This window comes from Ixodes scapularis, unplaced genomic scaffold (assembly GCF_016920785.2).
Source record: "Ixodes scapularis isolate PalLabHiFi unplaced genomic scaffold, ASM1692078v2 PGA_scaffold12__126_contigs__length_90152505, whole genome shotgun sequence".
Classification (NCBI taxonomy): Eukaryota; Metazoa; Arthropoda; class Arachnida; order Ixodida; family Ixodidae; genus Ixodes; species Ixodes scapularis.
This window is the reverse complement of record NW_024609838.1, coordinates 76,447,283-76,591,461: the sequence shown is the minus strand read 5'-3', so window position 1 is coordinate 76,591,461 and position 144,179 is coordinate 76,447,283. Positions and strand designations below refer to the sequence as shown.

The 144,179-nt window shown below is 47.8% G+C and overlaps 3 protein-coding genes and 1 long non-coding RNA gene across 4 annotated transcripts in view; 1 reads left to right on the top strand and 3 right to left on the bottom strand.

Annotated features, from left to right (window-relative positions):
* LOC120845889 overlaps window positions 1–3,746 on the bottom strand; it is a 27,372-nt gene extending 23,626 nt beyond the window's left edge. Inside the window, exon 1 of the mRNA XM_040217449.1 lies at window positions 3,618–3,746. Within this exon, the coding sequence (XP_040073383.1) occupies window positions 3,618–3,746 (129 nt within the window). The remainder of the gene's footprint in view (window positions 1–3,617) is intronic.
* A 20,909-nt stretch (window positions 3,747–24,655) lies between these two features.
* On the bottom strand, window positions 24,656–86,367 carry LOC120845891. Its single transcript, XM_040217450.1, has 5 exons — window positions 86,275–86,367; window positions 59,517–59,668; window positions 59,363–59,427; window positions 33,754–33,852; window positions 24,656–24,795 (listed from the first exon to the last, which is right to left on the bottom strand). The coding sequence occupies exons 1-5, from the start codon at window positions 86,365–86,367 to the stop codon at window positions 24,656–24,658; spliced, it is 549 nt and encodes a 182-aa protein (XP_040073384.1).
* On the top strand, window positions 52,394–52,971 carry LOC121835289. The gene is made up of 3 exons (XR_006077531.1): window positions 52,394–52,458; window positions 52,683–52,744; window positions 52,803–52,971. It is a non-coding gene; the product is annotated as an uncharacterized LOC121835289 (long non-coding RNA).
* A 28,205-nt stretch (window positions 86,368–114,572) lies between the features above and the next one.
* Window positions 114,573–128,258, bottom strand: LOC120845887. Its single transcript, XM_040217445.1, has 5 exons — window positions 128,250–128,258; window positions 128,015–128,158; window positions 114,944–115,095; window positions 114,793–114,857; window positions 114,573–114,673 (listed from the first exon to the last, which is right to left on the bottom strand). The coding sequence occupies exons 1-5, from the start codon at window positions 128,256–128,258 to the stop codon at window positions 114,573–114,575; spliced, it is 471 nt and encodes a 156-aa protein (XP_040073379.1).
* Window positions 128,259–144,179: the final 15,921 nt, after the last annotated feature.

Below are 144,179 nucleotides of genomic sequence, written 5' to 3'. Positions count from 1 at the left end.
TTTTTGCATCCAGGAACTAAACCGAAAGCTGTGAACCCAGCCCTGAGCCGAACCAATAGAAAAATGTGGTTCGACTCCCTGCAATCAGCTCAACCTTAACATTAAAAAGTATAAATATGCTAGTACACGTAGCGGAGCGCGTTGAAAAACTACAGAATACACAGAAGGAATAAAACACGTAAAGGACGAACACAGACACACACAGTTCTTTCAATCAGCAACGAACATTTATGAGATGCGCATGACGCTACGACCTTGAACTCCAAAGAATTGAAAGAAAACGAAAATGCTCGAAATTTAAAATAAAACGAAAATACTCACAAATTTTAAAGATACCAAATAAAAATAATAGGAAAAGTTACAGAAATTAATCCCAACAAAATTAACTCCAACATGCATGTTAACTGTAAAGAGAAGCCAAATATTCGACTCCATTGAGTTGCGGAGGCCAGTACATCGGCCAGACTGGAAGATGCCTGAATGTTCGCCTTAGGGAGCATCATTTAGATGTCACCAAGGTATCATCGTACTCATTCCACCCAATAGTTGCGTATGCCCGTACCTGCCACGATTGCACCCCAAACTTTGAAAACATCACTGTGTTTGATTCACACAGAAAGAAGTGTGGGCGTGAAATAATTCGCCTTTTGCGTTGCGCTGTGGCGCCATCTCACGGGCACGGCGAGAAACAATATGGTTGGCCTCCAAGTTCAGAAGGCTCTCGACTGAACGCCACGACCGACAACACTGCATGTTGTTAGGTGCATTTCATCTTCCGTAGTGCCTATTTTTTTTTTTTTTTTTTAGTTGTGGGGCAGAATGCAGCCCCCAGGGCAAGATTTTACTCCAGGGAGCTTTTTTGCCGTGGCAAACGGCTGGAGGGAAGTGCCGCGTTCGACTAAGCTGCCCACCGACTCGCAGCTGGCAAGTTATATGCAAAAAAGCGGAGCGCGCTTCCAACGCCAAACTACTAAAGGGAAAAAGTTCCGAGATGAGGGATACGTACGCAATTTGAGATACAATGAACTGGGGCGAAGCTGACTAGACAAGGTTGCGGGCGACCTGTTATCTAGAATGCGTCACAATCTCGAAGATTCGGCGACGAAGGTTCGAGCGTCGCGCGCTCGGGTGAGAATGAACACGCACTTTCTAGAACGAGACAGCAGGAGAATGATAGAGGCTACGTCTGGGGCAAGAATAAACAGGAACCTTCTAGAAGTCCGTGACCGAGCGTTGCTTTCTCGGCCCTGCGCGCAGCAATATCATGCCAAGCTCCGTACTAGCAAGTCATAATGAACCCCTTCTCGCACGCGAGCACGCTTAACGAATATGCACACAGTTCTACTGACGCGGCGCCGGCACTGGCCTGCATAGAAGTACCTGCTAAGCTGGAACACGCTGGGCTACGTATTATTTAGATTTGTACCTTGCAAAAAATGCAATCCGCAGAGCCGGGATGACCATGACGGCATCCATGGACTCCCTTCTTCTCACTGACGCTTCACAGCCCTTATCCAAGCTTCTCGGCGCTGCCTGTCACGTTTTACCAACGGGAAACGAAAACAACAATGCTTGGTGCCAGAAGTGGAACGGGAAAAACAATTCTATGCGCCACACGACCTTGGCATTAGGCTGGAGAGAGAAACTTCGCTCGGCGTTCGCTCGTCCGCAACCTTTGGTCTGCAGCCGACGCCAACCACGATGGTTCCGAAAACTGCCGTTAGGGATAGGCGTACGCGCAGTCGGGTCTTGCAAAAGGCGGATAGAAGTGGTTAAGATCTGATACAACGCGAACAATGTCTCTGAGTCTTCTTTGGTGTTATCGTCAAAAACGCTGGAGTTTCTAGTGCCAGAATTATAGTAAAAAAGCTTGTTTCGATCAATTGTTAATTTTGCCTTCTTTTCCATTCTTTTCTTCTTTTTCCACTTTGCAGGTGTTAATTTCCTTCCTTCCTTTTCTTCTTCCCTTTTCCCCCTTTTCAAGGGTTAATTTACATAATTTTCCTATCATTTTAATGTGGTATATTTTAAAATTTGCGAGTAACTTTGGTTTTATTTTATATTTTGAGTATTTTCGTTTTCTTTCAATTTCTTATAGTTCAAGGTCGTAGGGTCATGCGGATCTCATGAATATTCGTTGCTCTTTGAAAGAGCTGTGTGTGTCTGTGTTCGTCATTTATGTGTTTGATTCATTCGGTGTATTTTCTATTTATGCTATATTTCATTTGATGAAAAATAAATTATGGAGGGCCTGCAATGCGCATAGATAATACACAGCTCAGCAAGTTTCTCCTTACAAACACCTGGGTGTTCTTTTTCACACAAATATGCACTGGAAAAGTCAAATTAATAATATTTGTTCAAAGCTTCCGAACAGATACTACACTTTAATAAAAGCGCAGGAATTTTTTCATTTATCTATTTTGTACTTTTTTGGTTAACATATAAAATTAATTACCCCTTTTATTAGGTCTGTTAAAATCTACAGACATGGGAAAGCTGCAGTTAGTCATCATTGAAACTTAATATGTAAAAATACTTGCAGTCAACGACTCACTGAATATAATGGTGCATTAACTTGGAATACGATATTAAAGATGAAATCCTAGCATTTGTTTATTTTGCAATTTTGACATAGGTGCCCCATTATAAAGCTTATTTTCTGATCGAGCCCGACACTTGTCACTATGGCTATGAGACCAAACAATTTTTGTGCGTTTTATGGAATTAGTTTAGTCAAGTCAGTGTGATTATGAATGCGAATAACCTTATACTTGTTTTGTCGTTTCCATCGCTTTTTTTTTTGTTTGCTCGGCTCGCCACGTAGCTGCCAGAGTGCCAGACTTCAGCCAAAAATGCCACGTATGAACCGAAGAACCAGCAGTGAAGCCAAAATCCTGGCGCTTGTTTGTAAATTTACCCCCAAATTTGCCACATGAAAACCAAACAACCGGAAGGTAGCTTTTTTTATTCATTGTTTAACTATTTCGTTATGTGGGTTTAAACGGCGCCTCATTCGTGAAACTTGGTACGTCAATATCAACAAATCTTCACAAGATGCAAATGCGAGAGAATTCAGCGACTTTAAAAATCAATATGCTCGCGTTAATTTGATCACGTTACACGCAAGAATGACTAGGTTGCCCGCATGCTAAATGTCGCGAGCGTTGTTTGCTTCTAGGGGACCAAGTGCAATCGGCCGCGTGAACAGCGCTCTGCCGCTGATCAAGGGCGGCCTCAGCGTATGGGCGGGGCTTTTCAGGTCGTGGCGTGTGGCGATATGAGTCGTGACTATTGTTGTTCGCGGTGAGGAAGTAGGAAAGTGGAGGAGAGTCAATCGAGTACAGTCAATAAATCACTATGTGTTGAAGAATCGGTGTATTGTGTCACCCTCCGAGACGGGTAGTAACAAAGGAAATCCCACAAACTCATCGTCGGGCTGCTAAGCCTGCGGTGAATTTAGCGCCAAACTGCGACGTGAAGAGTTCACCTTCGAAGTGGACGTACGAACGTCATACCTTTGTATATATGGACCTTTATCTACGGCGGTCCAATATAACAATAAACTATGTTCATCACGTCGCTAGAAAATGGTTACATCTATGGCATTTCCTTACCTTGTTGGCATCAGGACAATCTCCTTCGATCTTTTTTTCGCAACTTTTAGACAGAATAGCATGGCTGTCACATAAGAGCAGTATCCCAAAGAGGAAGAGCGCAATCATTGTCTCTCGAGGTTTCAACATGCGTAGTCGTGCAGACACGGTATATATCTGGCCACAATGTTACGTATTTATAACAATGCGCAAAGTTAAGTGCCTAAGGTAAGACCATATGTTTTTTTTTTTCTTTTTTTGCTGAAAAGAAAAACTTGTCATCCAGCTGGCTAAATCGCAATAAACAAATTTCAAGTATAAAAATATTATTCCCACAAACGCTATTTGGCGTGCACTAATGTTTTTTTTTTTTTTGTTTTGTTTTCTTTTCGAATTCCGTATAACATGTTTTGGCTTTACGTATAGCTTGAAGATAAATTTAACACCTAAGCTCTCTCAATATTAAAGTTCAATAACCACTATGAAAAGGAAATGCGTACGATAGAACTTTTTTTTTCTGAGTACATGCCGGCGGATCGGATAACCTCCAGGCGGAAGTTTATTGTCCTTGTAGAAATATTGCGGTTTTTTTTTTTGTTATTTTTTTTAGAAATCCCGGCACGGCAATTTCGGCATAAGCTATACCACATCCTATGTGATAATCAGAAGAAAAAAAATAGTTCTTTGTTAATTCTCGGTACACTCACATCGATAGTAGCGACACGCCATAGTAGCGACACGCCACAGCCAAGTCGTGGGACATCGGGTTAGCCTCCACGGGCCCCAAAATGCGTGAACGCTATGCCGATGTCCAACGACTTCACCGTGACATGTCGAAGCTATCGCTGTTAGTGTAGTGTCATAAAAAAAGTGTTCGGAACAAAATAGACAACTCACAATTTAGTTCCGTGCAGTTCAGTAAATTTTAGAGCTATAGCTGTTATGAGCTGTTATGGGTTCTTCCCACCACTGGAAACCATGTCCGTTGTTAATGCTGTAATATTTGATGTTGCATTTATAATTAATGGCTTGGATGTTGCAGCTGGCGATGCAGGGCGTCCGTCGTCGATGTTGCCAAATTCGTGAAAAATGATCGCCCGCTGCCGGCTGGAATTGAAAACGGGTCCGGTGCGTGCGAAGCGGGCCCGCAACCAAAAAGAAAAGACACAACAATATTAGGAAGGTTTAGAATAAATGGTTCCTACAATTAGGGGCCTCTAAGCCATAGGGAGACACGAGCACAGCGATACACGCGCTGCCGGCTTATAGACGATCGCAAGCCAGGCTAATGGCCGCCGCCATCTTTCTACTCCTGCGGACAAGCCCGTGCAATACACCTATTGCTAATATAGTCCCTTTCCGAAAGTCAGTCTACCTACCTTGTGCAGAGCCAGACCCGACGCTCTAATGGCGGAACTACACTGTTTCTCCACACCAGAAAAATCGAACGTCTTTGAAAGCATAGAGCAGAAAAAGGAAAAGATGTTGGTCGCTTCACGTCACCTTCGATGCACGGAATCGATGGTGCTTGATTTAGCCGCGCATGATCTCCTATCGCCGCCATTAGAGCGGCAATGCTGGAGCTTTTTATAGACCTTTCCAGTGTTTACAAATCCACAGCTCAGCGTGCGATCTCCACAGCTCAGCACGGGCGTGTGCGTCGCTTCGGAAAGCGAGCAATCCACGCGCGATACGCACGAACACTGAGAATGAAACCGGCCAGCAGCCCTTTTCTGGAAGGGTCTATACTGCCACAAAAGGACTGACTTTTGAAAAGGGTCTATTACCCAAGCATCAAGGAGATTGCAGGGATTGGCGTTTAACGCGCCGCACGTGCTGGCCTCAGCAGTAGTAACGTTTCTAAAGCGAATTGCTTCTTGCACGCGCGTTCTTCGACGCTTTATTCTGGGTATTCGAATTTTTTATGCGCGGAGGGCGTGCGCGTTGTGGCCCGTGGAATACGAATCACTGCATTTTCGCACGCGCTCGCATGCATAGGGCGTCAGTCGGGAAGCCATGCTCGCAATTATTTATAGAATAGGGTTTGGAATACGCAGCGTGGCATCCTTGCGTTTCTCCCTTGCAGTGGCAACAACCGAAATTAATTAAGTGAAAAATATGAACACAGAATATATTTGCGCTTATCAAACAATTTTTGTTGCTTGCGTCCCCAATAACGTGTACAGTAAAGCCAAATCTTCCCGTTTTTCAAAGATCAATAAGTGTTTGAAATCAAGATTAAATGTATATCATTTTATTTTTTTCCATTTCACGAAAGCGTGTCGGTACCATTCTGCACATCACACCCACTGTAAAAGGCTCAAAAAATCAAACGTGCTGTATTCTGGAACGTTGTTCGAGTCAAGTTTTTCGCTTTTGAGTCTTTGAGCGAGTTGCGAGTCAGCGCTTGTCTGCGCCTTACGTGTTCCTTTTCTGTCTTCGTTCATGTGCGATATCGAGTCAAGACATGCCACTATAGATTCGAGCGACGCTTCTGTGTCAACAATTGCCGCGTCTCTTCAGGCTTATGAATAGCAAGAGTGAGACTACGACCTCAACGCAAAGGCGATATCATCAGTCATACTTTGTGATTGAAGCGAAGTAAGGCAATGCAAAGGCCTGCTCCACCATTTATTGCCTATGAACGTACCCAATTGTGTAGCAACCATGACGGATTTCTTCTAAAGCGAGCGATGCAGGGCGCCCCCATGTTTGCCTTGGGTTACTTATGGGCAGCACTAAACCAAGAAGTAGTTACGGTTCGGCGCATGCGCAGTAGTGAGCCACAATTTCTTGGTGGCCCCAGAGCGTAGGAGTCCCCTATTGTAAAACTTTGAATAAGCCACTCTAAACTTGGTTTTTTGTTGTACATTGTGCAAACCGCACGCTCTCTCTAAAAACACATATGCACAGTTTGTTCCGAACACTTTTGTTCTCGTACCCCACTGCTACACAGTGTGTGACTACGAAGCCGATGCGAAACGACTTCACAGTGACGTGTCACAGGTATCGCGGTTTGACTGTACTGCAAATGATCACAACAGAGTTCATTTTTTTTTACTGCGACAGCAGTTCGTGGGACACTAACTGCTGTCGCAGTTAGTGTCCATGTAGATATCAAAGCGCCTGTGTCCGCTACATATCAAAGCGCGCCATTTTCGGCGCTCCGAAAAAAACATTCTACATTCACGTATCGCCGCTGACGACAGGCCGCTCGACACGAATCTGACACGTCACGCTGCACATCACGTCACCTTTTACCGGGCGTCAGCTGACACAATGACCTGACATTTTCATGTAAAGTTACGTTGCACAGTGACGCCACGAGACTTAATTACGTCAGGTGACACCGCGAGTCACGTGATGTCATAAAGTCACGTGACACGGTGGCGTCACGTGACAACACGACGGCACGTAGGAATGTACACGTGAGACTGCTGACAATGAAAGCAATAAAACAAAGGGTTTTGGCTTGTCACGCCAGAAAGGTTCTCGAGCGATAAAACGGATGAAGCTAAGTGTTAAGGCAGCGAAACCACGGGCGTGGTGTCCGCGCCTCTGCCCCGCCGTCCCTAAGCGGCCCCAATGCATGGGACCTGTCCCTCTATATTACTATAAGTCTATGTACTATCGGGGAAAAATGAAATGCGAACAGAGGAGCGCGTGGCTCGCGGTACAGGCTGCGCCGCCTGGAAGTGAGCCTAGGAGCGAGGGTGCGTGGCCTACTCTGAGGTGTTCACGCCCCTCAATCTGCACTCCCCAAGCTTCAGCAGTGCGCCTCTTAGTGCGCTGAAAGCTATCACCGCTATCTTTGCTGGCTCAGCGCGTGCGGTGCAAGGAAGCTCGCCGCACTCGCCGGCAAAGATAGCGGTGACAGCTTTCAGTGCACTGAGAGGCGCAATGCCGAAGCTGGGGGAGCGCCAATCGAGGAGCGTGAACACATCGAAGTAGGCCACGCACCCTCGCCCCTAGGTTTACTTCCAGGCGGCGCAGCCTGTACCGCGAGCCACGCGCTCCTCTGTTCGCATTTCATTTTTCCCCGATAGTACGCTTTCCTTCAATATACCATTCAGATTTATGCATGCGACCCAGCTTGCATTCTTGCGCCGAGAGCCGGTGCGGCCAGTGCGGCCACTGCGGCGTCTGCGCTCAGCCGAAAAATCCGCCTTCCCCGTTCACGTCGATGACGCGGTAGTTTCATTGGTTGTCGAACGTCGGCGCAGCCTCACCCTCCTTCGAGTTGATGTCTACGTACAGCGGATTCAAATGCGAGGAGAGGTGGCGGAAGGGTTGATCCTGCCTCTCCCCTTTCCCGCTTCTGGGAGGGAATGAGGGCCACAGAGGAAAACACGCGCCATCATGTAGAGGGCGACGCTGTCTGTCGGAGCGGCGTAGGAATTTGGGTGAGCCGTAGTTAGCGTTTATGTTGCTTGGGACTTGTAATTTTATCCGATGCTTGTGATGACAGTTCAACCGACGCCGAATATTACTTTTTTTTCGGAACGGGGTAAGAGTGACCAGCACAAGTGGTCGACGAAAAATGATAGGGGCATGTAAAAAAAATTTAAAAATTCCTTCCTCAGGCTTCTCAAAAGTAAACGTAAGGCCAAAACTGCACGTACAAAAAATATCTACAATTTCACTAAATACATCTTGATCCGCAGTATTTTTGTACATTAAAAAAATAATCTACATATCAGAACCCGTTGGAAACTGCCGTGGACTTCATAGCTACTGCAATAGCGAGGTCAATTATCGCAAGAAAAATATCGCTTCGGATGGGCTGGACAAAGGACCCAATACACACCCGCAATCTTTGTCGAAACACCTCGTTTTGCCATCGGGCGAATGTGATTCTAAATAAAATCGCAGTAACTCAAGAAAACTGTTCAAAGACACCACACTTGAGTTACGGAAAGAAACTTCTTTTGGGACTCAATACAGGCCCTGACTGAAATGAGTGGGCAAGCCAGCAACCGAACCATGCGGCCACGGCTAAACTTGTAAGTCCTTTTGATACAGCTTCTTGCTGCTGGTATTGATCCAGTCACCTACGAAGATGTCACCGGCGCGAGCGATATCTGCTGCTGCAAGTCGCGGGCGCAATTGCCAGTGATAGCCCTCGACGGCGCTGACACTGCATCACGGAAAGCAACTTTCGACTGTGGCCAGCAACATTTCCCGGTCCTGGACGGAATGCATCGGGCAACATTGATAACTGGACCAACGGGTATAAACCCTCAAGCGTTCTTCGTCAGCGTGTAAGGCAACAGCCGAACCATGCGCCCATTGCTAAACTTGTTCGTCTCTTTGATACAGGTTAGTAAGACGCCAACTGGTTGTGAATTGAAAAGCGATATTATGTGTTTGGTTGCGCTGCCCTGCCAGGCGTGTTATGTGATTCAATTGCGAGTTGTTTTGACTCATTTTGCTTTATTGTTCTCCTAAGCGGTGATGTTGAAATGAACCCCGGACCTGAGATAGCTGAGCAAGTGACAGCGTTTCTTGAAAATCCCAAGACCAGCTCCAAGGCCCTAAAGGCATTTCAAGACAAGTTAGACTCTCACATATCCGATACAAACGGAAGATTGGCTTCAATCAAAGGGAAAATAGAGTCATTCGTACAGAGCGCACAAAGCATAGAAAACGGTGAGCGTTCAGTTCCTGAGCTTCAAGAGAAAATTGAATCTCTAAAGGAAACAATTGATTGCCTGGAAAACCACAGTCTACGTTATAAATTGATTATTTACGGCGTCCGTGAAAATAAAAAAAAGAAACAGGCAATTCACTCAGGGAAGCTGTTTTAACGGAAATCCCCAGAAACAAAACTCACAGCATACAAGATGCTAATAAGGCCTTTATTAGAATACGCATGTGAAGTCTGGGACCCGCATGTTAAATATCTTATATCAAATATGGAGCAAGTTCAACGGCGTGCGTTACGTTTCGTTTGTTCTAGCTATAGACGGCTGGACTCTGTGTCACCTCTTTATAAAAGGGCAAATCTACCCCTGCTTCAGGTGCGGAGGAAGCAGAAGCGGCTTAACCTTTTTTATAACATAATGAATAACTTGGTTCTAGTAAATAAACAACAGTATATTAAGGAGAGCATGTCGCGTATAACCCGCAGCAAGCATGCTCGGTATGTGGAAGAGCGGAAGTTTTCTAAGGACTGTTTTAGGTATTCGTTCTTCTTACAAACAGCGCGAGAATGGAACAAGCTACCCGCGCATGTTGTTACCGCTGAAACTCGAGAAGAGTTTAGTTCCCTTATTTCAGAGATTTCTGACAGCAGTACCTAGAGTTGTCATTTCATCATTGTGTTAAATTCATGTTATTAATCTGTGCATTTTGAGCGTGTGTATTTTTTTGTGTTGTAAAAAATCCACTCCTATCTTGGTTCTGTGTAGGACCGATAGTATTTCAAATAAATAAATAAATAAAAATCTTTGAAAAAAAGCTGGGAATCAAGGTGAGCCATCACAAAGGTATTTACCGGTTTCGGGATAAAAGTCTGAGCAAGACTCGGCTTGCCATTATACGACTTTTTGATTTCAATGAAGAAATGGAGCTGCTAAGGACCACACAAAAACTAAAGGGCACTAGATTATTATTATAAAAAAATGTATCGCTTAAAATTCGTGAAATACAAAAGTTATTATGGTCGATTGTCAAGGATCATAGGAAACCTGAAGATAAAGTGAAAGTTAAGTGTGATAAGTTTGTAATGAACCGGAAGACGTACGTGTGGGACCAGGAAAAAAATCAAAGCTCTAAACAACCTAGTCGTGAAGGGGATGAAAGGGTTAGGTCAAAAGAGACGGTTATACCTACTTCCGATGGAAGAGAAAAGAGCGGGACCAAAAGGAAAATAACTAATGTGGTACCCGCGTGACAAGCACGGCCGCTCTATCAACTACGTTTATTCTCTTTTAAGGCTCAAAGTATTGTAAATAAAGTGAGTGATATTGAATCACACCTAATTGATCTTGACCCACACGTTACGTTACTGACTGAAACATGGTTGCATGCAGAAGTGCTGGGCAGGGAAATTATTCTACCCTCATACAAAATACTCAGGTGTGATCGAAGGGGTCGCGGAGGTGGGGTGGCCATAGTAATATAAACTTTTATGGTAACGCGATTGTAATTGATGTGATGTAGTGGTATATCGGCCACCAAATACAAATCCTGTTTTTAAAGATTTCTATGATTAGTTGCAAAGTTTCTGGGGTAGCCAAATAAAGCTTATCTTAGCAGGGGACTTCAATCTTCCGCATATTGACTGTCTGTATATGAGTGCCACGGGTAGTAATGTAAATCATTCCGAACTCCTCACAAACACCGCTCCCACATTTGGCTTTCCAAAAATTGGGGATACCCTTACCAGAGTCAGTGCATCATCAAACCATATTCTTGATTTACGTTGTGTTAACTCTGCAATTATTTGTACCAGACTTGATGTCATGAACGGCCTATCCGACCACAAACTTGTATTTGCCACATTTTCTTTTTTCGGAGAGCGCTAATAAAAATAGAACATCCATTGTTGTGCACTATATTAATAGAACAGATGACGTGACTGTTTTAGATAACTTAGAAATGCATTTCGATGATTTATTTGTAAATGAGGATGTAAATGCTTTGTTTGGCAAATTAAATAAAAAGTGTTTTGATTGCTTAACGAGGCTCGTTCCAAGTACGATAAAAAAGTTAAATAATCTATTAATTGCAATAGACCACTTGCTATAATACCCAAGCATCAAGGAGAATGCAGGAATTGGCGTTCCACGCGCCACACGCGCACGCCTTCCCCGCTTAAAAGATTCGAAGTAAATAACCAAAATAAAGCGTTGACGAACGCGCGTGCAAAATACCGTTTGTTTTAGGAATTTGTTTTTGAAAAGTTACAACCGCTGACGTCAGCACGTGCAGCGCCAGGAACACCAATTCCTTTATTCTCCTTGATGCTTGGGTAATATAGCAACAGGTAAATTGAAATAATTCACATCAAGCGAATGTTAGAATGGATGCAAAGATCACCTCGGCGCACGTAAATGTAAATTAATGCACTAAGCAGTGAGCTTAGGTGTAGAATTTAAAAAAAAAAAAGCTAAAGACTACTATTGTTTTTCTGTAGCTCTCGAAAATTCCGAGTGCTGCACCATCTAAATTCTGAAGGTTTCTGTCTGAGAGAAAGTCCAATCTGATGTCGTTACTATTGACGGCTCACAGGTCACGGATGCTAAAGCTATTGCCGATGAATCCAATAAATGCTTTTAGTCAGTTTCTTTTTTTTTTTAAGACACCAATCATATTCTTCAGCCTGAATGTTTCGCTTCATCAATGACGAATCTGAATGTATCAATAGAAGGCCTATTTAATTTACTACTTAAACTTGGTGTTAAAACGGCAAGTGGTCTAGATGATATTCCCAACGCTTTTCTGCGTCGTTCTGCTGAATGGGTCTTGCACTACTTGTCGTCTATAATGTGTTGTTATCACAATGTAAGCTTCCCTTCAATTGGCCAATTGCTCGCGTCATTCCCATTTTTAAGGCTAATGACCCATTGAGCGCGTCGAACTATCGTCCAATATCGCTGACGTCGACAAATTGCAAATTGTTAAAGCACGTGGTCTGTCACCATCTCGCACAGTTTTAGAGAACAAAAGCCAGTTGCTTCACACGTTTAACACGGCTTTCGGCACAGAGCATCAACTGTAACGCAGCTGATTACTACGTGTCACGACTTTGCGCTTGCAATCAATAACAGAGATCAGGTTGACTCAGTCTTCTTAGACTTTGCCAAGGCCTTTGACAAAGTGGCACTCAATAAGCTCTTGCAAAAGTTTCCGCGATTGGAATTAACAGTAAACTTATTGATTTCATTAGATCTTACCTAGACACCCGCGTTCAGTATGCACAGATTGATAACCGCTGCTTGGACATTCCACCAGTCACTATGGGGATAGCCCAAGGATCAGTTTTGGGACCTATTTTATTCTTACTATATGTCAACGTCATTGTAAGCGCTCTTGACCCTCAAATTAAAGTTAAACTTTTGGCTGATGACAGCATTTTACGTTAAAAAATCACAAGTCAATCAAACTGGACTTAACGACAATCTAGAAGATGTTTTAAGTTGGTGTGTCAACTGGGGAATGGTTGTAAATGTTGATAAGTGTTCTGTATTACAAGTATATAACAAAAAAAAACAGTCTTGAAGTATTTTTACGTCGCTGGAAGGGAAGTAATTAAAGAATTATTTGCAGTGAGAAACTAAGGTGTTACAGTTACAGAACGCTGGAGCTGGAACGAGAACATCGATAATATTTGCTCCAGTGCGGTTAGAGCCCTATGGGCCCTCCGACGTAAGCTCTCAGGAGCCCCGAGGCAGGTGAAGCTTGCAGCCTGCAGAACTGTGGTCAGACCTTGTCTAGAGTATGCATTTTGTTTATGGGACCCCAAGACTACAAAAAACACATCTAAACTTGAAAAAGTACAGAGGACTGCAGCCCAAATTATCTGCGACCGGTATAAAAGAACGGACAGCGTCACTGAAATTATCAGTTTTCTTGTACTTGAAACGCTTCAAACCCGGCGCTAAAAAAAGAAGTTGAAACTTGTGTACTTATTATATAACCATTTGAATAACCTAAAGTAGTGCCCTTACGTAACCCGGGCATCGCGCGCAAAAACTTGTTCTAACAACGGCAAAATGATTCGGTAGTTTCGGGATCATAATGATATTTAAATTTTCGTTCTTTCCCAGGACAATAACGGCGTGACACCATCGGCCAAAAACATAGTAGAAAGTGGTAGTGTCGAAGAATTTATTTCAAATTTGAAGGTTGCGTTCATGTGATTGTTTTGTAACGTTTCTGTCGTTGATGTTTTCTTTCGAGTTTACATCGTTGTTAGGTCTTGCAGCTGGTACTGATGTTTTCTCGGTGTTGAGTATTATGTTTATATGTGTGATGGTCGCTCCTGACTGGAGAGCAACATGAATCTGCAGTATTTATAAATAAAAAGGGAAGTATCATATGGATGTGAATAAAAAAGGTATATTTTGCATCCACGCTAAGTTTACTCTGATTGGAAGATTCATTTGTCACTAAGGTTTTAACAACAGTTTCCGAATTCTGAACCAAAATGTGGACCGGAAAGGTGATTTTGGATATATCCCGACATGTGCCGTTGCCACGTACACCTTTCAGGGACTATTGTTCGGAAAGGACAGGCTTACTTCCGCGTTTTTGCAAAAAAATAACTCTAGGTGCCGTCGGTCGGGTTTTTTTTTTTTTTTTTATTTTTCTTTGCCACTTACATGAGTTAAAGACAGACGCTCCCAAAGACGTAAAGCTTGTTTCTTAACCTTCCCCCTGTCTGCCTGCGGCAGTCGGAAGTTATTTTGCCCATCTGTGCAAGCTTTCCTTCGTCGTTTTTTTTTTTTGTTTTTTTTTTGTGTTTTTTTGCTAATTACGTCAGAGCTGTGAGTACGCGCCTACCTATGTTCTGCGTTGCTACTTCTTTGTTCTTGTCTCTCTGTTCGCGATCTTTCATTATGCTTCCGACACCGTGGCTAATATGTTTTAGACATACAACACGAACTCATCAGGAAGCTCATCAGCTAATCAAAAAAATTTTAAATGAGTTACATGTGATTTGTCAATCACTTTTTTCACAGAAACTGATGAACATTTTCCATATAGACGACTATCTCAAGAAACTAATCACTATAGGAGCGCCGTAACGGATGATATACACTTCTGCTGTCGTATAGCTCATAGAAAAGTGCAATACGATAACGTATAGTACTTTTGTACAGTTACTAAACCAAAAGTGTCCTCCGGGATGTGCCTGAGTTCACACTCGTGTATTAGGTATGAAATTAAAGTGAGTATAACTAAGTCATTAGACTGCATTGGCGACCCTAGCGTGATGATGCAAGTCTTGAGTCGACATTGAGCGTTGAGTGTTAATATATATATATATTTTTTTTTACGACAAAACGAGGTTTTTATTCCTACTACTGAAAAAAAAAAGATCTCTGCGGTACACTGCTGTTTTTTTTGGGGGGGGGGACATTCGGAGATAATCAATTTTATTTTTGAGCGATGCGATTATTGCCTAATTTCTTTATAAATACAGTAGATTGCTCACTATTTTACGGATTCCGTAATAATTAAAAGTGAAATTTTAAGCGGTGCAGACTATGTACTTGTACTGACTATGTAATAATTTGTTATTTGAGATCGCTTAGTATAACAAGACGTGATTGGTTTTGTGAATAACATAGTACGCTGATTTGTATTTATGTGTAAGGAACAATATTTTTGTTAGTTAATAAATTCGACAATTTTCGAAGCATTCTGAGTATCAAAAAAAAGTTCCACGTGTGGGCTAAGACATTTCTTTGTATTCGTAATTGTGTTTGTTTATTATACACCGGGCACGGGTCTTTTTGTTTTGGCATTCAAATTCTTATTGACCCTTTGTAGTGCGGGAGCATTTTAAAGTAATATTTTAATTTCAAACGTTATGCATGGCAGTAAAACACCCTAAAATGAGCTTTGAACTTTTTCATTTCAATTGGTGAACTTTTTTTAATATCTATCTATCTATCTATCTAATATATATATAGGCGAAACTGTCGATTAAACTTCCTCTGTTTGTTGTTTTTCACCGTGAGTTCTCCACTTCGTTATATATATATATATATATATATATATACTGACGAAGGCCGGACTCCGGCCGAAACGTCGAAGATTAAATCGTCCGTTGTTGCTGTTTTTCACTACGGGTTTTTTTCTTCTCAGCTTTATATATATATATATATATATATATATATATGAAGGTACAATTGCGAAAGCACTTTACACACCGGATGAAAGCTTGTTGCGAAAGCACCTAATTCTAGTGCCAATATAGTACCACGCGTGTCTCCGAGCAAGCGGGCCCGTGCCCGAACGGTTATCGTTCTTGGCTCCCGCACAAAGGGTCGAGGCTCGATGCCTAGAAGCAGACGCACCATTTTATTATTCCTGTAAATTTTGAGTTCTTATAATTTTGAAAACCCTGTTGGTTATTCGAGGTCCGAATGTTCTACGCGCCAAAGCTTTTACGCCGATTGTTCCGGAAGCAAACTCGAGCACATAAGGGGCTCCGCGTGGGGTTCCGGGAGTCAGTCTCACCCCAGCGCTCGATCCTTCTTTTACGCCACGGTCGGCACCTGTGACGATAGATTTTTTTTTTTTTTTTTCTATTTCGTTTTGGGCACAACTGCGCCCCATTTAAACATTTAGTTTCCTTGGGTGCTTCGTCGCCTCGTCAATTGTCATGCGTATAATGTCATGAATGACAATTAATGAGGCGAAGAATAACTCGAAAAAACTAAAGGTTTAATGGGGGCGAACTTGGGCGTAAAACTAAAAGGGAAACAGAAGATAACAGCAGAGGGTCGTGGGCGTCGAAGTCGGCGTAAGAGCATTGTCGAACGCTGAGGCGTGACTGACTTCGCCTCGGCCCGCGGAGCCCCTTATGTACACGCGTGGGATCCTGGAACAATTGACGTAGAAGGTTCGGCGCGTAGAAATTCAGACCTCGAACAAGCAACAGGACTCTCGAATTCACCAGAACACAAAATTGCAAGAATAAATAAAAGACATGTCACTCCCAGGAATTGAACGCTGGCTCTTCGCGCGGGAGGCAAGCACGATAACCGTCAGGCCACAACCGCGCTGAGTAATTGGCCAGCTGCGCGGGCGGCATTACCGCCCCGCCCCCCTTTAAAAAGTGCATGGCCCCGATGCAAAATAATGAAAAAAAAAGCAAATAAAGAGAACGGGAAGCTAGAGAGTCCTTTGGAACACGTAAGGTCCACAGTCCTATCGAGCGTTGTACGGCTTCAAGCGCAGGACGTGGACGACTTCCGGTCGTGGAGGGCGGCGTGATGAAGTCCGTGTTCCGTCGGGCATCATCTCGTAGTTCAGATCTCCAAGTCGACGAAGCACTTTGTAGTGTCCAAAGCAGCGCTTTGGGAGTTTCTCGCTTAGACCGTGTGGCCGGATCGGGGTCCAAACCGACACACGGTCTCCGGGCTTGAAGCGAAAGTCGATCCGGCGAGAGTTGTACCTATTAGCGTCGACACGTTGTTGATCTTGAATTCGGAGTCGGGCGAGCTGGCGAACTTCTTCGGCTCGTTGAGCAACCACCTGGGCGTTGGAATTCCATCGTCAGCTGGTTCGTGGGGTAGCATCGCGTCAAGCATGGTCGTTACTTCTATGCCATGCACCAGCTTAAACGGAGTTACCCCTCTCGTCTCTTGCACCGGCGTGAAGTAAGCAAACGTGACATAGGGTAACCCCTCGTCCCAAGTCTTGTGCTGTACGCCGACATACATGGAGATCACGTCGGCGATAGTTTTGTTATAGCCGCTCTGTTAGTCCATTTGTTTTCGGATGGTGCGCAGTGGTTCGACGGTGGCAGGTGCCACTGAGACGAAGGATTTCTTGCTTTAGCCGGGCCATAAACGATGATCTACGGTCTGTAACGAGGACTTCGGGGCCGCCGTGCTGGGGGACAATGGACTTCATGAAAAAATTTGGTGACCTCAGCAGCCTTACCTGATGGAAGGGCTTTCGTCTCGGCGTACCGTGTCAGATTTTTTGTGGCGACGATTATCCAGCGGTTTCCCGACGATGACGGCGAGAAATGGCTAAGTTAATCCATTCCGACCTGCTGGAACGGCGTCGACGGGGGAAACGTCAGATGCAGAAGTCCTCACGGCTTCGAAGGCGGTTTCTTGCGTTGCTGACACTCGTGGCATGATCGAATGTAGAGGTGAATGGTCTTCGGTAGCCTCGGCCAGTAGTACTTTTCTTGAATCCTGGCGAGCATCCTGCTGTAGCCAAGTTGTCCAGCCGTTGGCTCGTCACGGCATTTTAGGAGTATTTCTTCTCGAAAGTTGAATGGGATAACCTACAGCCACGTTGTGTTGTTGTTAACGAAGTTATCTTTTTACAGCATCCCTTGCCGAATGGAAAAGGTAGGCAGGACTCAAAACAAAGTACGGGGAACAGTAATTGCTTGTCGCTGTAGGTGCTCGATGAGCGCTCGCAGTTCCGGGTCGTGTCGTTGGATTGCATTAATTGTCCTCGTTTGTTCGCGCTTTTTAACCTTTTATTCGTTGGATTGCTGCTGTGTCGCTGACATCTAGAGCGCCGAGGAAAAACTCACCGTCGTCGTCTTCGATTCAGGCAGGACGGGCCTCAACTGGAGCCCTTGACAGACAGTCGCCGTCATTGTGCCTCCGGCTAAACTTGAACAACATAGTCATGCCGAACTCCTGCAGTCGTAGGCTCCACCGAATGATGCGTCCTGAGGGGTCCTTCCGATTTGCGAGCAAGCAGAGCGAGTGTTGGTCCGTGACCACAGGAAAAGGACTTTCATACCAATATGGGCGGAACGTTGTTATTGCCCAGACGACAGCAAGGAACTCCATTTCAGTCGTTGAGTAGGTCTTCTCTGCCTTAGGCAGCATCCGACTGGTGTATGCGACGACTCGCTCTGCCCCGTCTTGTATTTGGAGCAGTACCGCGCCAAGTCTGGTGTTACTAGCGTCCGTGTGGATCTCTGTTTCAGCGAACTGGTCGAAATAGCCAAGAATTGGGGCCGTTTAGACTCTACGTTTGAGCTCATCGAAGGAGCGCCCTGGTGTTCTTCATTCCATTCAAACTTTACGGCGTGCTTCGTAAGGTGCGTCAGCGGTGCGGACAGCCTAGAGAAGTCCCGAACAAACCGTCTGTAGTAGGCACGGAGTCCGAAGAATCTTCTCACAGCCTTCTTGACGGACGGCGGGGTAAATGCAGCTATGGCGCGGGTCTTCTCGTGGTCAGGGAGAACGCCTTTGTTGTTAAGGACGTGGCCAAGAAAACTTAGTTCACCCAAGGCGAACCGACACTTTGTTTGCTTGAGTAACAGACCGGCGGTTTTCATGGCTTGAAGCACGGCTTTCAGTCGCCTCAGGTGCTCGTCGAAATTATGTGAAAATACCACAACATCGTCCAGGTAGATGAGGCCGCTCTGCCATTTCAGACCTGCCAGCACGGTGTATATGACACGCTGGAAATCAGCTGGTACTGTACACACTTTAAACGGCATCACTTTAAACTCGTACAGTCCGTCGGGAGTGACAAAGGCAGTTTTTTCGCGGTCGCGTTGGTGGACATCAATTAGCCAGTAACCACTCTTCAGGTCCATCGACCAAACATATCGGGAGTGGCGCAGTCGGCCTAACGTATCCTCAATGCGGGGGAGCGGTTAGACGTCCGTCTTCGTCACAGCGTCCATTCGACGATAGTCCACGCAGAACCGCAGGGTTCCGTCCTTCTTCTTTACAAGGGCGACTCGTGACGCCAACGAACTTCTTGAGGGTTGAATGTTGTCATCGGCGAGCATTTCTTGGACTTGACACTGACTCAACTTCCTTTCCTTTAAGGAGACTCGATACGGTGACTGGTGGAGAGGGAGTGCGTCGTCGTCGGTAATAATGCGATGTTTCGCCATTGGTGCTTGGCGAACTTTCGACGACGTGGCAAAAAAGTCCCTGTATTCGGTGAGAATATGAAGTAGTTGTCCGGCACTTAGAAGCTGGGAGCTCGGGGTCGACGTCGAGCTGCGGCGGCGACGTGCTCTTCTGCTGGGATTACGAGGTGTCCTCAGCGATTGCGGTGACCACGGCTGGCACCTTAAGCTCCTCAACGTCGCCCACGGTGGTACCCCTCGTGAGGTGCTACGACTCCTCTCGAAAATTTGTCACGAGAATAGTTGTGCATACTTCTTAGAGATCCCTTACGCCTCGTGCGACTCCAAGGCCTTTTCAAGGAGCAGTTGGATGTCGCCTTTCAAAAGAGCTTCACCGTGCATGGTTACGTCGGTCATGACTGTTACAAAAAAACTCAAACGTGGCGGCAGGTTCATATTGTCGGTAATAACTCGGATCGTCGGTGACGTCGTGTTGGTCTCCACCGGCGGCAGAGCAGGCTTTCGCAGCGTCAATTGGTTTGTCCCGAGGTCGATGACGGTGCCATACTCACAAAGTTCATTCCGAGGATAACGTTCTCGTACAGTCTTGCAGAACGACAAACTTCACAGGGAATGTCTCACCATGGATCTCAACGCGAGCAGTGCATGTCCCAACTGGTGTAATCAGGTGTCCAACGGCGGTTCGTATTTGAGGTTCATCCCTCGGCGTTCTGGCTTTTTGAAGGCGGCGGGAGAGCCTCCCCCTCACGACTGAGCAGTCTGCTCCGGTATCGACGAGAGCTGATGCGTCGTGGCCATCAATAAGAACGTTCAGGTTGTTGGGCACCGTTGCCGGAGAGTTGTTGGAATGCGTGGCGTCAGGTGAGTGGAAGCGCTCCGGCGTTCGTGCAGGCTCTTTGCTACGGTCGTCTTGCGCAACATCACCTCCAGGCGTTGCAACACTTAGTTTTCCCGGCATCGCACCGGAGACAGGCTCTCTCGGCGGGGTCGTGGTGCTGGACACGCTGAACGTCCTAGCGATGGAGAGGGTTATACTTCTCGGCGGAGAGACCGCGCTGAGGAGGGCGAGCGTCGGAGGTATTCCTCAATGTCGCAAGGGCGTTTGGGGGGAAGCCAAGCAGCCCCAATTGTCGGTAGGGGCATCGACGGTAAGTGTGGTCGGCTTCACCGCAGTGGAAGGAAATGGGTCGTCGATGCGTTGTTCTCCACACGTCGGTTTTCCTTGGCGCCGGTTGGTCTCGGCGCTCGTGCTGACGCCGAGACCAAGCTTGGTGCTTGATAGCCCATTTTGCAAAAGGGGCTTTGAAAAGTCAAGACGCCTTGGAATTAACCGCAGATACGAACCGCTGGAGGACACCCCATCACGCCGGTAGGAATGTGCGCTGCTCGCGTCAAAATTCACGGAGTGACGTGTCCTGTAAAATTCATCGTTCTACAAGTCTTTTTCAGGGATGTCAGTCTCGGCATGGATTTTCTGAGTGAATACAGCACCGTCATCGATCTTAATGAAAACAGATTGACGCTGCGGACACGTGTTCCGCCTTCAGAGAAACTCCAAACTGCATCAGCCGCCGTCGGAGTCACTGCCGACTACGTGAATCTGCCGCCGCGATCAAGTGTTGTCGTTCCCGACATGACCGATGTAGCTATCGCGGCGAAGTTGTTCTGGAAGGTACCCTTAAATTGCTCCTAGCCAAAAGAATAGGCGTCGCAAGAAGAGTAGCTGAACTACAGGATGGGCCCCACTCACAAACGTCTATAATTTGTATTTCTTTGGACTGGGCCACTTTTGACACTACACGCCATTGCAGCAAAAATAGCGTGACACGTGATTATAAGCTCGACGTACCATGGCGTCCAACTACAAGGTCACATGGCTTGCTTTCTGCACTGAATTCGCAAGGATGGCTTGAAGCTTCTGCCGTGGTTAACTTTAAGCTGATATAGTTTGGAATAATGCTTCCGGTTTTTAGTGTTGTCCGGCACAGTTAACAATTTGGTGATATAGTGCTGCAGTGAGAAGTCGGCGCATTCATAAGGTCGGCGCATTCATGACGGTGTCACCTTATGAATGCATGCTCTCCGTTCTGCACAGAAGTGAAATGCGATTTACTTCCAATTGCAGCTCCTTCTGTAACTTTATTTTATGAAGCACCTTATGGCTTCAAGCTCTGACGGATCTTGTTCTGCGGTCTGCGCAGGCCCATTGCAGGGAGTCACTCCGAGAGCCTGACCAGAGTTTTCTGCCCGTGGTCGTCCTAATTTTTTCTGTTGTAAATATGCATCTTTTCTGTGTTTCCCTTAATGCTACCCGGGCGTTTTCTTTTCATTTTTGCCGATTTGCCTCAAAATTGGTTATGCACATGAACAGACGCTGTAAAACTGTATCCGACATATTTTTGTCAAGATAACTTTTTTTTGTCAAAGTTACAGATTTTTTCTATCAAGGTTGGTCTTCCTTATTTTTATTTACAAATTTATTTGAGTCTCCACGGGCAAAACTAAAACGTTATGCCAGTGGGGAGGACAAGTTCACGTCTCAAACATGTTCTCAACTAATTGCAAGAAATTTGCTTCTGAAAAATGGATGCCGTGAAACCTCCTTCCAGCACTTGCTCTGCAGCACGAAAAAAATAAATATACATAGGACATGCAATGTTTTTAGACTGCTTGCTCATTCTGCATGTCTGCCTGCCATAGGTGTCGTGCTACCGGAGAGCAGGCAAACTCGATTGTTGGTTTTGCCATTTTTTTTAGCAGTTGTCTTATAAGTTCTTGTAAATTTAGAGATTTTCCTAAAAAGAAAGCCTGGAACAATATTTAGTTTGATTGGGTAGCTGGAAATAATGATTGAGTGCCCTTTAGTCAGTAAAATAGATACTGTGTGCCACTGTTCGTGCCAAGTCGAGATCGGCGCTTTCTTGGCATTTTGCTTAAAGTAGTACAGATTTTTATTGGTTAGTCTCATGGTGCGCCAACTAAAATGTTTCTGTACCGACACCGGCAGTGCTTTTCTTCACATCTGTGCTTGTCTAGACGTACTCAAGCCCGTACATCTTGTCTTTCACTATTACATCAGTATATAAAAGCGTTAATGGCGAGTGAGAATTCAAGTTACCGAATCTGTCATGTGAGTTAAGAACCAAAAAAAAGCTCTATAGACAAAATTTTGTTAAAGAGGGCCGTATGGATATTAGAATAACACATGTCATGCTGAAAAAATTGAAAACTTTTTTAGGTATGCAATGATGAGAGCGCTGCGCCATTTTTGATATGTCAAAAACAATGAGTGACATACTGTATTCCTTATGGATATTTAAACTTTCACATTCAAAGCCTAAAAGTTTTATTTAAGAACGCTCGTCAATACAAATGTATTTAGAGATGAGAGCCACCCATTCATGCAATACAGTGCGGCAAGCATTTATTTTTATGTGCATTATTGTTTACAAGGTCTAGTCTGCACTGATTTATTGCGTTCATGCTGAAACTGGGAGGGGTTCTCTGAGTATGAAAAAAAGATAAGCATTTCTTGAAATCAACATGTGTGAGAACGGACAAAAGGATTGATATTAATGCGGTATATCTTAGATTCTCTTTTCTTTGTCTTATCTCTAATTATCACTTTATTTCATGTGATGCATTTAGATTTTTAGGGCGCAGCTCTTAGCTGCCCGTTTCGCGGCGTCGCCATTGGCATAACGGCCCTGCACAACTTGGCAGAAAATTGAATTAATGTAGAGGTCATTTGACAGATCTAGCGAAGAAACTGTATTTTCTTCTGGCTGCCGTGACACAGTTATGTGACGTCATTTTCGCAGCTACATTTAGCGGCAAAAATGAATTGGTGTTGAGATCACGTAACATCAATGTACCTGCTAAATTTAGTGAGAAAAAGTTCCTGTTATATTTAGGAAAATTTGCCGGTAAATGGGAGGGAGCAGAATAGGAGGAGGGGAGGGGGAGGAGTGGCATACCGTTCCATCCTCCTCCTCAAGAGCTGCGCTCTAGTTTCGCATTACAGAGAATTGTAAACGTCTTTCATTTTTCATCTCATGTTTATTCAATTTTTATGTCGCAGGTGCGTTTGCGGCACAAATCTGGGTTGTGCGGATCCTCTACGCACAAGTTAGGAACTCCTGAGTGGCAAGAGTGGGAGTTTGGTCTGATAGCTCACGGGACACCTTTTTTAATATTGAATTTATAATTATCATCTTTTGAGCAAAGTTCAGCTTTGCTGCATGCAATTCTTCTAGCAATAAATACTTGCTACAAAATATACCACGTTAATGCATTTCGGCACTCCATTAGTGCTCCTCCAGGACTTCGGACAAGAGCTCATTTTTGTGCAAACATCATGCTTGTTTAAATCAAGCGCTGATGTAGAGACTCGCTGACATCCAGCATTCCAACGAAACGTTGAATGTCTACGAGTCTCTCCCGAAGGATGCAAGCGGGGAACCATAAAGTCGTATCGTATTGGGGGACATGCTCTAGGGTGTTCTTTGTATGCTTTACCGATTTGTTGAAAAAAAGAAAAAAAGCCAAGTGAATTATTGCTTTTTTTGCGATAGCTTCGCATCAGGCCTGGGGAGCCGCCAGCGGGGCGAGGTAAGTGTCCTAAAACTTTGCAAGCTCTTTTCAGTTGAGTCGCAGCTGCGTTACGCGTAGAAATCTACGTTATGCGTAGAGTCCTGGTGTGCTCGTTAAGTCTTACGCAGCCTGACTCACTTAGATTAGAACTGCTAGATTGCTACGCAAACAAGGTATATTATTGCTCCGCCATTTGCAGGGACGAAGGGCGCTCCACTTCTAAAGAAATATAGGGGACATAACGTTCCTCCCTTTATGGACGAATATATGTACCGTTATTATAAACATTGAAGCATCTGGTAGGTGACGTAGAAAATAAATTACTACGATCTTTTTACCTAGGGGGTGTTGAGGAACCGCTCCTGACGCCTTGACGAGCGCTATGTCGAGAGTTCCCAAGACCACACTCTGGAAAGCATCTGACTGCTGTGAACACTACGCGCGCCAAGCTGGCTTGTTTGTTCAGACCGGAGCCAGCAACAGATTAAACGCTTGCGGTACCCCCGGGATGCAGAAATTCCGCACTGTGGAGAGCCGACCTTTCAAGTTCGGCAACCAGTCGTGACGAAGCTGACGGCACATGTCGGAGCGCTTCGGCCTTGCGTCTCTGTGGTACCTTTCTGTTATGCCTTCTATGCTACTGGAGAGCTTTCTTTCTTAAAAGCTCGCAATGTGTATGATTGCAGGAACACATATAAGAATTTTTAAGAGGCGAACACAACACGAGTATGGATAAAACCAAAAGTAAACTGTTGACAACCATAGTTTATTTTAAGCGCGCCAGTCCGAGTTAAGGTGAAGTCCCCGCTCCAAGCATGCAAAGGGAGCTGCAAAAAAACGAACCCGATTTGACGGTCGATAAGGTATTTAGGACCTAGATGTTAATATTCGAAGCATGCCAAGAAAAATAATCTTTTTGTTAGTTGTAATCAGTGCGGTTAACACATTGGCGTATGCTGGTGTAGTTGTATGCATAATGTCCACAGTGTCTTGTAAATGCTTTTGTGCATTTCTTGTCAGGGTCAGAAAAGGCATATTTTGTTACCAGCAGGCTGCAGGCTGTAAAATAAAATGAATTGAAGGTTTAGCGATAAATTGGTTTGACCAAATTGTGCAATACTTTTAAAATAACATGAGCGCTCATGCGTTTGCGCCGTCGTGGCGAGCAGCTATTACTTTTAACCGCTGGCCCAGGACTTTTCATTATCAATTATGACAGCTGATATACCTTCGCTGCTTAGACGGTTCGCTTAGATGGTTCGTTAGGAGGTGGTCTATCATTAAAATTAAATAATTTTTCAGACGACTGTCCCTCATGTAATTTACAAAAGGAAGCATTTCATGGAACGATAAGGTGTATATAATAACGTGAACTGTTTCGCTTAAGTTTTGAGGACAAAACCAAGTTACTTTTTCAAGTGGATTTAAGATATTTTCCTCCCGAGATACACATTTTTATTTATTGTGTCACCTTTTGGGACCAAACATGAAGAGTGTTCTGCTATAGGTCGCAGCTGAGCTGTTTTCTGCTTAAACGTAACAGCTCAAAAGTTGATTCACTCACTCAGTCCACATGCACACAGTCAAAAAGAAACCTCTCATGCATAGTGACGTAAGATGTTCTTTGTTAACGGTGTTCGTATGGTTTAGGTGTGTGAGTCAACTCTTGCGCTGTTACCTTTAAGACATATAATGAGCCAACTGACCCAAGCCTCCATGCAAAAAAGCTGTTCTCAATCTCTGCTAGCTCATGTATGGTGATTATTAGTTAGTTTAGTGTTTTGGTTTGATATCTTTCACATGGGTACACAAAACTGTTTTTGAAAGTTCCCACAAAAATAGTAAGATGAAGTGTGAGATTTTTTATTGTGTTTAGAGAGTTCGAAATGTTACGTTTAAAAGTAGAAGATACATGATTTCGGCATCACGAGGCAGCTCAAATAAACAATAAACGAAATATTTAAATGTACGAAAAAAAATTAGCGTACGCCGTTAAGCTCATTAACAAATTGCGCTGACAGTTTAAACATGTATCGCTAAAATTGCATATTTTTATGACGATTATTTGCGTGGCAAAACTTCGTTTCAAGTATTTTCACAGCCATGTTAAATTCTGTTAAACGTTACTCTGTCGTGCTTGATATATCTAGACCCGCCATGATTTCCATGCCCAGCGTGTTATCGTTGTGCATGCTCTGGACCAACTCAGCGCTCTTTCTCTCATCTTTCTTTTTTTCACATACGCAGTGCAAATAGGATGACTCAATAAACCAAAAAGGATTTGTTCTTCCGGAAGTGGCCAATTCGTATCCTTTCTGGCTAACGCACGAAACAGTTCCAGTTGTATTTCAGAATGTATCCTCGAAGAAAATTACCACTTGTATGTTCATTTATCCTAACTGCAAAAATCCTGTTTTAAACTGTTTTGCCTGCCCTGCAGACAAGAGCGTCAGAATTTCTCCGAAATCACCTATTAAAAGAGCTGTATAAAAGTTTCCTCTAAACGGGCTTACTTCGTCATAAACCGCATTATGTAACAGTTAATCGTGATATTTAAAACCCGACACAGTAGTGAAGGAAAAAAAAAGGAAACATTCAAGTCGAAGAAGGAGGCACACTGGAAGGCGTCTCAACGCAGCTGAATTGTTTATTTTCTCTCGGTTCTTATATACCCCGTATAGACGCTAACAACCCCTCTGCCAGATATACCCTTCAATTACAATGCACCTATTGGGCTGTTTGATACATATGAATCAGTCACCGAATGACCTCTTAGACATGTCCATAAGGTTACTCTGAATACAGTCATCACCAACTTCCCTATTAGAAACACTCCTTATTCAAAATTCTGCGATTTGCGTTTTAAACTTGACAGCCTCATTAATCTTCGTTCAGATTCAAAAAAAAAAAGAAATTGGCTTAGCACATCCAAACCATTCACCCTCAAAATGTTTTCTCTGGTCAACTATGACCGGCTCGCCTGCACATTCACTGCCTTTTGAACTTTATATCAGAATTCGTTTTCAAATGCTTCAGAATCTTGTGCTTTCCCCCGCAATTCGGCATAGAGTATTTTATCAAGGCCACAACAACGAAGCGACTCCAACCTTAAAAATGTCCCCGGTCGCTTTGCACAAAACGGAGCATGACGTGTATAGCTTTATTTCTAAGTGAATGCCTTATTTTTAAATATGCACACTCGAAGTTTCCTGAAGATTGCTTAGAATATTCAATATTAATGTGTTATACACTTTGTGAAAATAGAAAACCTTTCCTTGAGAATTGAACTGGTGCATCATTTTTAATGTAATATCAAATCTTCAATATTATAATTGGCATAAGAGCCCGTTTCAAAGAACCAAAGGTGTTTTACGGACATGTTTGTGAGGTTAAAAGTGAAAGCAAAAGAGCAGTTTTATGTGAATCTGCAGTAGTCAAAGCGATTTCTGCGACACTTTAGAGGATCTTAATGTGTCCTTAGCTACCTATATTGCACCTTGACTGGAGGCTGTAGAGCAATCGCCAATGTTTTTTCGGAGGGCGACACACCTGTTGAATTTTGTATCCACCAAAGCCCTCTAATGAATGCGGCGTGAGACTCAGGTGGATTGATTTGACTTCCCCTCAACTGTGGCCACCCAGCGGGCGCTGCACACCACACGCACAATTATTGCCTCTAATATTGTTATCGCGCTAACATCTCGTCAGAAGAGACTGGCATAAAGAATAGCTCGCGCTCATTCCCGTCGCATTGATACCAGCCACAGCCGGCAATCACAATGATCATTATGATGATGAAGATCATCATCATTGTGCATGCTTGGATAACTTGGGGGCTAACGCATGCACTAATCCGCTTTTCCATGCAGGACGGTAGAATTGCAGTCGTCCGCTCGAATTCTGCTCGTTGCTTCTCACTGTGACACATACTACATTTTCCGGATATGGTAGTTCGAAATTCATGGTTCATTCTTTAAAAAAATATCAAGGTGTAGTATAAATGTGCGCCTGAATGTTTACATATAAAATGTCCGTCAAATCACCGTGATAGAAATGGAGGCGAGTGAATTCCGAGTCTCAAAAAGTTTCTCACCCCAAAATACAGATTCTTTCCTTTTTCGTGAAGCTGAGAATGTAATACGTTCTACGCATATTATTCCCTAGCAGATGGCGTTATTGGGTAAAGAGACATTCTTTGGTCTCGACATTCGATTGACTGTTGAATAGTTTCTTTCGTAATATCAATTTATTTCTTTACTATTTTCATCAATATTGTTTTGTCATTTGTTCCCATCCTCTCGAGCTTTCTTAGAGAACGGCTTCCTGTCGAGAAGCCTTTGTTCTCTTCGGACCTTTCGCAAAAGGGAAATTTTCTGCGACAAGCTCTACCGCTGTTTATTTATAATCAGGGCTTGGTTAGTCGAAACCGCGTCATAGCAAAAGCCAGTGCTCGAGTTGCGTGGCACTTGAACCGCTTATATCGCGCGCCCCAACCTATGAAGTATAAACAAACATACGTGCTGTATTCGCGACGTGCGCGATCAAAAGCGTCGGTGAGGTCGGCTTCTACGATTGGCCGAATACTGACTCTGACGTCAGCAAAGAAATTCTTGTCGACTGAAATAAGAGTAACTTAAGAACTTCAATTTTGACGGTGTTGGCAGTGTTTCTTTCAGAGCGCAACGATTTCAAGCTTGCACCGTGCTATTTGTAAACAGCATTGAACTTGCTGTTCGCAAGGTAGTGACCTCACGAGAGGGAACCATAGGAGGGAGCTACCAAAATATCTCGCCGCTAATACCGCTTGAACACATTTGACCTAGGAGATGCCGATGACTAAGGTTCTTATGTCTATTAGTTGATAAACTCCACGGAAGAGCGTTGTTCTAAATCGGTTCTTTTCTGCTTCCTGCACGCGAGCAGCTACGGGCGGGTGTAAAGAAAGCCCCTTGATAAAGGCGTTTTTTATAAGTATCACCAATCATCGTTGCGGAAACGCGCGAGACACGTGCCACGAGCGGGATTTCCCTCGCCAGTCGCTTCCAAGGGTCAGTCATTTTAGTGCTGCGCCGCCATTTGCTTCCAAGGGCCGCTCGAGAGACGGACCTCGGGCACTCGAGCATTTGACGCTACTTGCAAGACAAACGTAAACACATCGAGGGGCTTTAGGGGGATGGCGTTCCTAGCGCTACCAGTGTCAAAGCCTCCACGGGCAACGAAGTACCGTTTTCGAACGACGCTTCTTTTGGCTTCACTTCTGCGCCAACTTTATGTTCATCAAAAACCCACGATAGAATATCTTTCCAGCGTAGGTAAACTGCATCCAACGCTTCACTGCTTCCACCGTTTCTTTTCATTGGGAGGGCTGATAAGCTAACGAGTGGCACTGTGCGCACGCGACACGAAAGGAGCTAGGCGTTTTAGGAAGCTTTCCAACCGACTTCGATATAGTTACGTTTTCAGTTGACGGCTCTGTATCAAAATAGATTTTTCATGAATGGTTTTCGCCGTCCCGCGACGCTCTCCACAACCCGCTACGATACCCGGAGACCTACAGCCAACCCCATAGGCGTGCAGGCGCAGTAGCGGATTCTTTGTTGTGATGGGCTCAGCGGAGGGGGAAACGTGGTCTACGAAACCGCCTTGCGGAGCTCCATTGGCGCTAAGCTGCATGTTCCTTCTTCTGGGTAGCCGAGCGTTGAGTTGGAGTTAAGAAAACTCCTGCGCGCTCAAACTCTCGGAAACCATTGTGCAGCTCTCCTCTATACATCTATAAGTTTGTTAGGCGGCGCTTTGAAGCACTTGGCGTGGCCCTGTGGTATCACGCTCAATTCGCGATCCCCAGACTCGGAAGGAATCCTGCGGAAACCGCGGCGGGTTTTCGGAAATTTCTTGTTCAATATTTTAGCGATATTGACGACGACCGCCGTACGCCAACATTAGGTCGAGGGGGGGGGGGGGGGGGGGGGGGGGGGGGGGGGGCGGGGCTAGATGGGAAAAATTAATCGCAGCTGTTGCTGTAATAACAAGGTAGCCAGAACGACAGAATATAATGTACTATATATATATTTTTTTTCAGGCCGCACACCACCACTATTTCTGCACGTTGTTGTTGAGTTATTACAGCAATACGCCTCACAAATGGGCTCATTTTCGTCTTCTGCGCATGAGAAAGGAAGTAGCGGTGACGTCAGAACGCCGAGCCCTGATTGGCTGATCGCGACCCCCTATCAGAGCGTCGTCTTCTCCTTTGCAACGTCGTCTGCTCACAACGTCGTCTGCGTCTGTCTTACCTTTCCTGCCACTTTCGGAAGTGCAGGTCTTCACGAGCGAGCTAGACTTCGCCTTTCAGAAAGGGCAGACGAAATAACTCGAGCGGTACGTTGTTTTTGTCTAACAACTAGCAGACGCGCATCAAGGAGGGAAGTCAAAGGACTCACTGGCGAGGTGTTCCGAGGCTCCGAGGTTTGTTTGCTAAGAACCGAGAGTGAGGATAGTTAGTGTCCGCAAGTTCCATCCCAAATACTTTTTCCCTCCTTTCATGTGCGGCGAGACCCCTCATTCTTTGACGACGTCGGCGGGTTGGCGCGGTTAACGTCGTCTGCTTTACGTCTGCTAGTCAAAGCGATGGCTGCTTTACCTTTCTTGCGTCTGTCAGAGATTCACCGCTTTTTCAGCGGCGAGAGTCACCGTTGCCTCGGGAAACAAGGAGATAACAAGATGAAGAAATTGACCTCTTAATCTAAAATTGAGGTCAGCGATCAAAGTATAATACGGGAAGGGTTCACAAGGGTCGCGCGGGCATATTCCATTCAGCACGCCAGCCGGTCGTGGGCACACGGTCGCCAAGTCGCTTAGTGCCTGCTAGGCCTAACTTCCGAACCCGCTTGGTCGCGTTCGGTGGAATCGTGGCCGTTTGAGCTTTTCCCGGGTGTTTGTGGACCCAGCGTTCTTGTTCGTCGTGGTCTGTTTCAAGTATTTTTTTACTTTTTTCTTGCTGCTTGAAGTCAGGACGTGTGAGAAGCGCACGTAGAAAAATAAACGCCCGTGGGTCGTCGCGACCGCGACGCTGTCGGCCATGCTGATTTGATCGTAAGAAATGCGTAAGACACCTTCGCAGCTATTGTAGGATTTCGTCGTAACCTGCGCAAAACTTACGAAGATTTCGTTTCGTGAATACGAATTTGTTCTTAAGTTTTGTTTTACGCACATTTTTGGCGTAAGATCGTTTCGTGAATCTGGCCTCTGCACTTCCGAAAGTCGCAGGAAAGGTAAGACAGACGCAGACGACGTTGCGAGCAGACGACGTTGCAAAGGAGCAGACGACGCTCAGATAGGGGGTCGCGATCAGCCAATCAGGGCTCGGCGTTCTGACGTCACCGCTACCCCCTGCGCAAGAAGCAGACGAACTTGCCCTCCGCATTGTAGTTTCTCGTCCGATTTAATGTCATTAAAACATTTAGTACTATTGTTATCAAACCATTTGCATAAGTAAAATGAAGTCTTTATTTTTAATGGTGTTGAGAAGAAAATATCGAAGTCAAACATGTGCCTGTGGAAGTTTGTTGGTGAAAACAGTTCTTTTAACTCAGGGTTTTGTGGGACTTGTGCTATCTCGGAAACTATAGGCTTAAACAGTCATTTATATGGGATGGTTCAAGTCCCCAGGCTCGATCTAAAATAAACCGTAAAAATCGACGCCTGCGCGTAGCTATGTAAACTTTTCGTCAAAGGTGCATTTCACAGGTCGTTTTTTTCTTGTAAAATTACAAAGCGCAGCTCTCTTCCTGTAAAAAATAAGGCCAAGAAACTTGCCAGGGTCTACGGCGGGCAGCGACGCAGACGACAGGATTCCAGTACCAGGGTGTTTGGCGTTCGTATTGATAGATGGCGTCAGGCAGCGTCTGAAGGTGCAGCCGCCTAGCGAAGGAGAGCAGACGACTCGCAGACGAAGTCCGTTGGCAGCAAAAGCGCCGTCGTTATGCAGACGCGTTTTTTTACATTAAGTTTTTCTTTTATTGTCCGCATTTATTTTTTAACCGAAGGTACATTTCAAAAGGATTATTTTTATTTTAAAAAAGTACGGTGCATAGAGTTATTATACTGTACGCTAGAGGTTCAACTGGCGCCAGTGTGCTGTTGCAAATTGATGCAGACAGCAAGCAGTCCGAAATTGACTTCCGGTAAAGCATTTCTACGGAAAAAAGCGAGTGCATTTCCTCCCTGCACTCGATTATAAGAGCAAGAATCACGGATAATTCGTACCTACTAGGCACATTGGAACATTTCCCAGACACGCAGATGAAAGAATTGATCAGTTATGGCGTTTTTATTTTAAAATCGTGGCATGAAAAACGGTGCTAAAACCGCTTCGTACATGTGTTTATGTGCAGTGTCGGACATTGTTAGCGCGAACGTGGCGCCGGCGCTTTCCAGCGTGGGGGTATACGTGCCAAACAAACCAAGGAATTGTGGAAAACCAAGGGAGGCGGCAAGAACTACGCAGTAGTTAACACTGGATAAGTAACTCCTTGTGCTTGCAGACGATCAAAATTAATTGAAAGTCACGTAATATAGTCCAATTCGCAATGAATAATTACTGCTTTATTCTTTCTGCTCATGAATACATGCGAAGATGCTGCTTCTGTGTTCAAATTGATCATCACCCGCACGCTCCAAATCTTTGCAAATAGGGGGAAGCCAGAGAACAGGCGCGCGATAAAAACTGCCCAACATAGGAAATAATAATAAAATGCATTTTCCGTAGCCGACGTACTTTATTTTTTACGTTTCGAACGTTTTTTTTTAACCACTCGTAAATATTCACGACGGGGACATTTTCATATAGTGAAAGGACAGGCATATTAGCAATATATAAGCACCAACGGAATGCTGGCGAACTTTGAACGCACTCTACATTTTTTTCGATTGTTATTTTGCTTCGAATCGTCGCTCGTTTCTACATACCTGCCATGAAACAGAGGTTTGGGCCCGAAATATAGCGAAGTTTAACATCGTTCAGTGGTAAATAAAAAATGCTGTAACTAAAGCAATTGCACTTTCACAATATTAATAAAGGTACATACTATACGCTACAACCGAAATAACAAAAGTTATTATTGTTATTTTCCGGCCACTAGACAAAATTCACGCGCGTTTTCCCATAGGAATACACAGGAAGACTGGAAAAGTAGACTGCATGCTGTCTGCTTCAATTTGCAACCGGAAGTCCCGTAGACACTAGCGCCAGCTGAGCCTCTAGCGTTTATTATAATAACTCTATGGTACGGTGGTCGCGATCCGTCACGATAAGGAGGTAGCGCCATCTATCAGTACGAACGCCCAACATATCCGCTACTGGATTTTTGTCGTCTGTGTCGCTGACCGCCGTAGACCCTGGCAAGTTTCTTGGACATATTTTTTACAGAAGGAAAGCACCGCTTTGTAATTTTACGAGAAAAAACCGACCTGTGACATACACCTTTGACGAAAAGTTTAGATTTCTCCGTGCAGGCGTCGATTTTTACGGTCCGTTCTAGATCAAGCCTGGTGACTTGAACCACCCTATACTTCGACGTTCTTGTCAGGTTATGAGATCTGCGGTTAAAACTAGGAAGGGAATGGGGAATTTAGGTCCCAGCTTCGGACTACTTGGTGAATTGAGAGGTAATCGAGAGTGTAGGCCCCGCAGACGCCGAAAATTTTATTTCTCATATTGTGCGCGGAGGCACTGTTGGAAATTACACAGTTCTGTCGGTTACTTCGTTGTGCTGGGCGGAGCGCTATCAGTTTATATCTGGAAACTTGGCCATATAATCAAATACACACATATGTCCTGACAGAATATTCCAGGCGTGGGACGCTCTATCGAGGGTACAAAGTGGGATGAATAAGAAGGCGTCAACAGTCGTACTTATCGAAAATCGAGGATGTGACACATATGACACATTCAACAAGTGCCAAATATATGACGTACATCACATTCAATAAGCGATCACGTTAGTTTCTCGTACTTACCATTATTAGGAAAATGTGTATTCGGATCTTGTGTTACCATGCATGATTCCATGTCGGAATACAGAATTTGCTCCTTTTTCTCCGGCGGGAAATATTCTTCTGTTTAGCAAAAAAAAATGAAATATTGCCATGAATAAAAAACACACCAAGGTACATTTTATGAGCTAAAACAAAGCACTCAACTATAAATGAAACATTATGCATTTTACGCATATTAACGTTCATTCACACGGCATGAATTTATCCACAAAGAAATTCCAGAACGACAAACTCCATTAATGAAAATCGTCAAAAAGTAGTGATGCGGTTAAACAGAATGTGAATGAGTAATCAAAGGGCGGGGTGAAGACGTAACGACACTACTGGGAAGGAGATACAATCGATGCGCCCAAAGTGGCTAAATATTGTACTACATTGTTGGGGTAAAAACAAAATGAATTATACGGCACTCTACAGGGTGAAACAAGGGGACGCCAGGCTCTTTAAATCGACCGGAAAATTCGGTGTTTTAACCTATCGCGCTACGACTTTGTGCAGCGTTGCCCACAGATGTGCATTTTTTTGTAAAATTTGCAAAGAGCAAACTTACCTGAGGAAAAAGTAAAGAAAGAAAAAGGCTTAGCTCCTATGTAAACGCAGCGAAGCCACCGGTCTGCAAACAACACGGTGCCGTTTCGCACGGGAGACAAGAGATGGCGCAAGTGGTCGCGACGCCAACTGCCGCCAACGAACGAGCAGACGACGCCGAGAGCCGGCGTAATTAGCAGACAACGAACAGCAGTTCCTTGTTGTTACCGCGCCTGTTTTTGTTTCTGCGACTGTTGCCGCCTGCTGAACGCGCGCCGCTTTTGAGTCGAAAGATTGTCTGCTGAAGATGCTGGCTCTTGGCGCAGTATGCTCGTTCGTTGGCGGCGCTCGTTGCGCCATCTCTTGTCTCCTGTGCGAAACGGCGCCGTGTTGTTTGAAGACCGGTGGCGTCGCTGCGTTTCCATAGGAGCTAAGCCTTTTTCTTTCTTTACTTTTTTCCCAGGTAAGTTCGCTCCTTGCAAATTTTACAAAAAAATGCAACATCTGTAAGCAACGCTGCACAGAGTCGTAGCGCGATAGGTTAAGAAACCGAATTTTCCGGTCGATTTAAAGAGCCTGGCGTCTCCTTGTTTCACCCTGTAGTTCGTTTGCGTCTTGCGCAGAGGGTGCCAAACAGATCTTCGAGTTACACCGTGTTACAATTAGCAGAAAAGGGAGTAGACGCAAACGCTAGCTGCATTTGTCTCGACCCACTATCTCCTTCCAATCAAAGTGAGCAGTATTGTCGTTTGCTGCTCGTGCAGAAGCAGCAGCAACGCCAAAATCAGGCATTCGGAAACCGAACGTGGAAGTCTCCTGCTACTCGTAGGAGTAGCTGTTTTACGTTTTCTATGGATTGGGAAGATGCACCGCATCAGTGCGAGTAACAACTTAGCGGCTACAAATAAAGTCCTTTCAGTCATTTTTTGAGAAAATTAAAAAGTGTTATCTAGAAGGGTGCGCTGTTTTCTGACGACTAAACACTACCAGACTTGCCCCAAGGTAGGAGGAAAGCAGGGCCAAGATGTCGTTTGTTCTGGAAAGAGGAGCAGTTGCGGGGCTGAGCTTCGTCGCAAAAATGACCCTAGGAGTAGACTATGGGGAGGCAACGGGGCTCGTGCCCCCCCCCCCCCCCCCCCCGGGCCATGATCCTTACCGAGACGTAGCGGCATGTAAACAAAATAACGCGCACGTTGTCGTTATTGACAAAACACATGGGAAATGGAATTCCAGCGTGTTTTCGTTAGCTTCAATCTCCAGTTCTGGCGAAAAAATAACGCGCAGCACCCCCCCCCCCCCCCCCCCCCATTGGGAAAATGGAAAGTCTACGCCGCTGCAAGTGACCATTTCCTCTTACCGCGCTCCTCCACTTCTCTTCCCCACTTACGACATGTATTTCATTGCGTGTTTTAAGCAACACTCGGCAGACCCAGCCGAACGTTCCGGCAGCGCTAGGTCAGGGCTCGAATTCTTCCAGCGGAGATCATCTCGAACACACGTCTAGGTCAACCGCACAGGAAGCACTCGTCTCCAATTCGTGTCCCGTGCTCCATCTAGGCACATGACGTACACAATGCAGTCCACACACCTTGCGTTAGTCAAACATTTACCTTCATGGAAAACAAACAAACGTCAAGGTCACACAGACAGCTGCCACGGAGCCAAAGAGGAGGGGGCGCCGCGCCCCACCCCCTAGAAAACAAAATCAATAGTGCTGAATGAGATCGCATCAACAGAGAACACCATCGCTAGACACAGATTGAATACGAGCGTTGCATCAGCGCTCACCTTCCAGTCAGTTTTAAACTTTGAGCGCGACGTTTGGACGCGACATAATCTTCGCGTCCAATCTGGGCCCAGCGTTGACTTCCTCTCATGGCCCCATCTCATTCAGCACTACGGCTTTGTTATCAAGGAGGCTTTGCGCCGAGCGCGGTTGAAAGCGGACAAGGTGGCGTAACTAGGGTCAGCGGCACTCGGGCCGTAGCCCGCCGCGACACCCCCCCGCCTTCGACCCCTTTTCTTTCACTGCCCAGCTGCACACCCCTGAGTGTGCATCCGGGGCGCACTCCGCCACCCCACCACCCTACCGCCCTTGTGACACCACTGTGCGCGCGTGAAGTTGCCGCTCTGCCGTCCCCTGTTTTTCTCAGTTCTGGGTTCCCGTAGTAGCGGTGCGTCGGCTTTGATGTGTGCGTGTAGTTAAAACTATGGATGCGGTTCTCTCCACAAGTGATTTGGATACGATTTCTTCGACGAGTGATACGAATGTGGTTCTTTCCACGAGCGACATGGATGAGTGTATCCAAGCGCGTCGACGTTCTCTGACAGGCGCAGAGTACAGAAATGGGGTGAAAAAATTACAGGAAATTCATTGGTGATCAGGGTGAATTAACCTGAGACTGGGGTAGTGAATAAACATCAAAGGCTAGAAGGGACAGAAAAAAGACAGGACGACGTCTCAAACTTAGCTGACTCGTTTATTTAGTTCACCTTCTTATATAGTGCTAAGCCTAAAACTTCCCTAAAAAGCCACCATTGGGGGATTCTTAGGGAATCCGTTAGCATGACCAGTGGGAGACGCCACACACGTCGCCCTTTGGGAAGCGCTAACACTGACCCCGTACCAAGGCCAAAAAGAGGGAGCCAACAAATAGGGGAATCAAAAGAGAAACCAAAAAGGAAAAAAAAGTGAAGGGATCAGCCTTTGCGTTCCACAAAGGGAGACATGTGTGAATTTTTTAAGGGTCATGCTAACGCTTCATATAAGAATCAACCAATAAATCTTGCTGCAACTTTTTTTGTAGCTTAATTTTAACAATTTTTAACGAAGACTCAGGATTTTTTTTCCAAACGCTCTAGTGGAGCAAGTCAACAACAGCTCCAGCTCGAGCTTTCTTGGGTTTATTCCAACTTTGAAAATGTCCGCTTGGGGTTAAGTGGCAGTGTTTACTGATATTGTCAAAAATAACAAAATATGAGGCGGCGAATAACTGAAGAAACTTAGCGTTTAATGGGGCGAAGTTGCGCCACCAAAAAAGAATTAGAGAAAGGCTAGTGTCGCAGGCGTCGATGTCAGCAAAACAGCAGGATCGAGCGCTGGGGCGAGACTGACTCGACGAGGTCGCGGCGGTCTCTTATATAGAGTGAGTCACTATCTCGAAGATTGGTCAAAGAAGGCTCGACCGTCTGATAAACGGGGCGAGGATGAACACACGCCCGCAGCAAGAATAAATGAGAACACTCTAGAAGTCCGTGACCTAGCGTTGCTTTCTCGACCCCTTTGAAAGCGCATCGTACAATGCATCACAAAAAGAAAAACTCAAATCCACAACGAAAGGACAGCAGAATCGCGTGCCACAGTTCACAGTTTGACGAGAGTCCAAATTCTATCGTTCGTAATACGGCTTGAAGCTCACGACGTGGACTAGTTCGGGTCGCGGTTGGCGTCGTCTTGATGATCGAGTTCCGTCGAAAAGCACCTCGTAGTTCAAGTGCCCGAGACGGCGAAGAACATAGTAGGGTCCGAAGTAGCGCTTGAGAAGCTTCTCGCTGAGACCGCGGCGCAGTATCGGTGTCTGCACCTATACCCGGTCTCCGGCTTGAAACTGGAGGTCCCGGCGACGAAGGTTATCTTGGCGTAGACTAGCTGTTGCTCTTAAATCTTGATTCTTGCCAGTTGACGAGCTTCCTTCGTGCGTTGATAGATCAGTTGAACGTCGTCGTTGCCATCCTTGGTTGGCATGTGAGGCAGCATGGCGTCGACCATCGTGGTAACCGTCCGGCCGTGTACCAGTTGGAACGGCGCCATTCCCGTGATTTCTTGAACAGCTGTGTTGTACGCAAACGTAACGTACGGCAGCACCTTGTCACACATCTGCTTTACGTCGACATTCTGTACATGGAGATCATGTCGGCGATCGTCTTATTGAGCCGCTCCGTTAGCCCGTTGGTCTGCGGACGATATGGGGTGGTTCATCGCTGGCTGGTATGACTGAGCCGAAGAACTTCTTGAGTCAGCCTGTGCCAAGAAAGATAACCCTCATTCTGTGATCAGCACTTCGGGTGCGCCGGGGGGAAGGAGAACGGACTTGACGAAAACCTTGGCGACTTCCACCGCTGTTTCCAGTGGAAGGGCTTCAGTCTCGACGTATCGTGTAAGATATTCGGTTACGACGATAATTCACCGGTTTCCTTGCATTGATGTTAGGAACGGCCTAAGCAATTTTAGTCCGACCTGCTGGAATCACGTAGTCGGGGCAGATATCGGCTGCAGGAGTCCTGCTGGGTTCATCGGACGCTTCTTACGTCGTTGGCACTAATGGCACGACCGTGTGCACAGATAGACGGTCTGCGGGAGTCTCGGCCAGTAGTACTTCTCAGGAGTCCGGGCGAACGTCCTGGTGTAGCCGAGGTGTCCAGCCGTCGGGGCGTCGGACATGCTTGAAAGATTTCTTCTCGCTGGCTGGCAGGAACAACCAGCAGCCAGGCGGAGTTGCTACTTCCTAAGTCGTTCTTGAAATGCACGCCTCGCCGCAGAACGAAGCTCGGCAAGTCTGACCCATTAGTCGCGGAACATAAATTCCTTGACCTTCGAGATGGTCGATCACGGCGCGAATTCCGGGTCGTCTCGTTGAAGTGCTTCCATGTCGGTATCTGTAATAGCTCCGAGAAAACGGGCTTCTTCGTCGTTGTTGGTGCTGTCGGGAGGAGATTCGACTGGGGCCCTAGACAAACAGTTGGCGTCATTGTGCTTGCGGCCTGACTTGTGCACAATGGTGAAGTCGGATTCTTGCATTCAAGGACTCCAGCGAGCGAGGCATCCTGATGGGTCCTTGAGGTTTGCGAGCCAACAGAGAGTGGGGTGGTCCGTGACAACGTGGAATAAGATCCTGTACAGGTACGGGAGGAAGTTGGTTGACGCCCAAACGACAGCAGTACATTGCTTGTTGGCCGTTGAGTAATTTTGCTCTGCCTTGAGCAGTGCCCGGCTTGCGCAAGCGATCACCCTCTCTGCTCCGTCTTTTCTTTGGACGAGTACCACGCCGAGTCCGGTGTTGCTGGCGTCCGTGTGACCTTCCGTTTCCGCTGATAGATTGAAGCGTCCGAGGATAGGGGGCGACTGGAGTCTTTCTTTCAGTTCGTTGAACGCTTGTTCTTGCTCCTCTACCCACTGGAAGTTCACGTTGTCCTTCGTCAGATTCGTGACCGGTGCAGCAATCCTAGCAAAATCGCGAACGAAACGTCTATAGTAAACGGAAAGCCCATGAAATCTTCGTACGGCTTTCTGATCTGGTGGCTTCGCAAATGCGGCGACATCGCATATCTTTGCAGGGTCAGGACTTACCCCCTAAGCACTCACTACATGGCCCAGGAATCTGAGCTCCCTGTACGCGAACTGACATTTTGACAGCTTGAGTGTCAGTCCAGCATTCGGGCTAGCCTGTAGCACGGCTCGTAGACGTCTCAGGTGCTCGTCGAAGTCGCTTGCGAAATATCACGGCGTCGTCGAGGCAGAGGAGACAGCTTTGCCATTTCAAGCCTGAAAGGACGGTGTCGATCACGCATTGGAAGGTCGCCGGTGCTCTGCACAGTCCAAACGGCATCACTTTAAATTTGTACAGTTTGTCCGGCTTGACGAAGGCAGTCTTCTCACGATCGAATTCGCCGCCCTCGATCTGTTAATGCCCACTATTCAGGTCCATCTACGAAAAGTATCCTGCGTGGCGCAGTCGGTTCAGCCTGTCTTTGATGCGTGGTAGCGGGTAGACGTCCGTGTTTGTTACGGCGTTCAGTCGACGATAGTCCACGCAGAACTAAAGAGTCCCGTCTTTCTCTTTCACCAGTACGACCAGTGAAGGTCACGGACTGTTTAAAGGCTGAATGATGTCGTCATTGAGCATTTCTTCGACTTACTTTTGGATGACTTCTCTTTCACCGAGACGCGGTACGGTGACCGATGAAGAGGGAGCGCGTCGTCATCAGTAACATTTCGATATTTCGCAACCGTCGTTTGGCGTACGTTCGACGACGTGGAGAAGCACTCAGTGAACTCGGCGAGAAGTTCACTGAGTTGTCTCTGTGTTCGGGTAGACACGGTTGGATCGATGTTAAACTGCGCAGGCGGCGTTGTCTTGTGTAGCCATGAAGAGAGGTCTTCTGATACTCCGGCGATTGCAGCTGAGTCGGAGAGTTTCTCGGTGTAACCCATGGCGCTGCCTTTCGTAAGATGCTGAGCCTGCTGTCGGAAGTTCGTCACGAGTGAAATAGTGCTTCAGTCTTAGAGCTCCGTGATGCCTCGTGCGACGCCGATGCCTCTTCCTAGGAGCAGTTCCATGCTACCTTCCAGCGGAGCTTTTCCGGAGATGCCTTTTTCGGACCCGACAGGCACAAGTACACTCGAGCGTGGTGGCAAGTTTACGTGGTCGGAGAGTACACGCACTGTAGCTGACGTGGCTGCCGTAGTTTTGTTATCCTCGGGTATTTCGACAGGTTTCCGCAGCCTCAACTTGTTGGGTTCCAGGTCGATGACGGGGCCGTATTCGCACAACACGTCCATTCCGAGTGTGACCCACGGCACAGTCTCGTCGAGCGACGAACTTTACCGGACACCTCTCGCCGTGAATCTCGACGCGAGCAGTGCTTCTTTTGACTGGCGTGATAAGATGTCCCCCGGTGGTTCGTATCTGCGGGCCATCTCACGGCGTCTTCACTTTCCGAGGGCGTTGGGAGAGCCTCCCACTCAGGACGGAGTAGTCTGCTCCGGTGTCGACGAGAGCTGACACGTCTTGGCCGTCCATAACAATGTTTAGGTTGTTTTTACCATTACAGGAGCAGTCGTTTCGGTCTCTGGTAGCGTTCGAGTGGGGGCCCTCCGACATTCGGGGAGGATCTTGGCGTCGGTCGTTTTCGGCATCTCTACCTCCAGTGATTGTAGCGCCTGATTTCCCCGGCGAGGAGCGAAGGGTGACAGGCTTCCACGTCGGGGTCGGTGCGTCAGAAAAGCAGGACGTCGTAGTGACGGCTACCGGGGCTCTCGGCGGTACGCAGGCTCGAAGGACTGAGGTCGTCGCCGGTACTCGTCGATCTCACGAGGGCGTTCACTATAACGGGGGCGTGGGTCGTTCGGGTGGAACCCGTGCAGCCCGGTTCGTCGGTAGAGGCATCGACGATGAATGTGGTCGGCTCCACCGCAGTGATAGTAGATTGGTCGCCAATTCGCGGTCCTCCACACGTCGGTTTTCCTTGGCGCCGGCTGGTCTCTGCGGTCGTATTGACAACCTCCGCCATTGCGTCGGGAGTACGCCAGCGTTGGTGAGTCTCGTCGTGGCGCCACTGGGTGATGTTGAGCAGCTGGCGGCGGTCGTCGGGCCACTGTGGCGTAGGTAAGCGTCGGCTCATCTGCCGCAACCACGGTGACAGGGGCATCTGGAAGGAACGCTCGCTGAATCTTGTCCCGCACAACCTCGGCAATGGAGATTAAGGCCGGGCGCTCAGCAGTCGGCAGAAGCTTCTTAAGCTCCTCCCGGACGACGTCGCGAATAAGCTCTCGAATGCCCGGGATGCCGTGGGCAGGGTAGGGAGGTAACTGCGGAACTACGCCGACACCGGGTTGCCTCTGGTAGTGGCTGGCTCGGGCTTGTAGAGTACGATCGATGTTCATCGTCTCCGTGACAAATCCTTGAACGGTCGTCGGTGGTTTGCGTACGACCCTACCAAGAATGACGCGTCCTTCACGCCGCGCATCAAAAGACGCAGCTTCTTTTCCTCGGTGGCCTGAGGGTTGGTACGGGAACTCAGGCGAAGGACGTCTTCCACAAAGCTTGTGACGCTCTCATTGGGGTCCAGGGTCCTCGATTGCAGGAAGTCTTCGGCCCTTTCTCTTTGGTGCTGAATGGCGATTGTACGCGTGAGCTAGCTCTTGCAAATGGCCCTCGAGGTAAATAGAGCTTAATGGTTTTGGAACCAACGCCTTGCGATTCCTTCAAGTAAGAAAGAGAGGTTTCACAGGCGCTGTTCGTCACTCCACCCGCTGTGGCGAGCCACGCGTTCGTACTCGTTGATCTAGTCTTCGACGTCCTCGTAGATCTCGCCGAGGGAGAGAGCAGGTGTCCGCGGAGTGACGGGATGAACCACGACGGGTGGGGTGGTCATGGTCGGTATCTTCTTCTGTTTCTCGGGCAAGAGACCCGATTTGGGGAGTGACCTCTGGTACGACGGCTTCTTCGGGCTTCAGCGTCTTCGGCGAAGGGTATCCTTCCGGGGCTGAGCACGTCGCTTTGAGGCTGAGCATGTCTTCGGAGCGGTACGCTTAACTGGCATAGAATGCACCACCCCGCACCGCCACCAAAATGTCGCGAATGACAAAGGATGAGGAGGCAAATAACTGAAGAAACCAAACGCTTAATGTGGCGAACTTGTGGTCAAACTGGAATGAAGGAAGGCTAGCTTTGCAGGCGTTGATGTCGGGGAGACAGCAGCATCGAGCGCTGGGGCGAGACTGACTCGACAAGGTCGGGACGGCCTCTTACTAAGAGTGCTTCACTATCTCGAAGATTCGCCAAAGAATGCTGGAGTGTCGCGCGAACGGGGCGAGTAGGAACACGTACTTTCTACAACAGGAAACCAGGAATAAATGAAAGAAGTTATGTCCGCAGCAAGAATAAACGAGAACACTCTCGAAGTCCGTGACCGAGCGTTGCTTTCTTGGCCGTGCGCGCGGCGATCGGTGGCAGCCAGTGGCGAAGCGCTTGAAACAAGCTCATCTCTCGCTCTAGCACTTTCTTTCATCAGCTGCTTTGGTTTGGTACTGCATCACTCCGGGGTGACCTAGCTTCGAACGTGACAACGCAGGGCGGCGTAAGCTCACGGCCATCGGCTGGCTTCTTCACGCCCACCGGACATCGCCGCACAACTGTCTTATCAGCGCATGCTCGTGGTGGCACCCAAAAGAACTTAAAAACCGGCTTCAACCAGCAGTCAGTGCAGTCGGTGGCGAAGCGGTTGAAACAATTAAGCTCCATCTCAGGCTCTTCTACTTATTTTTATCAGGTGAGGATTCATTCAAAACCATGTTTTAGCTTGTTCTTTTCTGCCACCAACTGAAGTGTTGTACCTGCAATTGTTGTACAGTATGTCTGGTAGAGCGGAGTGCTAGCGTGTCTGGGAGGTATTGCCGAGGAGCAAAAGTTTATGTCGTACTCAGTTTGTAGAAATGGCTATCACTTGGGCCAGGCTTGCGCCAGTATTACTGACACTTCCTATTCATGCATGGGACAGTGGAGATGTAAGACCTGTCGTACACGAGACAACAGGAGCAGTTCTCAGAACGGAGAAAACTCCTCGGTGAACACGTCGCTAGTCAACCCATCAGCCATAGAGGATCAGATGCAATCATTTGGGCAGAAACTTGATCTGCTGTTGGAAATGAAAACAATCGTAGACTCTCTCCTCTCACTTCCGAAAAAGGTGGAGGAGCTCTTGACGCTGAAACCTACAGTGAAGAGATTAGAAGTCAGCTGCAAGATATGAATATCAAGGTGGACGGGCTCATGGCAAACTATAACTCTGTGCTGGAGACCGCGACAGGAAACGAAACTAAGATATATGACGTCGAAAAGCAACAAGGGGACTTAAGTGCGACTGTAAAAGGCCATGCAGAAACTATTCAAGCATTGCAAGAGTAAATCAACAATCCTTAACAATACGGTCGCCTGGTGAACTCGGAAATTCACGGGCTGCCAAAAACGGCGGAAGAAAATCTGAAACGAATTCAGAGCGACTTGGCAATCAAACGTGTACATATATTTTCAAAGACGCAGATATCCAAGCAGCCCACCGTCTTCCTGCTAAGCCGGGGTCAATTCCTATAGTTCTGGTTGAGGTGAGAGGTGAGAACAACGTTTATTTAAACCAAGGACAAACGCCAGTCCCCAAAGCGGGGGCCACGCCGGTCCGACACCACACAAAAGACAGCCCCCAGACATATTTGGGCGCGAGCCACCGCGAAATCCGTGCCCCGAATGGCGCGGGGCAACAAGTTCAAAGAGAAACTCGGCACGCGCCACCCGAACCACGAACACCGCGGCGACTCGCGTCCACAGGCCATCCCCCGCACGATGAATGAGCAGCGCGACCCCGGCCCAAGGGACCGACGCGGCGTGGTCGCTCTCAAGCGTGGCGTCTACGTCCTTGGCGGCGTGAAATGATGATGTGTTTCATCTCCAGTTGTTCAGCTCACGTGAGCTAAAGGATTGCTGGCTCCACGCCCGTGGCAAACTGCGCGATTTTGCACAAACAGCAGACGCACCAACGCTCTTTTTCAACGACAATCTCACGAGGCAAGACAGAAAGCTGCTCTGGATGGTCAGAGAACGAGCAAAGCAAAAGTTATATAAGTTCACATGGGTGAAGAACGGGAAGATTTTTGTGAAGAAGAGCGAGAACTCGCCAGTGCTGTGCATTACACGAGTCGCAGGCTGGGGCGCCGTTCTTTAAGTGCAAGCCATGGATTTTTCCGGCTTCCGGAAAAAACCGCCAAAATTCTTTTTTCTTTTTTTTTTTTCTTTTTTATGTTAATGTTAGAAGTATCCGAAACTACTGAGACGCCTTCATGATTATTGTTCGAGATTTGCACACTCTCATCGATGTTTTTGTTCTTATGGAAATAAATGATTATGAGGACACGATGACTCTGTTTTCTACTGCCGGTTACAATCGTTTTGCCTATACGAGAAGGTCTGAAAGGATAGGGGGAATATGCTTGTACTTCAAAAGTAGTTGGTTCACTGCTAATATCGCGATAACGATGACGCATGCGGAACACGTATGTCTGGAGATGAGCTGCCAAGATTTTTCTGTCGTTTTGATTGCCATCTATCGCCACCCGTCCAGCAACGCGAATTTCTTTTTGGAATAACTCTTTATTGCTCTATTAGAATTCAGTCAGACATGACGTTGTGTTTGTTAGTAGTCTTGAACATGAATACAATGGATTCCTCGCGTCATGTGGTGTGTTATTATCTAAACTTCTTGGCAACCCACGGTATCGCCAGGGTTATACAAGAACTGACGCTGGAGCAATTTTTAGGCGACAATTTTGTTTCCTCTTGTATTGACCACATTAACGTTCGGATTTTCGACAGCACCATGAAAGCGGCTGTGATGTAAGGAAATTTGCAGATCATTATTACGTAGCCTGCCTGGTTAAACCTAACAGCAAGCGGAAGAGCTCGAGCACTACGAAAAAATAAATAACTATTATTGATCAAGACTACGACTGGGATGGCATTTTGACTGCGGTGGAAGCACCCATTCCATAGGATACAATAGTAGCCCTATTTTCGCAATTTTCGTTTTCATGCAATGAAACAAAAGTAATCATTAAAAGGCGCGAGAAGGCTGATGAATGGATTACGTCAGACAATTTAGGTGCTATAAGGGAAACATATTTTCTCTGGAGACGTTGTAAACGCTTTCAAGATAATTTAAGTATAAAGGACGAGTTCAAAATAGCCAGGAAAAAGGCGGCCGCTCTACTCCGTTAATCTAAACGCCGACATCTCGAGGGAGAATTCGAAAGGCATCGTTTCGATACCGCAAAAACATGGGAGTGCAATAATCGGGTTTTGAGTAGGACTAAAAAACGCTCTATTAAAGATGTGATAGACAAATCCTTTGCACCTGCTACACAGAGCACAATCGACGAATTCAACGCCTCCTTTTCTCGCATATCTGGGGCAGTCCAGGCTCGTGATGACGTTAATAACATTAACTAAGATGAATAAAATGAAGCCTCAGCTTTTCGTACTATAGTATTGGAAAGGGAGCTATGCGATTATTTATTTTCGTTGAAGGAAGTCCCCAGGCTTTGACTATATCAGGATGCGCGATCTCCGGAGGAATTTTTAAGAACTTAAACCTACAGTCATTGCAATCTTAAACGGTATCACTGGCACGGGAGATTGGCCGTCAGCAATGAAATCTGCCATTGTTAACCCAGTGTATAAAGGAGGGAAGTGGACGATGTTAAAAGCTATCGTCCAATTTCAATTTTATCATGCATTTCACAAGTTCCGGAGTATCATCTTTCAAGACTAATGACTAGTTGCGCAAAATAGTTTGTTTTATTATGTGATCACCAGTACGGCTTCGTTGCGGAACGCGGGCGCTTTTGAAAAATTTCAACGACTGCTTACACACAGGTTTTGATAATAATATGTTAACGTATGCAGTCTTCTTCGATATATAACAAGCTTTAGATAGCATAAATCACGATTTTTTTATTTTTTTTTTCTTCAAACTGTACAGACTAAGATTCGAAGGCCCATTTCTTCAGATTCTAAAAGGGTACTGTTCAGGGAGGTCATATGTTTCGACATTTAGAGATGTCAAGACCAGTAGAGCTTGCCTTACGGTAGGGTTGCCGCAAGGCTCAGTTTTGTGGCCTTTATTATTTAATTTATACGTGAATGATTTTCTCTTTATTCGCAAGTGTAGAACATCTCAATTCGCGAACGATGCGCTTCTGGTTTCACGTCATGTGAGTTATGATGTGGCTGTTGAAAATAACAGAAATACCTCATTTTCGCAATGAACTGGTTTCGGTCAAACTTAATCAGAGTGAATTCCTCGAAGACTAAGCTAGTTTGCTTTAAAAACCCACAAAAAAGGGTCGAACTGTCAACTACTGTAGCTCTTCCAACTTCTAGTTGCATGTCATGTGATTGCATTCCTATTCATAAAATGTTCATGCCTTTTTCCGTTCGGAAGATATTCACATCCGCTTTGGCATATAGTTACATACGATACGGTGTAACCCTCATTGCCGGATGTTCTTTGTTTTGGCGAGATAGAGTTCAGTTTTTATTGAAAGTATTTTGAAAAGCATTTCTTTTGACCGTGACGAAGTCTCTAGCCCCCGTATATTTAAATAATTAAGCTTACCATTTTGGGGGTGTTTGTTTAAGGAGACTGAAGTACTGCAACACTTCTGAAACTCAAATTTTGAAACTCCGTACACTCAAGGCCGACCATTGAGACAATCACTTCGAATTAAGATGCCGCGAATTCGAACTAAGTGTGGGGAACGTACGCTTATTTATTATGTGCCTCATATATTCCACAGCATGCCAGAATTCCTATTAGCTTGCACATCAAGACAGAAACTTAAACAAAATCACTACGGAATTTAGACTAGTGAACTTCGGTTGCTAGATGGTGGTTACTCTTTTCCCTCAGATTCTTTTCTTTTTCGGGACAGTGCGTGTTGTTCTGCAGTATGATTCCGTCTTTCGTTCTTTTTTCTTAATCTCCACTTAATATCGTTTTGTCTTCCTTGAATGAGGGACTTCGATGGTGAATGAGGATTTTATACTCATGTTACATCACGGCCGGACTGGAAGCACGCGCTCTCTTTGTCTTCTTACGGCCTTTGCAATTGGGGCAATCGCCACCTCCCGCCGCAATTCGCGGGGGGCGCTGTCACCTCACCCCTGGGCTACCCTTTGCCGTTTGAACAAAGCTCGTCTGACAGCGTACCTCAACGCTGTCGCAACTTGCGGCCGAGATTTTATTGGCGGCGTGCGCGACCGAAAGCGTCGCTGCGGTCGGCCTTCCACGATTGGCCCAAAAGCTGACTATGACGTCGGAAAGGGTTTGATTAAACACGTCTTTAATGAAACCGCCCTCTGGCTGATAAGGCCTCGAGGTGGGCGGGGGTAAGGGAAGAGGGAAATGGGGTGATTATGTCAAATGAAAGTCCTGACCCCGGAGGATCGGAGGAATGTAATGATGAATGAGTATATAAGCTTGAGTTCCACCTCCTCAGTCGTGGCCGGCTGGGTCCATTCCTCAAAAGAGGTAGGGCGTAAGTGGCTTGGGAGGTCTGCGATGACGGCAGTCCGCTCCCGCGAGGTCCCCCTACAATCCCACATTAAGTGTTGGCACGTTGCAGGGACTTTGCAGCACACGCAGTTCGGGTTTGGTCCGATATCTTGGGTGTCGGCTGGACGGTGTATCCTGGCTCTCCACACGGGGGTCATCATCGTCAGCGTTTGTATACGGTGGAGAGCCACCTTTTCCCAGCGCGGAAATCCGCGAGGGATCGGATGGGGATTATGTGGCAGCAGGGCGGCGAGTCTTGCCTTTCTTGCAATTCTTTCTTCTCGTTTGACTTCGAAGATGTCGAAGTCGTCTTCCTCTTGCTCGTCCCGTTGAACGGGCGAGAAGACGAGACCTTTTGAGGGCAATTTTTCTGCTTGTAGCTGCGCCCTCGCGGCCCCGTCCGCCCGCTCGTTCCCCGGGATGCTCGCGTGGCCCGGAATCCACGAGACCGTGATTGTCTGTTGTGGTTTCGCTTGGCGGACCAGCGTTCGAATTTTTGTGACTGCGGTGTTGCAAGCGTCTGAGCGTCTAAGTTCGCGTGATGCTTCTTGCGAGTCCGTGTAGATTCGAGATTCAGTAATTCCTGCCTGGCGTGTTGTCGTCGATGCATGGACTGCCATCTCTATTGCGAGTAGCTCTGCGGCGCAAGCGCTTCGCGTGCGTGCGGCTAGTTGTTGCTGGGTTTCTTTCCTGGTGGTGGAATGCCAGGCGATGGCTGTGCGGCCACTTTCGTCGCGAGCCGCATCGGTGTAAAACACCTCAACGTTCGCTTTGAGGGAGCCAATTTCTGCGAGATGCATTTTGACCTGTGTGCCGCGACGTCCCGAGTTGCCGATTCCTTGGTGCTTGGGAGTAGGTTTGATTGAGGTGACCAGTTCTGTGTCCCACAGGGGAAGTGTGATGGGCATTAGTGGGCCTTTCGCTAGATGACTTCTCCCGCTCTTTTCGAGAATGACTCGTCCATGGGCTGTGCGCGCCAGTCGGCGCTCCTGGCTGATGGCCATCTCTTGTGCGATTTCTCGGATGGTATTCATTTGCGCTGCACGTTCTAGCTGTTCCACGGTGGTGAAGCGGGGCAGGCCAGTGACAATTCGCATCGCTGCTCGGTTCATTGTAACTAAGGTCGCTTCCTGTGCACGCGTTAATCGAAGATAATTGATACCATAAACCACTTTGGATACGAGCAGGGCTCGGACTAGGCGGCGTAGTAGTTCTTCTTGTGCCCCCCAAGACTTGCTGGAGATGGCTTTGAGGAGTTCAAGACCTTTCTTCCATTGTCCTTTGACTTGCTTAATCCATGTAGTGGCGCCCCCGTTCTGGTTAAAGGGGACACCCACGATCTTCACGTTGTTAGATGGTGTGATAGGATCTCCGTCGAGATGAAGTTTGATGTTGACGCTAGATTTCCTGCGCCTGCTTGGGATGACCATGTAGGTAGTTTTATCTTTAGATATTTCCATTCCAGTGGTGCAGGCAAAGGTGGTGACAATATTCAATGCTCGCTGCATGTAGTGCTGCTGTTGTTCAGCTCCCCCGGCCGTAGTCCATAGGGTGATATCGTCCGCGTAGATGGTGTGCAGAACTTGTGGGACATTATCAAGGGCTCGAGCGAGATCCGTCATTACAATATTGAAGAGTAGCGGCGACAGGACCGCACCCTGTGGTACTCCAACGTTGTTGGGCTTCCATTTTCCTTTTGTGTTGCCGATCATTATTTGGTAGGTACGATCCTGCAGGAACGTCTTAATGAAGTTCAGAAGGCGTCCTTGGATCCCGAGATTCTTAGCAGCATCTACCACGGTGTGATGGGGAACAGAGTCAAATGCCTTCCGTAGGTCGATGGCGACAAGTGTGCGGGGTTGACTCTTGAATAGCCGTCGCTCATACATGTGGTAGTGTATCATGAGGAGGCTATCTTGTGTTGACATGTGTGGTCTGAAGCCAGTTTGTGTGGGGTGGAATGCTTTGGAGGTCTCGAGGATCCATGAAAGGCGAGTGGTGACCATACGTTCCATGACCTTGCACAGATTAGAGGTGAGGGAGATAGGCCTAAGGTTAGCGACCGTGTGTGGTGTTTTGCCGGCCTTCGGGATGTTAATCACGGTCGATCGTTTCCAATCAGCGGGAATTTCCCCTTCGGACCATATCTTGTTAAAAGTTTCTAAGAGTTCTTCCATGGCGTCTGTGGGAAGGTTCCGGAGCGCCGTAACGGTGATTTTGTCTGGGCCAGGCGCGGACCTCGCGTTCGCCGAGCGAAGAGCGTCAACAAGCTCCGCAAGAGTAAATGGTGCGTCTGCTTGCTGTTCGTGCAAGATAGGCTGTCGAGTGTAAGTTTCGGTTGGCGGAGGGTTGGGTTGCTGTGGGAAAAAATGTTCTCCCGCTTCATCTGCCAGTCGTTCTTCGCTTATTTTGAGGCGGAGGGCAAGGTTGTTTCCCGTGTTTCGTGTTTTCGTTTTCCCGGAAAAGCCTTTGTATGCGTGCCATACTTTGTAGTAGCCCGTTCTGTAGTTGAAAGAGTCACACAGGCCACGCCATGTTGTTCGGCAGAGCTCTATTGTGTACTTCTTAGCTTCGGCTGTAGCTTGATTGAGGCGGATCTTGTTGGTCAGTGACCGTCGGACTCTGTAGTGCTGGAGGGCGGCTAAACGGTTGTCCCATAGGTTGGTCAGGTGAAGATCTGGCTGAGGAGTGTCTTCTTTCACTTGGTAGTCCGTGCGTGCTTCTTTCAAGGCGCGCTGAATTCTCTCGGTGAATGGAATGTCACTGTGCCGGCTCATCGCCGTGCGGTAGTTGTCCCATTTGGTGAGGGTTACTCGCCGTCTCGGGGAAGTACGGATGCCGAGTTTGAGATAAATGGGCAGGTGATCGCTACCCATGGGATCTGACTGGACCTGCCATTGAAGTCTCAATCTCGGGGATGCCCACGTTAGGTCGGGTGACGTGTCATTTTGGCTGGTGGACTGGGCCAACCGGGTGGGAACGCAGGGGTTGTTGCATAGCTTGAGCTTGGCTGTGGCACAGGCTTTCTTGATGTTCCTTCCGCGGGCGTTCTCGTCTGGGTACCCCCACGCAGTGTGACGAGCATTGAAACCACCGGCCAGGATGGTATGTTGTCCAGGTGTTACTAGTCCCTCGACCCAATCGGCCTCGTTGGGGCCCACGGACGGCCGTGTGTATATGTTGTGGGTTATAATTACAGTGTCAACGAGCTTGACCTGTGTAGAGACGACCTCACGGTCGCCTGAACACGCCGACTCGGAATCTAATTGCGTGTGTGGATGTGTTTTCTTAATTAGTGTGGCTACGATGCCGTAGTTATTTGTTTGTCTCTGAATACTTGGATATATGAATGTTTTGTATCCACGTACTCTGATTTTATTGACATTAGCTTCCTGAAGAAGGATAATGTCGGGTGCGCGGTTTTTAAGTTTTTGCAGACGAACTTTAAGTTCTGGTAGCTTTTGTTGCAACCCTCCACAGTTCCATTGTAGGATCCACGGTGAAGTGTTTGAGCAGCGTTTGTTCTGTGTACGTGAGGATGGTGTCTTTTGAGGGGTTCCGGATATGTTTTGTGTATTAATATTTATCATTATGCGTGTCAATGAGCCTGTGTATTGCCGCTATGAGCGCGGCCAATTGTTTCTCCATTCGTGCAAAACTTGCTTGCTGAGCTTGCAAGGTTTGTAGCGTGATGTCGTGTTGTTCCAGTTGGTGAGCAGGTGTTGCTACTGGCTCGGAAGTTGCTGCGGTTACCGCTGCATACGATGTCCCACCACTTTGCAGCATCGGTGGTGCCATATGTGCTTCGGGAGGCGGGAGCTTACCCTTTCCTTGTTCTTGTCTGGCCCTTGGCCGCTTGTTGCGCCGTTCTGGGATTGCTCTTTTCGGGCAGTCATTGCTCGTGGCCAGGTGAGCTCCGCTGCAATTCACGCACTGTGGGCTCCGCGAGCATGTTTCCATAGCATCGTGCTCAGAGCCGCACGTTCCACAGCGCGCAGCGCTTCGTGGGCATACATCCATTTTGTGTCCGATCATGTGACAACGAAAACACACCAACGGACGCGGGCGATACTCGCGGACATTTAGGACCTCACACATGTAGGTCACTTGCTTCGGAAGAATCTTGCCTTCGAATGTCACTAGAACGGTGTCGCCTTTTGTCCCAATGGGCCTCGCTGATGCGATTTTTCGACCCTTGCAGGTGATGTCGGCCTGTAGTGATTCAGGCGTCACCGTGTTTCCTTGGCCCAGGAGGTAAATAACTCCCCGGCATTGGTTTCCCGCCAAAGCTTTGTACGGCTGTAGTGCGTGTGTATCCTCGCCTTTCCTTATTTCTTTCACTTGCAGAAGTTTCTCCAGCATGAGAGGGTCCCGTGTTGTAATGGCGATTGTGTTCGCTTTTTCATTGCGATGGACGGCATAGCCGTCTAGATTTTGTATTCCAGCCTTCTTGACTGCTTCTTGTATTTCTTTTCCAGTGAAAGAGTTCACCTCTTTCTTTCCAATGGAGCGCAGCACGACAGTCTGCGTCGGATGTGAGGTGGGTGTTGACCTTCCCGCGGTTTCTGTAGCTAATGGATTCCACCTTCTTTTCTTAGGTGTTGCACCCAGGAGTGGCCATTCTTCAAAGTCTATATCTTCAGCATTCCGCAGGCCGGGCTGTTCCATCCCGTGTTTTGTAGATGAGCCGCCATTACTCCCCGACGTGCTGTCTTGGGGCGTTCCTTGCGAGGGCCAGCCGCCATCTTGTGCCGGCAGGTGGGCCGGAGTGGAATGGTCGCCATCTTGTATTTGCCGGTGACCTTGAGTAGGCATCGTGTCGTTTTGTTCAAGCGCTGATCTAGGAGAGCGGGACCTTTCATTTCTGCTTCCCGATGAACATCGCAGTCGTGGGATATGTTGCCGCGTCTGTGGAGGTCGGCTGCTCTCAGGTTGCGGAGGTGGCATGAACTGCGCGATAAGCTGGTTCAGTGCCACAAGAAATGCCGGGTTCTTGTCAATTATGGTCGCAAGAACATTAAGGGTATGCTCCATAACCGATGATGATAACCTCTGTGGTTGTCCACAGGATGGTGGAAGGCTTACGTGCTGCGGGTGCGAGGTCCCTTCCAGTCTTCTGTCATTATAGGTGCAGTGGGCTCGGGGTGGCTGCTGCTGCTGGTTTATGGTGGTTATTTCGGCACTGGAGGCATCCAGTGGTGGTTGTGGTGGGTCACCACCCGGGCAGGGGTGGCCCAGGCCAGGGCCGGAACCGCAGGGTTTTCGTAGGATAGTGAAGCGAGCGCTAGGTTGAAAATTTGGGAGCAGCGAAGAAACACGTCCTATCGCCGTTCGAAAACCTGGTCTTCCTCCGTCGGAAAGGGTATACCATCGACGGAAATAAGAGGAATGAAAGAACTTTAATTTCGACGGAGTTGGCAGTGTTGCTTTGAGAGCGCAATGATTTCAGGCTTCCACCATGTTATTTACAAACACCATGGAACTTGTTGTTCGCAAGGTAATGACGTCACAAGGGGGAACCATAGGAGGGCGCCACCAAAACAACTCGCCGCTAATAGCCTTTGACACCTGCTCCCTACGTTTAGCCCACCAGCCACTATCTAATGCGCTTCTGATGAGCCCAAAACGGTGAATATCTGACGCACATCTCCGAGATATTCGGGAGTAAAAAGTAATAAGTAGAGACATCGTATGCACTTGCGCAAAAACGATACTCGTCTTTACTTCCAGGACTTCTGTTGCAACTCAAGAGCGGGAAGGCACGGACCCCTTCTACGTTGAGGAACTTTAAATAATAAATAATTCGTACACTCTCGTAAAATGTAAGCAGGCCCAATCTATCTATTGCCGTGGTCTGCATCATCATTTCATCGACCGCGCATGACGTCGGTCAGCTGCTCTAGACGAAAGTGTAGTTGTCTACACAATTTTCGCACAGTGCATATTACAGTCTAAAGTGCTTTCTCGTGGGCTTGTGAACATATCCAGCTGACTTTTCGTCTCTGTCCGTGATTGTCTTTGCATGGTTAATCAGAAGTATTCTGAGGAACCGTTGCCAAAACAACAACCTACGAAGCTCGATCAACAGCGCAACGCAGCTCGAAGGGGCTCTTCGAGCGGGGCGAAGTGAGGTTAGGTGGTTGCACCCCTGGCGGCAAGCAAGTGAACTACATACAAAGACAAAATGCAATTGACTCCCGAGAGACTGCAAAGTCCGTAAGAAGGGAAAGAGAGCGCGCGCTTCCAGTCCGGCCATGGTTACACATAGTGAATTTGCTACCCGCTTTTGCGAGCCAGGTACACAAGCCCTTGAGGCTTACACTGGCTCATCATTGTACTATCGGGGAAAAATGAAATGCGAACAGAGGAGCGCGTGGCTCGCGGTACAGGCTCTGAGCCGCCTCGAAGTGAACCTAGGGGCGAGGGTGCGTGGCCTACTTCGATGTGTTCACGCCTCTCGATTGCCGCTCTCCCAGCTTCGGCAGTGCGCCTCTCAGTGCGCTGAAAGCTGTCACCGCTATCTTTGCCTGCGCGGCGAGTGCGGCGAGCTTCTTTGCACCGCCCGCGCTGAGCCAGCAAAGATAGCGGTGATAGCCTTCAGCGCACTAAGAGGCGCACTGCTGAAGCTTGGGGAGCGTAGAGGGTGGGGCGTGAACACGTCGGAGTAGGCCACGCACCCTCGCTCCTAGGCTCACTTCCAGGCGGCGCAGCCTGTATTGCGAGCCACGCGCTCCTCCGTTCGCATTTCATTTTTCCCCGATAGTACACTCTAAGAAAAAATGGAGGAAAGAAGTAGCAACGGCGCGTCTTCCTCCCTCCTACCGACGCGCCCCCAAGCGGACACGAGAAAAGGGGAGGAACGAAACGTTTTTCTCCTCCAGGCAGACGGGAGAAAGCTTTCGCCCTCCCGACTCATCGTCTTTCGGTTTCGTTTTTCGAGCAGGTCGCCCACGTTGTTTATTAAATAGCTGTTGAGTTGATTGAGCTTCAGTGGCAGTAAAGGACGCCTGTAATTCCGTCTTCTAGTCTACACGTGCGGAACATTTCGGTTTCATTGACGTTTTTATCACTAATTTTATCAAACGAGCGAACGAAGCCGCTAGAAACAGCGAAGTTCCGGAGCAGTGCCAGCAGCGCCACGTACACTGGGGGATGGCCGTCTCCGGATTGCGGGACTTGCGCGCTTGCGCGGCACGGAACTACCGTGCTACAGTAGCGAAACCACGCGGAACTGTGTCGACTTTTTGACGTTATGGAAACCGCAGGAACTGCGTCCAAGACAGGCAGGTTTTGCTGCCGGCTGCCTGGGTGCCTTCCCCACTGAGTTCTGTTCTGTTTTCCGATGCCGAGTGCAACCGGCGTTCAACGTGGTTCTGCGTTTGTGCGTGTCAGCAACATAGCTGCAACATCATGATGGCAGTGTTGTGGGTTGTGAACAGAACACTGGAATTATCGATGTGACCGTGTGTTCGCGTATCAGTGGTGTAACAAGAAGATGAGATCGTAAAGTGTTGGGCATTGATGCCGCTGGTCAAGCCGTAATTGGAGGGGGCGGGGTGTCGCAGGTTGACGTTCCGCTTTACATTAAAAAGTTTAATACCACTTGAGGGATTACGTGCAATCGATCAACATGCGGAGAGTCATGTTGGAACGCTGGTCTGAACAGTAGAAGCTCCTATCGTACAGTGGCCAATGTGACTGTCGGAATTGTCTCGTCCCCGAGAGCGATTCCGCTCTGGGGCAAGGACTGAACAGTACGAAATCGTGACGGAAAGTACGTATATTTACAGTATGGAATTTCGGCATTAAAAAAACAATAGTAAGTAAAATCGAAAAAAAAAAAGCTACCCTTTATTTCGCTGTTTAAATATACTACGGTTCCTGGAGAATCTGCCCTCCGTGGCGCGCTGGGATGAGGGCTAGAAGTTTTCGGGCTCGCCACGGCGTAGCGGCGTAGCTCCGTACACTTAACACCTGCCGCAAGTCGCGGCTTTGACTGCGTTCAAATTGATCGAAAAGCGATTTCTCAGCCCGTGAAGCATCACTTCCAGCTGAGTGAATATCCGATCTACAGAGATTAATTCAAGACGGCAATTGCAGCTTTGCGTGAACAGCACAAATAGAAAAACCAATAGAAATACAGGCTACGACGTGCCGTGTGGGGAGACAAACTCATGGCTTCGAACGCTTCGAACCGTATTCGAGCGGCTTGATTTATTGGCTTTCAAATAATTACGGCATGATCGAGCGTTTACTTTTTAATAAGAGATTCATCCCCTGAGCCATTCAAAATACTCTCAGAGGTATGACATTGCTGGGAAAAAATCAACATGCTGGGAATATTTTTTATTGCTTAGGGAGTCACCGAAAAGTTCCGTTCGTTCAAAACGACCAGTATAAAAGACGGAAACGCAGAGCACGGGTGTAGTGTTCGGGTTAGGGTGGTGTCCTGATATATTGATATTTGTGTGTGCCGTGTTTGTGCTCAATGTATGTTCACCTGATGCCTGAAATATGCGTAATGTGTGTATAGTAGAGGATCCCCAAGCGCAGTAGTAACCTGAAAGAAGCAAATTTTTTTTTTTTTTTTTTTTTTTTAGAACATGAGTTGGGCGGCACCTAGCGCCACCTAGCCACTTGCAATTACTCTGCGTGACCCCGCCATCTGGTGGCTAGCGATTTAATCTTCTTTCACGCTACGCGATAAACAGCGGCTTCGAGTTTGTTCTTTCGAGAGCGGCTTTTGGTTTCGCGGATTGAGTTTGCCCTTCTCCGTGATGTGCGGTTGACGAAGGAATTGTGACTCGAGGAACACCAAAGGTAAGACGCAAAGTGCTCGAAGTAACTGGGTATCGGTTGTCTCCGTTTAACATCGCAGTGCTGTCGACGAGAAGACTGAGTAACTGCTTTCGAAACGCAAGTTTCTGTACCTGTGGGGGAATCTGGCTTAGGAAATAAACACAGTTTGCGGAAAGCTCGTGTTACGCTTTCATTTGCTGCTGCTCTCGTCCCGTACAAGAGACGTAGCGTCCTCGTCAAGCCTTATTGGGCTCGATTTGCTCGATTCGGGGCCGCCATGTTGAGATGCAAGCGACGGAGGAGCTCTGCTCCCCTGTTTCAGGGACGAAAGTTTCTCCCTTTCTAAAGGAACATAGGTTACAAGACCGTTCCTCCCCTAAGGGAGGACTATCCATACCCTTTTTGCTAAGAGTGTACCTTTTGAATGGGGGATCGGTGGCCGAGTGGGCTGAAGCGCACACCCAGCTCGACGCGCGTGGAGCGAAAGCTCGCGCTGCAGAACCCAGGGATCTTGGGTTCGAGCCCCACCCCTGCCCGTTTCGATCTGGATGAGCATCGTACCGGCGTGCGGTCGTGTATCACTACTCCGTGGTGCACATTAAAGACCCCAGGCTAGCGGTTGTACTGCACTGGGTAAATTGCTCATCCACAGTGTGAACCAGTGTCGGCCCTACTGGCAGACGAACCTTACGCTGTATAAATCCCTCAAAACGTCCTATTTGATTTGAGTACCTTTTGAAAATGTATGTATTAAAATAAAACTATTCTATTCTATTCTAATATAAACCAGGAGTGTACAAACTGCGGTTCGCGAGCTGCATGCTGCTCTTCGCGAGACAAAGCGTGGATCGCGGCTCTCTCAAAAGTGGGCCCCTTTCCCTCTTGTGTCCCCTAAACAAAACAAAAAAACAAAAAAACTATTGGAACTAAAAAAAAACGCAGTCTTGGCAACTTTGTACAAAACTACAGACAAACAGCTAGATTGCTTTTTGGCACATAGATGTGTCCAGTTAACCTGTTTCCTTTACTGCTCTAGAAATAATTTCGAGCAGTATACACATAATGGTCGTCAGGTCAGTGGACGGCAGCGAACCATGCGTTCATTTTTATTTAGCGGCTGCAGAAACGTTCTACTGCCTGCTGTTATTTGCTTTAGTCGGCCATATACCTGTGCCCTCTGAAAAGGGATAGTCGCTCTATATATTTTGTTGTTAAAAGTGGCCCGCCCCACCCCTTCTTTTTCCAGCTGCTATCCGAGCTTTTGTGGTTTTCTCTGCGTATCTAACCCCTTGTCACTCCGGCCACCCTTGATATATACCAAAAACACGGGATAATTATTTGGCTGCTTAATTAGAAAAAAAAAGATTAGTATCATTACTCTAGTCATTAAAATCACCGTACTTTTAAAGTGGGATGTCACTAAGTTTTCCGTACTTTAACACATACTTTGGTGTAAAAAACTTTGTTGCGTTATTGCGAACCTGAGGCACGAAACTTCCACTTGTGACAAAATGCTTGGTGTTTAATTAGAAAGTAGATGCATATGACAGCAAATAAAATTTCCACCTGTGGCTCAATAGTGAGCTAAAAATTTGTAAGTGAATAAATAATTTGTTACGTAATCGGTATTTTAAGCGCTTGCAATTTTAAAACTTCATACGATACTTAACGTTGACGGACCAAACCTGTCTTTTGCAGCATCCGGGTATCGAAGTTTCCTTCTTGAAACTTGAACACTGAGAGTTACGACAGAAGAATCTAAGGGGATTGATTTTTTTTTTTTAATGATAAGTGATGGGACCCTAACACGACCGTAAGGTGGAAATAACGCACGCAGCCTGTGAAACCATGCTACCTCGACTTGTGTCAGTGTAAGCGCTCCTTTGCAATTTCGAGAGGCATCGGCCCACTACGTTATGAAAGGAAATAACACATAAAGAAAGGATCAAAGGAAAAAAGTACAATGCTGTTATATGAAATTTTTTTTTAATTGCAATTTCTTTGGGTTTTTACCATGTGCTACGATATGTGCATACCATGTCAATCGGGAGTGTTCGTATATCATTTTCGTCGTCTCGCAACGCTCTCAGCATCCCGCTCGATAGCCGGAAATCTACAGTCAAAGCCATCGGCGCGCATGCTCAGTAGCAGCTTCTTCGTTGCGGAGGGCTTAAAAAAGGTAGCATGCCGGTTTACGAAAACTCCCTATTATTGCATTACCACGTCAGCAACGAAGCAAAACGATGTGAACTCAAACGTTGAAAGTAATAGGCAAAAAAAAAATATGAACGATGTTTGTTTTCCCACCGCGCGTGAGGTTAAAACACTTTCAGGCACTACAGGGCAGGCCTTAACTTACCCGGCCGATATCCCAATAAGATTGTGTAGTTCTCGAAGCCTCTTACATATAAGGGTAGATCCTGGCTGAAAAACAAACCACGTTAGACGTCTTACATTTGTTTTCTCTTGCGAATGACACAGTGTTTTCTAATATTAATGAGTTTAGTACTTACTATCTCCCGGTACTGTACGCATATACTAAATTATATTTTGTGTATATCTTTTTACGATAAGTTTTATTGTAGAACACTTGAACAGCGCAGTCCAATGTAGAAACATTAAAAGCTGATTGAAGCATGTACGTCCTAGGTAGCTTCATAATGACCTGAAAAAAAATATATTTTAATAGCCTATTCAAAACTTTGTTTCAATGCGTGCTCCTGAAAAGGCAAAAGGATGTCATAACTTGTTTTTAACGATGTATAACGAGACAGGCAAAAATGTAATAAAATCACCACAGCATTATTGCGCGTTTTTCATATGTTTATGTTTCTGTAGAGCTGGGCTTTTCGGCTTTGGCTTTTATTTTGGGGGCCATTTGGAGTAGTTAATCAATAAAAAATTCACCTTCTAAGGAATCAGCGTTTATTGGGACAATATAAGTTTGCCATTCTTAAACAACAAAGGAGCATACCGAAGGCGAAGTCCCACAAAAAATATTATATGCCATCAAAAAGCGGCATTACTAAACAAAACTATGTTTTTGTTGCCTGCTGATGATACGTGGGCTATGTGTAAAAAAAGTCCAGTACATTGGAAGGGTAGGAAAGCAAATCAAAATTAAAACAACATAATGAAAAACAGCGTAGGAAGGAGACGACAAATGTAGATAGATACATAGAACGCACAAGCGCTGATTCGCAACTGATATTCATGAGAGAAAATTGAAAGCGACGTTCTTCCATAAGAAAGGAAACAAATAACGAAGAACAATACCTTCACAACATGAATATCTAAAAAGATGACAAGAGACTAAACAAACCTAAAAAAAAAAAAAAGAAACTATGCAGGCACACGTGCAGGGCAGATCAGAGGGTCAGGTGACACTTAATCGTTAGATGCACTTGCTAGAAAGAGCACTTTTACTCATGCAGAGTTATTAATTTTTTTGCTACGTCAGCACTCCCTTGTTTTTGCTAAGTGAAACGTCTTCTTTCCCTGGTGGGCAGATCTGGAAATGTTCTTAAAATTGTCGCTTGTTCAAACTTCGGTGTGCATCGGCAGTCCTGACGATGCAGTAGAAGGTTCCCTGCTAAGACGGTATGATGGGAACAGTAGTGTTCTCGGAGGCCGTTGTTAACGCACCAGCAAGCCTGTTCTATATAATCTTTACCACACGCAAGGGGTAATTTATACACACCACCTACTGTGCAGAGAACGAATTTTTTCTGATGTCGCTTCGTGCACCCGGGTTCCGATCGCTTTTCTAATTTATAGCGCACTTGAGAGCAAATCCTGGCCATCATCTGGAGGGGCTGAAAACGCCATCAGAATTTTATAGCGATTCGCCACATTTTTCAGATTGCAGGACATTTTGCGATCGTATGAAACCACCACCGGGCGACCTCTCCAAACTTAGGCCATGTTTCTTGCTCCCCTTTTAACATTGCCTTTCAAGGATCCTATTACCTCAGTTAAAACCTGCTGGGGAAATCCTTAGTCTTTAGGATTTCCAATTGAGCTTGAGAGCTGCGTTTACTTGGTGGAAACATGACCACCAGTGCCGACCCTAGGATATAAAAAGCTATACCCCTTTTTGTAAATTTTGACTGTGACGTCGCATTGTGTAGGATACCTTTTTGATCCGGAGACAAAGATCAGCTCATATCATTATTATGAAGAGACAACGGGAAATCTAAAAACTGTAAACAGCATCCTTAGGTTTCTAAAAAGCGAATTTGAGACAACAATCGCATTTGTCAAAGACATCCAAAATATAGTCTACAAAATTGTCTTCTGTGTTTTCAGAGCACATAATTAGAAAATCATCGACCTAGCGGAAAAACCTTTCTTTACGGGAAGGGTTCTAAGAGAGTCTTCGATGGCCTGATCTACCCTTGACACAAAATATCACTGAGAGCGGGAGTTACGCACGGCCTAATGCAGACCCCTGACTGTTGTATTTACAGGCCACCAAAATAAAATTCAAACAAAAACTTCCAAAGCTCCACAAAGGATTCTATGGACACACCACTATCATTTCGTAAATATAGTTCTCCGTCATTCTTAATACAGAATTGAACTGAGGTGAGCCAAGTATGATGACTAGGCAAATGGAATCGGTCCAGGACGTCTACACTGAAAACACTTTGATTGCAGTAAGTCTCCGTCTTCAAAGATATTTCAGAATTTTGAACCATAGAAGGATCGGCAAAGCGTAGGCGGGATAGCTAGATGCCTTTGAAAAAAAGTCGTAACCTGGCACTGCCACGTGCCATATTCAGTGGCAATAGAGCGAAATTGAAACGCGTTCTTATGAGTGTTGGCGCTAAAGTGTCCCTCTTTCCTCTCCTTTGTGCAGAGTACGAAGGAGAGGAAATCAGCGTGACACGCATGTGAGAGACAAATAGAACTAAAAAAATTCTAGAGCCCTTCCACTTCACGTAAAAATGGAGGATTAGCGAAGATGTTATCTTCACATCTAGGACGATGCCTAGAGGACGAAGTCTAAGAACCCCTCAAGTGCGACTTCTAAGACGACCTCGAGGACGATGCCTAGAGGACAACGTCTAGGACCCCCTCAAGGACGACTTCTAGGACTACCTCGAGGACGGCGCCAAGAGTTCGGTGTTTAGGACAACCTCAAGGAGGACCTTTAGAACGAACTCAAGGACGACTTCCAGGACGACGTCGAGGACGAAGCCTAGAGGACGACGCCTATGTCGACGTCTAGGACGAGGCCAAGGACGACTTCTACACCGACCTCGAGGACGACATCTAGGATGACCTCAAGGACAACTTCTGGGACGACCTCAGGGCGATGCATAAAATGTCGACGCCTAAGACGACTTCCCGAAAAACCTCAATGATGACTTCTAGGACGACCTCTAGAACTAACTTGAAGACGACTTCTTGGGGTGACATTGAGGACGGCTTAGAGGACGTCCTCGAGGACGGCTTAGAGGATCACCTCGAGGACGATGTCTAGGACGACCTCAAGGACATCTGGGACGTCCTCGAGGACGACGCACACTCGCAACTGGTATTTATGGGAGGAGGAGGAAACAGACACCACAACAAAACACGTCCGTCTTTACGCGGACCTGAAAATTCAAAAGCGCTAATATTCAATAATTTGTATCCCCTTACATACCACGATAATCAAAGGAGCCGACCTGTACCTTTCCAGTTAGCATATAAAGCGGTACCCAGGTAGGTCCCACGGGGGCAAATAGGCTGGGAGGCCCCCGTAGTTTCCACGCCAGTGTGGCGTTTTAACGCACATGCATAAATTATGATTAAAGCCGTGGTAACACTAATTCATACATATAATATTTCAATAAACATACCGTGAATGAGATTAATTGACCATATGACCATTAATGAGATCAAGAGCGAGGAATTCTTACGGCGCAAAACACCGCAAGGCAGCTAATGATTCAGAAGAACGACGCCTTCAGAGTAACAAGGAAGTAGCGCATTACTAACACTTTCAGAAACGAGTGATGTGCTTAGTTACTTTTTGAGCGAACAACGATACTTTGTTACTTCGTCTGCTAGGCGTGCATGCCGCACGCGCCTGACGTTGTTCGTTGGCAGTTGCTGCTTGTCGTTGGAGGCGGGATCACGTCTTCATTGCCATCGGCGGGCACACATGGAACTCAGTAATGTTTCATTTTGTTCCCATAGAAACAAAGGAAACAGCTGAGTAAATGTTTTCGGCTGTTGATACGTAGAGAACCCTTCAACAAATATAGTTTGGAGACGTCAATCCGTTGAAGCTCTATTATGCCTGTGTGAAAGAGGTCGCTCAAACAATGAAAGAAAAACTTAAATTATATCCTCTTCTGCATGGCAGCATTTGAAGTTTGAACACCTTTTACGAGTGATACGTGGGGCTCTTAATATATAGGAACAGAAAAAATATGTTTTCATAGACTTGCTGTTTCTTAAAATTGTGGGCTCAGTTTTGTATATAAACTATTTTGAAATCAGAAAGCCGAAGAGTTCTTCACAGAAAGAGCCTCTGCAAAGCTGCTGTGTTTACCTCTTAGAAGCGCGATTGTTTGGAAACACGCATGAAACAGTATAACCAGCTGAATGCAGCTAACAGAGTTCCAGGTCGGGCCGATATGGGCGCCGCGTCGCTAGCTTCTCTCTCGTACGTCCATCCAAAGAGAAGATTTGTAGGTCCACCCAACCGACTCCAACCAGACTGTTATGCTTATATTCGCCGCTATGATCTTGAGCGCTGGCGACGTGTATATGATCTTTGTTACCGAAAGTGAAGCACTCTGGGCTTTTCCGACCAGTCAGTAAGAGCGAGGGGAAACAACTGTTTTTGTCTTTTTTTTTTTTGTTTGAGCCCGCTCGTCACTCCAAGCTTTCAAACCGTTCCGCGCGTGCTGAAATCGGAAGTGCGGATTTTACGGCAGTACTAGCAGTGTGGTACAACGCTGCTGCGCGCGTATAATAATTAGAGAAATACGTCTTTTATTTGACAGAGATATTGCTGAGTGTGTTGCGTGCCTCATGACGGCGTATTACGGAGTCTACAGCGCGGCGAAGTGGTGTAACAATTCTCCAAAAGAACTCGGAGTGTTCATTCTTCCAGTTTCCAACAGACGACACGTGAACCTCTATATCAAACTTTTTTTTTGTCAACGTTCGAAACTCAATCTTTCCATTAGAGCATTGAGATGAATTGCGTATGCAAATCGCCAGGACTTTGGAAGCCTGCCCGGCTTGCCGATGAGCCAGCTGCGCCAGCGTCGTTTGTGGAGCGAGCACTTCGGCTCTACCGCCTTTGCAAGCTGTAGGAAGATTCGTTTGCGGAAGAACGCGTGCCCCACCGTTCTTGTTACGATTCCGTTGCTGCAAGGACTGGTTCCTCCACGTGAGTTCCTGTCAGAGCAATCTTAAGTTAATTTGACAGCTTGAATCGAGTGCCAAAACGCACCTACAGTCAGAGATGTAGTCACACCAAAACAGTAGTTGTTTTCTTTCTTTCTTAATTTCATTGCCTATTAGCGAGTTTGTTTATGGTTTATTTATCATTTATTCTTATGCAACTCACCTGCACTTTCGCTTTATTTCGGTGTTGATTTGTTTGTTTGGGTATTCAGAATTGTTGTTTGTGGGAGTTGTTTACATAGCCATTTAGATAATTCGATGATAAGTGCATTTCTCTTAGGTTGTACATTAAAGTAATTAATTTCGTTTTATATATTTGACAACTTTTACTGCGTTTACCGCCTAATACAGTTCTCAGTTCCCCTTGGAGGGCGGTGGACTGCCAACGGAGTTTGTACAGCTGCAACGGAAAAAGAGTAGCACAAGTGACCGATCACCGGAGTGGCAAAATCGCGACACGCGGCGCTGTTGTTCCCGAGCACGCCGATAGCGAGGGTGCCAGTCATGTTGCATGTCTCAACGCCGGGGTGGCCGGCAGAAAATTGAGGGACAAGATAGCTTTTAAAATGTAAACTTTAGGATGGGCTGCTTTCTGCCGGCCACCTCCGCGTATAGACATGGAAAGTGACTGGCACTCTCGCTATCGGAGCGCTCGGGAACATAAGCGCCGCGTGTCGCGATTTTGCCACTCCGGTGATCGGTCACTTGTGCTACTCTTTCTCCGTTGCAGCTGTACATACGTGTTTGAAATACCGCAACTTATTTGAATCGGATTCAATTAAAAAATACATTTCAATGAACGTGCTGTTTCTGTTTGATTGCACTGGTAATATCACGCGAAGCGCAGTTGTTGTGAAGTATATCGCGCGCGGCTCGCCTGCTAGACCAGTCGTGCTGGCCGCTGGCAGCTGTCGGCGCGACATCAGTCTAGCAAACAACCAGAACAAAAAAAGGAGGGGGGGTTGGGGGGGGGGGGGGGGGGGGGAAGAGGAGGAGGCGAGGAGGGCGCACGCCAACGACAGTGTTGGCGCCATCTGGCGGTCCTTCGAGACAAGTTTTCGTCTCCGACCGTACGTATGTTCGCCTTTCTGCCACTAGCGCCTTGTGGCGCCAATTTCTCCTTACCACGGTGGAGGCTACAGCTGCACTCGGCTGGTATGACCTTCAGCTAAAGTCAGCGGCAAGTTGAGATAATTGTTTGTTTCGATTTTATTATTGTACTTTTTTTAGTTTGAGATTTTATAGTCACACAAAAGCATTGTTAGCGGTGACTTTTCACCATAAGCAACACTAAAAGTTTCTTCTGTGAGCTGACCTTTCTGGAACGTTTTTAAACACGCATTTCCGGCTCAGATAAAGGTTTTCGATTTTGAAGTTCATTTTTTAGATCTCTAGTCATAAATAATGCTCAGTGAAAGTGCCATTTCAAGTCCATTAAAAAGACTAAACTAATTACGTAAAATAAATTACGAAGCGTGAATAGAAACAAAGTAAAAAGAAATAACACGGACACTTATGCACTTAGATATTGCCCACATATGCTATGGGGAAACATTTAGGCCATTTCGTATGTTTGGCTATTTTAAAAGAAAACCTGTGCCTTTCTAAATAGCCTCGTTTCACTGGAGCGTCTCATCTTAAGTATCTGTCTTTTTGGAAATTATATATCTTCCAAACTGGAAATTTGTGTTTCTGGATTTACTTTTTTACACCCTCTCAGCGTTTCTGTCACAAGTTTCAGAGACGGACGAAAATCGGAGTATGTCGGGGCTTGCGGATAAAAGGGGCGTAAGATTCTCTAACCTGCAGGGGCCTTGCGCATGTCTATAACAGCGGGAAATCGTCCCGACACCGATAAGGGAAGAGAAACCGTTCCGTCGCCGTACTAGCGTGGTAACGGCAGTGGTAGCACGAATTGTGATGCGGTAGTTCTCAAAATCTTTTGGACTGTGAAAGGCAGCATACCGACAGTGCGGAAAAAGAAAAACACAGTTCAAACGTGGCAGCGCCGCAGTGTACCTAGTTTGCAGAGTGCTTCCAACTGCACAATGAGGGTCGCGTGGATTATGGGCCGCGTTTAAATACGAGCTGCAAGGAGGCGACCAAAGCGTGGATGATATTGCAAAAGTATCTGCCTCTTCGTCCGCTTTTCTCCTTGACCCATGACAACGCAACGCATACTCCCTTACGATGAACTTTCTCGGGAGTTCTAGAAGGCACCCGTCACTAAATTTCACACTCGTTTCTTTACTTTGACTTGATCTTCTAAATCTATTTACTCAACACCACCAACGCGCTCAAACTAAGCGCACCTAGTGTAGCGTATATTTCTTTGTTGTTTTTTGCCTACTTCTTTGTCACTTTCTGGGGAAGCCAGGAGCACGCATAATTTACGGATCAGAGCGCTTCTTTATGTTCGAACGCGTGGCTTTTTACCCCCGCTTGGAGTAACACGGAGGTTCTCGAGGGAGATGTTCGGATGGCACTGGTGTCCAGTCAGTGTGAAGACAAGCGCTGTGTGAACGTTCAGCTGGCAGTCGGCTTCTCAACTTTCGTTGTCGGCATTTACCCGGATATGGTTACGGGCCATCCATATTACACATTATGTGTTAAAACGATAAAATCTGTTGGTCTAGAAAAAGGAAGCAGACTCGCATGTGTTGTGTGTTTGTCTGTGTATGGTTATACAGCCTGAAGTTAGTCTGCCTTAACGGGCGTCTTGTCTTTCAGCTGTAGGTGAGCAATTTAGCCAGTGCAGTACTACCGCATGCCTGGGGTCTTTACCGTGAACCACGAAGTCGTGACACGCAGCCGATACATTTCAATATATGCTCTGTTCCGCATCAACGCAAAGTAAAGCTTGAGGCAAAAGTGTCTTCCCATAAAGCTTAAGTCTTCCATATTTAAGGACAGCTTCAATTCGAGGCGCTTTGGTGTAGTGTTGCGCGCGGCTGTACCATTGGATGACACCACTGCATCCATGACGGCAAATGAGTCTCAATAAGCTTTGGGCGGCACTTCCTTGCCTGGAGTGTAAGCAACCGTCCCACTCACTCGACATCGTGTCAGAAGTTCCCGGGATCATTCTCCGCTGATCCCGTGCCTGCGGCTTCGACACACGGCCCGGCTGCTCTACTGCCACTCGCCGTCGAGGCAGTCACCTTCCCTTCGCAGTGACCAACGGTGAAGGGTCCGCTGAATCCGCCGCTCCGTTTCTTCAAGGCATGGTATGCGATGTCCACCACCACCGTTTGAATTCGACAACCCCAGATATTGGCACATGTGGCTGTTGCAGTACGAGGATTACTCGTTCGCCACCGAACTCTACACCGCTCCGGCAGAAGTCCAGGTGCCCTCTATGTTTTACTGCATTGGCCGGCAAGCCAAAGAAGTCCTCGCGATCACCAAATTGGGAGACGCGGACCTCAAGAACGTCGCTGCCGTGAATAAGGCGTTCACCCACCACTTTGTCCACATACCTAACGAGCTGTACGAGGTAGTGTGTTTTCACCGCCATACGCAGCAACCGGGCGAGGCGGCCGGCGCATTCTTCACTGCGCTCCGAACGATGGTCAAGCGCTGCAACTACCAGTCCACCGACGTCAAAGAGTGGCTCGTCCGAGTCCGTTTTCTTTTGGGCTTGCTCGAGCGCAAGCTCTCGAACCAGCTCAGTCGGAATAGGCGAGTTGCGTTCCACGAAGCGCTCGTGCACACTTCCCAACGTGAAGATGTTGATAACGAGCGGAAGGGAAAGCCAGCGCCATCTGATAAACCGACGCAGCTGTGCCCTTCCTCACACTCACCGCGACTGTCCGGCTCGTCCCGCGTCCTGCAACTTTGGCCGCAAGAGTGGCCACCTCGAGAATGTGTGCCTCAAGAAGAAGCGCGTCAACGAGAAGCAGACAGAAAAGCCTTCGGCCAGCTCCTTCGAGATACATACCGTTACGGAAGAGCACCTGAACGCGAAGTTCATCGAGGCACTCGAGGATGGGTGCTCACTCTCCTTCAAGGTGGACTACGGTGCCGAAGTTTCCGTCGTACCCAATACGTTTATCGGCGTCCCCTCGTAGCTTCAAGAACCCAAAGGCCAGTTGAAACGCCCTGGCAACAACACCCTGCCAGTCCTAGGCACTTACATCTGTGATGATCGCTGTTATCACCACGGCGAAGAAAAGTGCGCTCTGGGAGCGCGTGCCAGGGGAACGCAGATCGAGATAAAAATGGTAGCCGAAGACCGAACGCTGTCGCTTCTTCGCCATCACGTCACAATTGGTGGCAGCGGTGGGATGGTCAACGAACCTGTACACTCCGTTCTCCCGGACGTCTTCACAGGTGAGGGAAGCTTTGAGTCATGGGCAAAGCTCCTCTCCGCTTGCGCGGCAGCGAACGGTTCGGACGACGCCAAATAGTTGGTGTGCCCGCCAACACGCCTTCAAAAATGGGCCTTTCGCGCCTTCAAGCATCTTTACAACGAAGACAAGGCCACTTTTCCCGCACTAGTGAAGGCGCTGACACTTCGCTTGGCGTCGGCGGGCCAGCGTGCTGCGTCTGTGGCACAGTTTCGGTCCCACGGTCATCAACCCACGGAAGCCCTGGACGTCTACGCCTACGACCTTGTGGGCCTCTTTGGACAGGCTTATCCAGAGATGCCACTACAGGTGGGCTACCGGTGATACGGGACCAGCTCATTGTGGGTCTCCAGTTCAAGCTGCGTGACAAAGTCCTCGCCGTTGACTCTGCAACATTTGAGAAAGCTCTTGAGATGGCCTCAAGGATAAAATCCATTGGGCAACTGTCTGGGACTATGGCGACACCAATACTGTGCGGCGTCCTGGGTATAACTTCAAAAGCCACTAAACGACCCACGGGCGATCCCATTGTGGCGTTGACCAGCGGCGTGGCCGACCTTCGCGCCACAGTGAACAGTTTCATCGAGTCGCAGAGGCATTTCCAGTTGCACGGCCAAAGCTTTCCCCGCGGAAACACACCCAGGAGGCGACCGCGATGTTTTCAGTGTGGCGGTACTGGCCACCTCGCAAGATAGAGTGGAAACTCTGACCAGCGTGCGCCACTGCGAAGTGACAACAGTACATTTGTAAGACGTGGAAATCAGGAAATTCTTCCACACCCCCAAGTAACAGTGATGGGGAAAGTGGGCGGAATATTTATGAATATGCTTGTTGACTCCAGTTGGTCAGCGACAATTTTACGAGGCGACAAGTGGTTTGAGCTCTCGCGCGACAACCCTGACCTTGAGTTTACTCACCGAGAGGGAGACATTGGCCTTAACGGCGCCGCCTTCGAAATTTGGGGAACATGCAGCTTAAACATTGAGTCACGATAAGGAAAGAGGGACATTTAAGACAAACAGACAAGACAGGCTTTCGACTTTCAACAAAACGTTTACTGGCTTGACTTCGCCTCCTGAAGCTCGACGTGTAACGGCGACGTGTCGATTGACACTGAGCAGACCCCCCTTCTGCTATGCACGCTTAGCTGCGAGCTGGCTCGCGCTTCTCTCACCATCCATCCTCCCTCTCTACTTCCCCGACGCCCCCCGTTGAGCTTCAGGAGGCGAAGTCAAGCCAGTAAACGTTCTGTTGAAAGTCGAAAGCCTGTCTTGTCTGTTTGTCTTAAATGTCCCTCTTTCCTTATCGTGAATTAATAACCAACACGCTCAACCATCTACATAAACATTGAGGTTGCAGATCTCTCGGTAAGCCCTCCTGTCATTGTTATTCTCGGCATCCTACATGAGTTTGTCCTGGGACGGGGTTTTAAATAAAACACGGATTTTGGGTTGACTTCCGCGAGAGCAAATTCGAACGACAAGTGGAGAGCCCGGGTGCCCATACCCAAAGAGGTCAGCTTTCTGTCACGTCGGTCCTACTACCGAGGAGCACAACCATCGTTCTCGAGACCATTTCTCCAAATACGGCAGAGTTTGGTACTGGGCTTCTCAAATCTCGCCCGGATCCCCGCGTGAAAAAAATACCGAAGTCACCTGGAGCGTTTTGACAGTGTCCGATAAGCTACCAGTATGTGTCTTCAACCATACCGAACGCCGGTATCCTTATTCAGTGGTACAAGTCTCGGAACCCTGCACGCTTTTGACCACCTTGAAGGCGAGTACTCCGCTGCTCCACTGGACAAGAGGCACGCGCAGGCGGCACGAGACAGCGTTTGCTCTGCGACGAAAATAGATAAATGGACACTCACCTCGCTGCAAGTTGAGCTTGCTGCATCACAACACCTCCAGCGTGATCAACAAAAACTCATCGATGGTACGCTTCTTGACTTCGAGGATATAATTTCTCAAGGTGATTGGGACTTAGGGAGAACGTCAGTTCTGACGCATTCGATCGACACTGGTGCAGCAGGACAAATCTAAGAAGCCCCACGCCGCCTACCTCCGAACCGCCACGAAGTTGTGACCGGGAAAACGCATGAAATGCTGGACACGGGAGTAATTCTTCCTTCTAACAACCCATGGGCTGCGCCGGTCGTTCTGAAGAAAAAGAAGGAAGGGAGCTTGCGCTTCTGCGTAGATTACCACCGGCTGAACGAGTTCACAGACAAGGACGCATATCCACTGCCTAGGATCGACGACACTGTTGAAGCCCTGAGCGGTGCTAAATATTTCAGCACCATCCATCTGGCGTCAGGATATTGTCAGGTGGAGATGTCGACGGGGTCTCGAGAGAAAAGAGCGTTTGCCACGCATCAAGGCCTTTTTGTATTTAATGTCCTTTCATTTGGGCTGTTTAACGCTCCTGCGACGTTTCAACGGTTGGTGCAAAATTATCGTGGGAAAATTTGACTTCTGTCTTTGCTATCTCGACGATCTTCTCATCTTCAGCAAAACGCAAGTCGAACATGTCATGCACGTTCGACAAGTTCTACAGGCGTTGAGAGATGCAGGTCTCGAATTGAAACTTTCAAAGTGCCGCCTCATCAGCAACAGCGTTTTTGTACTTCGGCCACGAAATTTCGGCTACGGGAATCGGAACCGACGAGACGAAAACAGAAAAGGTCTTGAAGTGGCCACAGCCTCTAAGTATAGAGGAAATTCGCTCGTTCTTAGGACTTGCCTGGTGCTACCGAAATTTTGTTGCAAACTTTGCGGGCATTGCTGCCCCACTTCACGAATTGTTGGAGAAGCAAGTTCAGTTCGTCTTCACACAAAAGTGCCAAGACTCCTTCGAAGAGCTCAAACAGCGCCTCACGAACTCTCCAGTTCTGGCACTTCCAAATTTTGACCTACCGTTTATCCTCCAAACGGATGCAAGTGAAAACGGTATCGGCGCGGTACTATCCCAAGTACAGGATGGGAAGGAAAGGGTAATCGTCTACGGCAGGCGTACCCTTACGAAGATTGAACGCCGCTACAGTGTGACCAGGAAAAAAATGCTGGCCCTGGTTTATTTCGTCCGTTACTTTAGGCACTACCCGCTTGGAAATCGGCTCACCTGCAGGACGGATCACAGCTCACTTTACAGGCTACACAGCTTTGAAGAACCGGAAGGCCAAGTCGCCCGCTGGATTGACCAACTCAGAGAGTATGACTTAATCGTTTCGCATCGGCGGCGAAAGCAACATGGTAATGCAGATTCGCTGTCCCGACGGCCTTTCCCGGCGAAAAAAGGCCAACATGTTGCGCTCATGACAGTTGCACAGTCTTCATTCACCATGACAGACCTTTGAGAAAACAACAACGTGACCCGCAGGTTTCGCTCATCATCGACGCCCTGCCTGCAGCCACGCCGGCAGGAGAGATTTGTCGATGTAGCGCGGGAGTGCTCTTTTGCAACCGGCAGAAGCTAAGGCCCGTCGACGGCCGCCTCATCTGGGCGAAGACACCAGAGTCAACCTTCGTTCCCGTGATCACCGAGACATGAATACCGCTGGTCCTAGACTCCGTTCATGATGCACTGAAGGGCGGGCATCTTGCGCGCGCCAAGACACTAAAGAAGGCCGCAGAAAGCTTTTTCAGTATCCGATTGGCAACAAGTGTAGCCGACTGGTGCTTGAGATGTGTTAAATGCTCCGCTCATAAGGCACCAAACCCCAGACCACGAGCAACCTTCAATCAGAAAGCGGCCCCCTTCCCTTTTGAGAACGTGGCTATTGACATCACTGGTCCGTTTCCAACGACGGAAAGAGGCCACAAGTACATCTTGGTGGTGAGCGACTATTTCGCTCGATGGGTTGAAGCGCTCCCTCTGAAGACTCAAGAAAGCAAGGAGGTCACGAATAGTTTCGTCCACAACTTCTTCAGTCGCTATGGGATGCCGTCAGCACTACACCCTTACCAAAGCAGAGCTTTCGAGAGCAACGCTTTCAAGAAATGTGCTTCGTTGAGCGATTTCATCGCAAGCTGATGAACAGCTTCAGTGCGTACGTCAATGAGACACAGACTGACTGGGACATCTAGCTCCCTCTCGTCGTGATGTCCTATCGCTCGAGCCTGCATGAGTCGACTGGTTAGTCCTCATTATCTGCTCTTCTGTACAAACATGAATATCCCAGCGGACATGCTGCTCGACGTGCACGTCCATACTAACATGGCGTCGACGTCCGAATACGAACAACACTCATCGCGTCTACTGACAACATTACAAAAGGCTCTCGACCACGCAATCGTGAACAATATGAAAGCACAGGATGCACAGAAGCGCCGCTACGACAGCACGACCAGTGAAGAAGACTACGAACCTGTCGAAAGAGTTCTTCTAGATTCTCTTTGTGTGCCACGAGGACAGTCCTCGAAGTTTTATTTGCCATGGTTGGGTCCATATGTAGTCCTCAAGAAGCTACCTAACAACGAGTAGAGAATCCAGGAAGAAACAGGAGAAAGGAAGCGGCGGGTTATACACCCCGACCATTTGAAGCGGGTAGCCGATGGGAAGGAGCCAGTCTTGTTGCCTCCCAGGACGTTATCACACGTCACGGATAACGACCGGCCTTAACCTGCACCAGCACTCAAGAACGTCCCCAATATAATCATCGCAGAAAACGAAGATAATGGCCCGACTTCTACTCGCCCAGCAGTCCACGACTTCCCAGACATAATAGACATTGAAGGTGATGATTTGTACGTCGATGCGCTCGAAAGTCTACCACCGGTACAAACAGCCTAGGATCCGCTACCGGCCGACTCTCTTGAGAACCCACCGTTGTTAGATATCCTCGACAACGAGCTTCACGTTGACCACCAAGCAGAGGAAAACGGGGACCAGGGCACTGACGGAGGCCAGCACAATACGCCACTAGCCAACGGTGCGTACTCCTGGACGACGATCAACTTCCAGTCGTTGTTCCATTCCCCCTGATGACGTCACTCTAACGGACTTGCCTGTAGACGTGCCACAGCAGGCAGAGCCAGAAGGGCGGTACGTCCTTCGGCAGCGAGGAACATTCAGCCGAGCCGCGGGGTATTGCGATTGAGTGCCCCTAGCGTGAGAAGCCTAGTGCCGGGACGGCTACTTCCTTGTGAAGGGGGATAATGTGATGATCGCTGGTATTGCTAAGGCGAAGAAGCGCGCTCTGGGAGCGCGTGCCAGGGGAACGCGGATTGAGATAAAAATGGTAGCCTAATGGAGCATTCACACTGGAAGCGGATCCGCGTTCGCGAAGCGGTCGCGGATGCGGTTCGCGAGCGACCCCGTTCAGACACACCGGGAGGCGGTTTGCGGTTTCTCGACGATCACGCGTGATCTTTTGAGACTTGCCTTTGGCAACCCTGTTTTACATTCCAAAATCCACTTTAATTCAAGATCCGAAGCCAAAGTTTTGCTATTTTGGCACTCGGAATTTTTTTCTCCGGGATGTTCGGGCGCATCACGAGTTCAGGCAGCAAAAAGAAAAGCACGGACCCGCCAAACTCGCCTGTGATTCCCTCGACTTCGCCCACAAGCGAAGCCCAGCTAGGCGCGCCTTGCTGACTCAGAACAGGATGCCCCCGACCTTTTCTTCGAAGTAGACCCTTCCCGCATGAATAGCTGACCTTGTTTTCGGGATACAGGGCCAGTTTCTCCCCTCGTTGTGTTTCGCTCTTATAATTTTCGAAGTTGTGAGCGGTGGGGTGGACCGTGGTGCGGGGAAATGTGTTCGGTGCTAGGCGGTCGTGGCTTCGTTGGTGGCGGACTCTCCTCTCGTCACTCGCTCGTCGATCGAGTCTACTGTTTGTTTGACATTAAGCTCAAATAAACGCCGTATGGATTACCTCTGCATTGTCTGGTACGTACACTTTATTCCTTGAGTAGCTTCCCTTTATTTATTAGTAGTAAACGTTACAGGTCGAGCTAGCGGTACCCTGCCCCCTACGCGGTAGTGCGTTGGCTACGCAATCAAGCTCACGACGTCTCTGTCGGCCTTCGTGGTGGTCATGCACGGTGTCGAAAGCTTTCAATACTTCACGCGACCATCCTAGTTGGTAGAAAAGCTGACAATTCGGTCGATCAGAGGGGCGGGCTCCGACGTTCTACAGGCAGAGAGATTAACAAGGCAGGCAAGCTTGGGCTGTGGCACCCGAAATAATAAACAAACTCTTACCCGAACCAAATCACCGGTGCGAAGCTCGCTAAAATTACGAGTCAATTCTTTTCGCGGCGGATTCAAGTGACGGACGAGTACATAAAGTTTCTCTGTTGATTTGTCGAAAGCTAAGACTACAGCGCTAGGACTATAGCGCCTTGGACGCCTCACCAGCGACAGGTGCCATCTTGTTTTGAAAGTCACTGACGTCACGTCAGCGTCGCGTTGTGATTGGTTACCGCTTTGCGGTTCGTGAAAGCGGTTGGGAGAAATCGGTCCCGAAGCGGTTGGCGAAAACGCGCTCCAAACGCTCGATCCTAGCCGCTTTGCGGTTTAGAACGCGCGGATCCGCTTCGCGAACGCGGATCCGCTTCCAGTGTGAACGCGCCATAAGACCGAACGCTGTCGCTTTTTGGCCATCACGTTACACGTCGCTACCCTGGCGTGGCACGGCAGTGTCCATCGCGCAGCTGCTCTACGTCCCAGTCCACCCTACTGAAAAAAAAACATTTGGCGCCTATATAAAAATAAACGGGTCCATACCGGTAACAGTTTAACCATACCGGTCACCAGTTTTTTCTCAAAGGGGTCGCCCGTATGGCTCAAAGGGGTCCCCCGTATGAGCCATAACTGTCACCTATTTGGACAAACAGGTCACTCCTTTGGCAAACGGGTCGCTCGTCTGGGCAAATGGGGCGCTCGTCTGGGCAAATGGGCGACTCGTTTGGGCAAAGTTGTCGCACGTTTGCTCAACCCGGTGACCATGTTGCAAACTGTACCGGTTTAATCAAACGGCTCTCCGGAGCCCGTTTGATATTGAACGTACAAATCGGCGGCGTGGGCACGCCTAGCGTTTCAGCCGTGGCAGCCAATGTTTCCGGAAGGCTGAGAGCACCGGTTCATAGATTTCAGATCGTCCGCGTAAGGCAAGTAATTATATTTATATTTCAATTGCGCTGATGTTCGCTTATACTGCAACTAAAAATATCAGTCTCTTTTTGTTTTACGTAAACGCGCGACGTTGGTGAGCTGATATTTTTGACAGAAATTCAAAACTTTGTCCATCTTTGTTGCCTCAATTTACTTATTCAGCTCGAATCTCTCTCGCAGAAGACGCGACCGCGTGAAAGAATGTACGTCTAGACTCTGTTTCACTTTAATTCAAGACGCAGCTGTGCCATTAAACACATAATTTTCTTCTTTTTCAAGACGCAGCGAAGGTAGCGCGCGAACACGCGGCTGCAAGAACATCGAGCATTGCCAGAGCACGCCCGCCGTTGCAGCAGTCAAACTACGAGCTCGCGCTGACTACTTTCTTCGCTCGGGCGCAAGCCGAGCTTCTGGCCGCTCCGCCGCCATTTCCAAGGTTCGAACGTGCTAAAATGAGAGGTTACAAAAACACATCTCACTGGAATGCCTGTGGAGAGGGAGAGGGGCTTGACCTCGCCCCCTCCCTCCTCTCTTGTCACCTCTGTCACGTGACCCGCAGCAGGGCGCGAGCTACACGCTGATAAGCATCGAGATCCGGAAGGGTGCGACTGGCAGCCGCTTTTTAGATGCGGAGCATCTCTTGCTCGGGTCTATGTCCCGCGGCGTCGTTGTCCACACTCACACTACGCATGCGCAACTCTCCTCCTTCCCTCTCTCCAACAGCTGCGTGCACTTCGCGTGCGTTCGCTTCTACTCACACCACGCGCGCATGCGCAACTCTCCTCCTCTAGTCTCCTCTCCTTCAAGAGTGAATATAAGCAGCGGTAGCGCGCTGCGCGCGTTCAGGGGGAGGAAGTGGCCGAGTGGGCTAACGCGTCTCAGCTCGGAAAGTGGAGCGAAAGCTTGCGCTGGGAACCTCCTGGGTTCGATCCCCGCCGCCCCCGCCCGTTTCGATCTGGATGAGTTTCGTACCGGCACGCGTTCGTGTGATCACTACTGCGTGATGCACGTTAAAAACCCCAGGTTAGCGGTTGTACCGCACTGGCTAAATTTCTCATCTACAGCTAAGAGACAGATTACCCGTTGAGGCGCATCTCCATCAAGGCTGTATAAACATAAAGAGCAAGCCAATTTTTTTTGCGCGCGTTCAAGGGGAGGGAGTGGCCGAGTGGGCTCACGCGTCTCAGCTCGGAGCGTGGAGCGAAAGCTTGCGCTGGGAACCTCCTGAATTTGATCCCCGCCGCCCCCGCCCGTTTTGATCTGGATGAGTCTCGTACCGGCACGCGTTCGTGTGATCACTACTGCGTGATGCACGTTAAAACATTACACCATCTTCCCGAGGGGAACCATGGGGTGATGCGGAGCATCGCTGAGTTTCCAACAACGTTCACGGGTTGTGACGTAACCAACGCAAGTTAACAACGTAATAACACGCAAGTTAACAACGTTACTAACACCGTTAATAACACCGTTAATAACGATCCGCGATGCTCCGCATCAACCCATGGTTCCCCTCGGGAAGATGGTGTAATTTTTTTTCTTTGTCTGCTTGTTCTCAGTTCCAGCTCGAACTTCGCTCGTCCACCTGCTTCGATCTGTCACCTAACCCTGCGGTTTTATTTGCATGTCTCTCGACAAAGTATTGGATGTGCACAAAAGCTATCAATGTTCGAAAAGTCCTACGCATATATCGGCAACAAGCGATTCTTTAAAGAAGTCTGAAACTCTTGCGGTTTGGTGGGGTTCGGTAAATGACAGCTTGTGCGCCACATCCTGTTGAAACTTCCAAGGAGCCGTTCCCTCTCGTTTGTGTTGGTGTGGTTGTCCTGCTTTGACCGTGTCGACAAATATCACGGATTACATCTTTCAAGTCCGCTATTTTTATGGTAAGTGCGCTGCAACCTACTTCTTGGCAACGATTGACCATTCTTCTACTCGTACTCTTCCAGATTATCTATATAATTATGCAGCCACTATTCTCGCAGCAGCCGGGCGAATAATTTCCCCAAAGTCTACCTTCATAGTCTAGAATTACCTCGGTTCTTGTTTGCTTTGCTATCTTCTCAGTTGTATAAAAGCTTAGAGTGCCTCTCACATTTCACAGATCGCTTGCACGTTTGTACTTGTCTCCAGAAGACGTAATAAACTTTGAGGAGAATTGAAAACAATCTTTTGTGTCTGTTTTCCTGTCCATTTGCAAGCACCTACGTGAGCACATTTGTTCTACGTGTTTCCTTTATGTTATAAATAGGTTTATGAGTTTCGGAAAGTCTTAAATAAGTTTAAGATAACCAACCTATCAGATGATCCCCATTTAGGGCTAGCGCATAATTTTCCGATTCGAATTGCACGTTCAAACGTGTGGTCACGTGCAAGGTCGAACGGGAACCCGTATCAAACGGGTACCGTTTTGAGCGGGTACCGTTTCAAACGGCTACCCGTATCCCATAATCACGTTTGATCCAAATGGGTCGACGAGTTTCCACCCGTTTGATTTAAACGGGTCGACCAGTTTTCCACCCGTTTGAATTTCAAATGTTTTTTTTTTTTCAGTAGGGCATCGATACGGTACCGCTCCTAAGCTTCCCGGAAATTCAAACCTTGCGCGCTTGTAGATATGTCGACCGCGTCTCGGGGACTCCTCAGCGCATGAGCGACTTGTGCCTCAATCCCAGCCTTTTTCGAGGTTTTGGGACGCTTCCCGAAGCCTACACCATCAGGCTGGAACCCAACGCTACGTCTTTCTCGTTAAGCGTACCCTGGCGCCCCCCGCTCCCCCTCCGTGACACCGTCAAGACAGAGCTCGCTAATCTAGGAGCTCAAGGCGCGATTCGTCGGGTGGGCACACCCACTGACTGGACTGCTGGACTGGTTTTCGACCCCAAGGTGTCGGGAGGCTATCGGCACTGCGTGGATTGGACTCGGGTCAGCAAGGTAGTTCTTCGAGTGCGTCACGCGCTTCCTACCGTAGAACAGAGCGGTTTTAAAATATGACCTTGGACAGGCCGAAAATAAATGCACACTAAAAAAGAGACCTGCACGAGGATGCTCAAGTAACATCAAAAGGCTCCAGGCAGACTGAGCTTTGCCCGTGGCCTCACGTGATGTTTACACCAGCTCGGGCGAACTTGGGCAAAGAGTAGATATCTGCCGTTGTCATCAGCCATCTGGGGGTGTGAAAGGCGGACCGGGAAGGAAACAGAATCTGAAACGTCGGCGGGAGGAGAAGGAAAATGATCGCGGGACGGGGTCTCAGAGAGAGATCGACAACGGAGCGCAACGATAACAAAAGCGAAATTAACTTTCTTTGTTGAAAAGTGAAATTGAGTTGTGTTTGTTTAATAAAAGTTTTCAATAAGAGGAAAATCAACGTTGTGATTAAATTTACAAACAATCCCCTCGGGTTGTCCGAAAAAGTCACAGTTGTCAACAAGTTATACGCCAGGTTAAGTTTTACCAGGTGAAGCTTTTCCCCGACTCCCAAGAGTTAACCACCTTCATAACCCCGTTTGGCCGCTACTGATTTGTCCCCGTGCCGTTTGAAAGACGTCTGCACCGAAGTACTTTCAGCGGCAGATATCCCGGATCCTTAAGAGGGTGTTGTGAACATTATTGACGACATACTCGCCCTTGGGAAGACACGCTGCGAGCCCGACGGCCGTCTCCGGCTAGTCCTTGATCGGCTAGCAACGGCAGGAGTCACACTAAACCGGGAGAAGTGCTCGTTTTCCACATCAGCGTCAATTTGCTTGGCGTCGCGGTCAACACTCAAGGCGTCTCTCTAGACCCAGATAAGGTGGCCGCGATTCAAGCCATGCCCGTACCCGAATATGTGGCAGGTGTCCGTCGTGTACTGCGCCTTGTGAATCACATCGGGTGCTTTTTACCCCACGAGTCAGAGGTGGCCACACCGAAGCGAGTTTTACTGCTCAAGAACTCAGCTTGGACTTAGGTAATTTGCAGCAGTCTGCCCTCCCTTAATTGAGGAAGCTGCTGTGCTCAGACCTCTGCGTGGATCGTTACCACAAAGCGTACAAGACCGCGATCTCGGCCAACGCCAGCTCCTCTGGACTCAGGGCGGTGCATTCTCAAGAGCAGCCATCCGGTGCGCGTCGGGTCGTCGCTCTTGCATCGCGGTCCCGAGCACCTACAGAACGCCGGTACAGCCAAACGAAAAAAGAGACTTTGGCGGTCGCGTGGGCGGTGCAGAGGCTCGAGGAGTGCGTTGACCTGCTGCCATCACGAATCCAGCGGTTTCGCTGGAAGCTGATGCGTTTCAAGTACCAAATACTCTACGCATCGGGAAGCCTGTTGGCAAGTGCCGATACGCTCTCGCGCGCATCGCTGCATTCCCCTACTGCCAGCCGGGTGAATCAAGTGAAGCCCTTCTTCTAAAAGTGTATCTGTTCCCTCCCAGACATTGTCTCATCGCAGCTCGAGCACCTGCGCCAGGCCAAAGCCAACGACGGCCAGTGCAGTCCGCTGCTTCAGTACTACGCCAACGGCCGACCACGGCAGTCTCACTTGCCTCTCCACATCATGAGGTACTGGCAGTACCAAGGAAACCTTAGCGTCTGCGAGGGACTGCTTTTGAAGGGGCCCGCATCGTTGTGCCGCCCACCCTTCAGCAGCGCATGCTGGAGCTCCTTTACGATGGGAATCAGGGCGGCAACCGATGCAAAGCTCTCGCTCGGAAGTCGCTCAGGTGGCCGGGCATCAAGAACCAGATAGACACGCTGTTGTATAACTGCCCCATGTACGCCAAACTAGAGTGCAGCGTTCAGAGCTGAATGCTGCCGTGAAGAACTATAAGACCACCTTGAGAAGAGGTTGGAGTGATCTCTTTTATCTGAACGGCCAGGAATACGTCATTCTGTTGGGTTACTGGTCACGCTTCCTGGAGTTCATCAGCCTGGGCGCGCTCGACGACAGCACCTGCTGTCATCGACGCCATCAAGACCGTTTTCGTGCGTCACAGAATCCCAGGAGTGGTGCACAGCTATAACGAACCTCAGTTTGCTGCGAGGAATTATCTTCCTTCGTCAAGTCCTACGGCTTCCGCCTCGTCACAAGCAGCCCCCGTTTTGCACAGTCGAACGGGGAGGTCGAACGTTTGGTGACGGCGGTCAAGGAACTGTTCCGGAAGGCGGATGATTCCTACCTTGCCTTTCTGGTGTACAGGAACACGCTTGGTGTAAACGGAATAACCTCCGCTCAGGTGCTCATGGGCAAGCGCCTGCAGACTCGGTTGTCGAAGACACCGCACCAGCTGGAGCCATCCTGGCCGCCGTCAGTTCCATTCACTCAGTGTGACCAAGCCAACCGGAGACTGCAAGCATCGAACGTCAACCCGAGGCACGCGGCTCGCGCACTTCGGCCTCTCCGGGCCGGGAAGCAGATATGGGCCGGGGACGAAAACTCTCCCGCAACTGTCATGGGGCCAGCTCAACGCAGCCGCTCATATGTTGTGCGGACGCCGACGGGTGCACTCCAGCGGATCCGGATGCGCCAGGTGCATCCGGCTCCACCAGGTGCACGGTGGAGGAAGGAGAGGTGTGTGAATGACTCGAAGGAGTAGCGAAACGGCCGCGTCTAACAGTTGGTCACGTTATCTGTTTTTCTACAAGAGGGCGCCACGGGTAGCGCGGGCCATACCGGTCATACGTGAGAGGTCCGTCTGGGTCGGAATGCAAGTGCCTTCGTTGCGCTTCGGTGTTTGGCACAGTTTCTGCAGTCGCTAACTTGGACAGGAAGCCCCATGATTGAGTCTATCGGACCTTACTTCAGCGTTCAATGATGACTTTCAAGAAGAAACCAAACTACAAAAACTTAGGAGGAGGCTAGATGGTTACATTGGTGAGGAACTTGAGTGGGAAGCGGCTTTTGATCATTCTTATGCTTCTTGTGGAGTTGTGGGCTGTTTAGTATATTATGTTGCTGGATACATGAGCCGCAAGCTGCTTAAAAGCACAGAATGTCATGAGTGTAAACGTGGCCTTGTTGTACCCCTCTCACACTGTCAGAAACCTTAGGCGGCCCTTGTTTATTGCAAGACCCTGGGGAAGCTAATTCAACCCACGACTAGCATTTTGGTTCTCCTCCATGCAACGGAGATGGAATTTCAAAAGCATTGTAGAAAAAGGAATGCTTACTAGCAAATAATAGTCAATGAGTAAGACAGCAACCAACTGCCTGTGGTTTCCTTGTCTTAGCCACAAAGATGACAAAATTACTAAGATCTTGCACTATTATGTTGTACTGCGAATGAGGCAGTGTTGCAAACATCAAAAGGAAAAAGAAAACAAGAAAAATCACTTCAGAAAACTCTCAAAGCTTGTGCAACCAAACTGAGTGATGGTTTGTGATGTTTTGTTTAAGATCATTATTTTTTTACAAGTGTAATAAACAGATTTTAATGCCTATAAATGTGTCCGATAGCTAGTCTACAAAAACATGATAATCCTTGAATAATTTGCGGTGACAACACATCGCTGCACAGCATGAACATCGCGGCTTTAATGTTTACGACGTCCTCAGATTTCTGACTTCGAATTTCACCATGAATTCACGCACATAACGTGTTGAACATGCACGTTGCATGGGTATGAAAACTGCAGAGGAGGCTGCAGCAGCATCCGTGTCAATAAGGTCAAAATTATTCCTGAATCTTCCGCAGAGAAATCCTCGTAGCGTCTCACAGAATCGCTCGAACGTGAAACTACCATGCCTTGGCATTGAGCGCTTCGGAGTTTCTAGACCGAGAACGCCATGATAATAACTTCTGCTCAGGCGTTGACAGGCGCGGAGTTAAGTCGAGCACCTGTCCAAAACCAACGTCGTTTCGCACGCGAGACAAGCACCGAAATCGGGTACAGGAGGCAAACACTCGCTGTCGTTTCGTTAGAGTTTAGACCACGACCTCCACGTAATCTGGAAAGTCCTTCAGCTATTCAAAGCGATAAACATTGATCGAAAAATGCACAATTAGGCTACGCCGGAAATGAGGCGCGCACTCCGTTCAGGGCAGAGCGCACGAAAATTTGGCTCGGTATGGCCTGGGGTCGTGCAGCGCCACCTGCTGACGCGCCCATGAACCATGAACCAAGTTTCACCACGCCGACTGAACTCGTTGAGTCACCTCTCCCTCCTACACCATGACCAGGTGCTTCCACCTGATGGTACCCTATTGAAAATCGCTCTGATGGGACTTTAGGATTTTTAAAGGGTGTGAGGGGACTTCTGGAAATTGTGAGTTGTTTGAAGGTGGTACCGATGTTTCCTGGTGGGTTCGCTGGCCCCGTTAGAGGCTCTCTTGAAACGTCTGAAGTTCCCTTTACAATGCCTTGAAATGTCTGAAAGCCGGTCAAGCACTTTTTTTACTGGGGTCGGGAAAACCTTCAGGCTTCTTGAGACGTCTGTGGGCAACGGCTTAGGTGGAGAAAACGCATTTCGCAGAATAAGGACATAGCTGCTTATTGTACGCGTCTGGAAAAAATAAGTATTTGAAGAATGCCTATCGTGTGTGTCTACGGACAGATTTTTATTACTGCTCTTCTATGAAATACGAGTGGGCTCCTAGACACGTCTGTCACTGCCCGGGTGTTCGGTCACCATGGAGGCCACTGAGGACGACCGCCCCATGTAGAGAATTGACGAGCCGCGGGCCGAGTGGTGTTGGCCGAGCGGCGTTTTGAGGCGAACGAAATGCTGTATGCTCGAGGGGAAATCCGTGCAATCACGAATAATAATTTAAAAAAAAAGCCAAGAGCAGTGCGCTTTCCAGAAACAGGAACTCACGCGGGGGCGACTCGTTCCGGGAACCGGTTCCTCCACGGGAAGGGGTCTCCAAAAAGCAACCAACACTGCACCTCTCTCCGCCCGGCGGTGGGGAGAAGGTGCAGGGCTGCCAGGCCAGCGGTTGGCGGGAGAGAGTGGTGTCTGCAAACGGGGGAGGCCACCCGCATGTATAGCCATTTTCTCTCTGCTCATGGGCGGTTCCGTTTAGCCCACGAGCCGCCGTGGATGTTTGGAGCGGACCAATTTCCTCCAGGAAGGTGAGCATGCATGGCTTTGAGGGCTCGCTCCTTGGTCTGTTTTGATCTGTGCAGTTTCTTCCTTGGTCACGCAGGTGAACCATAGTTCGGCGTTGGCCGCCTTCAGCACCGCTCGAGCGCCATCGTGTTCAGCGCATTCAAGGAGATGGTGGCCGGTGTCGGCTTGCCCGCTGCAAAGCCTTGCAGTCGGGGTCAACGTTCCCCCATATGCTGTGCCTGCGCACCGGGATTATGCCACTGTGGGTCCTCAGACATGGATGACGGCCGCTGTCCAGACTTGTTCTTGTGCCTCTTCGTCCGTCCGACTTCAGAAGTATCCAGCGAGCAAAAAATACGCCGAAGACGCCGGCGCGACGTCATTATGGACGAAACCGTGACTGTGCTCGGGATTTCTCAATGGCGGCGGGTGCTGCTTGCGAGTTCGTGGTTCTCGTTAACCGTGCTTACGGAGACTGTGTATGTGTCCATCAAGTGCACCTGCTCGGTTTTATTAGCTGAACTACCGTACATTAGGAATACACCCAGCGGCATTGTGAGCACTTTGAAAGATATTTTTCTGTTATATAAAGAAGTCAGTTGTCCCTATTTGATATGATCTCTTCTGTCTACAGCTCCTTGCGCCGGGTTTGTACAAACGCTGCTTTTTATCGCTTTTTGCGTTATATTATGCATGTAAAACTGTATGGCTGCAATAATTTTTGAATAATGTTTTAAAATGCATTTTTGTCTATGGTTCACAGTTATTTGTGCGTCTAAAGGGTTGATGGGCTAAAGGGTCTGACGGGTTGAAGGTCTGCGGGGCTAAAGGGTTTTTCTATAGGGTATCCTTGAAGGGTTTTTCTGTAGGGTATTTTTTAAGGGTTTTGAAGGACTGTGAGGTCCCATAATTCTTCAAGGCTGACGGTCCCTTTACAAAAATTTTCAATAGGGAAGCACCTGGTGGCGCGTTCCGCAGGGTATCTACCTGGTAAAAGTTCTGGGGAATGCACCACCAGCCCGTCTGGCTCCCCCACGGCTGCACAGAAAGCCATGCCCGTAACAACGCCTGGAGAATCAGCAGCCGTGTCACTCACACGGCATTCCCCGATTTTGATAAAATCGGCACCGACGTTCACTTTTGGAATTTCATCAGCAGATACTAAAAGCGTGACACATTTTACATCCTCCCGTTACTGTTTTGCGTGGGCGATTCCTCAAAATACTTTTCTTGTCTCTGTTGGCGCGCTCGCAAGTGTGTTATATTCGCTGCACTGCTCCGCGGCAGATGTTTTGAAGGCATTGAATGCGCCTGATACATTCTAAACGTGGCCAAACGACGTCAGCTTCTGTGCGGACAAAAATTCATATTCGCAAAAGGCCACCGGTTGTCGATCGCTTCCAACGTGAAATAGCAGAGGGTCAAAAGTTCAGTCTGCGTCCGCCTACACTTCGCCGGGGCCAAGACGGAGGAGAATAAGGCAAATCATTAGCGTTGACATTGGCGGTTCCGATAGAAAACGAGAAATAGAGCGACAAAAAAGCAGAGAAAAGAAGAAAACGAACAGTTTAGGCGTGTTTGTTCTGCTTCGATGATATAAAATCGTTCAAGTACTCGTCAACTTTCCGTTTTACGGTACGGATTGCTAGTGTGTGCCTGCTAGAAACCATGCTAGAAAGTGAAACAAAGTACAGACATGGCACGTCATGTTTTCCTGCTTCCTCGTGCTTAAAATCCATCGCCAGTAACATAAGCTCATGGGAACCACAGATTATTTCTGCGTCTTTGGTCCGAAGTACCGAAGCGACCGTAATACATGGGCCATTTTCCTTTAGATTTCTGTGTGAGCTGCATAGAGCCGGTACTGGGTTTGTAGCAGACACGACACTATTTTTACTACTGTTAGAAAATAATATGGCGTTTTTTGTTTGTTTTTGTGGCAACGGCGTTTTCAATTAGACAAACTTGTTTTTGTGTTTGCGCTAGAACAATAACCGCCGGCCAAATATGTACCTTGTACCTCTTTGAGGACCTAATGTACCTTGTACCTACCTCTTTTTTAAATGTGTACCTTTTTGGGGGTCTAATCATAACTCACGGTTCCAAAAATCTAACCTCACGACAACCTCACGACCATCTAACCTCACCAAAAATCTAACCTCACGAAAATTTGACGTGTCCATTATTAGCCTTTTCAAGATAATAATATAAAAAAAATATCACAAGAGCCAAGCAGGCAGAGTTTCTGCTAAATTTCAAACTGTCTAAACTTCCTGTGTAAACTCCCTTCATGTGCGACGATCATACTCACAAACCCCTTGTTCAACACGCGAACTGGTTATATGTAGAGTACTTGCTTACCTCGGTAGCGTTGGGGAAATCGCCGTCGCATATAGGTTTCTCCCCTTGGCTCTGAGCTAAGAGCTGGGTTGCGAGGAAAAGGGCAGCAATCATTGCGTTTCTCCAGAATCACAAATGGCAGTTTGCGCCTCGGATGATATATATACAGCGTTAAGGTTACTAACAATGAAGGGAGTTCATTGTTGGTAAACTTCTCCGAAGCAAGCGCCAACTGGTCTCCGCCTTAGACAAGAATATATATATAAAAAAAAACTTTTCTTTCGTTTTTTTTTAGCATTCCCATAATATTTTTCCAAGTACAAGGAAATATTCTGCTGAAGCATGTGTTGTTCACTATATCTCACTGAGTGTACATTCCACGTCACACCTTCCGGCAAGTGAAGTGAAGAAAACTATGCAAAACTGAAATGCTCGGGCGTCATGACGGCGGGTGCTACCCTTTGCTTTGTCTATGTATCTCCTTCTTGCACCGCCGGTGTTGCAGCATACGTTTAAGATTTCAGACTTCTGCGGTGAAGGATAGCTGAGCCTTGATTAGGTATAACATAAATATTACAAGAAAACAATACTATTTGAGTCTTTCGTAGCCGCTCTTTGCACGGCCGTTTGTCCGCTGACCACACTGCCACGCGTTCAACATTGAATGTAACTTTGTTTTTTGACGTTTCTAAACGTTTGATGTTGCTTAGGTGTACAGTCATTCTTACTATAGGCTGGCCGAACGGAATGACGGCTGGAGCGATTAAAATTTCGCTTGAGGTGCCGCTGGTGATTAAAGCCAATCGGAGTGAGATCTGAAGCTTCCGCTTCCAATTCACACCCGTGGGTGTCGGGGAAATCGATAAGTCGAGCATTCGCTCATGGGTTCGCTTTTGGTGAAGGTGAGAACCAAAGCAATATTGCCTGCTAATTAAACGCGTTGCTAAAGCTTGCGCGTAATTGACCGATGAGCTTTTTTTGACCGATTAGCAACTTCACAATCGGAGCAACGATTTGGTGAGACCTTTAACCAACATCAAAATAGCGAAGAGGTCTCGCGGTCCCTGATGCGCTTGTCCTTAGTACTACTTCATCCACCGATCAATGTAAGCTTGTGGACGGCAACGGATCAGCTGGAGATTTGAAAACGAAGCGCGAGTCGTCAATATGGAGAGCAAGGAGCAAGTCTTCTGCCTTTTTCCCAATAGCTGCGGTGACGCCAGGACGATGCCGAGCTGTGACGCTTTGATTGAAAGGATAGTGGGTTGTGCTGTGTGCTAGGTGCCTTAAGGTCTACCCGCTATCTTTTTTTTCCTTCAAGCAGCCAATAAGAGCTTGTTATACTGATATCATCGCAACCCCATTGCAAGAAGCAAACTAACTTGCGGTCCGCATAGACCGGTTTCCCTTGGCGTGAAATTCTCTCCACAGTAAATTTATTTACGCCCTCGAAGGTGTTTCTTAGTGTCGGTAACTCACACCCTTACACCTCCAGAAAATGGTTTTTTGAGGAATGTGACGCAACCATTCCATGGGTGTTCTTGCCAGCATTACAATACTAGACTCTCCAAAAGTGTAAATGTGTACGATTGTAACGTGTTCACACATTCAACACACAATGTATTGAGCAGAAAGCCAACTTAACTTTGCTGTATATATGCTGTTAGAGACATTAAATGAAAACCTAAATTGTCTGGACATTTGATTAGCCTTGGGGTATGTTTTTATTTCACACAAAGTTATTAGAAAATAAATCTGGCAGATACAATTAAGACTGCTTACGTGTAGGAATGCGAAATCATTCCTACACGCAGCGCATTCCTACAAGCAGCGCGCCACGTCTTCCTTTTGTACACGGCGCTCCGGCGGTGACATTACGTTTCCCCACTGCGCAGGCGCGGCGAAAAGCGCCGGATTCAGGAAGGATTACTTGACGAGTGGCCTTGGTGGCTGTGCTGTGAGATGGACAACTAACCCATTCGCTTTCGTTATGCAGGTGTTTTCCTCCATCATCGCCCGTGTGCTGCTTCCTGCTGTACTGTCTGCTTTCCGAAGCATCACGTCAAAATGTCTGCCTGCGTGCTATGGACGTGATACCGGTGATTGACATATGTCCTCTCACTGCATGACGGCACGTGTGTGAACGCCTTTGATTTGAAACTACACCCTCGACCCAGCACGAAGAGCGCCATCGTCATCGACGTACCCAGCCATGTCAAGTATAAATCTGCGACAGCTTCCCGCGCGGCTCTGTGGGCTCGGTGACTGTGCTTCAGCAGGCTCAACTAACACATTCGCTTTCGCTATGCAGGCTAGTAAGCCGCATGTTATTCTATCTAAAAAAATCAAGTTCTTGCTTTCTCGTACAGCTGCCCAGCTCGCAGTGTTGTGTTTCTATTGCCGCTGAGCGTGTTGAAGTCATGCATTCCTTGTTGGTGGTGTTGCTGTCCGGAGACGTAGAGACCAACACGAGACTTACCAAAGCTGTACTTGCTGAATTAAAAACGCTGTCTGTCGGGCAAGCTCAGATAATTTCCAACGTTCAAGACTTCACAAACCGGCTGCAAGCAACGGACAGAAATATAGCCAACCTGAAGGAGCGAATGGCCAAACTAGAGATTCATTAAAAAAATTGAAACCTTGCAACCTGACCTCGAGACGGCATGCACTGATACCGCTCAAACAGCCCGTGTGACCTCAGAGATGAACGCCCGATTGGACGATGCTGAAATCTGCTCACTAAGAAATAACTTAATGTTTAACGGTGTTCCTGATCCCGTCCCACATGTGACTTCTGTTCAGTCCGAAGAAAGGGTGATTCACTTATGCTCTGATCACCTCCACGTGACCCTTGAACTTAGAGATGTAGAGCAAGCTCCGCGTCTCGGCCATCACACAGACGGATGCTGTCGCCCATTAATTATGAAACGAATCTTTTCTTAAGACCAAGGAGGCTATTTATTCGAACAGCCGTAAGTTAAATGGCACCGCCTTAAGCATTGGCGAAGATTTCTCGCGTCCCGTCCAAAACGCCCGGAAGCACTTAGTTATATTTGCTAAAACAAGCCAGTCCCATTCTCACTACGCTACAAAGCACTATTCATTGGCAAGCAACATTATATATTTGACGAGTTGTCAGAAGCTGTAAAAGAAATCGCATAACTATCACCAATCTATCGGAGAGAAATGAACAGACCTTAATCCAGTCCAGGGTGTCGCGTGGTCCAGGGTGTCGCGGAAGTCCTCGACGCGGTACGGACGGCCACGAACATCAGCATGAAGAAACGCGGTGTTTAGCACCGTAGGCCCAGTTGGCAGGGGAGGCAAAATTATCTTGTATTCCTGACTTGCAGGATCGTTCCTGTCACCGCGGCCTGGCGGGGCCGTTATCGCCGCTCCGACGAAGCTCATGATTCGCCGTCCGTACCCAACGAGTGCCGGAAGAAGAATGCCGCAACTGATGCAAGTGTCCCTGTCGTACTTAGACGTCGGAAGCAATTGTCGGAAGTGCGAGGACTCGCCGCTTTTTTACGGCGTCAAGTTCAGATAATAGTTGGTGACAGTTCCAAAAGAGGGAGCTTGAAATGTACTCGCGCGTAAGATGCACACGTGGGAAAGTGTGAGTACACGCCGCTGGATGTCACAATGTCCAGTTAGGAGCAATTGGTGATATCACCACAAGGTGTCGCTTAAGATACTCTCGATTAAAAACGTCTACTCTGGCTTAACATAACAAAATAGTAATAATAAGGTTTAGACGTTTCGCCACCTATGCCCAGGTGGCATCTTCAGTACATACTAACACAACTGAGGCGGGCAGTCAACCGGTTATTTTCCCCCTCCCTTTTCCCTGAAACCGGTCGGGACTACCCCCGGCCCCCCTCGGCCTCTGCAAAACCGGTCGGGACCCGCCCAAACGGAGGAACGGGGGAAACCAGAAGATCGGGGCTGGAATTCTCCCGCTCCCCGGCCCTCGACCCGCCCCCCCCCCCACTCCTCTCGAACTCGCCGGGAGATTCGCCCGCGGCATCAGCCGCACCGTACGGTCTCTGTAACACGAAGTCTTCTTATCACAAATGTCCCCGTAAAAGTCCGACAGGAAGCCAAGGTTAGTGTTGCAAACAAATAGGTCACGACAAATGAACGATGATTCAAGCAACTTCCTTGAGCCCCACCGCTGGTCTCGACCCAACGGCGCCGCAATGTCCAGGTCAAACGTGTACCCCGTCGTCCAACAATGGTCGACAAGTTGTCTTTCATTGTGTCGCGTGCGTGGTCCTGGCCACGTCTCTTCTGTGTTCCTTCAGTCTGGTAGTCCTCTTCCTTCCTGTCTCGCCAATGTACGTACGTACCATCACAATCGCCGCACTTCACTTTGTACACCACCCCACTCTGGACGTCCGCAGGGTGCGGTCCATGGCTTCGGTAACACATTCTCCAGAGTGTAATGAGGTTTAAGCAAAGTTTGTATGCTCAACGGACGTAAAGCTCTCCTTACTGCGTCGCGTACATATGGGATCGACACAACCGATGAGTTATTTTCCCGTGAGACACTCTCCCTACCCCTGTGCATGCGCTTCAGAGTATCGGCAATAAACGGCTTTGGATAGCTGCGTTCATTTAAAGTGTTACTACGTTGTTTTGTTCCTGCTTCCGGAGGCTCTCGTTTGAGGACACTGCATCACAAAGACAAAAAACGCTCTCACCACAGACCTCTCATGTATCGTTGAATGGTCGGAATTGTGGGGCGAAAAATTACCAGTGTCGCAAGGCTTGCGGTACACTGCCGTCTCTATACTGCCGACACCACCCGGCACTCGAGTATGTCTAAAAAAGGCAAAACACAATCTTTCTCTGCCTCATAAGTAAATTGAATGGCGTGGTGAACTCTGTTCAGCGCCGCGTGGAGGTCATGCAGGTTGGCCCTTTTCAAAATAACAAACGTGAGGTCCACGTCCCTACAATATGCCTTAACAGGGAAAGGTAGTGCGCTCACAACCTGTGTTTCAACATTCTCCATAGCCAAGATTGCCACGGGCACAGAAACGGGACTTACCATGGGACACCCTTGAATTTGATATTAAATAACGTTGGCATAACTGAAGTAGGCTTCGTTCAAGCAAAACCGCAATAAAATAACAATCTCCTCCACCAGCAAGGAAGTACAGCTTGCCAAAGTTGAATCATCCTTCAGACGCGGCTCAACTATATCAGCAGCCAAGCGAATGGGGACATTTGTAAACGAAGAAATGGCATCCAATGCCACCGTCACATCGTCGTTCCCCAGCCGCTGAGTGAAAATATATGGGACATAATCAAGGGAATTCCGAATAGACCGTGAGTTCCCGTCTGTCAAAGGCCTCAACAATTCAACTAAAAACTTCGACAGGTTGTAAGTTGGCGAACCAACAGACGAAGCAATAGGGTGAAGAGGGGAGCCGGCTTTATGCATCTTCGACAACCCGTACATCTTAGGAGTCGCCCCATCCGACGAAAAAAGTCGGTGGTATAACGTTTGATCCAGCCGAACCCTTGCTCCGTAGTCCTCGCAAATCATCAACGAGCTGCCTCTCGGAATTGCTGTGCGGTCGCTGTTCAGTTTCAGGAATCGCAAAGGATCATTGAAAATGTTATGCATTTTCTCGTCATAGTCATTCCGATCTAACAGCATAGTGCCCTTCCCCTTTTCAGCACTAAGGATAACTATGGAGGCGTCAGCTTTAAGATCACCTAACGCCGCGCGTTCCCCAGCACTAATGTTTGTACCGGTACCTTTGACATTCGCCAAGACGCTTACAACGCGGCTACGGACCAAGTTGACCCCTCTCGTATCCCTGATATGACGAAATCTCTCCTCGACCTCCGCGATAATGTCCCGTTTCGGGACTCGGCGCGGGCAATAACAAAGTTCAGTTTCTTCACCAACAGACTTACGTGGTCTTCGGAAAGCGACCTAGAAGAGAAGTTATGCACGGTTGCCGAACTCTAACGCTGCGGCCGGTTCTGGGGCAGTAGTCGGGAAAGCTTCTGGCGATGAATCTTGGAGCTCTTGTATCTTTCCAAATCCTGAGTCCGCTTGCGAGCCCTGATAATATTATAAAAGTAATGGGGACGTAGTTTCGTTTGAAGGCAGATTTCAGCTGCCTACATACGACGTCTTGCCTGTTGTATTTGTTCCTTGTTGTCCTGGATTCGCACTTTCAAAGAGTTATGGCTGAAGCACCAGCCAGCTTCCGGCAATAGGGGGTGTCGACGAGAGGCTTGCAGTGGATGCTTTTTGGGCCCATGTTTTGGCTGAGGCATTCGTAACTGAAGCATTGCTGACACTCCAGGCGGACGATCTTTGTAGACTGCTTGACGTATTCTCTCACCGTGCCCAGAAGGATACTTCCGTAAAGAACGCCAATAAATGCAAAAATGTTCCAAAAGTCAGGTAAAATTATGATTAAAAACGTCTACTCTGGCTTAACATAACAAAATGGTAAAAACAAGGTTTAGACGTTTCGCCACCTATGCAGGTGGCATCTTGTGTACATACTGACACAACTGAGGCGGGCAGTCAACTAGCCACTCTCCCACTCCCCTTTTACTGAAACCGGTCGAGACTACTCCCCCCCCCCCCCCCCCCCACCTCTGTCAAACCGGTCGGGACAAGTACTCTCCTCCCGGTCCGGACGGCGCCCGCCAACCCGCCCAAAAGGAGGAACGGGGGAAACTTGGAGAGCGAGGCTGGAATTCTCCCGCGCCTTCCCCCTCCTCACGAATCGGTCGGGAGATTCGCCCACGGCCGCAGCCGCACCGTACAGTCTTTGTGAGACGACGTCTACAAATCACATATCTCCCCTTAAATGTCCGCCAGGAAGACGCAATTAGTGTTGCACGCGCATGGGCCCTAGCGCTGGTCTCGACCCAACGTTGTAGCATTGTCCAGGTGAAACGTTTGTCTGTCGTCCAGCAAAGGTCGACAAATTCAGTCTTTGATCGTGTCGAGTGCGTGGCCTGTGCCACGTCTCTTTTTTGTTTATTCAGTCTAGTTGTTTTCTTCCTTCCTGTCTCGCCAATGTACATAGTATCACAATCGCTGCACTGAACTTTGTACACCACCCCACTCTGGGCGTCCGCAGGAGTGTCAGCAATGTTTCAATTACGAGTGCCTCAACCACAACATGGTACCGAAAAGCCTCCACTCCAAGCCTCTCGTCGACACCCCCTATGACCGGAAGCAGCCTGGTGACTTCAGCCGCAATTGTTTGAAAGCGCGAATTCAGGACAAGCAACAAATACAACAGGCAAAACGTCATATGTATGCAGCTGAAACCTGCCTTCCAACGAAGCACGTCCCATTGACTTCCATGATATCATCAGGGCCCGCACGCGGGCTGAGGATTCGGAAAGAGACAAGAGATCCAAGATTTATCGCCAGAGCTTTCCCGACTGCTCTCCCAGCACCGGCCGCAGCTTGAGAGTTCAGCAGCCGTGCATAGCTTCTCTTCTAGGTCTCTTATCGAAGACCAGGTGAGTCTGTTGGCGAAGGGATTGAACTTGGATAATGCCCCACCGAGAGTCCCAAAACGCGACATTATCGTGGAGGAAGACGAGAGATTTCGCCAAATCAGGGATACTACTGGGGTCAACTTGGCCCGAAGCCGCAATGTAAGCGTCTTGGCGGATGCCGAAAGTAGCGGTACGAACATTATTGCTGGGGAACGCGCGGCGTTAGTTGGTCTTAAAGCTGACACCTCCATAGTTATCCTTTCTGCTGACAAGGGGAAGGGCATTGTGTTGTTGGATCGGAATGACTATGACGAGAAAATGCAAAAAAAAATCTTGGATGACCCTTATACTTCGTTTCACCTTATCTGCGAGCGAAGCCAAAGCTATAGGCGCGAGACCAGCGCTTTTTGCGTTTCTCCCCAGCTCGCGCGCTCGAGCAAAGCCTGAACGCACGGAGCTTCCGTGCTCGCACTTCCAGCTTTGCCTTCGCTCGCACATAAGGTGAAACGAAGTATAGCAACAAGGTGTCCGCGATGGCGATGTGGCTCACAGAAAGCGAGCCACGCGCAAAGACGCGCACCAGTGTGCGGGTGAAAGAAAAAAGAAAGAAGCTCCACGAGATATATCACTCGGGCAGGTGGCTCGAGAAAGGCTTCCACGGCTACACCTTCAGCTGGCTGGTTCCCGGTCCGGGCGGCATCTGTGAATATATTTGAAACTAAACATTTGAGAGAAATCCCTCTAGTTGGGGAATACAATAATTAAAATATGGCAACCAACCAATCCCTAAAGATGTAGGAGCCCTACGTTTCGAACCGACTCGGTTCTTCGTCAGGGCTCCTACATGTTTAGGAATTGGTTGGTTGCCATATTTTAATTATCTGTAAATATAGCCTGTAAATAATTGAAGGGCCACCATCCCGAGTGATATCTCGTGGAGTTTTTTTCTTTTTCTTTTATCCGCGCACTGGTGCGCGTCTTTGCGCGTGACTCGCTTTCTGTGAGCCACATCGCCAGCGCGGACACCTAGTTGCCTACAACCCTTTGCACTTCCTGAAACCGAACAGCTACCCCACAACGAAATCCGAGAGGCAGCTCGTTGATCATTTGCGAGGACTACGGAGCATGGGTCGCCTGGATCAAACGTTATACCGCCGACTTTTTTCGTCGGATGGGGCGACTCCTAAGATGTACGGGTTGCCGAAGGTGCACAAAGCCGGCTGCCGTCTTCGCCCTATTAGTTCGTTTGTTGGTTCGCCAACTTACAACCTATCGAAGTTCTTAGTTGAATTGCTGAGGCCTTTGACAGACGGGAACTCACGGTTTATTCGGAATTCTCTTGATTTTGTCACATATATTTTCACTCAGCAGCTGCGGAACGACGATGTGATGGTGGCATTGGATGTCATTTCTTCGTTTACAAATGTCCCCATTCGCTTGGCTGCTGATGTAGTTGAGGCGCGTCTGAAGGATGATTCAACTTTGAAAAGCAGTACTTCCTTGCTAGTGAAGGAGATTGTTAATTTATCGCGGTTTTGCTTGAACGAAACCTACTTCAGTTTTGCCACCGTGATTTATGATCAAATTGAAGGGTGTCCCATTGGAAGTCCTGTTTCTGTTCTCGCGACAATCTTGGTTATGGAGCATGTTGAAACACAAGTTTTGAGCTCACTACATTTTCCTGTTAAGATGCGTTGTAGGTACATAGAAGACGCGCTTGTAATTATGAAAATGGCGAACCTGCATGTCTTCCACGCGGCGCTCAACAGCGCTCACCCTGCCATTCAGTTTACTTATGAGACAAAGGAAGATGGTGTTTAGCCTTTTAGACGTACTTGTGCGCCGGGGTGGTGACGATAGTATTGAGACGGCAGTGTACCGCAAGCCTTGCGACACTGGTAATTATTTGTCCTACAATTCCTACCACCCAACCGAACATAAGCGGTCTGTGGTGAGAACGTTTTCATCTCGTTGTGATAAAGTGTCCTCAAATGAGAGCCTCCGGAAGCAGGAACGAAACAACGTAGTTATACTTTAAATGAACGCCGCTATCCAAAGGCGTTTATTGCCGATGCTTAGAAGCGCATCAGAAGGGTAGGGAGTGTCTCACGGGAAAAGAACGCATCGATTGTGCCCATCCCATTTGTTCGGGGCGTGTCAGACGCAGTAAGGGGAGCCTTACGTCCGTTGGGCATACCAACCGTGTTTAAACCCTATTACACTCTGGCGAATGTGTTCCCGAAGCCAAAGGACCGTACCCCTGCGGACGTCGAGAATGGGGTGGTGTACAAAGTGCAGTGCGGCGATTGGGTTGCAACGTACATTGGCGAGACAGGAAGCAAGAGGACATAGAGACTGAAAGAGCACAAAAAAGAGACGTGGCCATGGCCATGCAGGCGACACGATCAACGACTGAACTTGGCTACCATTGCTGAACGACGGGGCACATGCTTGACCTGGACAATGCAGCGACGTTGGGTCGAGACCAGCGTTGGGGCCCAAGGAAGTTACTTGAATCATGGCTCATTCGTCATGACCCATCTGTGTGTAACACTAACCGTGGCTTAAATGTCCGGGGCCGGACATTTAAGGCCTGTTCACACATGCAGCGGAGCGCTACAAGCATAGCGCTTACCTCGCGCTAAGCGCGTGCTGACGGGAGCGTTCACCAGCTTTGTATCGCACCGTCAAAACTGTTGCTCATGGCAGACGATAAGTAGCTGACGGCACGTGAGAAGCGCTACATCAGCGCTCCGCTGCATGTGAGAACCGGCCTTTACGGGGACAATTGCGATGAGTAGACTTCGTCTCACAGAGACCGTGCGGTGCGGCTGGGGCCGTGGGCGAATCAATCGGTCGGTTTGGGAGGAGGAGGGGGAAGGGGGAGGGGAGTGGGAAAATTCCAGCCCCGATCTCCGGGTCCCCCGTTTGTCCTCTTGAGCGGGCTGGCTGGCGCGTCTCTACCGGGAGGCGAGTACGTGTCCCAACCGGTTTGGCAGATACCGGGGGGGGGGGGGGGGGTAGTTCCGACCAGTTTCAGGAATGGTTCTCGCCTTGGGGTTCTCGCCTTGGGGGCATACCAGATGAAACACACCACGTCTGGGCCGTGACCTTCAAATCACTCGACGGCAAGCGGAAGATCCTTGCGGCGGGAGACCTTGTCGTAAAAGGCCATCGCTGCGTCAGCATTGACCCGGGAAACCGGGACATTCGAATCAAGCTGCACTGGCTGCTTTACCACGTGCCGGACGACGAGGTAAGGGCGGCTTTCGCGCCCTACGGACATGTGAGCGAGGTAGGGACCGAAAAGTGGAGAGTTCAGGGAGTTGTGGGCTGCGGGTCTATGACTCGCACCGCTGTCATCCGGCTCAAGCCAGGGCTGAGTTTAGACAAGCTGCCCCACCAGATACGCATCGCCGGCGGGATGGTACTCGTCGTGGTGCCGGGCAGGGTTACACTCTGCATGCGTTGTGAACGGACGGGCCACATCCGCCGTGAATGTCGGGTGCCCAAGTGCGGCAGCTGCTACCGGCTTGGCCATGACGCCGAGCATTGCGTGAAAACGTACGCAGCGGCTGCGGGTCCTGGAGGAGGAGAGGCCAATAGTTAACACGACATGGACGAGGCAGACGCGGAAGAGGCGGTCGAAGGAGTGGGTCCGTCCGCCGAGGTGCCCGTGGAAAACGCTACAAAGGAACCTGACCAAGTTGCATCAGATGGACAGCCGAAGCCCGTGGTTACCCAGTCGGCCGTTGTGTTTGCGGCAAAACCTGACCCGGCGACAGGGAGCGAGGGAGGTGCGACAACGAAGGCTGCATCACCGGGCGATAAGTCGACGACGGCAACTGCAGTGCTGCCGGTGAATGAGGTTGTCATGATGGACGCTAGTGTCAACGCGCAAACGACGAAGTGGCCTCGGGAGCAGGAGACCGACACCCAAAAGATCGGGGGAGACTCGAGCGCAACAGAACCTTTTGTGAAGACAGCCCCGCAAAAGAAAAGGCCAGTACGACTTCTTTCCAGCCCTGCGTCCGATCCCAGGGTACCGGACAAGCCGGCTGGTTGGTGTTGTACAGGTGCAGCGCCTCTGGGTCTCTAGACGAGGTGAGTCCCTGACTCGCGAGGACGCCTAAAGTTGCCGATATCCTGAAGGTAGGAACGCTGAATGTGCGAGGTTTCGCCTCGCGTCGTAAGCAATACTAGGTTAAAAGGCTGCTTATTGATGAAGGCATTGACGTCCTCGCGATTCAGGAGACAAAAGTTCACAGTGACGAAGAGACCGTACGCCTGCTGGCGCCCTTTTTACCGTGTTTTGAAGTTTGCTTGTCACGCGCACATGGTCTGTCAGGAGGTTGCATGTTGTTTTTAAGGAAGTCGTTAAACGCACAAGTTCAAAATGTGATTGCCGACAGTGCAGGTCGATTCATTATTTGTGACTGCAATGTTAATAACGTGGAGTATCGAATAATCAATGTGTACGCGCCAAACGCTTTAAGTAAAAGAAAAATATTTTTATAGAGTATGCGCTCATATTTAGATTGTCAAAGTAGAATTCTAATGATAGGTGATTTCAACTGTGTTTGTGACGCGCGAGACAGATCTAGTACAATACGGTATTACGATAACAGCACGAAGGTGCTGGAAGATTTGGCAATAAATTTCAGTGTAGTTGATGTCGCGACTTTTCAAAGGAACAACACGAGTTTGCGTTACACGCACTACCAATCCTCTTGTCACGCTCGCCAAGATAGGGCATATGTGTCTATTGGTCTCTTGTCAGGGTATGACGGTTAGAATGTGGCCCCAGTTTTCTTTTCGGACCATGCATTGGTTACTTTTGTTCTCGGTGGGAGGGGAAGAAAGAAAACTAACTTGCGGTGGGAGATGTGGAAGCTTAATAATAGCCTTCTCGAGGACGATGTGTTTAATGAGACCGTTGAGGAATTATTTAGTTAGATGGCTGGTGTAAGTGAAAGCGCGAGTGAGAAATGGGAATGGTTTAAGTGTGAATTTAAATTGTGTGCGATAGAACGCTCCGGTATTCTCGTGTACTGGAAGAAAGCGGAGGAAAAGCTACTCATGGAGATCTTCAACGTATGCATCGTTTTGAATGCGAAAACCCCGGCGCGCTAACAGAGGAGCTTAAATGCATTAAGACTAATATCCCGGATTTCGAAACTGAAAAATATAAAGGGCACTTGTACGAGCGCGGGCAGAAAAGTATGTTTTAGGCGAGCAACCAACCAAACGGGCATTAAGTAGCGAGGCTCAATATGTAAAAAAGAAAAGCATTGCCGAAATAGAATATGGTGGTCTTGTAAGTAGTCGTCCCGATGTTATAGAAAAGGCGTTCGTCGATTACTACAGCGCATTGTTGCAGCGGCAGGACGGTGGAAATGACTCGCAACTCGGCGACTATCTGTCCGTGATGCCGCGTGTATACGGCGAGATGAAACAAAGATTAGAAGAGCCGATAATCGTCGCCGAAATCGAGCGCGCCATTGAGGAACTGCCTACAAAAAAGTCTCCGGGACCTGATGGTTTGACAGCGGCACTGTATAAAAAATATAAAAGCGAAATTTCTGAGCAGCTTTATCAAGTCATACGTGAGGCATATATGATAAACAACTTGCAGCCGTCTTTTCTAAACACGCATACCGTACTCATACCCAAGAATGATGACGCCCAAAAGCTAAAGAATGTTAAAAATTATAGACCGATTGCGCTTAGTAACGTTGATTACAAAGTTTTAATGAACTTTCTTGCCTGTAGGTTACAGAATGTTATTACTGAAATAGTTGGGGAGCATCAGACTTGTGCTATTAAAGGTTTTTTTTAACTTTAACAAACGTGCATATTGCTGGAAGTTTATTAGAGCTGTGCGACGAGGAGGCGGACCAGGTCGCTATGCTCCAGATTGACCCGGAAAAAGCTTTCGACCGGGTTCAGCACAGTGTAATGTACAAAATCTTAGAATATGTAGGAGTGGGTGAAGTTATAACTAGCTTTGTCAAGATGGCATACACCGAGTGTACTACACAAGTCATAGTTAATGGGAAGCCGTGTGCGCGCATCAGCGTACAGTCCTCCTTCAAGCAAGGCTGCCCTTTGTCGCCCTTGTTATTTTGCATTTATTTAGAACCCTTTTCTTAGAACTATATTGAAGAATAGATTAATTAATGGTTTTTCGCTCCACGGAACAGAAGTCAAACTACTTTCCTATGCCGATGATGTCGCAATTTTCTGTAGGGACAAAGCAAGTATTGTAGAAGCCGTTCGTGAACTAAAATATTACTGTGACCTGACCAGTGCGGCAGTTAATTGGCAAAAGTGTTACGGGCTGTGGCATGAAACTTGGGCCCCGAGGCCTCATGTATTCCAAGATATCAACTTTATGTCAACGCCTACGCAGTATTTAGGAGTACCGTTGCAGGCATTATAAAAGCTCGAAGGCGTACTGGTCAAATGTTGTCAAGGAAACACGCGATAGGTGTAATAAGTGGGGCGAGTGGAAGTTGTCTATATTTACGTGCGCCACCGTCTGTAACATCTTTTTAATTGCAAAAATTTGGTATGTGCTTTAAGTGTTGGCGTGCGCGCGTGTAAATGTGCAAAAGCTGTACCGCGTTTTCGCTGAGTTCATCTGGCGGTCTGGATGGGAGAGGATGTGCCGGGACAATTTGTTTCGTCACGTCAAAAATGGCGGGTTATCATTGTCACACATTTTTGGCAATCAGGTTGTGGCGCGCTTCATGTTTCTCAGGGACCAATCAAATCAATTTCTTCGAGCTGTAATTCAGACCAGACTGCCAGAGGAAACTCCTTTGTTTGTCGTTTCATCGTGTTGCCGGAAACAGCGCAACATTGGTAGTTTTCTTAGAAAAGTGGTAGAGGCGTTCCGTTTTCTGTCTGTTCGTTTTTCTCTTGAATACTTGTCGGGTGTCACGCGTAAGCGTTTAACGCGTGATATCATTGAAACCGTTTTCCCGTCCCTTTGCACCGGTCCATTTTCCAGGCAAGTCCTGGGCAAGACGTGTTTTTCCGTTTTAAAAAACTGGCGATCCCGCCTGGTATAAAAACTTTTTTTTTTTTTACTTACACACAAGCCCCCTCCCTGTGAAAGTTTGGCTTGAGCAGAAAAACATTTTAGTTCCATGGGGCCTACATTGTTTTCTGTGGAAGAAATCTGAGACTATAGAGCACGTATTTTTAGGCTGCTGGGACGCTTTCCTGTTCTGGGATGTCCTTCAGAGGGCTATCAAAAAAGAGTTACCTTGAACGACCCAAGGCGTTAGATTCCTTGCTGTTGACAGAGATGGTGAAATTCCTGTTGATTTTATTATGGTTTTGTTTTTGCACGCGATTCGGCAAAGCAGAATGGCTGTGCGGCACGCGGATGTTGATGCACGTCTTGTGTGGATGTATTTCGTGGAAACGGTCCGCAGACTGAACTCACTTTATGCCACGCTGAAGTGCCCACCTGAGTGAGTGTCAGTTCTGAATGTGCTAGAAAATGTGAGAAATTGTTAACCCTCATGCACGTCGGCCATCCGTCGTGCATGTGTTTTATCCTTATGACTGTCTTTGTGTTCTTGTCTAAGGAGGCAATAAAAAAAGGCATCAGTTGCGGTGAAGTAGTGCCTCGGGTTACTGAACGAAAGATCACTGGTTCCATGCCAGACGAGGGACAAATGTAGAAGTTTTTTGGGAGGATATCTAAAATTTGGTGACGTCACTTGACGTAACGTCAAAGCTTTGGCATCTACCAATGAATCCATCCATGGACCGATTATCGGTCGATTACGATTGTAAATTTATTGATCGATTATAAATGATCGTTTATCAAAAATAAAAATTTGTTTTCAGATTTCAGAAACAAATGTTGCTGATATCTGAATAGGTTAGGATGGGTAGGATTGGCTAACTCGTCGCGCGCTCCTACGTCATACTTAGCGGCGCGCGACCAGTTAGATACCCAGATAGGATCGATGTCAAAATTCAGATGCCCGTATATTACATTTACATCGATATCAGAAACAAGTGTTCTAATCAGAAACGCATGTTTTTGTAATAATTTGTTGTTGGGTTGTTCGTGTACACTTTTACTATTATCGCAGCCCTTAAAAGAGCGTTTGTCAATTTATGAAAATAAATAAACCACACACTTCACTGGAAGGTGCATGTTCGTTCCGCAGACTGTTGTCAGATCACTTATAGGCAGGGCCCTTCGGCTCTACTTCTGTCGGAAGCAGGGCTTCGACGTGGCCTCCTATCCGCCAAGTACAGGGCTGTGGCATTTTACTCTCCGAATGCCGCAACTCGTATCCCCTCCGTGATTTGAGCGAAAGCTGCCTCGATGCGCTGCTTTAAGATGTGTGTGGGGATACAGCCCTTGTAAACCTGAAACTTCACAAATATCTAAACGAAAAAGTCGCAATATGTGAGGTCTGGCTATCGGGACCGCCACGGCATGTTCGGCAATCTCCGACCCATCCAGCTTCCTGGGAAAATAATGTCCAGTCAGTACCTTTCACTTGTCGCCCAGTGGGGTGACACCCCCTCCTGCATACAAATGCTTACGTTCCGCCTCATAAGCAGTGCTTCAAACTCAGAAAGAAACCCATCCTGTATTATCTGCAGGTCATCTGCACCTGCTGGTAGGTGTCTCCATACACGTTGTCGTCGAAGAAAAAAGGGCCAACGACAGCCGTCTTTCCAGATTTTGCATCTGTTGCGTTGTCACGCATGAGCGCAGCAGGAACGCGCGATTGTTGATAGGCGCCGCACCAAAAGCGATATCTTCGGCATCGCACTTTTTCTTTTCATTTGTTCTTGGCAGCAGCCGATAAAAGTCCGTCGCGCCACCGCCGGTATTGTTCTTCGGTTTTCGTCTGTCGGCAAGCTTGCCTGGATTAAAAAAATCCGTCTGCCCTGCTCCCGGTGCCGTCTTCTTGCCGTGGCCTGGAGTCCTGCTCGGCCAAACGCAACAGCTGGTGGCAGCGGTGGGATGGCGGATCTACGGGAGCGCTACGGCAGCGGTCGGTGAGGCTTTGGCTCTTGCTTTTTCTGGTACGCCGAGTGTTGTAATTTTCGTGCTAAAGGGAAAATAGGAAAGGCTACAGAAACGGGACTTTGACATTTTACCTGGCAGAAATGAATTTGAAAAGCCTGCTTAAAGTAGAGTTGTTAACCGTAGCTGAAGAGCTCGGTTTGGATGTAAGCAAGGCAATACGAAAGCCAGACATAGTCAAAACAATTTTGGGCTGCGGAGCCGGGGAAGACGAAATTGTCGAAGCTGTCGATGAGGCAAAGAAACGACGCCTAGAGAAAGAAAGAGACGAACAACTGAAACAATCGCAACTCGAGCAGCTAAAGCTGCCTTTTGAAATGACCGCTGTTGGAGTCGCGAACGCAGTTAACTATGACATGAGAAGTTTTCTTCAGCCCTATTCTGTTTGGAGCGAATTGGGATTCTTCTAAACCAACTTCGAGCGCACATGTGTCAGGATGGGTTTCCAAGAGTCGTCTTGGCCTCAGAGGCTTCTAAGCGTGTTGCCGGCCGAAGCAGCTGATGTAATGACAAGGTTACTGCCAGAAGAGGCCGAAAATTACACGGTAGTGAAGTGTGCTTTGTTGAGAAAATATAAGTTGTCACCCGAAGCTTTCCGTTTGAACTTTCGAGAAGCCACGAAAGGCCCACAAGGGAGCTACTCAGAGTTTACATATAAGCTAGCTAGTTTTCTGGAAAACTGGCTCAAAGGAGCTCAGGCGTATGAGGACAAAGCGAAGATGTTTGAGCAATTTTGCTTAGAGCAGTTGTATCGTACTTTGCCTGAAAAGCTCAGAGAATGGGTTCAGGATCGACCGGACGTAGGAACAGTACGCAAGGCAGCAGAATATGCAGATGAGTACTGTGCAAAGAGGGGATCAAGTTGCGACCTAGGGAAGACTGACCGGCCTCCGGGGGCTTCGTCTGGGGGAACTAAAGGATTCCGCACGTCGGAAAAGAACGCGAACAAGCAAGGTCCTAAAAACGAGTCCCCCGAAACACGCCTGAAGAAGTCGTTCGAAGCACGGTAACCAATAGTATGCTTCCGGTGCCAAAGGCCAGGGCACGTGGCTGCTGGATGTCGTTTCCCAAAGGGCTGCCCAGCCCAGCTCGTTCTGGAGAAGGACGAAGACTTGTTAGGTCCATACCTTCACGACATAGACGTAAACGGTAAGACTTGCAAGGTCTTACGGGACACCGGCGCGACGTATGACGTCGTGCACTCTTCTTTCGTGAACGAGAACGACTTCACAGGCGACTACGTGTGCCTGAGGCAGGCCCTGAAAGGAGGTACTATCAGACTACGTGTTGCGAAAGTAATCCTGAAAGGCACCTTTGGAGAGGTGGAAACCGAGGCCGCAGTCTCGGACAACGTCTTGCGGAGATGCCCGTACCTTTTGTCCAACAAAAGCGCAAAGGAACTTCTTAAGTCAGGGGTAACGCTTGACATGAACCCGGTCATGGTAGTCACGAGATCAATGATAAAGAAAAGCTGCGATAAAAATGTAAAGCAGGCTGTAGCTTCACACGCCAGTGCAGCAGATGACTTGCACGATCCCGTCGAAAATGACGAGCGTCGCGGTTTAGATGGGCCAGACCGTGACGAGGAAAAAGCTGACGACGAATTGACGTTCATCGCTCCGACAAGCACTGATTTGAAGGCGCTCACTGCAATAGATAGGGCAACCTTGATTGCAGAGCAGAAGAGTGATTCCACATTGATAAAATGTTGGGGGAGCATTCAAAACCCTAATTCGAACAGCTCAGGGTTCTTTGAAAAGAACGAAATACTGTACCGTGAGTTTTGTAGAAAGAAAGGGATGAATGTCGACCGAATCGTCGTTCCTCTGAAGTACCGAGAAAACCTTTTGGAATTGTTTCACCGGGCGGGTTGGTCGGGCCACATAGGTATCAACAAGACCAAGGCAAGGCTCCTAAGCGAGTACTACTGGCCAGGTTGTTTTAAAGATGTCAAACATTTCGTTCGGAGCTGTGACGTCTGTCAGCGGACGGGTCGACCTAATAAAAAACGAAGGCACCCATGACAGCGGTCCCAATTATTTCCGAACCTGACTAAGTGGCAGTCATCCTTCCGGAGATCCCACGAGATTTAACCTCCTTCACTGCAGAGGAGATCCTGGCAACCACGGTTCAGCCAGTCACTTTAAGCGAAAATCGGAGTAAATACTTGCTAACCTCAATAACAGGGTATCAGGACTTATTTTCGAAAGTCCCAGGCCGAACTAGTTTAATGACTCATGACATAGAGTTGACTTCGAGTGACACCAAAATGTGCAAAGCTTACTAGGACTCGCCTCGACAGGAAAAACTGATGAAGGAAGCTGTTGGACAGATGCTCGCTCTTAAGCTGATTGAGCCAGGCGAGGGTGACTTTGTATCTCCGATGATAATCGTGTAAGCTAACGGCAAGGAACCACGGCCTTGCCTTGCGTAAGTTAAACGGAGTGACCGCCACGAGGGTTTTTCCCATTCCGCTCGTTGAAGACTGCCTCGAAAAAGTGTGCCAGGCAAAGGTCATATCCACTCTAGATCTTGTTCGTGGATATTGGCAAGTACCGCTGACCGAGCGTGCAAGTAATCTTGCCGCTTTCGTGACCCCTTTTGGCACTTTTCGGCCTTTGGTTCTTAGTTTTGCCCTTAAAAATGCTCCTTTTGCGTTCTCTAGGTTGATGAACGAAGTCCTTGCAGGGTTAGAAAGTTTTGCTCTACCCTATTTAGACGACATTGCAATCTTTTCTGAAACCTGGTCCGAACACTTGGACCATCTAAGAGAAGTTTTTTCAAGACTTCGCCAGGCGGGACTAACTCTGAAAGCACAGAAGTGCAAGTTTGGTCGCTCAGAGGTAGATTACCTCGGACACACAGTAGACCAAGGCCACCGGGGCTCATTGGAAGTAAAGGTGCTGGCGATCAAGGAGTTTCCGCGTCCAGAAACAAAAACGCAGATTCGTACGTTTTTGGGCTTAATTGGGTATTACCGACACTACATCAAGGGGTTGTCCGAGCTGGCTAGTCCACTTACTGATGCGTTGAAAAAGAACGCGCCTAATCGCGTAAAGTGGGACAAAGAGAAACGGGTATCTTTTGACGCCCTTAAAAACACCTTGATGAGTAAGCCCGTTTTGGCAAGCCCGGACCACTCGAAACCTCTCCTCGTGCAGTGTGACGCCAGCGAAAAGGGGTGGGGGTAGTCCTGAGCCAAGAAAGCGCAGACGGGGGAGAGCACCCGATCATGTACGTGAGCAGGAAATTAAGCGCTCGAGAGCAGGCGTACAGCACAATTGAAAAACAATGCGCTTGCCTTGTGTGGGCGGTAGAAAAACTTTCATGTTACTTGTCGGGGTCGCCATTTGTTTTCATCACAGACCACCGACCGCTAACGTGGCTCCAACAGATGTCGAACAAAAATGGCAGATTGCTCCGTTGGAGTCTGTCTGCAACCGTACGTGTTCACTATTAAGCACTAAAAAGGATCCCTGCACACTAACGCAGACACCTTGAGCAGGGCTTTCTCTGTCTAGGCGAGGAATGGCATGGGGGAGAGGGTAAATCGTTTTTTTATATAATACATTTTTGCCAGTGCCGATGGGGTTTCTCTTTCTGGTCGCCATAGGTTATTGTCGGTAGCAGTGCTCGATGTAAAGCACTCTGCGTGCCGGAGGGCGGGCCTGCCTTCGCTTGGCCGCTGTTTGTGGAGTTTCTGGGTTCGCCTTCCCTTCCGTTGCCCAGGCATCTTGACGTCAGGCTCCACACCTTCGAAAGGACGGGCCCACTCCCACAGAGTTTAGACGCCTCTCCAGTGCGGTACCATCGTCGACCCTTCGCTCAGCGTCCCGACATACCTGGACCTGCATCGTGTGGCGGCCGGAAAAACGCAACTCCTTCAAAGCACGGGCCGACTCTGCAGGAACAAGACGCCTCTTCAGTGCGGTGTCTTCGTCAACCCCTGGACTCTGCCTCCGCGTCACAACATACCTTTTCCTGCATCGTGCGCCGGCCGGAAACACGATCCACGGACTCTACTGGGGATATGAGCCAAAGACTCGCACCCCCCCCCCCCTCCCGTGTTCTTCCGGGGTGTATCTCATAACGTCCCATTCGCGTTTGAACCTTGCGCATTTCGTCCCATTCTCATTTGGTCCTTCTCGTTTGAACCTTCTCATAAGATCCGAATCGTGTTTTTCGCAAGTGGGCCCATTCTCATTTTGCCCGTTATTTGAAAACGTCCCATTCGCATTTTGGCCGTGCGCACTTCGTCCCATTCTCATTTGGTCCTTCTCGTTTGAACGTTCTAATAAAATCCGAATCAGGTTTTTCTCAACTGGACCCATTCTCATTTCGCCCGTTATCTGAAAACGTCCCATTCGCATTTGGACGTTGCGCATTTCGTCCTTATCTCACTTGGTCCGCCTCGGTGGAACATTTTCATATGATTCGAATCAGGTTTTTCTCAACTGGCCCTATTCTCCTTTTGCCCGTTATCTGAAAACGGACCATTCGCATTTGGACGTTGCGCATTTCGTCCTATTCTCACTTGGTCCGCCTCGGTGGAACATTCTCATAAAATCCGAATCGTTCTTTCTTTTTCAATTGGGCTTATTCTTAACGACCGAATGGGACTAGCTTGGCAGGCCTCTGCCGTCATTAGGCCTTCCCGGCTTTGTACGTGAGTCTTACCTTGCTTGGGCACCCAACATAGCATCAGATATAGAGTCGAAGTATAGCTACCCCTACCCCTTAGATTGGTCGAATCCATTTTTCTGCATTCGAAGAAAGGGATACTATCTTTTATCAACGGACATCTCTCGTAACCCCCCTCCCCCCCCCCCCCACGCACACACACACACGCACTTCTCACCCCCCAGAAATACAAATACTACAAGATAACGTAATACGTTTGTACAATGATGCCTAGCTGCTTCCCTTTCTCGAAACGAACGCAAAGAAAAGAAAGAACGATGAACACTTAACTTGGAAACTCTGAACAGAAATGGCATAGGCGTGTTCAATATAGAAGTGGTTGCATTGTCACAAGTTGAGCCACCTCAAACAAGATGACATTTCGCAATGTGATCTGTCTGCGATAAGTAGTTCGTCAGTTGTTTTGTCAGACACTATCTTTTCTCGGGGTGTAGGACCGTTCGTGGAATGACAATTCGTCGCACGACAGCTGGTAGCAGTGCTATTCGTCACATAGGGCAATTCGTCATAGGGCGGCTCGTCACTATGACAATTCGTGAAACATTTCTTTTTGATAATTTTGTTATGGGTTTTGTTGCTTATTGAGCATTTTTTTAGGTGAGTGCAATTACTAGCGACCGTTTTCCTTTCTTTACTTATTTTTTCCCGCACCCATGAAATTAGTTTTTGTGCTTCCAAGGTTAACTAAGCTGTTTATCAACTTAGAACCAAACAGGAGACTAATCTTTCTAAACAGGATACTACATACAAGCTGGATAACAAAGCTACCGAACATCTAAAAATGTGTCAATGCTTATAATACCTTCGGCGACGCTTTTCGTTCGACAAAGCGCTATTTTAAAACTCGCGTTTTTCGACAAGTTGTCCTAGTGACGAATCGCCCCATGACGAATTGCCAATGTGCGACGAACGGCCCTGCGACGAGTTGCTTTATTACGAATTGTCTTTCGACGAACGGCCCGTGCCCCCTTTTCTCGACGACCACGACGCACGGCTAAAATCATTGGCAGAGAGAGTAGTCCGTTAGCGTGGCACACATACAAAAGAAAATATTAGTGAGTTTATGAATATATGTGACTCGAAAAAACCCAAATTTGGAGTAGAAAGGGTCAAATGTGCTGGGTTGAAGCGAGATATTTATGAAAACGGCTGTTTTGAGAAGGGCCAAATGAGAAGGGCGAAAAGAGAACGGGCTCAAATGAGGGGAGTTGAAATACGAAGGACCAAATAGAAAAGGGCCAAATGCGACAGGTCAAAGCGAGAAGATCTTTTTGAGAATGGTTGTTTTGAGAAGGGCCAAGTGAGAAGGGCGAAAAGAGAACGGGCTCAAATGGGGGGGGGGGGGGGGGGGGGGGGGGGTTGAAATACGAAGGACGAAACGCGAAAGGGTCAAATGCGACAGGTCAAACTGAGAAAGTTTTTTTGAGAATTGTTGTTTTGAGAAGGACCAAGTGAGAAGGGCGAAACGAGAACGGGCTCAAATGATAAACACCCGTTCTTCTGTGGGGGAGAAGTTGTTGCGTTGTCACGCATGAGCGCAGCATGAACGCGAAATTGTTGATAGTCGCCGCGGCCAAAAGGCGATATCTTTGACATCGCACTTTTTCTTTTCATCTGTTCTTGGTAGCAGCCGATAAAAGTCGGTCGCGCCGCCGCCGGTATTGTTCGTCGGTTTTCGTCTGTCGGCAAGCTTGCCTAGATTAAAAAAGTCCGTCTGCCCTGCTCCCGGTGTCGTCTTCTTGCCGTGGCCTGGAGTCCTGCTCGGCCAAACGCAACACATCAAACTGTTACTTTCGGCGTATGCAAAGCCCTCCCAAGCGTCCATTGGAGATTCGTCGAACTCGAGTAGCGGCAGTTTTGAAAGTTGACCTTGCCGTCCAGCTGAAATGTCGCCTCATCACTTAACAGCGAAAACTGCAAATGCGATGGATCTTGTGCAATCCTGAGGAGTTCTTGCCGGCAAAAGGCGAGTCGCATCTTGTGGTCACCAGGCAACAACTCATGATTCAAGTCAAGCTTGTACGTGCGCATTTAGCTGATTGCTTTCGCTCGGTTTGCTCGGATACACCAAACAAACGCGCGGCTCTTCGCCAATACAAATGGGGATCTGACTCGAAGGCACCGACGATGGCGAAGGGGAGCTATTCCTTTTGAGAAAAAACGTGGAAGACGTGCGTTTTGTTCTTGACACTACTTTCTTCTGCAAAACTCCGGGCCAAGGTTCAGATCACCGACTTTGAAGGAGGCCGCAGGTCGAACTCGAAGAAATGGCGCTTGACCTTTTTAAAGCCTCCTAGTTCCGCGTACTACAGTACGACCTGACTCCATTCCCAAGCAGCAAGGATCTTGACCAAGCAATGGCCAATGTCTGGTGATGGTCTTTTGGCCAGTGGCCAGAGAGTGGCCATTCATTGGCCAATGCTTGGCCGATGTCTGATGGCCAGTGGCCATGGGCCAATGGCTAGATAAAGGCCAGTCACCGGCCAGTCTCTGGCCACTGTCTGGCCAGTTAGCCAAGGACCATTGCCAGTCATTGGCCGATGACTGGCCAACTCTGTGCTGCTTGGGTTGTTTTCGCGTGAACATTCGCATAAGGGACACCTGTTGGTAATAAAATAAAAAGAATAATAATAAATGCAGGTGCACGTAGATGACTCTCGGCGTTCGTGAAGACAGAAGCAGACGACGTCTTCCTCGGTATTTATCGGCAATTCGGCATGCCTTTTCACAAAAAAATAACACGTGATTACAATTTTAGATTTTTTTTTCTTCTATTAACAATTTTTACGGTTGGGAAAAGGATACGATGCTTTTCTCAAGTATTATAGGAAATTAGAGAAGTCAGGGAGCGCGGGAAGCTCGATTGCAAGTAGCGCCATCTGTGTGATGTGGTCACAAACAACGACATTTGTCTTTCACCCTTGTTGGTGTTCGACTGGTGGCAGCTGATAAAACCCGTTTGCTCTACTGACGTCTAACCCCTGGTTAGCTCAGTTGGTAGAGCGCTCCACTTGTAATGGAGAGGTCCCGGGTTCGATACCCGGACCAGGCGGATTTTTTCGGTCGCTCACCAGTCACCTAGCTGTGTTTGGAGATTTGTGTTTGTCCTTTGTCCCTCTTGTTCCCCTTCTCCAGGGATTACTTTCGACATTTGTCTGCTGGTTCTCACGGACAACGTCCTCTCATACACGTAAGCAGTTTTTCAATTTTACATTTTTTTTTTTATTTCGATGAAGGTCAGTGTTAAAACTTCCGCATCTTGCTCGAATGGCTGGGGCTCCGTTCTGATGAGATTTGAGCCCTGTGCGCCCTGTGTATATAGAAATAAGCGTTACCTTCATATCCAAGGAGTAGGACACTTGCAGATATTTCTTCGTCCGGCACACGAGTGGGTGAAAATATATCGCCCCAAGCTCAAGAGTAGCGTGAACCTACACGTGCACCACGCTGCGTAGTGTCACGGCTGGATAAAGCTTGGACAACACCTCCTGCATAGCTAAGCCGTGCTGCCTGGGATCGCTTCAAAACTTGGTAGTATTTAAAAATGTTAGGCGAAAGCAAAAGAAAGCTTGTAGGACAAAGACATATAGAGTCTATGACCTCCTTTATTAAAAATTTGCGAATCTTTATGGAGTTTCTCCTTTTATATTTTTGGGTAAGGGCAATCGTGTATCGTATAGTTGAATACGGGCGATCTGCAGTGCCTTTTATAGTCTTCGAGGCAAGCTTGTGGTGGTGTAGAAAACGTTTCTTTTGTCATCATGAGGTCACAGGCTGTAAATAATCAGTTAAAAATAACATTGAATGGTTCTGGAGAAGCTATTGCCGCCTCATGCGTGTTTCAATATTGTGCTGACGAAACATGACAATAAACTAGTTTTCCCCGCGAAACCTCAAACTTTAAGAGACCACAAAACGACACCAGATCATTGGTGTACTTATGGAAACGTGCTCAAATGCAGAAACCTTTGAGGTCATCTGTCCTGTCCCCCACATATTTTTCGGGGAAATAATTTTTACTAATTTAACAGTAAGTAAAGCTTGCTCTATGTTCAATATTTAGTCTTTATCTATGCCGTCTAAGCGTGTGTGTGAAGCACTCGTATTTCCTTTGCTGGCTTAGAAGGTTTTATGAAAAAGAAACGGACAAACTTGAAGGTTTTAGCTTCACAATTTGGCTACTTAATAAATCAGTTTGATAATGGATTTACAAATAAGCACACATAAACACACCAATACCCAAAGAAAATGCGTACATCCGTGAGCTTATCAGTGACAAACCATTCGCGTCTGTGTCAAAAATGTTATCCGCACGCAGCCGAGCAGAAAACTAATTTCGCACGCGAGATTTCATAACAAAATGACGTGTTGTGTTTGTACACTATTCGCAGGGCATTGTCCACCTAAGGGAATATTTATGTACACAGGGAACCAACCTTATTTGGGATATGCAAACGGTTTCTTCTTTATTGGTGTGCTGTCTCTACGACTTAGCCCTCAAGAAAACGCCAGAGCAGGGGAGGCCGCTTGCGGGACCGTGGACCCAATAGCTATTTTTCCGGCCAACCGAGCTATGCTTATAGCTCGGTTGGCATTTTCGTACGAATATACATACGCCACTGTACAAACACTAAGTGAGTGGCATTTCACATTTTTACAGAAACAGGTGAAATCCGTAGTTCACCTCGAAAGCAAACTTGCTGTGCACTCTCCAGTCCTGCAGCGACTTCGGCCATGATCAAGCTACTTCTCTACTCGAACTGTTCCATCCATTTAGTGCTATGTCAAGCTTTAACCTGATAACATTTTCTCTTTACAATCCACGTGCAGCATCCGGAAACCAGTTGTTGCACTTCCCCAAACACAGTACAGTCTCTTACTAAGCGTCTTTGACGAAATCGCCCTGTTCTATAATCATATCGTTCATGCAGCGGCCGGTTCGACCGGCGTACAAAAATGCACATGGCAAAGGAATGTCATATATATAACACTTTTCCTACACTCAGTGGAATAATCTGAATAATTTTGCATAAACTTTGAGTAACAGAGAAAAGCGTACCTCCTAAACAAACGTTGGTGTGAAAACAATCTTGCATCATAACGAGCCCATAACGCTTTCAAATTGTAGGACATTTCATAAAAAAATGTAAACAGAACCAACTGTAGCCCTTTTATTTTCTACGACGCTTCCCTTGATTAAGCAAAGGGTTCTTGCCAGCGCTCTAAGTAGCTTCTAAGGAACAACCTGAACAATGTAACCGCGAAGAATGAATTGATATTGGCCTTTGAGAGATGACGCCTTTCTTCATTCATCGCCAAGGAAGTGAAAAAGGTATAAATATTCTATTATTGAGCGAAGGAGATGTGCAGTGTGTGACATGCATTTAGCATGTATTTTTTTGTACATCGGGCAGACAGACAGCGGCGTGGACGATAGATTTCAAAAACACAAGGTTTTTTTTTTTTCAAAGTTGCCTAATTCAGTGGTTGGAAAGCATTTAGCGCAGTGCAACAATAATTTTCTTGGTTGGAACTTTACGATAATTCTAAGCGTAAAATCAAATCAATTGTAACATGTCGTCAAATTGCCTGTTAGTATCACTTCTAAAGGAAAATGTGTTAGTGTGCCCTCAATTGTTTTAAAGTAGGCAGAAGTGTTTTCAAATGTGACATATCTTTCTGTATGCTGTGTTACGACGAGAAGGTTGGGGTTGGGAAATGAAGGTATGTTTAATATCACTTGCTGGGTCCTGGGGCTGAAGCTTGTTGATATTGTTAGGGGAGATTGTTTTTATTGTTTTCTTTCAAGCAAATAGTAGAAGTGAGCATGTAAAAAGATTTCTGGCGTCGACAGGGGTGTCCTGTCTCTATAAAAGGGTTGTTTACAATAAACTCAACTCTGCTCGTAGACTTTTTCTGTTGTCCCTTCTCTTTATGTGAGCTTGTTTTCATCCCTTCCATAGCTTCAGTTATGTCAGAAGAAGCTAATTGTTTCCTCAAGTTACAGAATTTCCCGCGCAGAATAACATTCGTGACCGCGTCTTGGGTTGGTTTAAGTGCGAGATGCTTGTGTTCCTTGATTTAGGAAGAGACACAATTCCAGAGCCAAATACGTGTACATAATCATAGCTAACATTACTACTAAGTTGTAGCTGTAAAAAGTCGTTTTAGTTTGAAAGGTTAATTAGTACCTTAAGAGACTATATTTTTCTGTGCGCTATTCAATTTCTGATAGAATACAGTGTAAATTTGAAACAATTACGTAATGTAAATGCTTTGAACCACCAACTAGTTAGTTTTTCGCACCCACCTTGAGGAAACCAGTTGTCCGGGGTTTTTATTATCATACAAGACATCATGTCGGAAAACACAATCTCAAGTTTGTATTCCGTTGGAAACCATGACTCTGCTCAAAAATAAATGAAAGATTGTCACAAAAACAAAGAAGTCGACCAATGTAAATTATTTTAGAAGAGCAATCCTACCGAAATACCCAGTATAACTTTTCGCAATCTGGATTATGGAACTTGAAATTCATCTGAAGTCCATCTAGATTTTAAGTTTTTAAAAACGATTCCTCTGTCTGAAACCTGGATTTTGGCTTTCCGCAAACAATTCTAGTCGCATTTCCAGTTCAAAATGCAGATAGTGAAAAGTTACACTAAGCTTTTGAGAAGGGAAGTTTCTTGCAAACCACACGTGTAGCATACCATACGTAATAACTTCGATGCATTGATTGCTGCTGCATTTGAAGCATACCGGCTATCTGCGAGTTTCTATCTAGAAGTGCACTCATGCTTTCGCGGTAGGTATAGTACCTGAGCGTGGGTACGGTCTTAAGATGTTATTGGTTGCACAACTATCAACCCAGCGAGGTATAGACTAGCCGACAATCGGCGGACTGGATTATATTCCTATGACATCGACGGTACTACTCCCATTCACTTTTTCCTAAAACAATAGCCCAGTGCTTAAAAAACGTATCAACAGCTCGTCAGTTCCTACGAAAAACAAGGTCAACCACCATCGAATCTGCTTGAATAGGATTGAATTACTAATTGCAAAATTGTTGCGAAGTCTTAAGGGTTCTCCCAAATTTACCGTGAACATAAAAGTAGAACACTACCCAATTGCCTACAAACTCAGCGAATAGACCTAAAGAAATGAACACATAAGTGGATATCCAGCGTGTTAGAAAAAGACTTCGGACGTAGTTCGTTATGTCAACGCTTCTGCGGTTAAACGAATTCAATACAAAAGAAACCTCAGCTCACCTGGTTCTATGCTCAGAGTAATTATGTACCCAGTCACATTTCTTATATAAAGTGGCTGGTTAAATCTGCAAAGTAAACACATTAAAACTCTTATTTTGTTGCAATATATCAACGATAGTTTTTGTATGTTAAACACAAATAAAGTACTCACAGACTACCGTCCATGTAGAAAAAGAATAGGTCATAATTTGAGTAAGTTTTGTTTCCATAAGTCCCACTGTAGAAAACTTGATAACCACAAGATAAATCTGAATAATTTTCAACTGATTGAAGCATGTACGTTTGAGGGAGCTTCTGGATAACCTGAAAATATGTTTAAATATTTGATTAAACATTGCAATCACCTTATTTTAAGCACCCGAAAAAACATAAATAAAATAACTCTTTCTATTGTAGATTGAGCAGCAAAAGAAATACGTTAAAAACGACATATACGGCAGCATTTGTTTCTATGTATAAAGGTCATTTAAAATAGTGTTGTTGTTTTCATCTTCGTCGTATATTTCGGTCAAGATTTTGGAGTAACGCGCTGACCGGCGCCCTTTTTTTTCTGGACCATACCCTATCTCACAGTCTACCTATCGCCCTGCCGTAAAACTAAAGGTATCTCTGACGCGGGAGAGAAGAAAAATTCGGTTCAACGCGCGTCTATAAGCCGACAGAGCGGTGGAAGTTGCGAGCTCGCTAAACCAGGCATGCGTCGATCTTTCGGGCTCAAGGTCACAGCGCATTTCGTCGCACAAGCGCAGGAAGATGACTTGAGCCATGTAACTGCGCTTTGGACGCTGCTTTACCGGCCGCATTGGCGTGTTGCATCGGCAGTACGCACCGATTGAAAAACGAAGTACAGTTTACGGGTTGCCGCGTTCGTGGATGCCGCTTGGCAGAAGCGATCTGGCGGTTTTTTTGTTTGTTTTTTTTCGTTGACATCTGTATGACATTGGAGAAAATTAAAAAGTTCATCTGTGCACGCCATTTTTATCACTTTCTTCTATTCGCGTCTATTTAGTGGAGGTCTAACCATGCATGAAAGTGCCCCGAATCGTGGCTTCGTTCGCACCGACGGTGCAGTGATACAGATCAAAGGAATCGGAAATACGCGGTTAGCAAGACGACATGGTGGCTATGGGAAGAGCATTCTCAAACTAGAGCAGCTCGTGGGCGTTGAAAATAAACAACCCTGTAATTATTAAGTAAATGCAATGAAACTGTTCTAAAACAGTCTAAGAATAGTATCGCTTTATTAGGTTAAACAATAATAAAACGTTCATTGCATCTTAGAATAATTTTGGGAAATGTCAAACATTGCCGATTACCCATAACTGTTGTAGATTTTTTTAGTCCAGTGGCTACACCGACGAAGCGATGTCACTTAGTTGTCTGAAGTTCATGGCTGGACTTGCAATGAATGCACTAAACACAATGTCGGCCACTAGACGGAGCCTTGGCTGTAAGATTGGCCACAAATCGCAACGAGGAACCGGCGTCGGCCAGAAGCTGGAACATTCGCGGCAAGACTGGCCTCAAAATGCATAATGAAAACCATATCGGCAATTAGCTGGAACTTCACGGCGAAACTGGTCAGAGAATACAGCTAGAAACCAATGTCGGCAGGAGCTGGTACTTTAACAGCGAGACTGTTCACAAATAGCAGCCAGGAACCGGTGCCGGCCAGTAGCCGGAACTTTCATGGCGAGACCGACTATCCAGGTCGAGAAGTGCCAACGCCGGCAGGGGCTGGCTGCTCAGTGGCACCACTGGCCGTCTTCCGCCGTTCAGTTCCCGGTACGTGCCGACGTTGGCCCAGTACTGGCCGACATGCTGCGCTATTTCGGCTAGGACAATATATAATAGGCGGCTTTAGGTTGCCCTTGGCGAACTACTCCACAAGATAATTATAAACAAACAATTGTCGCGTCATAGTCCCATTGATTCATTGGTATGCAAAGGGTGACCAATGTTGCCTTTATTATTTACGCCGTCTAGAGCCCGTCTTTTTGAGCCTATAAAAAATTAAAAACACTGCAAGGGTAGAGGTTCGGAGATACAGGAGTTAAAGTGCTGGCGTCCTCGGATGATTTGGATATTTTGTTTTGTAGCGAGAAAGAAAATGTTTCACTAAGGCGCTAAACCTGAGTAAAGGTTTTTGCGATGCAGCTCCCACAGTTGTGAACTGGAAGAAATGATTCGGCCTTTGGCATGGGTTTTGGGCCACGACACCCTTGGCTTTCGAAGGTACTATTTGGAGCTGTGTTCCTGTCAAGTACCTCGGCGTGCCAACTAGAGCAGCAGGTAGTACTGGTCAAACGTTGCTGCGGCCCTGGGAAGGCGTGCTTCGCGTTGGAAGCACCGCGGTCTGTCCATCTTTGTCCGAGAAACAATGTGTAGCGTTTTCTTCACAACAGCGTATCTTGCAAGTACTTCATTAGGAGCGTTAGAGCCTGCTAAATTGTCATCGTGTCTTTTCAACGTGTATTTGGTGTTCCAGTTTAGACAGTATGTGTCTAGGTAACCTCTTTTGCCGTGTTTGCCCTGGTGGGCGCGGGCACTCGCAATTGTTTCAGAGGCAACTTTTCTAACGTTTTATATTCTTTCACGATCAAGAACATCCACATATACGTTCGCTTGTTCAAGCGAGACTGTCGTATTATGCATCTCTTTTTTGCGGGGGTTTTCTAGTATAACTGCCGTGAAGCAGGAAAGGTTTGTTTTTTTCGGGGGGAGGGGGAGGGTCGTTGACTGTGATTTTTATAATCACACAATTTTTCCGTGAATGGTTTTCAGTTGTGTGCAGAAAAGCGCAATAGTGGCCCCTAGTTGAAAGTCTTTTTCCACCACCTTTTTACAGAAGTCTATATCCGAAAGGTGAAAATTAGCTGAAAAGATTGCTGACTGGGCGAGTTGGTAGGTCAAGACTCTTGACCTACCAACTCGCCCAGTCAGCAATCTTTTCAGCTAATTTTCACCTTTCGGATATAGACTTCTGTAAAAAAAGGTGCACTGTTAGCAAGTGCCGTGTATTTGGTGAATATCTGGGGTGAAAAACACGCTATTTACACAAATTACCATAAATTTACACAATGAGTAACGGATAATACGTTCAGATATCATGCGAGGTTGTAAAAAACGTGTTTTGGTTCGGTCATACACGCATAACCGTGTAGCCGACCTCGATAACACGCATCGCCTCCGGCGACGACCGCGGCATTGCCGGCTATCGAAGCACCGGAATGCTTGGGGACACACTTAGAAAGGACCGTCGAGACAAATGCCGCGGAAAGAAACATGTCTCGGAAACAGATAAGCACCAAAAGCAATTACGCCATGTCGCGGGACGTTGGCGAAACCCGCGCTTACCGTGGCTCGCCGCCATTTTCTGATCGATGGCAATGCGGCTTCCCTCATGTCGCCCATGTTTGCATTTAGTTTAGGGCTCTTGATAATAGTTTCTTACACACCACAAATAAAGTCATGGGTCCAATTATTCGTTCAAAACAGTTAAAATGGATATAAAAAGCGTGTCTTCGATGTGAACACGTGACACTGCAGTTAGTTTCGTTTTTGCTTCAACCTTCAACTGCTTCAACTGCAAGCGATCTGGCCCGATTCCACTGTGATCTGGCCGATCTGGCCATGGCGCAAGTGCGCAAGCGCAACGTCGATGTACGGTGGAAGCAAGAGCCGGTTGGCTTTCGTTCTTTTTGTTTGACCGGAGAAATTTCTGGCAGCCGCTATTGTTTTGGTTTGACGGGACGCGAGAAGCTTCGCATAGAGCTTCGCAGTTTGCGAGCACATAGTGAAGACGTGACCGGAGAAGTGCCCCTGTGATGTTCCCGGAAGACGGAAAGTACCATTCGTCGTGTGTGCTTTGAAAGCGAGGGGAGTCACAGGGTCCACGAGTGCGCAACCACAAGCCAAGGTTCACGACAGCGCTGCGTTCTTCGGCGATCTCGTTCTGTTTGGGGCAACACGGCGATGCGAGAAAGGGCCGAAACGTTCGTGGTGTGTGGTGCGGTGCTTGTAGGTAGAAACCCGCACTAACGCGGAGCTCATGTTGGTTGTTGTGGGGTTGCGTTTGACGGGTTTAGCGCCGTCGTCGTCAGCTGATCCGGTCCAGCTGGTCGGGGAGGACGCAGCGAGCGTTCTTAAAACTAAATCTTCCTTCGTTCCGTTTCAAAATGTGGAAGATTCCCGACGCATACCGTGAGTAAAATGCTGCGGACGTTTTCAACAAAATTACGTCGTTTTAATTGAACAAGGGACTTCGGATAGTTTCCCTAAATCTGCCGTTTCTATGCTTCGCGTCGTTAGACTGCATTTGCACAGCGACGTGTTCGCACAGCGACGCACACCGCTCGAGTAGATGATTCGGTCCCGCAAACGACCGGTTATACAGAATTTCAGGGAAACTTAAGTCACCACCGATGTTTTCCTGTAAATCTCGTGTGACTCGTGTGAGTTTGTTGCGCTCATCATGCGGTGTGAATAAACTAGGGCAAGATTTTCTACCTGCCCACAGATGCATGAACTGAGACCAATTTTTTACGTAGAGAACATAGTGGTTTTTCTTTACATTGGGAAGAGGCCCGAATTTGTCTCTTTTCCCTCTGGCACTGCCCCAAGTTTCAAGTGGCAGTTTCAGTAGACATACCTACTAACAGGTACAAACTGCTCTAAAGCAGGTAAAAGACTGGGAAGTCAGGACGGTGCGGACACCGTGTTTTGCGCTTCTCGCAAGGTGACTGATGCTTTTGCGAGGTATGCGGAATATGCAAACGATTTTGTTATGCCCTTCGTTTGCGTCTCCAGAAAAAAAGAATAAGATTATTTACAAATTTAGGCGCAATCACAAGCCAAGGTTTACGATAACAGTGCGTTCGTTTCGGTGGTCCGTGTAGTGGTATTATACGCTGCTTTCTGCAACATCGCGTCATGACGAAGAGCTGGAACGGTCAAGGTCTGTGCTGGGCTAGCGGTTGACAGAAACCCGCATCGCCCGCATCGGCACCGAGTGCACTTGGGCTGTTGATGCTCGAGCCTTTCATACGCGGCTTGTCGCCAGCTGATCCTGCTGCTCGACGGTGAGGAAGCGGCGAGTGTGACCTCTGAAGTAAATGTAAATCCTCGTTCATCCAGTTATCCAGTGTCAAAGTGTGGAAGATGTCCAACGTGTACTGAGGGCGGGAACTACGAGCGTTTTGCCTTGCTTTTATAACCGAAACCAGACCAACGAGATAACTGCCTTGCGTACTCCAAAATGACGCAAGCAATAAGTTTCAGCAGGTCGATTACGTCACCGCGGATGTAGGCGAGACTGTGCACTGTTTAAACGCTTGCAGTATCCACGAGTGCTACCAGAAAAACGACGTCAACAGAGAAGGAGCTCGCGATTTTAGCATAATGCAGTGCCACGGGCTCGTGAATTTTCAATGTGGCTATTAAAAATATTTAAAAAAAAAAACGCATCAGCGCCACATTAATGATCACGAATAACACCGGTCACAAACTCCCAAGCCTCACCGCTTCGCTCGACACCAACACGACATACGACAACAATCTGCATCAAAACGCCCCAAAAGTGAAGGCGTCTGCTCCCGTACGCGTACTACAACTAGCGGAAGTGAAGTGTTGGGCGGATGTCCTTCACAATAATATATATAAAAATGCCTTGCGCAAGTATAATTTCCATTGATTATTGAATACGTACTGATAAAATCCCAATCATTTGTTTTTCTATCTGATTCAAGCGAGTCGGACTGCTCATAACACTGGTCGAGCATGAAAAAAACAAAAATTTGAACTTTTTCATGGCTGGTTTAAGATTTATTGTTAGTACATCGTTGTTTTTCGCAAAGGACTAATTTTACAGATTTTGCCTCCATACTTTTTAAATGCAAACAGTTCTTACATACGGCTGTCCATTGTGCCGTGTTTTGTGTCTTCTTCTATAAATCGGTAACGATCAGCGACCAAAGAGCTCACCCGTACATGTCAAGCATATTACGCCGCGGGGAGTGTCCGTTGTTAGTAGGAAGTGTCGGGCGTAGTGTCGGTGTTGTGTTTGTGTATGTGTCGCTGCTGTGTCCTACGTGGTGCTCGTGTTGTCTGTGATGTATGAGAGTAGCAGTCTACTCGTGATAGTTCCCAGCGTATTAACCGACTCCTGCTTTTTTTTCATTGGTTGCTAGAAATCGCACTAGGTGGCGCAAGTTACCGCCTGATTACAAGAGTTGGCTTGAGCTATTTATCCATGTAAGTTCAATATTCGTTTTTTTTTTGTTTGTTTTTTTTGTCTTTGTCTAGCGGTTTTGTCGTAGCTGCCGACGCCACCGACCGCCGACGATGCACGTAGGTACCTTTGCACGTAGCTACGTCCGCCGCTCGGAGACTGTTTACTGTGCATAAAAGACATCGAACGAGAACGAACGCGTCCTGTATGCTTTCAGTTCGGCTGAAAGGCGCGGCTGGCTGGGCTCGTCCCTCGCCTGTTCTCGGCTGCTGGCCGCCATGTTTCATAAGGAACACGTTGAACCGTGCTTCTCGGAAGGCAAACACGGTGTAGCGTGTTAACTTTACACAGCACCTCATGTGTAGACAAAAAACACAGATGGCTCCGTGTAAAACGAACACGTTTCGACGTGGCCGCTATGGGACAACGGTTTACACGTCTGGGCGTGTTATTTTTGCTAACAGTGTGGTGGAAAAAGACTTTCAACTAGGGGCCACTATTGCGCTTTTCTGCACACAACTGAAAACCATTCACGAAAAAATTGTGTGATTATAAAAATCACAGTCAACGACCCTCCCCCTCCCCCCAAAAAAAAACAAACCCTCAAGAGGACCGGTGCCAGTACCATACATGCATAAGGTCCCTCATAGCCTTAAGAGGGCAGGAAGTAGAATTAACATAGGTGTTGTCTCTTCAGCCGCCCAAAAAGCTCTACAGTACGTGTAAAAAGGTAAATTCGGCTTCAAATAACACCGTAAGTTGCACCAAGAAGCACAGATTGAACTTTGTTCCCTGTGTAGAAGGTGTAATTTACTCCTTCCCACTTTCTCATGGGGGAGTGTACATAGGGGAGTCTGGTCGGTGCCTGAACGAATGCCTTCGTGAGCATGCCAACAAAGTCGTCAACGCCAACCCTGGATATTCTGAACTACAATGTGGAGACTGTTGGTGTTCAGCGCTTTTGAGAAACTGCACTGTGCTGTGAAGGAGCCCCAATCAGCGCACCAGGTAAACTATCGAGGCAGCAAGAATTGAAGGACACATCGACAAGTGTGTCAGCAGGCCATTTTTAACTCTCACAAAGAGAGCTTGAGTATTTGCCGAAAAGGTATCTTGGGTAGAAGCAGGGATAATCTTTAATATTTGTACATATATCTATCAGTTTTGAGCTTTACAATTAACTTGAACACGAAGAAAGAAAGGACAGGAGAGGAGAAACAGCTGACCGCGAATGGTGTTTTAGTGTAAACGTCTTCCTTGTGCGTTTCCTTCTTTGTTGAGAGTCCAAAGCAGAGAGTAGAGCACGATAAACATATTATCTAAATTAACCTTTTGCATTAATAAAGATCACTACCGGTATTTACACATATACAAATGATACAGAACATTTACGCAGAATTCTCTAAAAAATACTGATTTTTAAACTAACCTGCCACAAGCAGTTGTTGCTTTTCAAAGCGTGAGATTTCGTAGGTATTGTCTTTCTTTTTCGTGAACGGTGATTTACAGGGTGATGACAAAATCTTTCGCGTGTTTCAGGATAGCAGGCGCCTCGAGCATCTCACTTGCACGAGGGTTGTTGTTGCTGGCCACAGTGGTTGTGCGCTGTTAAAAGCCGAAATTCACTGGCATGTCTTGCAATGAGCTGCCAGATACCCTGCCGCTGTTTCCTTAAATGACACTGCATGCACATGGCCTCTGTCGTTGATACATCGAACCGTTTGGCCTATGTAGCTTTTGCGGCACGGAAGGGGAATGTGGTACACCACTCCTGTTGTGCATGGGACATACTTCGTTCTGTGGGCCGTGTAGCAGTTTTTTTTTTTCCTTTTTTGATTAACTTGTCTGCACGTGGAGTAGGCTTTGTTGGGCGCGGTGCATGCTACTTGAACTTAATTTCTGGCGGCAAGCTTCTTCAATTTGCGCGTACTCCCGTGAGTGTAAGGATAGCGCCACCGTTTTTTCTCGAATTTTGTCCACGTTTTCGTTCTCTGATCTTCTACGCTTCAAGTTTTTGCAGATGTTCTCACACACAGGTACCATGAGACTTGTAGGATATCCTGATTCTCGTAGTCATGACATCAGTTTTTCGAAGCTTTGTCCTATTTGATGTTTAGAGTGATTTGTGAAGTGCAGAGTTTAGAGTCGTGCTGGCGACGCATCTCTAAATGATTCTTGAGTGTTTTGATGTGAACGGCAGAAACAGGCTTGCTGACCAGGGTTCGTACCTCCAGCACACGTGTCCTTGATTGAAAATAAGAGTGAGGTCTAGAAGTTTTCTATTTTTGTCCACAGGTGTCTCATGCATGAAACCCAGGTCAGGGCACCTTTATTGGCAGCGTCCCTAAACTGTATTTCTGTGTCCGTTTAATTACACTACTATCGCATCTGGGTATGCATGAATGCGATCTTAGCACATCGAAATGAGCAGGAACCAAGCAGCCCAACGGGATGCGTGTGATAAGCTATAGCGCCAACTTGAATGTCGTTTCTGGAACAAGATATAAGCTCTACGTGAGCGTTAAAGGAAGAAGACAGACAGCACGAGAGACTCAGAAAGCAACTGCGATCACGGACTGGAACGATCGAAGCGAGCCGATTCAAGCTTGTCCACAATCATCGCATATGCGTGTGGGTCGGAACAAATAAAACGACTTTCAAACAGCGCATATCAAAGTTATAATCACTGCGTCTTACTTTGATAGACTCCTGTTTTATGACCGACCGAAATTAGTAAGCTCGCGGTTGTCTTCGCTGAAAGCTGTCTAGATATGTCCAGGTGGCGGCTGACTGAAAGGCGCATGCCAGCAGGGGACGTGTGGCAAGCTATAAACGCTTTGCAGCAGCTGTGCATGGACGCCGCCATAACTGACCTTCAGTTTTTGCTTCCTTTTATTTCGTTTATTTCACTTCATCATTACCATAGCAGGCCAGGTTATTACCATATTAGATTCAACTGTGTCATTTTCTAAAGCATCGGCCTTTGTAGCGGATCGTCAACGACCTTTTCTCGGCAAGGCAAGAGAAGGTCAGCAATGGCGGCTGTAATCTGGCGCGTGTGTAAAGCGTCTATAACGCCAAGTCATTGTTGTTTTTGGTGAGTAACTGCCTGATTTTTTTTTCCTCCTCGCTGGACTACTGCATTTCGAGTGTCTCTTCTTGAAAACATGGTACAGAGTTCGATTCCCACCAAGTAGTTTGATAAATCTCGTTTGGTACAAAACTTTCGGCTAATCGAGTGTTTGTACCATATATCAGGACTAAGATGGCCTTCTTGAATTGTTACGCATTGCCAAATACGGGTGGTGTATGCTTCTTGTTGCCTCGGCTTGTGTCCAAAAATTTTCGTCACATTCGTGGTTGACACTTTTCGCATAAAATCCTGCCGAAGAAAACATTTTGTGAAAACACTGCTAGTCGGAGGGTTGACACTGGGGTAAATTTAGCGGGAAGCTGCGACGCCAGAAGATTTCCTCCTCAAAGTAACCTGTGACGTCATATATGTGTATATTGTCACGGGTGGTGAGTCATGACCAATAAACAAGAAATAAACAGAAATAAATAAACGTTTAATGTGGCGAACTTGTGCCAAAAATAAAGAAGGAAACAGAAGAAAGCAGAGCGTCGCGGGCGTCGAAGTCGGCGTGTCAGCAGAATCGAGCGCTGGGGCGAGACTGACTCGACAAGGTCGCGGGCGGCCTCTTATCTAGAGTGCGTCGCTATCTCGAAGATTCGGCGAAAGCGGCTCGAGCGTCGCGTGATCGGGCGAGAATGAACACGCACTTTCTAGAAAACAAAAGCAGGAATAAATGATAGAAGTTACATGCGGTACATGAATAAACGAGAACTTTCTGGAGGTCCGTGACCGAGCGTTGCTTTCTCAGCCCTGGGCGCGGCATTATCCCTCCCTTTAAAAGTGCATCGTCCCGATGCAGCACAAAAACGGAAAACAAAAACAAAAGGACAGCAGAATTGCTAGCCGGAGTTCACAGTCCACAGTTCGCTCGTCGACGAGAGTGGAGAGTCCTATCGTTCGTAATACGGCTTCAGCCGGACGACATGCACCACCTCGGGTCGCGGCTGACGTCTTGCAGATGGGCGCGTTCCGTCGGGTAGAACTTTGTAGTTCAGATCGCCGAGGCGTCGGATGATCTTGTAGGGCCCAAAGTAGCGCTTCAGGAGTTTTTCGCTGAGACCGCGACGACGAATCGGCGTCCACACCCAAACTCTGTCTCCGGGCTGGAAGTGGACGTCGCTGCGACGAAGATTATACCGGCGAGCGTCGACATGTTGCTGGTCTTGAATTCGTAGTCTGACTAGCTGGCGGACCTCTTCTGCCCGTTGAGCAACCACCTGGGCGTCATCACTCCCGTCGTTGACTGACTCGTGCGGCAGCATAGAGTCTAGCATAGTCGTCACCGCCCGGCCATACACCAGCTGGAAGGGCGTCACTCCTGTGGTCTCTTGCACTGCTGTGTTGTAGGCGAACGTGACGTAGGGCAGCACTTCGTCCCAGGTCTTGTGCTCCACGTCGACGTACATAGAGACCATGTCGGCGATTGTTTTGTTGAGCCGCTCCGTCAACCCGTTGGTCTGCGGATGGTATGCCGTTGTTCGACGGTGTTCCGTGTGGCTTAAACGCAGGATCTCTTGGGTCAACTGTGCCATAAACGATGACCCTCGGTCTGTGATCAGTACTTCGGGGGCGCCATGGCGGAGGACGATGGACTCGATGAAGAACTTGGCGACTTCGACAGCAGTCCCCGAAGGAAGGGCTTTCGTCTCGGCGTAACGAGTAAGATAATCGGTGGCGACGATTATCCAGCGGTTCCCCATCGTCGACGGTGGAAAAGGACCCAGCAAATCCATTCCAATTTGCTGGAAGGGCTTGGTTGGCGGGGTAATCGGCTGAAGGAGACCTGCTGGCTTTGACGGTGGTTTCTTGCGTCGCTGGCACTCATGGCACGATCGTGTGTAGAGATGGACGGTCTTCGGAAGCTTTGGCCAGTAGTACTTGTCACGAATCCGGGCAAGGGTCCTGCTGTAGCCGAGATGTCCGGCCGTTGGGTCGTCGTGGCACGCTAGAAAAATTTCTTCTCGGAGGCTGGCGGGGACAACCAGTAGCCAGGGGGTTTCGCTGGTTCCGAAATTCTTTCTGAAGAGCACGCCTCGCCGCAGGACAAAGCTCGGTAGGTCCCGAGAAAAGACCCGTGGGACAGAGCCTCCTCGACCTTCGAGGCTGTCGATCACGGAGCTAAGTTCCGCGTCGTCGCGTTGCAGTGCCCTCATGTCGGTAGCGTCAACTGCGCCTAGAAAACGGGCGTCGTCATCGTCGTCCGCGCCGGAGATTGGAGGTTCGACTGGAGCCCTAGACAAACAGTCAGCGTCATTATGCTTGCGGCCGGACTTATGCACAATGGTTACGTCGAATTCCTGCAGTCGAAGGCTCCAGCGGGCGAGGCGTCCGGACGGATCCTTGAGGTTTGCGAGCCAGCAGAGGGCGTGGTGGTCTGTGACCACGCGAAACGGGATGGTGCTTCGGGTGGTGCTACGCAGGCAGGAGCCTCCGGTTGAATTGCCCGCTGGACTTCTTCGCGCACCACTTCGGCGATCGACAGCACAGCCGGCTGGTTGGCAGCAGGCAGCAGCTTCCGGAGCTCCTCCCGGACGATGTCGCGGACGATTTCCCGAAGGCCGTCGACACCGGTGGCGTTCAGGTCTAGTCGGCAAGATGCGGCGGTTCGAGGAGCAGGCACGCCGGCGAGTCGATGGTAATGGCTTGCTCGGGCCGACAGCGCTCGCTCGATGTTAGTGGCTTCAGCCACAAAACCGTCGACGGTTGTCGGGGGATGGCGGACAAGGCCCCCAAAAATTTGAGCCTTCACGCCACGCATGAGGACGCGGAGCTTCTTCTCATCGGCTGCCTCCGGATCGGCTCGGGCACATAGGCGCATGACATCCTCTACGAAGCTGGTCACGCTTTCGTTGGGGCCCTGCACCCTTGTTTGGAGAAGGTCCTCCGCTCGCTGCCGACGGTGGTGGTTGAGGAACGTTCGCTTCAACTCCGCGGCGCAGGACTCCCACGTAGTGAAGGACGCTTCGTGGTTTTCAAACCAATGCCTCGCAGTTCCTTCAAGCGCGAAGTAGAGATTGTGGAGGTATTGTTCAGTCGTCCATCCGTTGTGGCGGGCTACACGTTCGTAATGTTGCAGCCAGTCTTCAACGTCCTCGTGGACGTCTCCGTGGAAAGGCGTTGGAGTCCTGGGTGCGATCGGCAGGTACACAACGGCAGAAGCGGCCGGGGTCTGCGCCTGGTTGGCCATCGTCGTCTTCGGCTTGGTCGTGGGTGGCAGAAGTCCGTGTTCCGGGGGTAGACCTCGGATGCGGCGACGTGACCGGGTCTCGATCTGGTCTTCGTCGGGTCCTCCGGAGCTGGGGTTTGGACTTGTACTGCGGGAACTCGGAGGGCTGCGCTGCACGGACATGCGGTACCCCGCACCTCCACCAGAATGTCACAGGTGGTGAGTCGTGACCAATAAACAAGAAATAAACAGAAATAAATAAACGTTTAATGTGGCGAACTTGTGCCAAAAATAAAGAAGGAAACAGAAGAAAGCAGAGCGTCGCGGGCGTCGAAGTCGGCGTGTCAGCAGAATCGAGCGCTGGGGCGAGACTGACTCGACAAGGTCGCGGGCGGCCTCTTATCTAGAGTGCGTCGCTATCTCGAAGATTCGGCGAAAGCGGCTCGAGCGTCGCGTGATCGGGCGAGAATGAACACGCACTTTCTAGAAAACAAAAGCAGGAATAAATGATAGAAGTTACATGCGGTACATGAATAAACGAGAACTTTCTGGAGGTCCGTGACCGAGCGTTGCTCTCTCAGCCCTGGGCGCGGCAATATATGAATCTTCACGTACTGGGGTTCCAACTACTAAAAATATTATTTGCGCATCACGTCGTTATAAACGAGTTACATGTATGGTATTTTCTTACCTCGTTGGCATCGGGATAATCTCCTTTCCTCTTCTGAGGTAAACTAGCATCGCTGTGATATAACAACAGTATTCCCAAGACGAAGAAGACGAACATTGCCTCTCGGGGTTTAAACAAGTATATACGTGCCGACACAGAATATATCTTGGTATAGTGCTAGATGTTTATAACAACAGAATTCCAAAAGTAAGATCTGATTTTTTTGTGTGAACCTGTCAACTAGCTGCTAAATCACAATAGACATTGTCCAAGCATCAAAAAATGTTATTTTGACACATGTTATTTTTGCGTTCCCAAACCAATTCTCCTTGACAGACGCACAAGATAACCTTTCTCTTCGTGTACCGTGAAAATAGCTTTACATTGAGCGTGTTAAACTATAACGTTCCAAAACATTTAAGAAAATGAAATGCGTATAATCCTAGCTATATTTTTCAGCATATAAACCGGCGAGGTCGATGACCTTCAAGCGGAAGGTTATTTCCGATGTTGAAATATCGCTTAAAAAAATTATCCGGCGCACATTTTAGAGTAAATTACACGGCGTTTATTTTTATAATCAAATTGTTGAGAACAAGGATCACGCTTTGCCGGAACGCAGTAAAAAAAATTGACCAGTCCTGTGTAAAACGCAAAAAACAGAAATGAGCGAAAATTGCGTCGCATCGCACTGCCATGCTGCGTAATTCCAGAAAGTACCCATGGCAAAGCGCATTGAATACTACACAATACACAGAGAGAATACAACACTTGAAGGACGAACACAGACATACACAGTTTTTTCAATGTGCAACGAACATTTATGAAATGCCCATGACGCTACGACCGCGAACTTCAAAGAATTGAAAGAAGGAGAACGAAAATAAAGAAAATGAAAATGCTCAAATTTAAAATAAAACTAAATTGCTCAAAATTTTTAAGATACCAATTTAAAAAGATAGGACATTTATGGAAATTAACCCCTGAATAAACAGGAAATGGAAGAAAGAAAGAAAATTAACCCTTGAATAAAGGGGAAAAGGAAGAAGAAAAGAAAGGAAATTAACCCCTGAAAACGGGGAAACCGAAGAAGAAAAGAAAGGAAAAGAAGGCAAAATGAATAATTGAATAATTGATAAAAACTATAGTCGGTTGCAAGCTAAGAAAAAACCGGAAGTACCTCTCAGAGGAAAATGTAATCCTACGCCGAGAAACGCCAGCCAATTGTTTTTATGACGTCACGATTCCGTGGACCAATCGCGATCCTTTTGAAAAAAAAAAAAGCTCAACATGGCTGCTGGCCTTAGCAACGCGACGCTAGTTTCTCGTGACAATTATTCTGCTTTTTTGCACCGTGTTTTACGTGCCCGAGGTTACGCCACGAAATCTTAATGGTATCGGCTTGCGTTTGCAGCAGTTTTTGCGCGACAACGTGAGAATCCAGCGACGCTATCGCCAACGAAAATTTCGAAGCGGGCGCGAGGCTTAGCACTGCTGAGAGGTATGTTAGACGGTATGTTTAGACAGTATCTTGGACAGAAAATGAATTGGGAAGACGGTACATTGAACATGACTTTCTTTCTTTACTAAACAGCTATTTCGTTGACAAAAACGTATTCCAACTTATTTAAATGTCCTGAATGAATTAAATAATTATTGTAGTAGTTTAAGACACGTTTCCTGGAGGAAGAAAAAGCAACGTTGCTAGCGAACTACTTTCTCGACGACGGAGGCACTTCAGATGGGCGCAATGCGCTTGTGGGTGGAGCTAAAAGATTGTTCTTAGGTTGCATCCGACTATAGCTTTACGATAACTTTGGCGGGAGGAACTCCAGCTCTTTTGATGATAACACCAGAGAAGGCTCAAAAACATTGTTCGCGGCGTATTTGATCTTAAACGCCTCAATTATTTCTCGCCCACACTTATCTCTGGGTGTTTCAAGCACAGTGGTGTTTTCAAAGCCTGGGGTGCAATGGTGGCAGGTATGGGCATGCACAACTATGGGGTGAAATGAGTTTGATGATGCCTTGGTGACTTCTAAATGGTGCTCCTATAAGGCGAACATTTAGGCATCGTCCAGTTTGGCCGATGTAGTGGCCTCCGCACCTCAGAGGAATTGAATAGATTGGCTTCTCGTTATATTTAACATGTTGGAGTGCTTGATGGAGCATTTGGGTGGTCGACTCTCGTTATTCACCCCCTGGCGCATTTGGTTTAACCTCATTCTACAAGTGAAAACCACCTTCGTGTCAAACCGAGCAGCAAGAGTCTTCAGGCGGTGGGCGGCGTTGTGCAGGTATGAAATGCAAACCGGATGTGAATGGCTATTTTGTTTCAATGGAGGACGGATGGGGCCCGTATGAGACGCTGAAGGGTTGTACGGAGGAGGTGGGCTGAATAACCTGCTTGGAGCAGACGGTCATGCTGTCGCAGGACGCTTTCTGATGAGAGGCGTGAACAGGATTTCGAGCGAGAAGAGGTAAACAAGGTACGTTTCGAGGATAAAGGGAGTATACTGGGCTCTGCTTCTAAGCTAAAGGGTAGTGACTTTGCTGTCCGGCAGGACCTGTCCGAAGCAATTCGTTTGCCTCGCTCTAAGCTCTTTCTGTAAGCCCAGCCCCAAAAGGTGCCCTTTAAAATCCGTTTTAATAAATGAACCTTTTCCGAGAAGCGTTCTGCGCACGCGCGAGCGCCCGATGCCAAGCGGTGGAAGTCGGCACGAAAAAATCGAGGAAATTCGGAATGAGGCTGTAAATCGACGAGTAGAACACGTAATTGCAGCATATATATAATTGTGTTACACAAAAAAAGAAAGTGGACGGAAAGAAAAACACGACGTTTGGGTGGACGCTACGGATTTCCTTCTTTAAAGTCGCGCTAGGCCTACCTCGTTGCATTGGGCACGCGACGCTGCTCAGAGAGCGAAGCAACTGGTAACGTAGCTCCCATTATTGATTGGTAGCGCAGGTCACTTCCTCGATTTTTTAGTTCGCGCAGCCACCGCCTGGTGCCGTCGGTATATGGAAAAGGTCCATTGTATATGGCCGGCAAGTGTTTCATTTACGATGCTGATTCAGTTATGGAGGCTCGCGCCTGACTCGCTCCGAGATCAAGTCACCGCAGTTTAGCAACATCTTCAAAGTCAAACAAAATAAAATCCATTTCCAGTTTCTCGGTTGTATATACGAACATACGCAGCCTCGTACAAAAGAGGGACGTGTTAAGCACTTACTGGGAAGATAGTGACTCGGATATAGTCGTTCTTACTGAAACTTGGCTCTCGCCTGATGTTCGGTATGACGAGTTGTTCCCCCGTCACTTATATTTTTCGGTCTTCAGATGAGCCAGAACGCAACAAAGCGGTGGTGGCGTTCTCATCGCAATTAAGAAGCTCATTTCATATTTTGTTGTACATGTGCGTCATGACCTTGAGCTCGTTTGTCGTCGTCTGTGTTTGCTCGGCGTACAGCAAACTTGTACTTATAGCACGTTACAGACCACCCAGCAGTGACGGTGATTTCACTATACTTTTTTTCAGCTTCGGTCCGAGCGAGGCCGATGTTATGAGCAGAGGGCCCAATCAAACAGCGCAAAAAGCAAAACGTCATGGCGTGCTCTCTGCAGTTGATAGGACCAGCCGCTATTCGCCGTCTCTCTGTGCGCGCTCCTCCGCCGGCTAGTCCTATCAAGAGCAGAGAGCACACCATGACTCTGCGCTTTTTGCGCTCTTTGATTGGCCCTTCAGCTCATAACATTGGCCGCGCTCGGACCGAAGCTGAAACGAAGTATACTAAACTGCACTTTTCCTTGCTAGAGATAATAAACCGCTTTCCTCATGCCAACTTTTTAATGTTTGGTGATTTCAATTTTCCGGATATATGCTGGTCAAGTCTCTCGTCTAAGGGCCCTAGTGAATCGCGGAAATTCCTCGAATTATGTTTAAACTTCAACCTAACACAAATGGTCGATTCCCCGACTCGGCTGGACAATATCCTGGATATCGTTTTGTCATCGTCACCCGATCTGGTCTGCCCCATTGACTATAGCAATGGTTTCAGCGAGCATAAGGTATTGCAAGTCACCCTAACACAGCCCAAAACTGTGAAACCCCAAGCGGAAATAAATCGATAACTAATTGCATATTACGTAAAATTTCTTGCCGAACACTCCACAAGAACGGTCGAATGCAACTGGTTGTTGTTTAGGAACAAATTGTAGGACCTTATTGAGCGTTTTGTGCCATTGATTCGTATTGACAGTGACGCCTGTAATCCTTGGTTCAACAATGTTATTAGGTCTCTGGGGAACAAGAAAAAACGTCTTTTCAGAAAAGCTACACAGAACCCGTCTCCACTCCCCATTAAAAAAGGCCAATAGGAACTCGGCCCTTTAGAAATATTGTATTCCACTGAAGTTGGTGGAAACCAATACAAAACTTATTGTTATCCGATTAACCCAATACGCGCGATGTGGATTGATATCGGAGCACAATATCTCGATATAATATGCTGTTATCGGAATACAACATGATATTGGAGCACAATATCCCGATATAATATGCTGTTATTGGAATATAACAGGATATCGGAGCACAATATCCCGACAGAACTTACGGCTATTAGAATAGAACGCGACACCGCGTGCATATTGGTGACCGACATGGACATACTGTGCGGCCACACGATATATAAATATCGCTCGTCGATCACGGCCCCAAAGGAGAATAGAATACGATATCGCGTGCATATATCTCAGAACGAATTCCAAGTTACCAACATGAATTACGTCGGCATATATACCGCGGACTAAGAAGAAACGTAACACAACATTGATCGTCCGTGAAGCAACATGTGGATATCGGTATGCCCCCATATATGACATCGCGTGAATGATATCGTAAAACAGCAGGAGTTACCATACGACAATACGAGAGAGAAAGCGATATTGGAGGACGATACACAAAGAACACAAACGTTCCGCGTTGCAAACACATTCACAGTGATCGAAAGCGCAAGTACGTACGGCTGGTGGTACGGCACACAGTACACACAGCCTCGCGCGCTTGAAATGCTAGACAACCACCAAACCATTCAGAATAACTAGCTGGAACACCCGCGACCTACCTTTTAATGAGAAAGCCCAATAACGGCGTGCTTATTCGTGTGATCGCTTTCAAACAAATGTTTATTGCAGTTGTTGTAATGCAACAAGTTAGGTTACCGGTGTTGGAACCCAAATCGAACGCGATACGTGACAATGTCAGTTCGCACGATAAAATAATGAGGATTAATGGGCTTAAATGGTCACGTGTATGTAGTTGCTTCTTACCCACACATTTATCGATATTGACCCACCTTTCTGGGTAATCCTACGTCGTACACAAAATCCATGACCACATGCGACCACATTTCACCCACCACTCTTCATCGCCTGTTTTGCGAGATTCACACACAGTAAAAAACGACGTAAGAAATACCTGCATATGGGCCATCAAACGATACGTTACAGACTCGTTTTTTGAGAAGATAAGTTTCCATCGTCAACCCGCGCGAAAGCTCGAACTTCGGAGGAAGTTCGCTTCGAAGGGAGCGAGCTGCGAGCCCAGCGAGCCGGCGAGCCTGCGCGCATGCGCCGCCTGCGCTGTAGCCCATCGAGCCAGACGAGCGGCTGAGGGAGCGGCCGAGCCCAGCTGGCCCAGCGCCCAGCCAAGCCTGGCCGAGCCACCGAGATTGCGCACTGCGCCAACTTCGCAACGGCGCAGCGACCGCGATCGCGCCAACCGCGCGACTCGGCTAGACCGACGAATAACAGCACAATGAAATTATACCCAGTGGTTCCACTCAAGGCCACTTCCGGTAATCGCGCATACACAGCGCTCCTCAACCGGATGGCGACAACCGAAGGTGTAAAACAAAAACAAACAAAAGAACCGGGTTAAAAAATAATCGTAATTAACTAAATTGAGTGCGTTAATGTTAGTATTTTTAGAAAACATAATAAGCTAGATGATAATGACAAACCAAGATGGAAAGCAAAAATCGAGCAGTTACCGTTACCTTTAAAAGTTCATTGCCGTAACCGAAGCCATGTTATTAGAGAGTTTTAGTGGATCGTTCTAATGACTCCGGATAACGATACCCGATACTCCGCCACCGCCTCCCTTGCGCATGCATAGTATCATTATCGGGGCTATCGGAGGTATCGGGACGATCTACTAAAACTCTCTATTAAACGTCGCCGGTCGCGCTGTGGGCGTTGTCGGTGTTGTTGTTCTGCGAATTTCTCTTTCCTAGTACATTTCCCTTCCGGTTGGACCCTCGCTTAGCGTTTTAATGTCACGTTAGTTACCGAATCACGCTATGAATGTGTTCTAAACGGGCCTGCTCAGGCAAGAAGCCAAAAAGCCGGGGACTCACTTCGCCCGTTCGAGATTCCGGGATTCCGCTTCAAGTTCGTTGCTGGTAAGTGCAAACATTTCTTAAAGTGCTCGTGCTGTCCTTCACGCCAGACCATGGCACGATCGTCTTTTCTCCAACGCAGTGTGGCTCGGTTAATTTCTTAGGCGTATGTACGTCGGACGTGACTTATAAAACGGTCGAACGTAATGAATTGCTTGTTCACGCGCCACCTCCACGTATCGAAGCTTTCATACCACTTTACTGGAAAAATATAAATATCGTGGCAAATGACGCGAATCAGGACCGAACCTGGGATTTGCTAATCTGTAAAATCATAAAAGAGAAGTTGGCATCATAGCGTAACATTAAAAAAAAAACACGCAACATTATAAAAAGTGAATTTACCAGTTGTTATATATGTGCAAACAAGCTAAGCAAGCTGACTGGGTACATTGAACATAAATCTGAATTAACTAGTCAGATGGATGTCCCTTGAATGGAATTAACGGGAAGGCACCTCTAAAAAAAGCTTTGCTCAATCATGCCAGTTTCCTGGACTCACACCTGTCTTCTCTCTCTCCTCAGGATACCCTGTGCGTATGGAAGCATCTGGCACCTGTCGTTCAGCATGCGTCGAGTACCACAGTACTTATCTAATTTAGAAGTACTAAGCAGCGACGGGCCCCCCCCCCTCCCTCCCCCCTTTTCGGAGGGCAATTTGACATGGGTGGACCCCCGGTGCACACGAAAGAATGGGAGAATAGTATCCTTAGAAACAGTATCCCCCCAAAACGGAGTTCTGGATCTGCCCCTGAGTATAAGGTGTGTCTCACTTCGTCCACTCACTGTATGCTGTTACTTTCTTGTTCCAGTACGATGGTTCCTCGGAGAATTAAAGAGAATACCACGAGGGGACAAACGTGTGGAGGCAAGCTGCAAGGGCTGGACACCCGAGACAAGGACCATCAGTAACCAGTAGGATAAAGTGAGAAAACTCAAAAGCCAGCTCATCATCTGGGCCACAAGAAGAAAATCGGAGACCTATGCTGGGAAACTTGTCGACCCTCATCCTTGGGTGGCATGAGCATTTTCTGGTCATATTCGTACGCGAGGTGAACTGTTACTGGAACTAGGTTGACTCATCCTTCTGCAGCTTACATGGCATTACCAAAGCTGCGGCACCAACGAGACAACCGGAACATTTGGCTGAGGGGCGGGGCAACATATAGTGGGAGTGTACTCCTCTACGGAGAGCTCTCACAAAACTTGCTTTGTTGCTCTGGTTAGCTCCAAAGGGCGGCAGTGTTTTTTCTTTGTAAAATTAGGCTGAAACAGATTATAACTGCGATGTGGCCACCGACATTGACATTGCGGCATAACATTCCTCATGTGGGTTCTGGCATCTATTCTATGATCTCTTATGCAATTATGAATGTCGCAGCTACAAGTGATCACTCCTGCAACTCGTCATTCGACAAACTGCGTAAATGGTTGAGTAAGTGCAGTAGCGGCAGTTCTGCATATCTGAGAAGAAACAGTGGCTGGGAGGGCTCTCTTCCTCATCACGATCTGTCTCGGGGAGGGCTTTCTTGAAAACGCATTTGAAGTAATTAGTCTGAAAAGGAGTTTCTGGGATGCCGCTGACGCATAGCAATTTCCGGCATCTATGAGACACTTGAGAAGGAAAACCTTATACAGTTGCAAGCTGCGAACCAGGTTGCAAACTGTAAGGACGACTTAGATCAAGTCCTGCTTTGTACGAGTTGTCTCAGCATTTGGCATGCAAGCTGTGGTGCAGTTTTGGCACTTGGAACTTCAAGCTCCTGAATACTGGAAATGTTCCCATCAGCACGACAACCACAGCTGGTTGCCGTGCCAGTCGACCTCGTTCTGAAGTCACCGGAAGAAAACAACAATAACCAGTTGCTGCCATCATGTGTTAGCCAGTGATCAAGAACAAGACTTTTTCTCTTGAGTCTTGAGCTTGGACAAAGTGTTTTTTAATTAGTTTTTTCAAAGCCTCTTTAACACGCAATGGCACACATAACCTAACTCAGTCAACACACTACTTGTTATTAGTGTTTCCAGTTTGTGCTAAATCACGAAAAGAGCCCTTGAAGAATAAGGTAGTGCTGTGAAAAGGTAAAATTTTAATTCCTCATATTGGAGATTCCATCTGTTGGAGTCTGGATAGGGGCAAGCTGTGGTCTCCGCTGTTTAAAGTCTTTCTGAAGTCTAACTGGACGGTCTCGCATGGAGTTCGGTTGTCGAGGCTGGTGCTGAGTGCATGGGTGAAAGCTGCAAGGGCCGACTCGTAGCTCCTGCCGGGCGGAAACCGCCTTGGTGGGGGCTAAGGAAGTTCGACAGCTCAAGGTGGGCTAAAAGCCGCCTGCTAATGACTGTCTCCATTGTTTGGAAAATGATGGAGGTTATGGAGATTAGTCGGTATGAGTGGATGTCAGACTTGAGGGGGCACCGTGTCCCTTTTTGAGAGGCGTTACTGTCGCAACTTTCCAGGATTTAGGAACAGAGCTGTGGGAGAGAAAATCGTTGAAGAGGCGAGTGAGGACGGGGGAGATACGGCCAGCACAGAATTTAAGCAATGCGGGGTGGAGGCTGCCTGGCCCAGACCGTTGAGAGGAGTTGACACAGGCAAGGGCTTCGTAGGTTTCACTTTGAAGAATGACAATGGAAGAGAGTGTGGTTCCTGGTGTGGCCTTGACTGGCAGAGTTGTGGGTTGGGCGGGACAAAGGTTAGGTGCGGTAGGATCGAGTAATGCTGCAGCCTGAGAAAAGTGGTAAGAGAAGAGCTCTGCTATGTCGTCAGGATTAGAATAGGGCCTGCCGTAATGTGTGAAGACCTGCACATGGGACATTGTTTTATAGTGAAAACATGCCGAAGGGTTTGGGCTAGCAGGTTGCTTTTGCTCCCAGTTGCAGTAGGTAATCGTTATGGGAGATATGGATGATATGCTTGGCTTCGGTACGTGCCTAGTAGGCTTGGTTGAGATCAGTGGGATTTAGAGGCGCTTTTTTGAATAGCAGCTGTTTACGTTTGTTTAAGACTGCAATCTCCTTTGTCATCCATGGAAGGCTGCCGTGCCTCCTGCTGATCCTTAGGGTGAACACATTTGTGCTGAATTGCTAATATGTTGAGCGAGAGGTCGTCGGCCTCGTCAGCCGATGGGTGATCAAACACAATGAACCAGGGTGCGAGGTGAATGAGCTGATTGAGATGAGGGGAATCGGTTTTTTAGAACTGCTTGAACTTTTTCACTTGATGACCTCGCTTAGGGGCTGAGCAATGGATATTGGTGAGGAGAGCGCTGTGATCACTGGCTGATAGGCTGGATTTGACTGTGCAGCGGTAGAATAAGGTGGGATTATTGGTGCGGACGAGGTCGAGGAATGTAGCGTTGCTGCTTTGAGAAATGTAGAATGGGGCGTCATGAAGTTGGGTGAGGCCAGCAGTTTCCAATAGGTCTAACAACATGTCATCAAGTGGATCAGATGAACAGTGCATAGAACTTGCTGGGGTCGACGCGCTGTAGGTTTCCTTGGAGGAGGGCGTACGATTGTTCACGGAGGGAGGGTGGGCGGTATGTAGACACCAGAAGAAGCTTTCCATGTTTGCAAAATACCTCGACAAAGATGGCTTCTAGACCCGGAGGGGTGAGGTGGTCGAGACAATGACAGAGCAGGTGTTTTGGCACGGAGAGGACGGACGCCTTCGCCCCAAGGAGGGACGGTCTTGCAGAAATAAAGATAATTGTGCGAGATTGATTAATTGCCCATTAATTACCCACCGAAGACAGGCGTCCAGCCATGTCTCACACACAGCGAATATTGTATTCGGATAGATTATTTCAGTGCTTTAAGGTCAGGAAGATTGTTCTTTAGGAAGCAAACCTTGGAAAACCAAATGTGATTGGAGTCTGTAGACTCCAGTCGCACACTTTTCACACGACAACTAAGCCAAACGCGGAGTTGTGCGAACGATGAGCGCTGCCGATGTTGTTGTTCGTCGGAGGCGGGTCGGAGAACTACTTGGTAGAGCTGGGGATGATGGTGGGGTACGCAGGGGCTCCGCGCGCTAATGGATGGGAAGAGGTCATCGGCGAGGGGTGGGAGCTGGCAAGCCGCACAGAGCTACTCAGTTGATAATGAGGAGAGGCGTCTATACAAAGCTAGAGATACATCTTCACATTTCTGGCGGAACCAAAAATCTCAAACGTCGCACTGGAGAGTGGCGACATTGTCGAACACAGACCGGGAACAGCAGGGGCAGGTGGTGCATGAGCCGGAGTTTGAAGGTACACCCGTGAGCGATATGAAGGTCAACAGCCCTCTTCTTGTTTTTGACGCTCCTGCAAGTTTTGGAACAAGCTCTTTTCCAGAAAAGGGCTAGGACGCAAAGTTTAGACCGCAAGCCATGTACCATTTGAGGCGTTGTAAGTTAATATAGCTTTAGGGAGCCGTAAAACAGGCAAGAATTCAGGTAAGGTGTTCACCTTCATATTGATGGCGGGTGTACATCACCAGTGATCAGCAATAATGAGATTAGGTGAGGTTGTTGGCGAGGGTGACGAGTGAAGAATGCTCAGCCAGGAGGTTGCTTCCATGGACGACAATGTTCGATTGTGATGCTGCAGTCAAAAAGTGGCATTCTAGGTGCTTACGGTTTGTCGATGATAGTTGATATTTCGATCGAAGGGCCAGCAGCCCCGTTAGGCAGATCAGGAGACGGAGAGTTTTAAAGTCGCGCTGTGATCGAACCTAACATGTAAACATTGTGCTGAAGAAATTGACTGCCTAGATCCAACATATCTCATAGAAAACTGACCAGGGGGGCAATGTTCGACAAATGTCTTGTTTCACCTAAGAAGAAACGGAAGTGATTGAAGTGACAATATCACGTCTGACTGGTTAGAGGCTGAAATGACAAAAGAGAGAACTTTCATCATTTGAGCCTCTAACCAATCGGACACAATATCGTCACTTCCATAACTTCCGTTTCTTTTTAGGAAAAACAAAACATTTGTCGAACATAGCCGCCCAGGTGTGTTGAACATTCAACTTGGGGGGAGGGGGGGGGGGGAACGACGGGCAGGTCAAATGCACCTCCAAAAATACCTTTATTCTTAACCGCATTAGCCTGTAGTTACTGTTAAGCAACTGGTCTGTAATCGCACCCCTTATGTAAAACAATGCCTCGTCCGTGCAGTTTTTTTTTTCTTCTTTTGCATGGTTTATTAATAGCTGTTTTGAAATACTTTACCGCAACTTTACCTCTACCTGTTTAGACTATGTATGTTGATCTTAGGTGTAAGGTTCCGGAACCTTTTTATTTGTTGACTTACTTCGTCTGGAAGCCCTGTGCGAACGATTTCGGGGGAGACGTGTGGGGTTCTCTAGGGCATGTTTACGACCCTTGGAAGGGAGAAGTTTGTGCACGGACCAAGAAGCCCCCTTTCCGAGTAACGGGACACCCGCACCGCAAAGGGGGCTTCTTGCCCCGTGCACAAACTTCTCCCTTCCAAAGGTCGTAAACATCCTCTAGTGAACCCCACACGTCTCTCCAAAAATCTTTCGCGCAGGGCTTCCAGACGAAGTAAGTCAACAAATAAAAGGGTTCCGGAACCCCTTACACGTCTCCCCCAAAACTGTTGCACGGCTTCGAGACGTGCCAACAGTAAAACAAAAAGGATTCCCGAACATTAACTACAACTAGGAACATGCACTAAAAAAATAATCAGGTAAACCCAGGCACAACATATAGTGTATGATATAAGAAATATACGCTAAAGCAGCACAATGGCGGTCATAACCCAGACCGTCCCACCCGTTACTGTAACTCGCCGTAACGTTCTTTCCTATGGCACCCCACCGGCTGAGTGATCGGAAGCGTCGGCATCTGCAGCCGGCGCGCCAGCGTGGTCTCGTGCGGTTTACTCCTACCAGCGCTGATTAGGCAGCCGCGACAATGCGTCAGCATTCCCATGGTTTACACCCTTTCGGTGCGCCACCACGATACGAGGGAGAAGGACTGGCCGCCGACAGTGCACGACAGGCTTCAACACCTTGGGTGAGTGGAGCCTTCGCACTCTAAGGGTTGGCGTGTCAGTTTGGCCTCAAAAGGTAGCAGCGAATGGTTGTGGTGTCTCGAAGCGCCCAGAAAGCAGAGTTAAATATAAATGGGGCGCGGACAAATCGAGTGCGGAGGGACAAGCGTCCACGGTTGCTGATACCCGCGCCGAGACCGATGTTGTTACATTAAGGCGCATCGAGCTCGAGTTCGAGATGCAGAAGCTCCGGCTGGAGTCGGAAGAAAAAATAGCACTGCGAAAGCTCGAGCTCGGGGCTAGCTGCAAAACGCCAGAAAGCGCGACTGCGTCGGGGGCAGCCAATGGCCCAGATCCCGTATCTCAGTGCGCTAAACCACTGAGAAAACAAAAAGTGCCCGAAGACGCAGAGCTGCCCGTATGGTTTTACGTGGTGGAGAAGATGTTTGCGATTTACGGCGTGCCCGAGAGGAGCAAAGTCCACCTGATCATGCTCGCTCTCTCAAGTAAGGCGGGATACCTTTTCTCCCGGTTAACCACGAACGAGTTGTCTATACTCCGCGACAACTTTTCTTGGCAAGGCAGTGGAAGGTACAGGCCCGCGTCCCCTCTCCCATTTTGAGTGTACGCAGGCTCTCCTCCTCCCCCATTTCCGGGGAGAGGAGAAGAGCCCGCGCACACACAAAATGGGAGAGGCGACGCGGGCCTGTACATTCCACTGCATTGCCAAGAAAAGTTGTCGCGGAGTATAGGTACAACGCGGTAAAGACAGCCGTGATCGAGGAGCTTAAAATGACGCCGGAGGAGCACCGCCATCGTTTCATAAGGGCAATGAAGCGCAAAGACGAGGGGTAGGCTCAGTTCGCCTCGCGGTTGACGAGCCACTTTAGCTATTACATCGAGGCCCGCGAGACTAAAACTCTGGAGGCACTAATCGAGCTAATGGCGGCTGACCGCTTCAAGGAATGTCTGAGCCCGGAGGCCCAAAGGCACGTAACGCTGCGCGAAGAAGGGGGGTGGCTCAGGGCTCACGAGATGTCGAAGATTATTGACACCTTTGAGGTGGCTGAGGGGAAAGCGAAATCCAAGGGAGCGGGTGACGCGGACTCAAAGAAAGGGCAGAAAACTTCCAGCAGCACCTCGAATCGGAAGTGGCCACCCCGGTGCTACGTGAGTAATGAGGGGTCCCATCTGGCCCGAGACTGTCTCCAACGGAGCCAAAAGGATGCCAGAGACAAGAAATTGCATGTTCAAAGCATTCGGGCTAGGCACACTGAGGAGACGAGGGATGGGGAATATCATCTTGTCGCTAGGATAGGCGCCGCTCGGTTAGAGAGTCTCAAGCGGTCCAGGTGTCTCGAGGTCACACTCGACTGCGGCGGGGCCAACGTGTGCGCCGTTTTGGACACCGGCAGTGAGGTGACGGTTATGCGCGCGAGTGTCGTTCCACCCGAATTGTGGGAACCTAGCGGCACTATAAAACTTGTTTCGGCCTTCGGCCAGGAGCAGACCGCGAGGCTGGCCCGACTCCCGATATCTTTACGATTGGAGGGGGAAGTTAGCTTGAACGCCCCCGTAAGCCTGCTCTGTGCCGTCACTGAGCAGCTGGCACCCCAGTTAGACTGCCTCCTTTCGATAGAAGACTCGGAACGGTTGTTAGGAACTAAAGCAGTGACCGCAGGCTCACCTGTAGTAAGTGCGGCTGTATCCCAGCAGCACAACCCGCCGAAGAAGGGCGGCTTACCGCACCAGACGTCGCCTTCATGACAGGCATGTCTGCCGAAGGAAGTGGCGTGGCTGACGCAGTGAATTGGGACCCCGACGAGAAACTTGCCGTTATAGAGGGTTTGGAGCGTCCGCAGACGAAAAGGACTGAGGACTGTCTTGAGCCTTGGTAACTACTACCGGGATTATGTACAGGGCTACGCCGCAGTCGCAGAACCGCTGACCAGGCTAACAAAACGCGGCGTCCCTAACGTGATACCTTGGCCGCAGGATGCGGACGATGCCTTCCGAAAGTTAAAGCGGCCGCTGTGCGACGCCGTGCCACTATTCACACCGAGCTCACGCGAGCCTTATTCGCTGTTGGCGGACGCGTCCTTTGTGGCCACCGGGCATGCTTGGCACAAATGAGTTCCGAGGGCAGAGGCGTCCCATTACGTTTGCGAGTCGTCGGTTCAACCCAACGCAGGCGCGCTGGTCTACGATAGAACGCAAGGCGTCTGCGATTATCTGGTCTCTGAGAAAGTTCGACCAGTGGGTGTTCGGGGCGAGGGTTAATGCCGTTTCCGATCACGACCCCTTGAGCTACCTCACAAGCAGTACGCCTCACGGCGCGAAACTGGCCAGGTGGGCGCTGGCCTTATAGCGTTATGATGTGGTGGTGTCCCACCGAAAGGGTGTAAACCATGGGAATGCTGACGCATTGTCGCGGCTGTCTAATCAGCGCTGGTAGGAGTAAACCGCACGAGACCACGCTGGCGCACCGGCTGCAGATGCCGACGCTTCCGATCACTCAGCCGGTGGGGTGCCATAGGAAAGAACGTTACGGCGAGTTACTGTAACGGGTGGAACGGTCTGCTTTATGACCGCCATTGTGCTGCTTTAGCGTGTATTTCTTATATCATACAGTTTATGTTGTACCTGGGTTTACCTAATTATTTTTCTAGTGCATGTTCCTAGTTGTAGTTAATGTTCCTGAATCCTTTTTCTTTTACTGTTGGCACGTCTAGAAGCCGTGCAACAGTTCTGGGGGAGACGTGTAAGGGGTTCCGGAACCTTTTTATTTGTTGACTTGCTTCGTCTGGGGGCCCTGCGCGAACAATTTTCAGAGAGACGTGTGGGGTTTACTAGGGGATGTTTACGACCTTTGGAAGGGAGAACTTTGTGCACGGGGCAAGAAGCCCCCTTTGCGGTGCGAGTGTCCCGTTACTCGGAACAGGCCGCAGCGCGGCGGGCCGCGGCGCGTTCCGCGCCCCGCTCGGCTGCCTGCAACTGGGGAGGCTCTGCGGTTAAGTGTTTTTCTCTGGTAGTCGACCAGTGCCACCACTTGGGCTTGTTTGCTTGGAGAGTCGTTTGTCGCTTCCCATTGACAAGTGTCGGTCGCTTTCCTAGAAGTGTCTCGGGCGCTGTGCTTCGTCTGTCGGCACCTGTCCCTCCAGCCGGTGTTCGGAGTGCCAGGGGTGATTTCTCGTGTCTGAGGGTCAGACTCGTCTGCGCCTCCTGCGCCTGGCGCCGTCTAGCCCTGGGCTCGCAGCGCCGGATGAGGATGTTGACCCCCACGGGAAAATGGGAAAGAGGGACAGGCTGCTCTCGATAAGAGCACAGGCGAGACAAAGGTGGGGGTCTTTGGTTCGGTACCGCTGGAGGGAGAGGAGCCGCTCTCTAACGGCGGCCAAGTCCGGGGCTTGGGTTGTCGATATTTGTATTCCTGTATCCCGTATGTTAAATTGTCTTTTGTTAAACTGTTGGAAAAAGGTATTTGTGTAAACAGTTGTCTGGCCCGAACTGCTACACCACCGTCACCGTCCAGCGCAAGCCATCCTCCTCCACACCATCGAGGAGGAACCACCGTCTAAAACCTATCAAAAACCTCACTTTAGGTTTATCATTTGTATGCCATAGCTTGAAGGCTAACATTCAAACTGTTTGTACTACCGTGTCTGTTCGCTAATACTGGTCCATATCACATGAGTGAATGACGTTTTAGCGAACAGCGACATTTG

Bases quoted from the DNA above. Each gene is read 5' to 3' on its own strand.
- LOC120845887 (XM_040217445.1), bottom strand. The intron at 115,096-128,014 runs GTAAGAAAATAC...ACATATTTTCAG, and splicing joins ATTATCCCGATGCCAACGAG to GTTATCCAGAAGCTCCCTCA. The intron at 114,858-114,943 runs GTGAGTACTTTA...TTTACTTTGCAG, and splicing joins TTCTACATGGACGGTAGTCT to ATTTAACCAGCCACTTTATA.
- LOC120845891 (XM_040217450.1), bottom strand. From the start codon at position 86,367: ATGATTGCTGCCCTTTTCCTCGCAACCCAGCTCTTAGCTCAGAGCCAA. The intron at 59,428-59,516 runs GTAAGTACTAAA...TTTGTTTTTCAG, and splicing joins GCGTACAGTACCGGGAGATA to CCAGGATCTACCCTTATATG. The intron at 24,796-33,753 runs GTAAGTACGAGA...TTTATTTTACAG, and splicing joins TACACATTTTCCTAATAATG to CCTGCAGCCTGCTGGTAACA.